The 144,179-nt window shown below is 32.0% G+C and overlaps 12 protein-coding genes across 43 annotated transcripts; 4 read left to right on the top strand and 8 right to left on the bottom strand.

The window, feature by feature from the left end:
* Nucleotides 1-13,701: 13,701 nt before the first annotated feature.
* Nucleotides 13,702-15,950, top strand: LOC118039114 (homeobox-leucine zipper protein HAT4). The gene is made up of 4 exons (XM_035045723.2): nt 13,702-14,070; nt 14,464-14,777; nt 14,957-15,036; nt 15,157-15,950. Exons 1-4 carry the CDS (start codon nt 13,899-13,901, stop codon nt 15,497-15,499), a joined length of 909 nt encoding a protein of 302 aa, XP_034901614.1. The 5' UTR covers nt 13,702-13,898; the 3' UTR covers nt 15,500-15,950.
* Nucleotides 15,951-24,240: 8,290 nt separating this feature from the next.
* On the bottom strand, nt 24,241-25,938 carry LOC118039188 (uncharacterized). The gene has a single exon (XM_035045806.1). The coding sequence runs from the start codon at nt 25,936-25,938 to the stop codon at nt 24,241-24,243; it is 1,698 nt and encodes a 565-aa protein (XP_034901697.1).
* Nucleotides 25,939-32,152: 6,214 nt separating this feature from the next.
* Nucleotides 32,153-37,302, top strand: LOC118039111 (pentatricopeptide repeat-containing protein At5g47360). 9 transcript variants are annotated; one of them, XM_035045715.2, is made up of 4 exons: nt 32,153-33,769; nt 34,013-34,074; nt 35,357-35,449; nt 36,516-37,302. In XM_035045715.2, exons 1-3 carry the CDS (start codon nt 32,348-32,350, stop codon nt 35,409-35,411), a joined length of 1,539 nt encoding a protein of 512 aa, XP_034901606.1. In that variant the 5' UTR covers nt 32,153-32,347; the 3' UTR covers nt 35,412-35,449; nt 36,516-37,302. The 9 variants fall into 9 exon arrangements, 7 of the variants coding, with proteins under 7 accessions (XP_034901606.1, XP_034901607.1, XP_073264442.1 ...); XM_035045716.2 differs by having other exon boundaries at nt 36,052-37,302; XR_004685885.2 differs by lacking the exon at nt 34,013-34,074.
* Nucleotides 37,303-39,381: 2,079 nt separating this feature from the next.
* LOC118039110 (phosphatidylglycerophosphate phosphatase PTPMT2) lies at nt 39,382-42,888 on the top strand. Its single transcript, XM_035045713.2, has 6 exons — nt 39,382-40,147; nt 41,047-41,169; nt 41,491-41,584; nt 41,689-41,771; nt 41,854-41,943; nt 42,288-42,888. Exons 1-6 carry the CDS (start codon nt 39,923-39,925, stop codon nt 42,675-42,677), a joined length of 1,005 nt encoding a protein of 334 aa, XP_034901604.1. The 5' UTR covers nt 39,382-39,922; the 3' UTR covers nt 42,678-42,888.
* Nucleotides 42,889-43,539: 651 nt separating this feature from the next.
* Nucleotides 43,540-51,846, bottom strand: LOC118039109 (uncharacterized). The gene is made up of 12 exons (XM_035045712.2): nt 51,504-51,846; nt 50,491-50,575; nt 50,063-50,114; nt 49,955-49,975; nt 49,810-49,863; nt 47,998-48,048; nt 47,730-47,792; nt 45,244-45,309; nt 45,066-45,104; nt 44,657-44,779; nt 44,426-44,518; nt 43,540-44,157 (listed from the first exon to the last, which is right to left on the bottom strand). The coding sequence occupies exons 1-12, from the start codon at nt 51,598-51,600 to the stop codon at nt 43,801-43,803; spliced, it is 1,101 nt and encodes a 366-aa protein (XP_034901603.1). The 5' UTR covers nt 51,601-51,846; the 3' UTR covers nt 43,540-43,800.
* Nucleotides 51,847-56,047: 4,201 nt separating this feature from the next.
* Nucleotides 56,048-57,840, bottom strand: LOC118039159 (RING-H2 finger protein ATL22). The gene is made up of 2 exons (XM_035045770.2): nt 57,038-57,840; nt 56,048-56,404 (listed from the first exon to the last, which is right to left on the bottom strand). The coding sequence occupies exons 1-2, from the start codon at nt 57,693-57,695 to the stop codon at nt 56,256-56,258; spliced, it is 807 nt and encodes a 268-aa protein (XP_034901661.1). The 5' UTR covers nt 57,696-57,840; the 3' UTR covers nt 56,048-56,255.
* Nucleotides 57,841-58,972: 1,132 nt separating this feature from the next.
* On the bottom strand, nt 58,973-64,196 carry LOC118039054 (deSI-like protein At4g17486). 5 transcript variants are annotated; one of them, XM_035045626.2, is made up of 6 exons: nt 64,020-64,196; nt 63,878-63,915; nt 63,421-63,671; nt 60,540-60,827; nt 60,115-60,201; nt 58,973-59,407 (listed from the first exon to the last, which is right to left on the bottom strand). In XM_035045626.2, the coding sequence occupies exons 3-6, from the start codon at nt 63,584-63,586 to the stop codon at nt 59,256-59,258; spliced, it is 693 nt and encodes a 230-aa protein (XP_034901517.1). In that variant the 5' UTR covers nt 63,587-63,671; nt 63,878-63,915; nt 64,020-64,196; the 3' UTR covers nt 58,973-59,255. The 5 variants fall into 5 exon arrangements, with proteins under 5 accessions (XP_034901517.1, XP_034901520.1, XP_034901515.1 ...); XM_035045629.2 differs by having other exon boundaries at nt 63,421-63,650; XM_035045624.2 differs by having other exon boundaries at nt 63,421-63,604; nt 64,020-64,195.
* A 2,912-nt stretch (nt 64,197-67,108) lies between these two features.
* On the bottom strand, nt 67,109-71,525 carry LOC118039051 (nudix hydrolase 8). Its single transcript, XM_035045619.2, has 9 exons — nt 70,597-71,525; nt 69,735-70,024; nt 69,569-69,634; nt 69,262-69,399; nt 68,708-68,785; nt 68,547-68,597; nt 68,390-68,424; nt 67,988-68,096; nt 67,109-67,614 (listed from the first exon to the last, which is right to left on the bottom strand). Exons 1-9 carry the CDS (start codon nt 70,739-70,741, stop codon nt 67,408-67,410), a joined length of 1,119 nt encoding a protein of 372 aa, XP_034901510.1. The 5' UTR covers nt 70,742-71,525; the 3' UTR covers nt 67,109-67,407.
* Nucleotides 71,526-94,889: 23,364 nt separating this feature from the next.
* LOC118039050 (ethylene-responsive transcription factor 6) lies at nt 94,890-96,177 on the bottom strand. Its single transcript, XM_035045618.2, has one exon. It carries the CDS (start codon nt 96,043-96,045, stop codon nt 95,011-95,013), a length of 1,035 nt encoding a protein of 344 aa, XP_034901509.1. The 5' UTR covers nt 96,046-96,177; the 3' UTR covers nt 94,890-95,010.
* Nucleotides 96,178-107,802: 11,625 nt separating this feature from the next.
* LOC118039134 (ethylene-responsive transcription factor 1A) lies at nt 107,803-108,974 on the top strand. The gene has a single exon (XM_035045746.1). It carries the CDS (start codon nt 107,895-107,897, stop codon nt 108,744-108,746), a length of 852 nt encoding a protein of 283 aa, XP_034901637.1. The 5' UTR covers nt 107,803-107,894; the 3' UTR covers nt 108,747-108,974.
* Nucleotides 108,975-110,361: 1,387 nt separating this feature from the next.
* LOC118039163 (uncharacterized) lies at nt 110,362-116,021 on the bottom strand. Of its 20 annotated transcripts, XM_073410844.1 has the most exons (8): nt 115,770-116,016; nt 115,343-115,470; nt 115,068-115,138; nt 114,298-114,367; nt 113,729-113,829; nt 113,163-113,259; nt 111,169-111,231; nt 110,363-110,931 (listed from the first exon to the last, which is right to left on the bottom strand). In XM_073410844.1, the coding sequence occupies exons 5-8, from the start codon at nt 113,751-113,753 to the stop codon at nt 110,823-110,825; spliced, it is 294 nt and encodes a 97-aa protein (XP_073266945.1). In that variant the 5' UTR covers nt 113,754-113,829; nt 114,298-114,367; nt 115,068-115,138; nt 115,343-115,470; nt 115,770-116,016; the 3' UTR covers nt 110,363-110,822. The 20 variants fall into 20 exon arrangements, 13 of the variants coding, with proteins under 13 accessions (XP_073266934.1, XP_073266930.1, XP_073266945.1 ...); XR_012170503.1 differs by having other exon boundaries at nt 110,362-111,231; nt 115,068-115,270; nt 115,377-115,470; nt 115,770-116,021; XR_012170504.1 differs by having other exon boundaries at nt 110,362-111,231; nt 115,100-115,270; nt 115,377-115,470; nt 115,770-116,021.
* A 2,373-nt stretch (nt 116,022-118,394) lies between these two features.
* Nucleotides 118,395-121,363, bottom strand: LOC118039135 (G-type lectin S-receptor-like serine/threonine-protein kinase LECRK3). The gene has a single exon (XM_035045747.2). The coding sequence runs from the start codon at nt 121,103-121,105 to the stop codon at nt 118,709-118,711; it is 2,397 nt and encodes a 798-aa protein (XP_034901638.1). The 5' UTR covers nt 121,106-121,363; the 3' UTR covers nt 118,395-118,708.
* Between the last annotated feature and the right edge of the window lie 22,816 nt (nt 121,364-144,179).

Here is a 144,179-nt window from a genome sequence, read left to right as displayed (position 1 = left end):
GACATGGCCTAGAAAAAAAATAATATCACCCAACAGTTGGTGCTTAAAAGAGAGGCATGCCACGCTCGGTAGAGGATGCCTGAAATTATCGAGGAGGGTGAGTTAGAAATAATAGAACTTCAAAGAAAAAAAAAATATAATTATCAGAGGTGTCGAATCAGAAAGTAATAATGCCAACATGAAACATGGTTGGCTCATCATCTGGTGTTTAGAATTATGATGTACTGTGATTATTAAAATATTTTTTTATTTAAAAATATATTAAAGTAATATTTTTATTTTTAATAGTAGAATATTAAAATAATAAAAAACACTAAAAAGTATTAAAATAAAAAAAATATTTTAATCATACTCTCTCAAACGTGTTTGAATTATGTTCCCAATAACATTTATTAGATAAACAAGAAGAGTTAAAGAAAACATTTTTCAAGAGTATAATTTTCATGGACACAAAACGATTTCATTGGATTGTTTAATAAAATGATTATATTTATAATTTTTGTTTCAGGAAAAAAAAAAAAGGGTATTATTTTCATAATAATATCAAAAACAACAATAACATAAGAGCTCTGGGCATGAAACTTTTCTTTTCATTGGTTATAATTGATTTTCAAAGTATTTTTTACTCGGAAATGAATTAAAATATTATTTTAAAAAAAAAATTAATTTTGATATTAGTACATCAAAATAATCTAAAAATATCAAAAAAAATATTAAGTTGATGAAAAAAAAGAAATAAAAAAATTTAAATTTTTTTAAAAACATTTATAAAACATAAAAATAAATGAAACATAATAATTAACGAAACAATCACTTCTGCACTCTAGTTTTGATTCTCTAACCACTATTATTTCATTAATTAATTAATTAAATTTTCGAATCGAACCTCCATAATTCACAAATTTCTAAAACAAGTGGGCACGCGATTTATTCATAATACACATTCTGTTACATTATTTCTGGGGCATGACTACCAATCAAAATACCAACACTTTAATTAATTAATAACAAATGATAATGACAGCCATCTATCATCTGGCCAACTTGCCTTAAAATCTTTGATTTTTATGTTTTGAAAAAACTATAAATAAATATTTTTCAGTGTCCTTTTAATTTATATATATTTAAAATAAAAAAATATATATAACCTTTAATTTAACTGGTCGCGTCTTAAATTTACTCTTTAATAATCATGAGTTCAAGTCCTCTCAGAATTACTGGAATATAATTATTAATTTCAGGACTCATAAAATTAATTGAGGTGTTCATAAATTGGTTTAGATATTTATATTAATTAAATAAATATTATTTAATATATTTTTAAATAAAAAAATATTTTAAAAAAATTCTCCAATAATTCTAAAGAGAAGATAAGCACGAGAAAACACAGAATATATCTTGGAAGCTGGAATTATCTAAAAATCATGATGAAAAAGGTTTCTTTCTTTCCTAATAAATGAAGCACTTTTATTTGATACGTGTGTGGGTGAGAGAGGGGGAGGAGATGAACGATGAGAAAAGGAAAGGCCGCAGAAGTAACTAACCCACATAATGCGGTTGGTGGGTAGCAGAGAAGATCAAGAAAAGGCTAAGATTCTGCATGATCAAGACCTGACCAAGCCCAACTGTGAAGTCTAATCAAATTAAATGGGACCCACTGAGAAGGGACCTGGAACTCTAGCCATGAGCCACAAATGATTGAACAAAACAGGATTGCATGTCTCAGGAGGAGGAGGAGGAGGGCGTGGTAATTGTGCGACGGGAACCACTAGAGGGTCCGGTTTCACGTGCGAATCACATGGATAGCAGCCTCGTAGGCTCGTACGAGCAAGAAGGATATGAAGGAGAGCGATGGGGTTGTCTTGTGCTTGACAGAAATTCAATCATTCACAGCCTTGAAATTACGTGGACCCTTTGGATTTACTAGGGTTGGACAGATTTTGCAATTTCATTTCAATTATTTCAAGTCAAGATTTCAAGTTTTGTTGATTTTTTTGCAAAGTAACCATGAAAGTGATTGATAATGATTGTTTTTAAAGTGTTTTTGTTTGAAAATATATTAAAATAATATTTTTATTATTTTTTAAAATTAATTTTAATATCAGCATACCAAAATAATTTAAAAACAAAAAAAATTAAAATAAAAAAATGTTTTTAAAACATAAAAACAAATAAGATATAAATTAAAGTTATATGAATTTATTTTTTTGAAAATACATCTAGCTCCTTCTATATTATTAAATGAATTGATCTACTAAGACAAATATTCGATATGGGCTTAAGTAGCTATTTAAAAAAAAAAAACAACTTAAATTTAAAATCATATTTTTTCATGATCATGTTTTTCCTAAAAAATAAGCTGTTTTTTAATACTTGATTATTTTAACTAAAAATCATTTATTAGTGTTTGGTATGCATGGGAAAATAAAATAAATATACAAAATAAAAAAAATGTTTTTGTTAAATCCAATCGATCATGTCAAAACCAACCTGAAAAAACCTAATCATGTAAGCTCTTTAGTTTTCCTTTTCTTTTTATGAAATTCACGCTCAGACTAAAAAAATTTAATTTTAAAAAAATAAACACAATACAGTTACAAAACTAATTCGAGATCCACCTGGCCAAACCTGTGCCGTGTTATATAACTATTTTTTTTTCCATTGATCTAGGCAATTAGTAATTTACAATTGAGCCCTGTTAAGTAGAGCTGGCAAATATTTTCTAAAATTCAGCAAGGACCCGTACCCGACAAGGAGGTGGAATCTAGGCATGCACGGGTACAAATGATCCGCTACTTCAATGTGAGAGTTAAATAAGTGGCTGATAAACAAGAAGGAAGAGACCAAGAGAGAAAAAAGGAAAAGAAAAGGCTAATTAATGAGAGGATATAAGGAAGTGGTTAGAAAATGGAAGTTATGGAAGCAACGACTAGCATTCTACAAGGGGCCAAGTTCACGTGCATATCACATGGAGAATGGGTCTCGTACGGCCAGAATGATTCCTTCGAGGGTGGGGCCCATTGGGGGGGGAATACAAGGATTTGTTTATTATTGGAGATTTTTTAAAAAGAACACGTGGGACAACTCTATCACTCACCAGTGGGGACACCCACCATCATCACCCGACATCCTGTCGCTCATCATCATCATCGTATCATCAGCCCTGATCATCCCCGTCAAATAAAATACATCACTTTCCATCATGCCCGTGCGCCACACGGACGGTCATGATTTTGTTCTGGGATATGATTCTTTGTGAGACGGAGAGTGCTGGGCTGTTTTGAGATTCAATTATTAATTTTTGTACATTTACCGATTCCATATATGGGGATTTTTGGGTAAAGCAGACTGTCTCATCAAATACGCCAATGCATGCATTTCCCCCCTATAAGGATTCCCTGGCTAATGGTTTTATTGTTCATTAAGCTAAAATTAAACTCAAGCAATCGAATTTAAAAAATGTTTGAAAGTATGGTAGTAATTATTTTTTAAATAGTGTAAAAAATTAAAAAAATATATTAATTTAAAATAATAAAAATAATTTTTTTAAATATTTTTAAAATATAAAAACAAACAAGCAAAGAGATATCGGAAAATGTCGGCACCGGTAAATGCTTTTATTCCGGGTGATAAAGCGTGGCTTCAAAATCAAGATCGAGGAGTAGATTTTCCTCCTATTGTTGTTGGAATGCAGACCGTAGACTGGTAAGTGGACTTGGTTAAAAGACAAAGAGCCCCTCGGTTTCTAGACAGGTTGATTGTGTTTCCAATTCCCTATAAAGTGCGAGTTGATTTCTCTAAAAAAGGACACGGTAAGAGTCAAATACAAATGATGGCCTATTTTACCATTAGAACATGATGATGACTGCCATGATTTATGGACTATGCATTTTGTTTTTTGTTTTTTTTTTTCAAAATGTGACGTCCCTAACTTTATTTTCGTTTTTTTACATACAAAAATTGAAAAAATAAATCTTATTTTAGTAAAAAAACAGTGCTTTTGCATGTATAACATGCATCTTTATAGGTTGCGCATTTATTACATGTTTAATAAGTTATTGCGTGTGTGCTTGTTTTTTAGTTAGTTTTTATGATTGTGATTTTAAAAAAATAAATTTTTAAAAAATATAATTAAATGTGGTTACTTGAATATAGATATGTATTTGGTAAAAATTATGGTTGAGTTTTATATGTAATAAAAAACATGTATAAAATATTTGGTTTGTTGTGTTTGTAAATATGATTGCGGTTGTTTTTCGAAAGTGTTGTTTACTTGAAAATGTATTAAAAAAATATTTTTTTAAAAAAATTTAAATTTTTTTTGATACCGGAACATTAAAATAATCTAAAAAACACAAAAAATATTAATTTAAAGTAAAAAAATCAAATTGTTTTAGATATGTTTTTGAAATACAAAAAATAAACAGAGTTTTACGAAACTCGGTTACAAAACATATAAAAATTGTGTTTCAAACTCAATTTTTTAATGGACCCTACAATGAAAAATGTAGTTTAGTATATTATAAAAAATATCTTACTGTATTTTTTACACCATAAACATAAAAGTTGCAAATAAACAAACACAGCCTCACTACAAGCCTAACTATGAATTTTAGTAGGTAGTGTATATAGTGCATGTACATTAAGAAAATATGTATTTATTAAATGCACAACCAATATTTACATGCTATAGAGTAAATTAGTTTTGTAACTGTATTAATTTAAAAAATAAGTTAGTGAAAAAAATAATCAAATTATTTGAAAAAAAGCAGAAAAAGCATTTTTTAAAAAAAGATTTTGCCATTCATATTGACGCAAAATGTACTGCTTTTTAAAATAATAATAATAATCAAGGATGTTGTTTTTTCAAATAAATTTGAGAGCAGTGCTATTTTTTTTTTTTTAAAAAAAAAAAAACTCCACAGTCCAAGAATTTCAATGGTAAAATTAGCCGTCATTTATAATGGCGTAACCTTATTAATTTAAAAATAACTATTTTTTTGCAAGGTTCTGCCACCCTCATTTTCACCCTTTTAATACATGTTATTTTTTTAATTCTCTGTAACTATGATCTTTTTCCAAAAAAATTTGGGCACCATGCTATTTAAAAAAACTCCTGTGGTGGTTACCGTTATTCTTCTTAGGCTGTCCCATATTATTTAAATTAACGAGGAACGCCGACTTGAATTTCAATTGCATTGAATCTAAAAGTCAAGGACAGCGCGTGGTGTGCAAAACTTTATCGTAAAATGGAATATAAAACCATGCCGCAAAGACGATTACTTGAGCGTTTTTTATTTTTGTTTTCCAACTCTTTTGAGACTTCCACCTTCAAAAGGGAATTTTTTATATAATTTTATATTTTAAAAAAATCCCTGCGATCGAGGAAAACCTGAAGACATGGTTCCTTTCAACTACCCTCCATGAAAAATACATATTTCTTGACCGACACTAGTGAAAAATCATACCGATAGTAAACCTAATTCTTTTTTACATCCTGCTCCCTTTTCTTTTCTATTCTTTTAAATAATTCTATACGCTATATTTCATGTCTTTAAGAGCCTAAATAACTGTGGATTCTGATCTATATAATCTTAAATTCATGACTTTATTTGCTTTTTTCACACTCAATCATTTTTTTTTTGTTTCTGATTTGTGTCTGCAAGTTTGTTCAAGAATCCATGGTGGATTGAAGAACACATTCATTGTCAAGTAGGTTTGGTAGTTCAGCTCACTCCCCTGTTGATAGGTGGGGTGGCAAAAAATTCATAGGATCGAGACACGTATAAAAGAGTTCAATTATAGACAACATACGAGAGGGAGTTTTGGGAAATTATTAGAATGTTCTTAAAATGCGAGGGACAAGATGCTACTTGAAATCTTAATAATTGCTAATGTTGTAATTAACAAAACTTTGTGTTTGTTTGATAATTTCAATGTTTATATTTATCATTTTTAACAGAGTCTTGCATAATGACAATGTATTGTTATTTATACCAACGAGATTGTATTTATCTATCAAAATAAACTTGTTGTTTTGAAAAATAACTAGGAAGACATGACTATATTGGGAGATGTTTGAAAGTATTGTAACGGTTGCTTTTCAAAGTATTTTTTACTCGGAAAATTATGAAAATAATATGTTTTTTTATTTTTTAAAAATTATTTTGACATCAACATATCAAAATGATGTTAAAATATAAAAAAGTAATTTTAATTAATTTTAATAAAAGCAATTTGAAATTAGGCATGCATGACTGTCAAGGATTGAAGCGGTTGGAATTCTTACAAAACAAGCCCGTCTGTTGCGTTATAGGACACTCATAAAATTAAGACAATATATAGAGAGGGAAAGTGATTGAAAATACTAATTAATTCGATAGTGCAAGCATGCGGTAGAAGAAAAGAATATCTACTGAAACCCCAACTCCCCTACTTGTTTACACAATTGCACACGTCCTAATTATTGCATGGTAACAAGGGTAGGATTGTATATTCCCATGTCACCAAACTTTACCAGATTCTTAACGTGGACGAGATATTATTGAGCTTAATATCATGACAACATGGTTATTGTCTTTAATTTAGGGAAAAAAAGTTGGAGCTAGTGCTTGTATTTAATGAACATGCTGTTTAAATATTTGTGGTTAGGCTTTTTAGATTTTGGCAGGATACACTTGTAAACTTATTAGGTGTTTTTTTCAGTTTTTTCTATGCATCAAGTGACAGATTCTTACAATTTATTTTTTCCTATGCCTGTGATAATCATGGATGCTGTGTTGATTTTATCTTCCCTCGTAATGATTATATATATATATTCATCCACACATCAAAAGCATTCAGAATAACAATAATAAACTCAGATATATTAAAAAAAAATTCAAACATGGTGAAAATGCATGAATGGACGGTGCCTAACTTTTTTATTCTTACATTTTTTTTTTCTATTTAAGGAAATTTCATAAGCCAATAAACTACGTTATCCAAATTTTTGTACTCATCGATAACCATATGACATCTCTAGACCTGAAAATAAGATTCAAGTTCAGTATAGTCATAGAAAGAATTTCTCAAACTAGCATATTTAAAAGAAAATAAAAAAAGAAATTAGCACAATTTAGTTGTTGTGTTAATGAAAATAGCTTAACCAGCAAATTAAAATTTTATTTGTTATTTTTAAAGTATTTTTATTACAAATTATATTAAAAAATATATTTTTAAAAAATATTTTAATATCAACATATTAAAACAATAAAAAAATATAAAAAATGAGGAGGCGAAACATAAGCTCCTTCACTGAAGATTAGAGCATGCTACTTCCCTTCTAATTACCAATTTTGGTAATTTAATCATTCTTTTTTCACTAAAGATTAAGGTATGCCACGTGAAAAGTTTTGGTTAAACAAGTGACTTTTTAAACTCTTTTTTTTTTTTTTTTTATAGAGGAAAACATGTATTTGATATGGTGGTCAAAACACTGTTTTCTAAAATTTAATTTTTTCTATTTATTTTTTTTTAATGTTTTTTTATTTTAATATATTAATATCAAAAATATAATTTTAAAAATAATAAAAAAAATATTTTACTGTATTTACAAATAAAAATAATTTCTACTACAATGTTATGTTTTAAACTAGCTCAAAAAACCCAACATCAATTGTAGTTAGGGGACGTGATGAAAACTTGTCATTTTGAGTCACGTTCATTTTTTTTCAATCTGATTTTGTTTTATACCCATTCGTTGGGTGACTCAAATTTATCACCTATAATTTTTTTTTATTTTATAAACAAAAAAATACAATTAATTAAACAGAATTTGGCTAAGAAAAATTACAAACTTATTAATCATGACTATTTATAAAATATAATTCGGATACGTCAAACTTTTTGAACACAACTCGGAAAAAATCACTAGTAATTAGTCATATCATACGTTTTTTTTTAATCTTGTTATCTAAAGTAGTTTAAATAATTAAATGCTTTTTTAATAGTGATAACTCCTGGAAAATAATCAAGAACCAGTCAGTATGTGATAGAAAACTAGTAAAATAAATTACCCCGTTCCCTTGTGATGTGTGCCATAATCAGAAATCGATTTCAATTACTTTCTTTCTTCTCTTTCAAACATAGGATTGAAAAGAAAAAAAATAAAATTTTGGACCTAAATAAAAATTTAAAATTAACCATGTATTTTTTTGTGTTGTTTACATGATAATCCTCTCATTTTTAATTTTATATTTATGCTATAATTTAAAATTTTATCTTATAAAATTAGGATATAAAGAGATTAAATAAAAAATAAGTCCGGGGATAAATTAAATTTTAAGAAAGATTGACGAGAATAAAAAAGAAGAAGAGTGGCTTCGATGTTTATTATGAAACACAATTACAAAAACAAATGATCTAGTATATTTGTTAACAATAATACGGTACGAGGAAATTGCTGAGGTAAATAATTTTGTAGGCAACTGGGGGTCGGCATCTGGTACATATGGTATGGGTTCAGAAAGAGCTAAGTATGGGGAGTTAGGACGGTGTTCTACACGCACCGAGAAATGAGATGATGTGAACGAAGCTGATTTAAGGAGGAGTTCAAATGATTGTGAAGAAGTGAGTGTCGGGGCGTGAAGGGACAAGATGACACACACGACTTTGTTGTTCGGATGGAGTAGTGGGGTCCACGGATATACAGCAAACAGAGACAGTGGGAACCACAAGGGGGTGTGAGGGCACGTGTCCCCAGGCAAGACATGTTGGTCCACGTGAGTTCGAGAGGGAGGCCTAAGGAAAGGAGGTGTTTTCTTACACGCTTTCCTTTATTTCTCGCACCCTCACATCCCACGTTAACTCCACTCTCCCTTGTCTCCTCTCTCTCTCTCTCTCTCCCTCTCCCTCCCCCCATTCCCCCCTCCCTCCCCCTCACATCCGAAAAGTACAAAATTCTGTTGTTCGCTTTCTTGGACTCTTTAGCCTTTTTGAAAGTGCTTTTTAAAAGTAGTTTTTAAAAAAATTTTAAAATTTTTTTATTTTTTATTTTACTTTAAATTAATATGTTTTTTATGTTTTCAAATCATTTTGATGTATAAATTTTTAAAAATATAAAAATATTATTCACATGCTTGTTAAAATTATTTAGACATTAATACATTAAAATAATAATAAAATATATTTTAAAAAAAATTATTTAAAATGTAATCTTAAATTGTATCTTTATAAAGTATTAATTTTTAAAAATTATTTTTAGTGGTGATATTCAAAGTGAGTTATTATTTTATTGTTAATATATATTCTTTAATGATATAAAACAAGTATTAATAAAATAATATTTGTAACTTGTTGTTTGTTATGCTGTGAATATTCATATACTTACCTAAGAAAAAAAATAGATTATAAAATAATTGCTCTGTTTTAGGGTAAAAAATATAAAAAATTTTATTTTGACCGGAAAAAAAGCTAGCTTTTTAAAACTAATTACTATTATCTATTTTAAATATATTTTTAATTCAATAAAATTTTTTATTGCTGAAAACAGCATCATGCCATCATCGATTAAAATATGGAATATTTTATATTATTAGTATATGATACTAGACTGTACAACTCTCTAGTCACTAAATTATAACATATTAGATACAGACGGATTTAACAGAATCATTCTCGCACGAAGTCATGATTTGAAGCCGACCAAGGGTTTCAGCTCTAAGCCATCTCGATAAATTAAAACATTATTAGACCCTGTAGTGCACGTACTCTCCCCTGTGCTACGTCAACTACACGTTCTGCACAGTTTGAGAGTGCGGTCGCACGGGAATTTCCAAATGTTTTTTTTAAAAAACTTTAAATTAATATATTTTTAATATTAATATTAAAAATAAAAAATAATAATTTAATATTATTTAAATAAAAAAACTTCAAAAAACATCAAGACCATAATCTCAAAAAAGATCAGTTTGTTTTTATATTTTAAAAATATTTTTAAAAATATGTTTTATTTTATTAAATTGAAAATTTTTAATATTTTTTATTTTGATATGTCAATATTAGAAATAAACAAATAATAATTTAATATGTTTTTAAATAAAAAATACTTCAAAAAAATATCAAAACTATCATTTGAAACGAGTTATAAAATCCTATTTATTTTTTTTATTTTTTTATTTGTTTAAAATTAATTTTTTTATATAATTTTAAATTATATTTATATACCAATATAAAATAAACTAAAAAATAAAAAAATATTTTAGTATATTTTTAAATAAAAAAACATTATTAAAATGAGCCCATGAAAATCAGCTTTTATGGCCACGAGTGTGGCACACGTGCACTAACTGGATAGGTTTCAAGCAAATGAAAAAAGCGCTAACAGTATTATTAGAAAAGTGCATGAAAGCGACGCTTTTGTCCGGTAACACCTTCCTCGTGCTTAGCGCGTGAGGAAATGGTTTTTTATTAAAAAAGATAGGGGAAAATGTAGGCCCCACGTGTGATGATCATTATAAAAGTTGATCTGTCTCTTCCAATCATCACCATCCACCCTTTGATTTGATGGTTGTCTAGCTAGCTCAACTGGCTTGGCCTGATTATGTAATGAGCACAGGATAAAATGATCAAGCTTGATAGATTGACCATTGGATTTTTACCCTTATTTGATCACAACCGCTGGTTAATTGGAAGGAATGTGATAAGTGTGAGATGTGTTCAGGTGTGAAGTGGATCCACTTTGCTAATGCTGTAGATTCATGAGATATGCACAGGTGTATTTGTGTAGCATCTAACAGTGCTTTTCAAATTCTTTAAATTTTTTAAATTTTCAATTATTATTTTTTAATCTTTTTAATACAGTGATATTCAAAATAAACCTTAAAAATTTTAAAAAATAATTTTCATTAAACTTCCAAACATTGTCTACTTTTATTAATTTAGGGTTTATTGGATTGATAAAGTTTTTTTTTTATTTTTTTATATTATTTTGATGTGTTAATGTAAAAAATAAATTTTAAATATATATATATAATATTATTTTAATATATTTATAATTAAATATATTTTAAAAAATAACTACGCTATACCAAACGAGACAAAAATCTTCAGTGTTTTTTAAGTGGTTTCACTGTAGTAACATATAGGAGGACACGAGATATGCGAGTTGAATGTGCTTAGCAAATTTTGTGAGCGTTTGGGAACGTAATGTAAACCGTATTTCCATAAAATTAAAATTGTTTTTTGCTAAAATTTAATTTGGTTTGTATGTTTTGGATCGTTTTGATGTGTTGATATCAAAAATGATTTTTAGAAAATGAAAAAACATTATTGGCATGCATTTCGTCACAAAAGTTATTTGAAAAGCAACCGCTACCACACTGCCAAACACGCTCTTTGATTATGTCAAATATATCATGCTTTTATGGTATTTTGTGTCATAATTAATAGAACCCAATATGTGGTTGTTTCGGAGATTTACAAGGTATTTTGAAGTGTGATTCAATGTGTTTTTTTAAAGATATTTTTACTATTTTTAAATAATTTTAATTAGTTGATATTAAAAATAAATTTTAAAAAATAAATAAATATTATTTTAATAAACAAAAAAAAAACCCTTTACTACTATCTCACACACCCACTAAAGGTTTTGATAACATATTAATTGCATTCACTCACAAAATAAGAGTGTGTTTGTGTAGTGCCTGCATTTTGAACAAATCACAAATTAATTGTATTTGGTTAAAGTTTAAAACGATGTTTTTCAAACATGGGACCCATAAAAAATAGCAATGGATCACAGTTTTTAAAAAAGCAAGATGTAGTTGTTTTGCGAGCATTGTTCACTTTTGTTAAGTAAATAGTGTAGAGTGAATTAATTCACGTTGCACACTATTCACTTCGCTCAGAAATAGTGAAATGAAATTTTGCATTGTTCACGTGAAAAAAGCAGCATGTTGATATAAAACACAACTAATCTTTATTCACCTGTGTTGTTTGCGTGAACAATTTAATGAATTTATTTATTTGCACTGTTAGCATGAATAGTAAAAAAATTCAATTTTTAATTTTTTTTATTCGAAAAACTGGTGTTTAACATTATCTAATGACATTACATAAACTAGAAGTAGATCGCATGATAACGTAACATTTGCAAAATTTGATAACAATTCCAATTTTGTTCCTAGTGATATTTTAACCGATGTTGTTGCGCGCTTAAAAACCCAAGGAAACTGTTGTTCTTGTCGAATGTATTTCATACTTGATAGAATTGTAGATAGTTAATGGAATAATAAAAAATATTTTATATAAAATATTATTTATTTCATGATGTAATAGCAGTAGTTAATTTTACAATATTTAAATTAAAAATCATCAATATTAATTATTTATAATCTTAATTTGAAAAGTATTATTAACCAAACACATTAAATTATTATTTTTTATTAAATCTCAATTTCAACCACAGTTTTAACCAAGCATATATAAATATCTAACAAACCCCAGTAAAAAATACTTTTTTATAAAATAATTTTTTTTAAAAAAATAAATATTATTATAATGTATTGTTGAGTAGAGAAGCGCTTTAAGAAATCTCCTTTACTTCCATCTCACACTCCCGTTAAAGGTTTGGATAACATGCTGATTGCATTCACTCACAAATAAGTGGATCAACTTTTTTTCTCTACCAAAATAACGTTGTTTAAATAAAAAAACTCATTGAAAAAAAAACTGAGTCCATTGTAGATGACTCGTGTGTTTCATGTGCGAACAGCAATGGAGGAGTTGCTTGCATCAAAGTCAATTTCTCAACGGTTCTGATTTAAGAATTTAAATTTGAGTACGATGTAATGAAAGGGCTGTAGAATTTATGAGGGTTCTGTCCGCCAAGGCTAACATTTCTTGGTTCGTATCTATTTCATTTATGGTGTGAACGTATCCTCAATGAAGACACCCATCATTTATTATTATTTTATATTCCAAAAGATGTTCATTTCTTGATGTATCTGGGAATTAAATGCCAGCAATTTAAAATTAACTTCTTTTATTTTTTTTATGTTCTAATAATTAAAAATAAAAAAATATTATTTTAATATATTTCTAATCAAAACAGTTATTATATTCATAAAACACCTCAGCAACTTTATTATAGCATAATACTTAATTTTTTAAAAATATATTTAAAATATTTCGTGGCTGTATTTTAGTTTTGCTGCCAACTAAGTGATTTGTTTCCAAGTTTTATTAATAATAAAGTGAATTGGATTGGTACGAAACATAATACATTCAAATCCACCATTAATTAATAGCATTAAAAATAACCTAATCGATGATATAAATGTTTTTGGCAGGGGCGAAGTTTTAGGTCAAGCTAAAGCCGAAGATAAACACTGAAGCAAATATTAATGGTAATCCATTCACCATGCCCACAAATCCATCCCTCCCTCTTGTAATTACATTTTTAATATCAGTATATTAAAATAATAAAAAATATATAAAAAATAATTTTTTTTAAAAATAAAAATTCAACCAAATACCGAATAGGCTATTAACCCTGGTAGGGTAAAGAAGCAAACTAGAGTTTAGGTAAATCGTATTATTATATTTATATACGGAGGCAAAAGCCATGATTGAGATAATTGGACTTACTGACAAGAAGTCATGATTGAACTCAGACACACCACCACTCCCCATTCCTCTCTTCCTCTCTCTTTTCTATATAATCCCCCACACGCACTCCCTTCCAAACCCCATCCTCCTCCTTCACATGTATGCAGCAGCTCTCTCTCTCTCTCTCTCTCTCTGAGAACCAAAACAGAGAGACCTGAACCTTAAGCTTTCTGTCCTGCCCTTTAGTATACAGAAGTAGGTTATATAAATAGCAGGGTTTCTGGTTTTTTGGTGGCAAAAGGAAGAAGATGATGGCTGGGAAGGAAGATTTGGGTTTGAGTTTAAGTCTTAGTGTTCCTCAAAATCAACATTCTCTGCAGTTGAACCTCATGCCTTCACTGGTTCCATCCGCTGCTTCTTCTTCTCTCTCTGGTTTCCATCCTCAAAATCCCTCATGGAATGTGACCTTCCCTTCTTCAGGTATGCCCTTTTCTTTTTGTAAAACAACAACCCCCCCCCCCCCCCCCCCCGGTTTTTGGATAAATTTAAGATCCGCATGGCCTCAAGTTTCAGATCCAGATTTGTATCTTCTCTTTCCTTTTCCCTCACTTTCCCAAGAAACAAACACATTATAAAGCCTTTTTTTAAAGAAAAACTATCCTCCTTTCTCTCCTTTTCAAATAAAGTAAATTAAGTGTTCTTTTTTCTTTTCTGCTTTGTTTTTCCATGTTCTATTAGCTTTTATCAATCGCTTTCACTCAACTTTTCTTCTATTCACACAACACAAAACCCTTCGTCTATTTTTTTTCTCAAGATCCCAACCCACAAAATATGTAAATTTTGATCTCTGACAAATTCATCTCTCCCATGCAGATCCAAACTCTAATTCATACCGGGCCGAGACAAGATCCTTGCTTCGAGGAATCGACGTGAACAGGTTACCATCAACGGCTGATTGTGAAGAGGAAGTGGGGGTTTCATCTCCAAACAGCACGATATCGAGTATTAGCGGGAAGAGAAGTGAAAGAGAAGGTATTAATGGAGATGAGCATGAGATGGAGAGAGCTTCTTCTCGTGGAATCAGTGACGATGAAGATGGTGAAACCTCAAGAAAGAAGCTCAGGCTGTCTAAAGATCAGGCCGCTATTCTTGAAGAGAGCTTCAAAGAACACAACACTCTCAACCCAGTAAGTGCTCTTTTTTATTTTACCTGAAACCCAGTCTCACTGTTTTATTGTTGAGAGATGGAGGAAAATACACAAAAATGAGTTTTTCCCCCCTCTACTCTCGTGAGTCAGGAATGGAATATTGTTTGGAGGGTATTTTGGTAATTGAAACTGACAATCGGTTGTTCCGGTTCCGGCAGAAGCAAAAGATGGCTTTGGCTAAGCAGTTAGGACTCAGACCTAGACAAGTGGAGGTGTGGTTTCAGAACAGGAGGGCAAGGTAGGATAATTTGCTATCTTATCAAGGGTATTTCTGGCCTTTACTACATATTTTTTGTTGATGTCTTGTTATGGCCTTCTCGAGTGGTTTTATCAACGCTAGAGTGTTAAATTTTTGCAGAACCAAGCTGAAGCAAACCGAGGTTGACTGTGAGTTCTTGAAGAGATGCTGCGAGAACTTGACAGAAGAGAACAGGAGGTTGCAAAAGGAGGTTCAGGAGCTTAGAGCTCTCAAACTTTCACCACAGTTCTACATGCAAATGACCCCACCAACCACCCTCACCATGTGCCCATCATGTGAGCGTGTTGCAGCCCCCCCCACCGCATCATCCACCGTTGATGCCAGGCCCCATACTCATATCGGTCCTACCCGTCATAGGACCGTCCCCATGAACCCATGGGCTCCGGCTGCTCCAGTCACACGGGGACCAACACCGTTTGATGCCATCCGTCCTCGATCGTAATTACAACACGAAACCACAGGCATCCCGGTCATTTGATTCGTCACTATCTTCAGCTAATTTGGGAAAGAAAGGTAGCTGGTAATGTGTACGAAATGGAGGGGGCCAAGGAACAGGTGGAAGCGTCGCACCATTCTTCTCGTGCTCAAAGTCGTAGGTCTAAGATATGGCTGTTGCCCAGGGCGATTCGGTGTGGGTCTTTTCTTGTTTTGTATTTCTGACCTAGCAGTCTCTTGAAAAGATGGTTTGACATAATTAGATTATAGTGTGTTTCTAGGGGGTAGCTAAATGATTACTCAGACACTTCTTTTCCTTTCATAGATAGAAAGAGCTTTGAAAGGGTAGGAAGAGGACTTTGGATGTAAAGAGCAGCCAGCAGTATTTCTCTTTTTTATTTTAACCACGTTGTGTTCTTGACTCTTTGTAATTGAATATTACAAGAATTTTCCTAGTATTGATTATGTTTTGCACATAGTCTTATCTCTTTTCTGTGTTTTTTTAATACTTGTAGTGAGATTTGGAGAGGACAATCTCAATATATTTCTTTTCTTGTATAAATTATTCCTTAAGCCCATAGAGAGTTTCTCCCCATTCAAAAATTCTTCCCCAATCTTGCTTTTAAAAATCTTAACAAGTAAAAGTTTGTTTACTGAGTATTTATGAGTATTTACTTGCTGTGGTTATTTTAAAAATATTTTTTATTTAAAAAATATAATAAGATAATAATGTTTTAAAAAATTATTTTTAATATTAATATTATAAAATTACTAAAAAAATATTAATTTAAAATTAAAAAATAAATTTTTATATATATTCTTAAAATATTCTTAAAACACAAATATATATATATATATATAAAGAATTAGAAGGGGAATTCATCGAACAAAAGGAAGCCAGCCCAATTGTCCATCTAATAAAGGGGAAAAAATAAAATCAGGAAACTCGTCTAGATCAAAATGTATACTCACTTTTACACTTTTACAGTGGGCTTCCATTTTTCCTCTCACTCATCCCCACTTTGCTAAGCCAGGTACCGATCAATCGCGCTGGTTTTGAAGGGGAAACATTTTTTTAATAATCGATATGCTACTATGCTATCAGCATCTTGTTTCAAGTTTCAAATTTATACATTTTTTAAAAGAATCGTGATATGGTTTAATACCAATAACTGAGTGCATCTTAAAATGAAGTCCTCATCTTTATTTTTTATTTTAAAAAAATCAAAATAATATTTTTTTATTTTATTTTTTATATCAGCACATCAAAATAATCTAAAAATATAATAAAAAATAAATTTGAAGCAATTTCTTTTTTAAAATTAACGAAAAGCAGGTTGAGACTCACTCCTAAACATCCCATACACAGGGCCGGAGCAGGAAAGAAAAATTAAGAGGGGCCAAATTAAAAGAAATTGTTTAAAAAGGTTAAAATTTCCATTATTTTATATAAGGGAGAGGCTGGGAAAATTTTCCTTGCAGGGGCCGGGGCCCCTGCCAGCCTCTGCCACTGCCCATACATCAAGTGTTAAAACTATATTGACCCTCTCAACCTATGAAATTAGCCTTGTTTTGGTTGATCTCCAAGTTAGATTTTAGAACTATAATAATAACTTTTATCATTACACTGACTTGAATCACCTTGAGTTGATATTTTTAATCCATGATCCAAGCTTTGCCTCAGTTTGACTCCTGAATCAAGTTTTAAAATTTTGACAATAATCATTTTTATTTTATGCTAACCTAAGTCAACTTGGGTTGACCCTCCTGACACACAACTCAAGCCTTACTCTAAATCGACCTCTTAGTTGGGTTTTAAAAATATAATAATAACTATTTTTATCCTTATATTGACCTAGTTTAACGATCAACCCCGCTTGTGACTTTGGGCTTGTCTTGGATCGACTTTTGGATCAGGTTTAAAACTATAATAATTATCTTTATTCTAATGCTGACTCGGGTCAACCCGACCCATAAAATGAATCTCAACTAATGACCCGAGTTTTGTTTTAAATCGACCCCTAAGTTGGGTTTTACAACTATAATAATAATTATTTTTATCCTTATATGTCTTAGTTGAACAATTCTAGAATTAAGAGTTTTTTTTATAATGATATTTTAGAAATAAAAAATAATAAATATTATCTCTGGAGATATATCTTTTTTCAATATCTCCTGTTTTGAAAATACATAAACTTATTTTTATATTTTTATTTGTTTTCACTGAATGCATTTTTATCTCTATTATATGTTGATTACTTCTATCCCATATTCCCATTACAGGAACTAAATACTATCTAAAATCTCATAATATAGGATGAAGTTCTTTAAAAAAAGAAAAAGAAGAAGACAAAGCCTTAATGCACAGTGGCCCGGATCACGACAAAAGGTTAACACAAATCTTTGGTTTTTCCGGGAAAAAAGAAGGCTTCCATGTCCCTGAACTTCAATACAAGCCATACTCAAAGGGTAACTTAAGAAGAAAGAAAAACAGCAGTTAAGAGACGAGTTGATCAGTTGGACCCCTTCAATAATTGCGAATCAATTAAACACGGGTGATCAACGAACAGTGACGCTATGCTATCCTTTCAGCAACTGAGGAAGTTTTTGTCAACCAAATTGACAGGAACCTAAGCTCCTGTTCTTCTTGTAGCAGCTCTGCTAGGGTCGACAAGATAAGAAAAGGTTGATAGAACTCTTGTCTCTTTCGACTTTACATGCCCTTCTTTCCCTTCACCTGCAAATGCCAATGCCATGCTCCTTCCTTCATTTTCCACATTTTGGTTAAACAATATAAATGTCGATAACAATTGCTCGTGTGCACGTTCACGTCATTATCCACATTTCAGAAGTGTAGGGATTAGAGAGATTTGTCGACAATCAAGCTCTAATTTGGGACAACAACAAGGTAGAACCAATTAATTGGAGCTCCATTGATATTAGTATTCTTTCCTCCCTTGAAAGATTTCAGATTTTAACCCTCTTATATATATATATATATATATATAATATATATATATATATATATAGAGAGAGAGAGAGAGAGAGAGAGAGGTGTGTTATTCACAAATCACAAGTTATGTCCCAGCTTCATAGAGTTGACATTCACGGATAGTTGGCCGACAATGACAATAATTTCTTGATAAAGGAGATTGTCATTTGATCTTTTGAACGATGATGAGATCTTTACTTCACAAATACTTCAAGTTTTTATGGGTGCTGAAAGTGGGGCATTTCTCATTATTTATGAACATAGATTTATCTTATATTAAGGTCATATCATAAAAAAAAATTAAAAAAAAAATCAAATTTCAACAAACTCAATAATAATGGAAGAGCATTTTAAAAATAATTAAAAATAATCGAAGCAAACTCGGTCAACCTCTAGAATTTGTAACATAAATTATAAGGCGATATCACAATACAAAAGGAAAAAAGAAAATAACAATATAAAATTTTAAACCCACCAAAATAATTAGGGATAAGCTTGAAAAAACAAATAAAAAAATTTATTTTAAACATGTAGATTTGAAAAGAAAAAGAACCAAATTTGATAAATAAAAAACCAAAATCATAAGGGGATGAAATTGAAAAACAATTTCAATCAGGAAAATAATAAGAACAACAAAAAATAACAACTAGAAGAATAAAGATCATATTTCATATAAAAATAAAATATTAAGGGATAAAATTCAAAGACAAATTAATTCAATAATGGATTGAAGACCAAAAACACCAAAGTTAAAAGAATAAGGACCAAATCTAATATAAAAACAAAGTGTAAAGGGATGAAATTAAAATAAAATATTAACTTAATAAGTAATCCGAAACTAAATAAATTGCAATTAAAAGAAAGATGACCAAACATGATATAAAAATAAAGTATGAATGGATGAAATTGAAAAAATAAATTAACTTAATAAATGATTCAAGATTAAATATATTATAATAAAAAAAACAAAGGTCTAATTTAACTAAACAAATAAATAGCTAGACTTTCTTATTTTTTTTGTAGTGGCCAACATGGTTTTCTAGGAGGAAAGAGAGACAAGAAGAAGGAAGGAAAATAACTCATTGCCGTAGCTCATCCACGTACCGTCAAAGAACACATGTCTCACTAAAGTGATGTGGGTGGTGAGACACATCGAACATCGCCATGGAAGGAAATATCCGGTGTTGTGTGGGCTCCACATGTGCCACTTGAAAGGGCATGAGTGACACTAACCACTTTTAAATTTTAATATTAATTTATATATTAAAATATCAAATCACCTCTAACCCCACTTGAAAATTACAACAAAAAAAAAAAACCATAGCAAAAACCTAAAATGACCTTGCTTCCACAATAAAGAGAGTTTATTTTCCAGGGGTATTTAAGTAATTGACATACATAAAAAAATATGAAAAACCTAAAAAGCTCATGAATCAAAAATAACTTTTTTAAGGGTCATTAATGGTAATTATACTATAGAAAAAACCATAAAATTACTGATTAACATCCTTTTTGGTATAATTACTAATAAGCTCTATGAAAAATACTTCTATACTTCTAAACCCAAACTTGTCCAATTTAAAAATAAACTAGTTTTACCGTGGAATGTATAAGATAATGATATGTGTTAGTTTGTTTTTTTGGTAATTGTAATGCCCCCCTGTTTCTGTGATTATTCACGTGAAAGAAGACAAATTATAGAAGTTCTCTTAATCTAATTTAAAAATATTTAGATACATCTTAAATTGTTTTATTACTTTTCATAGGCATCAAGAAGCCCAAGCATTTCTATTTCTTTATTACGACTTTGTTTATTTTTATATTTTTAAATCATTTTGATACATCGATTTCAAAAATAATTAAAAATATATATATTATTTTGATATATTTCTAAGTGAAAAGCAATCACAACCATACTTCCAACAGACAAAAGATACACAACTAATCATTTTTTCTCTTTTTTAAAACAAACATTATATTTATCACCCTAGTCTAAGGATAGTTTTTTCTGTACAAATAGAATTACTTTATAATTTTTTTTTCATTGGACAATTTTTTAATTTTTTAAAAAATTAATGTTTGGTTACTATAATAAAATAAAAGAGATAAAGACAATAAAAACATGTTTTCTCATACCTTTTATTTTGATATTATATAAACTGACTCAAACTATTATTAAAATATATTTATTTTATGTTATTATCTTTGTCTTTTTAACAAAAATATTTATATTTTTTTTTATGTATTTATCTTTTTTTATTATTATTACAAGACTTTTTTTTTTTGGATTCGAGGAAACCCCACCCCTCAGAAAGCGCACTTTATGGGCTCAGGTGAGTGAGTAAAACCCCGATTGTCCCAGACTCTTACAAAAGATGTACACCCTGACTCGAACTTGAGACCTGCTGTGCAAATCTCAAGTCTTTTGCCACCACACTATACCCCTTAAAGACTATTATTACAAGACATTAACCAAACATAACTAATATCCGCATGCTACTCACAATCTCGAAAAGGAAGGAATCAAAGGGAAATCTCATCCAGTTGTTTTGCAAAATTGGTTATGTACTTCACATGACATTAAAATATAAGATCTTAGATTTTTCAAATAAGAGGTCTAATTACCCTTTGTTTGTATGTTTTTCTCTCGTATCACAAGAAATCTTTTTTATATTTTATTCTTTGGTGGGAATCACGTAAAGAGGATGTTGATGCTTAATTATTTTATTATTTATATTTAATAGACGGTCCATTTAAAAAATAAAATTTTCTTTATAGTATAAGTGATAAAAAAAAATACTTTGATGTACAATCGAGAAATCCAAAAATAAGACGATGATTTTGCAAAAAACAAATCCCATGTAAATCACAAACATGGGGCTACAAGCCCAGCCCACAGAACCTCCAATTAAACTTCACGAGGTCGTATCACCGTAGCTTGCTTTATAGTTTATACCATGTTTGAAATTAAAACACATGTTAAATTGAATTTAACTCATAAATAAATTTGCAATCAATTAATAATACATTATAGTTTTTATATTTGAATTAAATTATACTATTTAAAATACATATAAAAATAAATTAAATTAGCAATCTTGACTATTTTACCCTTAATTTAGAAATAATTTTGATACAAAAATTATTATTTCTTATTACAAAGACTCTTATATTTATTTAAAATAACATAAAATATAGGCATTTTAAAGAAGATATAAATAAAACAATCTCATGTTCATTGTTTATTAAATATTTGATGAAGAAATTAAAAAAATATATATTTGTTAGAAAAAAAATTGATCAAAATCTTTTTGAGAAAAAATAATTATAGAATATTCCTATAAAAGTTATTTAGTCTTTCTCTAACCAAAATCAAATAAAATAAACATCAAACCAATACACATCACATTACCAAATAGACAAAAGTTAATGACTAACGTATTTTTGATAATGTTAATAATTCAAAAGGATACCACAATGTTAATAATTGAAAAGAACAATAACTTTTACATAAGGAACAAGAAAAAAAATCAAAATAATAAGGACTAAAGTGAAAAATATAATACCATCATTTTGGATTGAATGATGAAATTAAAAATCAATAAAACTTTTACAAAAGGTCAAAGGAAAAAAAAATTAAAAAGCTAAAGAATAAGGATGAAATTGAAAAATATAATATTTTGTAAATTGAGATTAAATGATGAAATTGAAAATAAATAAGCTTCTACAAATGGATCAATAAAAAAAAACATCAAAAAAATAAAAATTGAAGTTGAAATACCAATAACAAAAATGGTAAAACTATGATTTTTGGGGAAGGAGAAAGAAAAAGTGGGGGGGTCAACCAGTGACAAACCAGACCACTAACACCGACATGTGCCACTTCACATGAAAGAGAAAATAACGATGCTTTGAACGATACGCTGAAAGGATATTTTTGGATGTCAGGAAGCGCTGACTGAAGTGAGAGGGCGTCTCTTACATATCTCTTGGTGTCATACACGCTTCTACCTTTTTATTGTTTTTTTTTATATATTTATTCAAATACCAAATTTTCTCTAAGCTGACTTCATAATAACAAAAAAACCATTGATAAAAAATGAAAAAGCCATTTAACTCCAGTTTTAGAATTTTAGCTTTTAAAAGTATTTTGATCATTTCAATATGATTTTTATTTTTTTATATTATTCAATACCAAATTGTATATCAAATGATATTATAATAAAAAAATAACCACGATCAAAATACAAAAAAGACGGAGACTATTTTTTTTTGTTTTACTTCTAAGGCTAATTTTGTGTTTTTACTTCATAATTAAGATGAGAAAAAACTTCTTTATCTTCAATTAAATTAATAATAATTAAAAAATCATGTAAAAAGATCTTTGATGCCATTGATAAACAGTGGTAAACCTCTTAGGTGGAGGGAAAAAAACCCCTGATTATATTATTCTAGTGAGAACAACATCTTTGAGTGCGTGGCTACAAGGTTTTTCCAAAGCAAATTAGGTCTTTTAATGGTGGAGAATCTGCCCACAAACAGAATTCGTTTAACATATGGGCCATAGCTGTAAGATCCACCAGCAGCAGTGTAAAGAAATGATAAGAACACCTTTAATTTTTAATTTCCATATCCCGCGAGGCTCTGCACAAGAAAAAAGGAGGACCTGGAGGCTGGTTTCAAACTTTCAGTTTAGGGTTCTGTAGAATTTTCAAGTTTCAAAATTTCTTGTATAGTTGAGCGTTCTTTTGTGCGGCGGAAACCAGCGGGGAAGAATACAGGGGGAGGTTTGGCATGGCTTTAGAACAAGGCAGAGAGGAAGTTAAAGAATCGAATCTACCTAGTGAAATAACTGGGCATCTAAAGGAAGTTGACATTTGCAATTTAAAATAATTAATTTATGCTAAAGGAATGGATTCTTAAACGTTCAAAGCTGTAAAAATCAGCTGCAAAAGACTGTTCTTATTTGCTGCTACTAATAACATCTTGTTCTTGTCCACAATCCCACTTTCACAGGTTCTCATTTTCCTGTTGTTATAGAGTTATTTAATACTACTGAAGGAAAGTTTTTTTTAAATTATTTTTGATATTCATGGAATACAATATAAAAATATAAATTTTTTTTATGAAACGCAATTTCAAACAGCCTTACGTGTCTGTCCAGTACTGGACAGAAAGCAGTTTACGCGCAATCTGCATAAGAACTTTCTACTCCTGGCATTTGGAACACAAGAAAATAGGTTTCTTTCTCTGGAAAAAGTCGTATGATTTGCCAAAACATGAATAGAGTGATCATAACTTTTGTTTGGCACATTTTCTCCGCAAAATAAATTGTATGAATGCTTCAAAAAAGTACATCGGACAATACTCCTGGAACAAACTGTGTGGATAGGATAGCAACTCCAAGTAGCAGCAAGAATTCCACCACCACCACCACCACCACCACCACCACCACCACCACCACCATCCTTAGGTTAGGCAAACGAACAGTGGTGGTTGTTAGAAAAAAAAGACCATGGCTACAGTAACAACAATTCAAAACGTATTGTGACCAAAGAGGAAGAAGATATATTAATTCTCCAATTCAATTGCGGTTTACATGATAGTAAACTATGCAATCTCTGTATAGCATGAGTTTCTAAGATCCTTGTGCCAATTAAGATTAGTCAAGATGCGAGGATAAAAGAAAAAAAATTTAAACACCGAATCCAAATCCATCCTGTCAACTCTCTAATAGACCGAACGATCTTCAAACATTATTTTGAAGGGTTTCTTCTTATCTGTGCGCTTGATTTCTTGATAGATTCTATCCTTTGAAGCCTGATCTGCTCTCTGAATTTGGCTATGAATTCACCAGCCTTCTTGTCAACATCAGGTCCTCCATCACTTGCAATGCTAGCAGCTGCTGCATCTTTTTCTGGACTCGCCGCTGTGCTTGAAGCAAAAGAACTTCCTGCAATGTTCTCCTCCTCCTCCTCCTCGGTTTCTGATCCCTCATCAGATTCCATGACCAATTTCTCGACGAATTCTTCGTTTTCTTCCTCTGGAAACTCCATGAAAGTTGGCTGAGGCGTAAAACTCACGCTTTCACGGTTCTGCTTCTCAGTCTGGAATGATGATTGATCAAAACCCACCGTCTTTCTTCCTGCCCTCTCCTTTCCTCTTGCTTCAACTTCCTTCAATCTTTTCTCTTCTTTGCTGTTGATTCTGTCATCAAATTCTTTCTCCCTCCTCGCCTCACCAAGCAAATCGTTGCTTCTATTTGTCCTAACTGACTTCGGCATTGGTAAGTTGCCACCTCTATTCAAGTCTTTTGGTTCAGTAGTGAAACTTCGCTTCAGTTCTCTTTCAAGCAAAACCTCATCATGAACAGCACTGGAAATCGGTTTCACTGATGATGATTCTCGATTCACTGATGGTGGAGGGGGTGGTGGTGGTGGAGGAGGAGGAGACCTATAAATGCTTTTCTTCCTCGCAAAATCCTCCACACTTTTCCCGAGCACCTCAGATGAGAAAGAAGGTGAAGGAGAAAACTTCTTCGGTGAAGAAAATGAAGGTGAAGGGGACATTTTTGGTGAAGAAGTTGCGGAACTGGATCTTGCTGATTGAGGAACTTGGGAATTAAAAGACCTGTTGTATTCAGATTTCTCCAAGGAAGGAGGCAGATTATAAAGAGGACTGTCTGCTTCTTCTTTCATTTCCATTCTTCCTGATCTTGATCTCCATGGAATTGGTGAAGGAAGCACAAAATTCTCCTTCAGCTTCTCTTCCAATTCCTGACAATACGAGCCTCCAAACTCTCCACTCTTATTTTTACTCGAATTGCTTGAAAATCTTTTAGAACCTGAATCAGAATTAGACCTACTAATAGAAGCAGATCCACCAGCAGATTCTTTACCAGTTTCGTCAACATCTGCGTCTATGACTCGGGATTTTAAGCTCCTAACAGGCAACAAGAGTGGCTTTTCACCAATTCTTGAACTGGTAGTTCTCTGTTCTTTATCAAGAGCAGAGTTCTGCTCAGCTACAACTACCACGGGATCATTCCTATAATAGTGGTTGCTCCACGTCTGGACCTTGGTCTCTTCAGACTCAGGTGGGCTATCAACCTCATCATCAAAAACCGATGAAACCTGAAGGAATCTAGACACATATGATTGAGCATTATCAAATCTTGAGGGGTTGCTGCTGTTAATTTCCTTTTCTGTTTCGTCATTTCGTTGGCTAAACAGGCCACAAGAGACAGCTATACCAAGAAAGACAAGGTGGAGAAACTCCCAACCTCTAGTGTTTAGAGTTTGGTTGAGGAATTCAGGGGCTTGTGAAGGAAAAAGTGAGAGTATAATTAAAAAGATTGTGACTATGAGAGCTTTGTAGAAGAAATTAGTATAGTACTTAGTTGGATTTGCTTGCTGTAGCTGTCGGTATTTGGTGTGGTTGTTTTCATCTGCCATTGAAGAAGAGAAAGAGAGAGAGAGGATCTTTCGGTGATTGTTTGTTGGTATTAACTGGAAGAGAATACGTAGAGGAGGAGGAGGGGGGGGGGGGGAGAAGAAGAAGGGAAGCCTTAGGGGTGAAGGAAAAGTGAAGGACAAAGAATAAAAGAAAAGAAAAGAAAAGCAAGAGATGGAGAGAGACAGTGGGGAGGGAAAGTTTTGGGGAAGGGTGAGCAAATTTCAAGCTTTTAAATTGGATTACTTTTAAGGGTTCTTTGCAAATGATATAGCAATTTGGCAATGGCTCTTGCTTTTTTCTATGTCTCGATCATATTTTTATTTCAAGGGGCTAGCATTCTGCTGGCTCATCAGCGTGCCTCTGATGCTTTACTTTTCCCATTTTTTATCCTTTGCTTTTCCGGGGAAGTAGCTGATCCGGCCGGGATTGAGTTGAAATATTGAATGACCTTAGACTAATGTGGGTTAAATGCCTTGGAGGCCTCGAGCAGGGACCGGAGCCGATCTTATTCTGATGGATGGATAGATGGAGGAGGGAATGTCAGGTCTGTGCAGGCAGGTGTTCTACAAACATTAACCAACTCAAATTGGATCTACCATGGAAGAGTACTATCAGTTGAAGCTTCTTTTCAAGTCATTGAAGCTCAGTAATTCCATATCAGAAACCTCAACAACTCCCTAACAATGCTGCAGGTCAACACAGCATTATGGTAAATTCAGGCACTAAAACTTGGTGTATGGATGGAGGGGAGGCATGTCACCGCGAAAATGTTGCTATACACATACAGGCACCCAGCAAGATTTCGCCGGATTTCTAACAAAAATCAACACATCCACTGCATATTTGGATGCGTTGTAAGGCAAAATGACGAGCAACCTGCTTCTTTCAGAGAGACAATGGACTGGTAACAGTACAAGGAATGGAAGACCTGGTATCTATCCAAGCAAGGGCATAAAACCAAATGGAGTTCAAGGACCGACCGACCGACCACAACCTTAAAATAAGGAAAGAGACAAGGATTTGCTCGATCTTATTGACTTTTAGACTTTGCCATATTCACACGCCCCCTTTCTTCAGACTGTATGTCAAGACTTCGCCAAGTGGATTGGAGAGGGCGGGAAAGTATGTCAAGGAGATCCTCCGCTAATGGACGTGCAAGAATGCTTTGGACAGTACATGTATTTGAGTTTCATAATCATGATCGATAAATCGGGATCGCTTAGTGTCATTTATATTAAAAAAACTAACAGCAAATGATTTCATAATTTTCGAAAGCTTTTTACCCTCCTGAAATCTTTTTGGTTCTGAGTAGTTAAAAACCGAGAACAGAGAATTGATAGCAAGTTACCTCTAGATTACTCCACATGTGAAGAGTGCTTAAAATATTTTGGCAACCTCTAATTTATTTTTATTTTTACATTGCAGAGGCAAGGCTTCTACATGGTAGTTTTGTTTTGTTTTGTGGTTCTTGGACGTAATTTGAAGAGACAGAAAAGGAGCAGCTTATTAACACATGGAAAAGATCCAGAATATATATTAGAGATTTGTAATGGAAAATTGCAGAAACCTCATATGCGAAAAGAATCTTCAATGGGGATAATAATGTAAGGGCGTGGAATACTTTGTAAAAAATGGGATAAAAAGAAGAGGTTCTTCGCAACTTCAGATGGAATACTTTTCTGATCTCGCCATCACCATCCTCGATTTGAAGATGATGTTCTTGGATGTTTTTAAGAGCCTTAGTGTTAACAAATTACTTCAATCTTAATTTTAAATTTTTAAATCAGATTTTAAAATATAATTTATATTATTATTTAACAAATCTTTTTTATTAAAAGTTTTTTAAATTTAAAGTTTGCATAATAAAATTTCAATACTATATAAAAAAATAATTCAATCTAAATACTTTAATTTTTAAATAAAATTTTAAAATATAATTTATATTATTTTTTAATAAATAGTCACACCGACATGCTTCCTTTAATAACAATATTCTTCCCATCAAAAGGGCAAAAAAAAAAGAAAAAGTGAAAAAAAGAAGAAACGTGTCATTTCTGCATCATCAACTGCAATAGTATATAATTGATGGATTGGAACAGTCCAATTCAAAAACCCATGAACTCTGACTTGGACCAAAGTCTAAAAAATTTCGCATTTATATGACTTTTTTAAAAGCCTTGTGCCGTGGTATTTGCTTTCTGACAAGGCAACACCATGCATAATTTACTTTATTTATTGCGCAATCTTTTTAAACCAAGACTACTGTACTCTGAATGTTCTGCCCCTTAATCATTTATCTTAGAAATGGGTAAAAAAACACATATTTTATTTTCTTTTTCCAACAAGAATCTCTCCAAATGAGACGACAAACTTTAAGAAAGTACATCCGTGTCATCCTCTAAAAGTAACAATATCATGTGTTTTATTTTATTTTAAATAAATTTTTTAAGAATATATATTTTTGTTAAAAATATAAAAAATCGATTTAACTCAAAAACTTAAATTGTTAGGTGAGATCTCAAGATATAATTTATATTATTTTCTAACACACTATCTCAAATAAAAATCTTTTAGACTTGAAATTTACATAAAATCATATTACATTGTACTTAATTTTTATCAAATAAATAAAAATCATAAGATTCGAACTCGTGTTACTTGGTCATTAAAGCTTTAATATCATGTTAAAGAACCATCACAACCTAATAATTTAAATTATTAGATGAGATCCTAAAATATAATTTATCTTATTTTTTAACAAAAACTTTATATTGTTATATATATATATATATATAACAAAAATAATTTGACTAATTAAACATGTTCAAAGCCCATGTCCATGTTAAAAATATTTCTAAATATATTCTTTTTTATATGAATTATATTTAAATTACAATAGAGAATACTAGTCTTTAAATAAAAAAACCCCAAAAAATATTTTATTTTATCCAAGAATAAATCAAAGCCAAAAAAATTCTATTTACTAATTTGAAAATTAAATATAATATTTTGATACCGCAATATAATATCAATAGTATAACATCTTTTTATATTTATTTTTAATTTTTTTTTTCTGTATCATTGATTACTTAGCAAAAAGTTCTTATTATAATAAAAAAAAAAAAAGAAGAAGAGAATTTTTATTATTACACGTTAAGGTGAAGGTCTTATTAATTCTTTTTTTGACAACCAATTTGAAAAAAATAACATTGTTATTTTGACACCTCTACTGCTGAAGTTTGATAAATAGTTCAATCTTCTATATTTAATTAAGAAATAAAGAGATTATAAGAGAAAATGATGAATTTTAGAGAAATAAAGATTAAACGAAGGACATTGGTGTTGATTGAGTGAAAGAAAGGGCAAAAAAGAAAGGAAATATAAGAAAAGCTGCGTCAGAAAAAAAAATACTACAATAATTTAAAATGTTTTAAACTTATAGTATTTTTGTTTTTCTTTTGCTGTACAATAAAATGTTCGAAATTCAATTTTTCCTCCACTCTAAAAACATAATAACAAAGATATAATTTAGGTGTAATTACTCTCTGAATAATATTTGAAAGTTAAGTTAAATTGCGATTTTATTTTTTTTGTCTTAGTCATGAATCATATATTAACTTTTAAAGTTATTATTATTGAAAATGATATATAAATAATAATATATTTTTATATGAAATTTACCACTAAATTTTTATTATAGTTTGTTTTATTAAAGTAATTATACAATTAATGATTTTTTTTAAAATGATTCATATTAACGTGACTGTTAATATTTTAACTGTTAAAGTTCTTATTTCACAACCACATTTCGTTACTGTTATTGTGACCATAACCTCAATTCAAAACTATAGATGAAAGAGATACAAATTAAGTGAACAATTTCATCACTTGCAACCCAAAGTATTATCAATCCCACTAATTATTATTATTTGATCCCAACAAAACATATAAAAAACCTAAAAGAAAAGAAAATAAAATCTCTTCCCTAGTTCAAAATTAACCTAATAAAAGTTTTATGAATTCCTGGGATTCTTTTCTTTTTAATTGCATTTGATTTCAATTTTGTACGGGACGGAGCAACAAAAGCTAAAATTAATATAATAAGATATATTATTAAAAAAATTATTTATTTAAAATAAAAAATATTATACTATTTCATATTTAAATACTAAATAATAAAAAATTTAAAATGTTTTGTAGCGCCCGGACCTCCCCCTAATTTTGCCCATCTTCTTCTCTGTTCTTGTACAAAACCATAAATTATTGAAGATTTTGTCAGTGGAGGTATAAGCTAGCAAAAATGATTTCAATACTTTTCACCATTACAATTGTATTATAATATGCATTTTGATGTGGGCTGGTAGATTTGTGACGGTGCTGCTTATTGTTATTATCATACAAAAATCTATAGGGCGACTGTAATACTAGAAATTAATTATTATGTATTTATACTATCCTTATATTCTTATAAAAAAATTGAATGGATAAGATTTTCACTGATGTCTATATATTTATTATTTATCTCACAAATATTAAAAATGACTCTTTAAAAAAAAAATTTATAAAACTTATAATGCTATTACAATCATGTTGTATTTGGGTTATATATAGATGGTTTTATTTAATTTTTAGTGCTACATAGAACTTTATTGATTTTTTTGACCTTTTTTCTTGGAATCAAGTTTAACATTCTTACAAAACATTATTAATACACATGCAAAGCATGCATTAAAAATACTAGTTTCAAAATAAAATCTTAACTTAATTATATTTATGCGTGTAAATTAAAAAATTAAAAAAATATTATAATGATAGTTTTTCATGTAATTTGTGTCAAAGAACCATCTCGAACCATCTCAACCCAATAGCTTAAGCTGTTAGGTGAGGTTCCATCCTTCCAGAATATGATTTATATTATTCTCTAATATACTCCCTCAAGTGAAAACCCTTTGGGCTTGAAATTTACACATGTCCACTTTATCTTATGCTTAATGTCTATCAAATAAATGGGGATGGTGAGATTCGAACTCGTGACCGCTTGGTTATCAAGGCTCTGATACTATGTCAAAGAACCATCTCAACCTAATAGCTTAAGCTGTTACGTGAGGTCTCAGGATATGATTTATATTATTCTCTAATAATTTGAAATAAAATAAAGAATGTCTATGATGAAAATAAAAAAATAAAAAGGCAAGTGAGAAAAAATACATGGAGGGCGTGTCGTTTGCAAAAAATTGCGATTTTCATGTCTTCTTCAATTACTTTTTAATGACCGTTTATTGAATTTGTGTGTTTTTTTTTTAACAAAATATATTAAAATCATTAAAAAAAAACTTTCACAAATATATTTCTAACTTAAAAATACATGTTAATTCTCTTTTAAACGACAAATCGGGCAACCCATTTTCCATATTTCTACACTGGAGGCGCTATCTAATTTTTATGGTCTCCTTGCTATTAATGTTTTTGGTTAAATCGACACAATCCACAAGCAATTTAAATTATATGGGCTTATTAAAGGATTGAGCTTGATAATGTAGGAGTTGAAGGACCAAAATAAAACACTAACTAAAACAACGTCATTTTACTTACACTTCAAAATGCCAAAAAACGAAGGTGTTTTGGGTAATTCATTGTCCAGTTCGTGAACACTGAAAAAAATACTCTATTTTAGTTTTATTGAACTACAATTTCTAAAACAATGAGGATTTATTATAATTTCGGTCAATTATTTTAATCAAATATTTAGGAATATAATAAAAATTGTTTTTAAGGTATTTTTTAAAATATATTCAAAAAATATTTTTGTATTTTTTCAAAATTTATTTTTCATATTAGTATACATTCAATAACTCTAAAATAATTAATATGAAGTAAAAAAATTATTAAAAAAAACAGTTTCATTACATGTGTGTGTATATGTATATATTCTTTTTTCTATCACCAATTTCCTTTTCAAACAATAAATTTAATTAATCTTTAAATTCCAGAGCTTCCTGTTCAATAGATTTTATTAATGCATTTGAATGAAAAGTGGATGGAAGGATAGAATTGGTAGTTTGTTTTTATCTTTCAAAAATATTTTTTTAAAAAATTAATTGTTTTATTAATTTTAAATAAATATATTTTTAATATTTTTAAATCATTTTAATATATTAATATTAAAAAATAAGTTTTACAAAATAAAAATTAATCATTAACATGCGAAACAAAGCTCAGTTTCTAAGATATACAGCCTCTCGATCACACTTTCCAGTTCGTGGCTTCGTGACTCGGAGTTGGACTCATCTCTCTCTTCTCCATCACTAAACCCTAACTCCCAGGTACCACATTTCTTCCATTCTTTTCTAACTGTTAAATCTCTGGCAGTCATTTTTTTTTCTCATTTAAAACCATCATTATAAACCCATGTCGCTTTTTTCATTAACTCGCCATCTCTCCTTCTCAATCACGCCCAAAACCTCCAAAATCTCAACTTTACACTTCGCTACCACTTCCCTGGGAGAGAAACTTGATGCCCATCTGCAAAACAGTCCTAACAACGTAGAGAAAACCCTCAATTCACTCGCACCTATTAAACTTGACACCAAATATGTCAACGACATCATACACAGATGGTCCCTTAATAACCTTCAATTGGGTCTTAGGTTTTTTATCTGGGCTGGTGATCAACCAAATTATAGGCATAATTTATATATCTATAACAAAGCATGTAGCTTGTTTAAGATTAAGCAAAACCCGCAAGTTATTTTGGATTTAATTGAGACTTATAAGCTGGAGAAGTGTGTGGTTTGTGCTGACACTTTTAAGGTTGTTTTGAGGCTGTGCAAAGCGGGTGGGCTCGCTGATGAGGCTTTAATGGTGTTAAAGAAAATGCCTGAATTTAACATACGTCCAGATACTACTGCTTATAATCTTGTTATTAGGTCGCTTTGTGAGAAGGGTGATGTGGATTTGGCTAAAAAATTGATGGGAGAGATGGGTTTGATTGATCTTTATCCCGATATGATAACATATGTCTCGATGATTAAAGGGTTTTGTGATGTGGGTAGATTGGAGGAGGCTTGTGCGTTGTTCCCAGTAATGAGTGTGCATGGCTGTTATCCTAATGTAGTGGCATATTCGGCACTTCTTGATGGGATTTGTAGGTTTGGGATTGTTGAGAGGGCATTTGAGTTGTTAGCAGAGATGGAGAAGCAAGGTGGGGGATGTCGTCCAAATGTTATCACGTACACCTCTATGATTCAGAGTTTTTGTGAGCAAGGTAGAACAACGGATGCACTGTCAGTTTTGGAATTAATGGAGGTTCGTGGGTGTGCTCCAAATCGTGTCACTGCTAGTGCTTGGATAAATGGTATTTGTATGAATGGCCAGCTACAGGATGTGTATAATTTTATCGAGAGAGTTGTTGTGAGAGGTAGTGTTTCGAATGGTGACTGCTATAGTTCTCTTGTGGTGTGTTTGATAAAGATTAAGAAAGTAGAGGAAGCAGAGAAGACCTTTAGGAGGGCTTTATCTAGTGGGATGAAGCCTGATAGTTTGGCATGCAGTATGATGATTAGGGAGATTTGTTCGGAGAAACGAATGCTTGATGGGTTTTGTTTATATGAAGAAGTTGAGAAAACAGGATGCTTGTCTTCCATTGACATCGATATATATTCTATTCTTTTAGCTGGGCTTTGTCAACAAGGCCATTCAGCAGAAGCTGTAAGGCTTGCAAGATCGATGCTTGAAAAAAGAATTCCTCTCAGAGCTCCTTATGTTGAAAAAATAGTTGAACACCTGAAGAATTTTGGAGGGAAGGAGCTTGTAACTGAATTAGTTAGCATGGTAAGGTGATGCTGAACTAAAGACAATTTATTAATGTTAGGCGGTTGTTTCTTATTTTAGAGCAGGATTATCAATACACAGTAAGGTTCTCGTTCAGAGGGATCATGCATGAAATAAGAGTTCATTAAAAGGAAACATAGATCACACATCTTGTCTTGTTCCTGGTAAATTGTGGAATCTTAAAAGTTAATGCTAGCTATCATCAACTGCTGTTATCATGAACTGAAGTGCAAAGTAAACCAGGTTCTGAAAATGGAGTACTGTGAGGCAGCCACTGGCTGTTGTTTGCAGAATAATTCCAGCAGGTATGCCTTTGTATCAGAGGTTGAAAAATTATTCAATCACCCTCCTATGCCCCCGTTTCTTTTATGTAAGTTAATGACATGTCCATATAATTGCATTCGAGGCTACAATGCATTAGTTATTCCCCTAGAACTAGGCAGACCATTGCTTTTTTACCGAGTGCCCAGTTATTCCCTAACATGCTAAAATGTGGATTAGTAATAAAACATCTAAAGAAATTTGGTCACTCTTGAATTTCTTCGGTAATCATATATGGTCCCTCTTTAATCTAAGAATGACTGATAAAATTTCCGAGACCTTATTTGGCGGGAACATATATCCCTAAAGCTAGCAGGAACTACTTGAGAATCACCTTTATAGGGACGCTGACCTAATTTTGCAAGTTCATCAACTAAATTTACTGATACCTTAATGAATCAAACCAATGGAATTGCATGATAACCCCCATTTCAGGTTTTTTTTTTTTTGTCCCACGGATTTCTAGCAACCTCTAAGTTCCTTGCTCAGTGCATTTTATACCTACCTGCTTACATCAGTTTGTAAAGTGCCATCACAAAATAGAATGATAACTGATTCTAACATCGGCATGAATCATGATAGCAGTCGTCGGATTTTCATTTATATGATGTGTAAGTCCATCTCCCTCCCTGTGAAATCTAGAGACATGAGCAAAACAAGGACATTCTAGCCATCACCTTCTGAAGTACATAAGATAATAGATGTTTATTTAATAGGCATTAAGGTTTTTTTTTTTTTTTTTTTTTTTTTTTTCATTTTAAATTCTGCTTTCCTAGATTATGATTTAATGGTAAAATAGCCCTACACTGGAGACCTGCTCAAAGAATGTGGTTGCCTTGGCCATTTCTCTGCCAGTTGCTAGGATGAAGACATTGAGGCTGCTGTGGAGTAGGGGGAGCTCCCATGAATGTTTGCGCTCAATTTTATCATAAAAAGTGATAAAACAAAAGGATAGAAGAATGTTGGTAGATTAAGTAGTTAGGCAGAAAGCTCAAAGTTCTTCGATCTAATAAGAGGCCATATTTAATTTGAAGAACAGAGTTTCAGATGGACATAGGATGATGGAAAGGAAGACTCCTATAGTATGCCATGCTGATTTTTGTACAATTCAGGAAGATGTCTTCATGTGTAGCTACAAGAATTGCAAGCTCGTAACTCTGAAATATCATTGTTTACTTGACTTTCTGCTTTGTCAGATTTTCGATTTCTGTTTTTTCTTCATGATATTTATCTGTTAAATACGTGCGATCCATGAAACAACCGTAGGGGCAATTTTCATGACACGGACTTCAGTGCATCTGAATATCCATTTGAGAATTGAGAGCACCTTGCTCTGGAAAATTTTTTCCCAAGACGCAGGTATCACTAGCGCCTCTCATCCATTATTTTTTTCTCTTTTCCTGACGCGTATCAGTTTTCTTTTTTATGACGTGTGCATTACATCACCTTTTACAAAAAAATAAAATAAAATTCGGGTGGTTGGATACATTTCAGTAGGTGAGCATATCATAGATTTTAGGTGTAGCGTGTGACTCACTAAAACCTGCACTGATGGTTTTTCTTGGTATTTATACATTTGTCCAATTGAGATATTTTTTTTTATGATGTCAGAGGTGTTATAATAAGAAATTCGGTGTATTTCCAGCTTTTCATTCTTTTCTATTTTATTTCTGCTACTTGATTATTGTATCAGTTTATTTCCTTTTTATTTTTTCCTCTTCTTTGGAGTTTTATTTAATCCTTGAAATTCTATATAATCTTAATTTTATTATTATGATCATTTCATTAATTGAATTTATTTTTTATTTAAGCTGGGCGAAAAATAACAGTTTTTTTGGTAAAAATTATTTTTTTTATTCAATCGCATTTGAAAATAAACATGAATTTAAATGAAAAAAAATGCGCAATAATAATAATAATAAAACTAAAGTTAAAAGGGATTAATTTTTTTGGCATGTGAGACGGACCTCCTCCATACATGTAAGTTTAGAGGAAAAAAAACTCTATCCTGAGCTCGGGACCACTTCGGAAGTTTCTTACTGATGGATCCTTCTGAAATTCCTCATGGTCACCTCGATGCCCAGCCCCCCCTGGTTTTTTGGTTTAGCACTAATGGAATCTTTCGATGCCTCATGGTAGAAGATGTCGGGAAACCTGACCGCCTACTTCTTGTCTTTTTGAATGCTAACTATACGGTTTCTGTATGATTGCATCATGCCAGATTTTACTTTATTCAAGCTTCTTTCGTTCACATGAACATGCAATCCTTTCCATTGCTGTTCACGGTGCGAGCTCTGTGTGTTTCTGTAGTTTATTGTCTATATTTCACGAGGGTGTTTGGATTGAATGGCATGTTACAATTGTTCATCACTTTTTCCCACCTGATGTTTTGAATTTGTTGTTTCAATTCTTGTGCAAATCACAGAAGTTTATTATGTTCAAGTTGTTTACGACAACGAAGATGGCGGTGAAAGAAAGATAGAACAATAACAGTATCCTTTGCCATTTTGCTCTCGCCTGTCATCCTACAACTTGGATGGATTTTCATTTTGTATTCGAGTGCTGATGTGATTCGCGCCTCAATTATGCTCTTAATCTTCTGTCAGCTTTTGTTTATTTGGTGCATGACAGATCTTGTTCATCATTGAGTTTGAATGATAATAAGAAAGATCTGATGAACTTGTGGTGCTCTCCTCTGATGGATTCTGCCAAAGCAATTTTCCCAGCAACAAAAATATATAATTAAGCAAATGCTTACAAGGGTGCAGAGAGGAGTTATGCGTTATAACAGTGCTGGTCACCGAATTTCTGGAACGCGTTTCGAGTTTTTACCTCCACCGGGAAGCAAAACGGTGTAGTTGGGTTGATTCTATATTTTTTTATAAGATTAAAATACTATTATTTTGATCAAAACAATTTATTCTCTAGAAAAAATTAAGAGATTGAGGATTGAGTTTTTACCTGTTCAGTAAGTTTTTGACCAAGTAAGTTATTTTTTTTAACCTTGATTGTTTCAGATGTTGAATCGGCCGGATAACGGGAAGACCTGCCAGACCGTCAAGGTTTTACAACTATGCAAGATGGCAAAGGATGCTGATATCCGTTTATCTTTCAGTGACGTTCTTCCTTGTCACAATCAACTTGAACCTAATAAAATATTGGTAATTTGCTCGATAATTGAAATAACAAATTCAACAATTTATTTTCTGTAACTGAATTACGTAAACAGCAGATGCATTTAACTTATTTTTAGGCAACAAGAAAGGTGAAGTAAGCAATGACATGAGTAGCAGTGCCCTACGTTTGGGAGGAGGTTTTTTTATATATATTTATTTATTTTGACTATAACATGGTTATAATTTTTTTTTTTAAAAATAACATAGTACAAAAAAATATTTGAAAAAATAATGTAACTTGAAAAGTTGCATATAATATTGTAAATTACGAGTAGAAGTAAATGTTTACAGTTTACCTATATTATTTTGAATAAATAAAAAGGAGAGAGAGGAAAGAGAATGAAGAAAAAAAAAAGAAAATATCCTCTAGTTTGTTGAAATTTGGGTTTTTTTTTTTTCTTGTTTTTTATAGGATAATACTATTCTCATTTCTTAGTTTGTAGATTTGTTTGATTATGAATTGAGTTTCATGATTTTTTTATTTATTTGTATTTTATTAAGTAATCCTAATCTCATTACACCGGTCACAGGTTCTAAATTAATCCGAATTATCTCATATTATTTTAAAAATTATTTTTTTAATTTTATCTTTCAACAATAAATTGATTTAGAGTTAGACTTTATATATATATATTTTTTTTTACTTTGCTTTTTATGGTATAATTTCATTCTTATGACTTGGTTCACAGATTTAACGAGTTTACTCAGGTTGATCTAAATCTTTTTTTTTCTATTCTTTTTTAAATTAATTTTTTTATTTTCATCCTTTAAATTTTTTATTTATTGAAAATTAAACTTTATAATTTATCTTCTTTTGTTTTCTATAGAATTATCACCTTTAAATTATAAATTTTGTAAGTTAGTCAAAGTTTATTCATATCAATTCAATATATCTTGATTTTAATATTAAAAAAATAATATTGTCACTATCTTAGTATTTTAAATAAATATCATTTAACATACATCAAATTTTTAATTCAATGTTTGATTTTTTATGTTAAAAAAACCCGTCAGCAAAACCTTTACATTTCATTTATTATTTAAAAAAGAAAGACATCGCGATCGAAGTAACAAGGGCCAAAGATATAGTGCTATCTATACTGGAAAGGTTGTGCAGGAATGAAGCGTGATATTTGAATCAGATAGGATGGTTATGCAAATAGAAAGTATGGAGCCTTTTTCCACCCAAAATCCTGGTTACTTCACATATAATTTGTTTGATATTGTAGTAATTTTTATGTTTTGATTAACTACAAAAAAAAATGTTTAGTTAATTAAATAATTTATTTTTGTATTAAGATAGTATTTGGTATTGTAATAATAGTTGTTTTTCAAAATATTATTTTACTTGAAAATATATCTAAATAATTTTTTTTTTATTTTTTAAAATTTACTTTTGCCATCAATATATTAAAAAAATAAAAAAACACAAAAAATCAAGTAAAGAAAAATCAAATTTTCGATAAACACTCGGCTAGCTGCATTGCCTAAAATTTGAATTTCTATTTTGTTTAAAAATACATTTTTTAGTATTTTTGAATTATCATGTTGAAAATAATTTTTTTTTAAAATATTATTTAAATTTATTTTTAAATAAAAAATATTTTATACTAACATGCTATAAAACTACTTATAGAACTTATTTTATAATTTCTTGAAGTTTTAAAAACCTTAAAACGACCATTAAAATGGTTTAAAAAAGTCTTGAAATTGACACTTTTGTTTTAAAAATTTAAAACTACTACATGAGCTTAAATTGATTGGTGAATGATAAACCTTAACTTTGACTTTTATATATTATTGATTCAGATATTTCGATCGCAGACCGAGTAAATTGACTTATGAGCTAGTAGATAAACCTTAACTTTGACTTTTTTCTAAAATCCTTGAAGCTACATTATTTGATAAATTTTTAAAACAGCAACATTTTAATAATAATAATAAAATTGTTTCTGAACAACTATCAAAATGAGCAGGTAGATACCGCACTGTAATCGTAATAATTTATGATTACAGTACACCTACCCAACTTTTACTCAAAGCCCAAATCCACCCTCAACACGTGTCACCCAATCATCAAATTTCAGATACCCGTGTTTGTCACCCGCTCGTCAACCTAAGCTTCCTCCACAATCCCAATCTCTCGAAATCTCGTTGGCCCTGACCACCACTCTCTCACACTCTCTCTCTTTCCAAGTTTGTTTATTGAGAAAAAAGAGCGAAAGAGTAGAATCCAGGCAATCTTGGGTTAAGGTTAGGATTTCCGTTTTTTTTTTTCACAAAATCAAATCGATCATATTTTTCATCAGATCTCACCACCTAGATTTTACCGTCCTGTTGAACCCCTTTTTTTCGTTTTCTTTTCTCTAACTATGGTGATTTCACCTAGAAACCCCAATTCAATCATTTCAAAATCAATCGACTCTCTTAAAATCAATCTCTACATCTTTAATCGCTGTAAAAGCTATTAGCTTAGGGTGTTTTTTTGTTTTTTTTTTCTTCATTTTAACTGATGTGAGGATTTCATTTTGGTCAACTATTGTGTAAATACCCATCGGTTCGCACAGGTATACAGATATAATTTTAATTAGCGTTTCTTAGGGATTTGGGTGTGATTTTGATTGCGATTGATTTGGTGTCCAAATTTGGGGATATAATGATAATTGAGGAATTGAGTGGAGGTGAGTTAGAAAGAGGGAAGGTGGGGAAGGAATTGTGTGTAGGAAGTGCTAAGGAGGAGAGTGAAGGTGTTATTGTGTGGGATGTGAAGCGGGTTTTTATTGGAGTCGGAGCTCGGGCTTTGTTTTACCCGACTTTGCTTTATAATGTTGTTAGGAACAAGGTCCAGGCTGAGTTCCGCTGGTGGGATAGAGTCCATGAGGTATAGTTTTACTGTTTCATGCTTGTATAGATGATTTTTTAAGCTGTTTTTGGAGTTATTTGTTTTCTTTCTTGGTCTAATATGGCTTGTGTGGATGACTTGTATGTGGGTTTTTTGCCTTTATGTGTGGAGAATGGTTTTGGGGTGTTCGAAGTTTGATTTGTTCTTGGTGTTTTTGTTTTATGTTATAGACCCTTGTAGGTGGGTGGGTGGATTTGACATACTTGCCACGTGTTTTGATGCCAATCAGCTTTTTTTTTGTTTCTGTTTGTGGTAATTTCTGTTTTTGGTTGAGTTTTGATGTCTGTGTAGATTAAGTGAAGGAAGAACGAGTTTAGGATAGGAGATTGTGCTTCTAACATGAATAACATTTGTGAAGGAAGCAATAGCAAGTGACGATATTTTGGGGAGTTTTTCATTCCCTTTTCTTTTGCTAACTTTATTCCTGCTCTCTTTTAACGTTTAAATTTCCAAGCGCACTTGTTTCTGCTGTGCTTGTAAACTTACTAGGACACTGACCTGTTGATGGGAGTGAGGAGCCACTCCAATCTGGAACTTTTATCATTAGTTCTGCAAGCTTGTAAAATGTGAACTTGCTTTAAGGTTTATTAAGAGCATTTTCTTTTGATATTATTACTTGGCGAGCTAAGGTTGCAGCTTTTGCTCATAGACTACCTGTTAACGTAGTATTCTATTTTTTTTTCTATCTCCTATTGTTTTTGCACAATGCGTCTGCAAATATTACATGTCAGTAGTACATGGTGTATTAGCTCCTATTCTCTGAGCTTAAGATTCTTGGAGCCGTCTGAAGACTTTTGCACTGTTGGGCCTTTATGTAATGAATTTCATATCAAGTGGCCTTCCCAATTTCTTTCGTTTTCTAATATATTTATTTGCAGTTTATATTGTTAGGTGCTGTTCCATTCCCTTCTGATGTTCCATGCCTGAAGGGGCTTGGTGTTGGTGGAGTGATAACACTGAACGAACCCTATGAGACTTTGGTACCAACTTCTTTATACCATGTAAGTGCTTTCACTCCCTCCCCTCACCCTTTCAGTCATGAGTGTGTGTGTGAATAGTTCCAATTTTTATGAGCTGGTAAGATCAGCAGACAGCTGATTCATGTTACATGGATAGTCTGCACATGTACATCAAGCAGTTGTCTGCTTTTGCAGTTTTCCATTTTGTATTTTTGGCTGCATTGTCTGCCCAGTGGTTGCATTTAGTTTAATTGTTCTGTTTCCATATCTTGTCAATACAATCATTGTTTGACATTTATGTATATTAAATTCCATTTTTTGAAGTGCCTACCTTTAGAATTTACTTATGAAAAATATTGGCAGGCTTATGGCATTGACCATCTGGTGCTTCCTACAAGAGACTACTGCTTTGCTCCGTCCTTGAATGATATAAGCCAAGCTGTAGCATTCATTCATGGTGAGATTTAATTGTGTTTTGTGAAACACCAAAATATTTTATATGCAGGTGAAATTGTTATTCCTGTGATTCTGATGCTGCTTATGTTTGTTTTTCCTTTGAAGAAAATGTATCATCTGGACAAACTACTTACGTTCATTGCAAAGCTGGCCGGGGACGCAGCACAACCATTGTTATATGCTACCTGGTCATTAATCCAATTTGAAATTCAACTTCTTATAGGTGTTTTTTTCCTTGCACCTGCTCTAAAGTTTTGTTTTAATATGCAGGTGCACCACAAGCAGATGACACCTGAGGCTGCATATAAATATTTGAGGTCAATCCGACCAAGAGTGCTTCTAGCATCTGCTCAGTGGAAGGTATGCTTAGGCTGGGCCTCATTTTCACTGTGATTTAGTTTAAGAAGTTTTGAATTTCTTGTGTAAATTGTAGTTTTCCCTCTTGGATTTTACTAAACTTCATGAAACTGAGTACAAAAGATTGACAGTTAGAATTGTCTGGCGTGCACGCTTTTATGAAATGTATTTTTTAGTCCTCCTAATTTACCGTAACCAAGGAAACTGAGAGGAAAAATTGATGATATTTTTGCCTAGATATTTTTTTATCCCAAAGCCTTGAAATGCATTATGGAATTTCCTAGACATTTTCTAACAAGGTTCTTGCATGTCCTTGATTAGTTACTAGCTGTTGGTTGCAAATGCAGGCTGTTCAGGAATATTATCATCTAAAGGTGAACGCTAGTGATCACAACATCAAAATGACTGATATAGTTTTGGGAACTCCAAAGCCAGCAGTTTTGCAGGATCTGGTGCCTTTTGATGACGGCTCTGTAGTTGTTGTTACAGAAGCAGATCTTGATGGATACAAACCAAATCTTGAATCTGGGCCTGTGGGAAGTGAGATATGGGCTGATCTAAGTGTGGTCTGCCGTGTTCGAGTTGCCAGTCAGGCAGCTCTGGAAAGAATATCCTGCCTCTGGCTCCGCTGCCAGACTCACCAGAAGATTGTTGGGGAGCAATTAAACAGGAAGAACAGCTGCTCAATCATGGCAGATCACTTGGGAGCTATCACTGTTGACATTCACGTGTATTGAATAGCTGCTGAAATTTCATACAAGTTTGACAAGGTCCTTTTCTTTTTTAAATTCCCCCGTATATAAAGTGAAATAATAATGTTCAATTAGGCAGGAGAGAACTTCGGTTCTTTTCTCACCACTTGTAAATCGAGTTGCTCTTTGTCTCAAGTCAAATGTAAGAAACACGAGCAAAATTCTCAATTTAATGATGGTGCAGTTCGTGGAAGAATATGCTTTCATGCTGTGGTGCGATTTGCACTCTTTTTGATGTTAAACCTGGACTAGCAAGCTGTGAACTTGCTCATCGAGTCAGCCTCTTAGCCAAGGAAAGCATCAATTGGGGGACCATAACAGCCGGGACTGGCAAATGGCGAGCCATAGAGACACGTGAATTTAGGCCAGGATGGAATCCCTGTAGAATTCAATACCAAATAGTTTTTTAGAGATTCGTTCTTGATGCGATGGGAATCAGGAGTGTTTTTAAGATTCTTTGTATAAACCTTAGCAGTTTTAACAATTTCTGTTGAGAAGGGATTGTGGTAGACTGGTAGGCAGCGTGGGGCAACGCTGGAGTTGGATATGTTCATCGAGTTTACATTTAAAAGTTGTGATCATACCACTGTAGAGCCTCGAAATTGCTGAGTAGAAGGGCGAAACCAACACGACTAGATTAGAAATGGCACAAGATTACAGCGGGCTTCAATTCGCTACTGAGCAGATTGGGAAAACATGGAAGTAAATTATTGATTGGACATGTCTTTCGAGTTTGAATGACGTGTTTGAACAATTTTAACTCGCAAATGTTATAATTGCACTCATGTACAAATGTGTTTCACGGACAACCTGGATTTCATGCCCTTATGACTAGCAGATGCAGGAGTAAATATAATAGTGAATCTTAAAATGCCAATTATACCAACAGTTGGCTGTGTAAAGTCGTAATTCCTGTTTTCATCATAACATTACATACCAAATCCCGGAGCTTCACGGAATGGCGGGGATCCAAGGGATTTGATCAGAATTGCTTTGGTATAGCAAGGCTAAAGCAGAGGAGACTAATTTTTACATAGCGTGTTGATGAATCCCATCAACTGTCAAGCACAAATTACTGTAGGTTTCCACATTCCATCCAATTCATAGATCAATCTGAATCATTCTCCTCAGCAAGACCTACTAGTTCCCTGAAAAAGTTTTTAACTGAAGATGGCCACTGATAAGATGATGATCCATCGAGTATCCTTTCATTTGATGTTTCGTCAATAAAGTTGCCCGCAACGTGTTTTCTATGGTGGTTTTGTGTGATTGTCCGTGGAAGTCCATGCGCCCTAGCATTGCTGTACTTTTCTACTGAAGCTTCATCCACCAAGAAAGGCACAACATGCTTTTTCATATCACTCTCAGAGATTCCAAGATGACCTCCTGACACATTAACGAAATGAACTCTTCCAGCCTCGTCTAAGGCCTTGAGACCAATCCAGTCCTCAGTGTAAAGCGCTGTCTGCAAGAAGATTAAAATAGAGGTTAAGATGGCTAAGCTCCTGCTCGAATATATTTTTCTTAACAGAGCAACTTATAATTCACAAGGGAAAAAAAAAAAAAAATAGATCCAGGCAATTTGTGCTATTTCCAAAAAAAAAAAAAAAAAATCCAATCAAACACATCAAGATTAGTATGGCCATGCATACCAAGTTAACAAATTTAACATGCAGAAATCTGCCAGAAAACAGATTTGGATTTGAAAATTTATTTCAAAACAGACATTATACCTGATGTGCTGGGACAATTGGCTCGAAAGCCCCATCTGGATAATATCCAAACCAAGAGGTCTCCTTAGGTATCAAAACATTGTCATTTTCAAACTGTTGAAATTCAAACAAAATATAGCAAAAGAAAAAAAGTGCAACAATTAGAATTGCACCAACTGTCAAAATAAAAAATAAAATTGCCAAGAGGACCAAGTGATGTTATGATAAGAAAAAAAAGGAAATTCTTCTCACCATAATAAGCACCAAATTCTGCAAGCTACTGAATCTTTCCTTGTAAGTTGTGTTCCTTTCCTCGGGAATTTCATTGTTAAGCTTTGGAAGAAACCTACATTTCTCCATGTAGTGTGGAATATCCTAGCAATTAAGAAATAATTCTCATATTAAGATGTTGAGCTATCATTGCCCAGTTAGTATAAAACACACAACAAAACCTATCTATAATGGCCATCCTTTTATAAGAGTAATTTGGTGACAACACACTCCAAGAAAAGAAAAAAAAAATCCATAAACCAATAATGAATTGACCAAAGCAGGCTACAGATTTTTGTGGTATTACACAATCATACAGGTTTCTTGAAGAAATTGATTACAGAGAGATCCTGCAGTCAAAAGAACCTGTATAATAGGGCATGGTACTCACATTAGGAAATTTAAGATAGCCACTGGGAGCCAGGTGAGCCTGCAATTTCACATGTCAATAGAACTTGTCAAGCATTTTCAGGGATATTTGAATGAGAATGATATTTGAAAGCAGGAAAAAAAAATTTCTCTTAATTGGTCCTGCAAAAGTTAAAGAAAACAAAGAGACAGATGCATACCTGGACATAGTCGCTATAGATCTTGGACTTAATTAAGGCATCAGCAAGTTTGCAAAAAATGCCAGACTGCAGAACCATAGTCACTTTAAATATATTAACAAGAACCCAGAGAAAGAAACTAACAAGAAAGGAGTAAAGCAGTCTTTATTATAGGTGCTTTCCAAGAGCCATGTTCAGAAGATCTAATATATATTAGTAAACCATAATGATACCTTCTTAAATGTATGTCCAAGGTAAGGACGTACAATCTTATTTTCTTCTCTCTACTGGATGACAATTCCACACCTTTGTGGTTCAAGTCCATATTACTGCGTTTTTTACTATGTATATTGTGCAAAAACACCCATACCGCTGAGTTTCAGTACCATCTATAAACTTGATTTCTTACTGTTGCATTTCAACCTCGTATCTTTCCCCTTTTGCTCTATTATTTTATTCCTCAACCCACAACTCTATCTTCAGCACAACATCTTTGTAAGGATGTGGATCATTTGGTTAGAACCAAATGCTTAACCGAAAAGATGCATTTTGGTTATTTGATATGGTTTTGATTTATAAACTATAGCCTACCCTTATGGACTGGTTTGATTTTGAAACTTCAAAACTGTAATAACCAATCGAAATTTTGCTATAAAAAATTATAGATGGTATGGTAATTTGGTCTGAGATTACAAAAAAGAATTAACTTAATGGTGTTATCTTAAAGAGTAAGATGGTGAACTCATTCGGGCCTACTAATATAGACAAAACTTAAGAATCCATCATCATTTATAATGCGGACCACAACCTCCTCTATATATTTTGATGTAAATACTCTATCACATATAAAGATCATAAGAAGCCTTCCCTCCATTTTTAAAGAGGATGCATGACCTCCTCTTTTCTTATATGGTCAATATGGGTAACAAACTTCACAATTCTTGCATTGACCAAATAAGATACGAGCAGGCAGGCCTCTACTTTAAAAATGAAAGAAGATCTCCTGTCAACTTGTACGTGGAGAAGCCTCAAATCAATGGCAGGTTAGATGCATAAGAGACAATCTTCAATAAAAGGCATTCCCTTCATGTTTTATCTACTAGTATGAACAACACAAGCATGTGTTCATGCTTGGAAAGTACAGCATGCTTCAAGTGTTAATTGATTTGATTAAAAGTTTTGGATTTCATTCAGTCCAGAAAACAAAATAAATCCATGACCAAACTTAAGTTCTTTGGTTGGTTTATTTTGGTTGATGTGAATACTCTCTCACATATAAGATCATAAGAAGCCTTCCCTCAATTTTTAAAGAGGATGCAAGGCCTCCCCTTTTCTTATATGGTCAATATGGGTGACAAACTTCACAGGTCATGCATTGACCAAATAAGATAAGAGGAGGCAAGCCTCCACTTTAAAAATGAAAGAAGACCTCCTGTCAGCTTATGTGTGGAGAAGCCTCAAATCAAAGGCAGGTTAGACAGATAAGAGACAATCTTTAATAACAGTCATTCCCTTAATGTTTTATATACTAGTATGAACAACACAAGCATGGGTTCATGTTTGGAAAGTACAGCATGCTTCAAGTGTTAATTGATTTGATTAAAAGTTTTGGATTTCAATCAGTCCAGAAAACAAAATAAATCCATGATCAAACTTAAGTTCTTTGGTTGGTTTATTTTGGTACTCACTTAGATGAAACTGTTCAGTACCATTTATAAGGAAACCATATTTTTCATTTCACTTGCAAAATTCCCCAAAAATCAACCAAACAAAACAACTAAACACCCAGGACTCCTTTGTTCTTTAAATTCTATATCTCTATGCAATAAATATGAACCTCTATACCTCAAATTCAACCTCTGAATCTCAACTTCATAAATTTGTGCTTCAACACCATGCCATTTGTGAATTACTATATATAAATAAAACCTTGTAAGTTGCGATTAATCTTCTGTTAGCATGAACTTTAGATCTCCTATCTATGAAAATCAATATCTACAAGTATTCAAGTCAGAAGGACCTTTTAATTTTCAATAGCATAGGACAGTGTCCCATCACCATGCACTCTTCCTACCAACTACCAAATAGAAGGCCGACAGCCAAGCTTTTTAACAAAAGATTTTTTCATAAATTTGACTTTGTCTGATTAGAAAGTTTAATGATATTTAATAATGACATAGAGTTTTTGCACCATGCAAGTCAATTTTATATATAGTTAAGGTGGTGGGTATTTGCAGCTTGAAACAAGGTCATGCACAACATGTTTTTCATCATAAGAATTGAAGATGTAACATGCAATTTGAAGCAAGGGCATTTGCTGAACCTGCTTCCACTTTCCATCTCAAACATAGTATAGATAATTTAAAGGACTTTTATGAATTTTTCAATGGTTTTAAAGCTGACTCTCAAAAGTATTTTTCCCCATTAAGCCCTGCTAAGGCATTTCTAAGTATTCGCATAGAAATCTAGATGAAGTACAAATAAAGCTAAACCATGAAAGTGCTTACCCCACAAAGAGGAACAGAGGCAGTCCCGGCATGTGGTCCCCCTAAAGAAATGAAATTCTTAACCTGTTAGGAGAAAGACAAGTTATTGGTTATTCAAAAATGTATTTCTACAAAATACTTTCAGAATTTTATGTAGAAAATTGATCTGTTGAAGTATTGATCACCCTAACACAATACTTCTCTGTGCAGTAATAAAAGGAACTATGGAAGACAGTAATAGTATTTCCAAGGGGAGAGTTAAAGGAGTTCAGATAGAGGTTGTGCTTACAGGAGGTCCACCATCACAAAACTCTACCACACCTCGACCAATTAAGTTGCCCTGTTAAACCAATGGGGAAAGGAAAAGAAAAGGAATGAGAACCTTACATGAAAGATGTCTAACCATCAAAATCAGGTATAAAAGCCATAATTTTGTATAGCCGCAACAAAGTCTAAATTGTTAAATTTAATACATGCAGATTAGACAGCCATTCTTCTGGACTTTATTATGTATTTATTCATCCATTTTCCTGGAAAATACCACAAACATCCTTTTTCCTATATAAAAAAAATGTATGAGATTGGCACAAATAAACTATTGCAACAACAAACTGCCATATCCTCCCAAGTTATGGACCTTATAGTAACATCACCTCAATACAGTTCCACAAGAAGCTCAAATAGGTTGGCCAGTAGCTGAAATTAGCTAACCATTTCACACATTACAAGAACAACTATAAATGCAAACCATTCTCGACAAGTAGAAAAACTTGTGATGTCTCAACAGAAAGCTTCAACATAATTTATTGGACAGAGCATTCAGTTTTATGGTAAACTATTGCAGGTTAAAGTCAAACAAATTCTGGAGTGACAGATGGCATGAAGCAAATGGTTAAAACTGATGCTGTTGAAACTTGACAGGTGGCACAATCTTGTGGAGTTGGTTAGCTAGAAGTTATTAGTTAGTTTTGGCAGGTGCGTTATTTAAATAGAATGCCTACAAATATGTGTGTCACTTAAATAGAATGCTCAGTCAAGGATATACAACTCGCTCTCTAGTTCTATCTCCTCCTTCTCTCTCTTGCCTGACTGTAATTTCTTCATCTCTTCTTTTTCTCATATCCTTCGCTCTTAAAAAAATCAGTACCACATCATAAACAGATGATGGAAGTGAGAATAACTAGCAGAATGAGATGAGAAAGATGAAGGCATTGAGGGAATTTATGTGATTCAAACTGCATGTGCTAAAGGAATAAGAGGGAGGTCAGCTTCTTGGCACTTGGATCCTCAGATCTCTGCCCCACCAAAAAAGAGAGAAGTCCCAGTATCATACTTTTTAAGTAGAGAATATATTAACTGTCTGACAGGGAAAAATGTATGACATGTTCCATTCGTATAAATTTACTTATGTTGAAATGAAAGATTGATGTTGCATCCAGCATTTACAATCAAAGAGACCAGCACTGATTCTTTCATTTTAATCAACAATCCAAAGGAAAGCCTTTCTCTTATTAGCTAAACACAACCTCTTTCTAGAGAAACATGGAATGTCATTACTAGATCCTGCCATGGACTTTGCACAACTGACAAGTTTACTTAAGAGGCAATGGGATGCATTAAGAAATTCACACAAAATGAATATTTTCCATGAAAGGGTTGCATAACCCCGTGCCTTGGGTCACGTGTACTGACTTGTGAAGTTACTTAGATGAAGAGATGATATTGATTTCTTTCTCTCTCTTTCTTTAGGTAACCTTCATATCAATAGTTGGATATCAAAGATGGGGAGACCTTAGTACCTTGTATATATTTAATACACATGTGTGCACTACACTCTCAATATCATGTTCTGACTTGGGATTAAAATGCAAATGATTTGCCATTATAGCTTTGTAAGACTGTTCATGATCACAATCTTATTACCAGTTTCCAACAGTATGAAACAGTAATCAGGTCATGTAAGAAAAAGGATCAATAGATCTAAGGGTATGCTGAAATAAAACAAGTTGCCATTTTAACCAAGTAAACAAAATAAACATCAACAGAGATGCATTAAAACAAATATGTGCAACGTGGAAATAATACACTAACTATAAATTACCTGGGAAAGACCAACTATGCTATAGCCCTTGCTCAGTTCTTTCATTTTTTTGACCTGTAGGCATAGCAACAAATTGTTATGGTCAAACAAGCATTAAAAGATAAAACAAAAAATTTAACCATAATTACCCACAGAGCTCTCCCACCTTGTCACAAACAATTTCTGTCTGCAAACACGATACATATCAAATTGTAAGAGAGTGAGAAATGCTATATCAAAATGATAGGCTAGGTAGTATTTTCACTAAGTTTACCTGTTCCTCAAGAGGCATAAACCAGGAATCCCATGTTCCATCCCCGATTTCTCTGCACAAAGGAAAGCAATTGATGTAATGGAACCACATTTGGAAAAAAAATTAACAGGACCAATTCATTTATGAGGTCCACATTAGTGCTCATGATATATATAAGAATAAAATGAAAGAGAGGGAGAGGGAGATTAAAATTCTTAAGGCTTGCCTTGGAAGATATTGAAACTCATATTTTAGCACACTGAAGCTTAAGAAATTTGTTTGGTTAATCGTAGTAAAAACGCTTTACATAAAAATTTTGCAGGATCACATTCTCTGAGAACACTTCAATAAAATCCAATGTTTAAATAGCAAGCAACGATTTAGACAAGTAGAAAATACATATTAGGATGATTTAAATGCAACAAAGACAGGAAAGTAGATAAGCATACAAGCAATAGCCAGGAGAACCAGAAAAGTTTGTCAGTTCCTCAGTGAACTGTTTTACTCCTCGATTCTTGCATTGATCTCCAATACCTGCCATAAAAGGAAGAATAGAATAAAAGAATGAATCGCAAAAGCACAAAAATATAAAAGCAAATAGAATGTAATGGAACTATAGTATCCACAATTACGTTCCATGGTTCGACAAAATTTAAGATGCTAAGGGGAAAAAAATCTGAATGAAACAAAAGCATTCATCTAATTTTAGAGTCTGCATTAAGAACAAATAAAACACATGAAACAGTTTGTTCGTCTAAAATCTGCAAAACATCCATATATGTCTAAATATTATGTATTTTATATTCTAGACAAGCTTTGCGCAATATTCTAGACAGAAGTTAACCTCCAATACACAACATATTCACATGCATATCATGATTTTTCATGCTATGAAAACGAAGGATAAGTTCATTTTTAAAGTTCTCCCTATTAAATAAAATAAAAGAGTATGCAAGAGCAAATTAAGTTGCCAAGAAACAATTCAACTTTTAAATCTTCAGGCTATATTCTCCATTATCCTCCACCTAATCTGCAGCTTATTTAAATACCCACAGAAAGTTCATCTTTTTTCTTCTTTTTTTCAAATTCTTCATAAAACAGATTAAATAGAAACCGTGTTGTTGTTTAGGCATCATATCTAAACACAAATTTAATGCCACTGCTAAAGGCCAATTGCCAAACCCAGTAATAACATCACGCTATAACTATCTTCTCATTCATAAAAAAGAAATCTTCTCATAAACAAAACAGTACAATTCACTTTAATAGTGAACTACAGAGAAGCACAACAATACTTTCTACAGATAGACAAAACCAGATTCCAAAGAATTCCATAATCAGCTTTTATCTGACTAAATCCACACATCCAGAAAGAGAAAAGTGCCAAGTATTTGAACAGATCAGTAAAAAAATCAAATAAAAAAAAAGGCAAAAACTTTGGAAGAGAAAAGGAGATGATTACCATGAAGGACTATAAAGGGTAAGGAATTTGCAACTGGGTCGACTACAAAAATAAAAACAACGAAGAGAAAGGCAAAATAAGGGAAGAGAAAAGCCATGATTGGGATTTTGTGTTAGTGATGGTAGTAACACGTTTCTTTTTCTTTTTTTCTAGCAGAGAAAAGAGGAGAAGAAAATGGTGTGTTAGATTTTTGAGCTGATCCAGGAACTTTTGAAACGAGTGGAAATTATAGGAGAAGCAGAATTTGAAGTGGAGGTCTATGATTAGTGGATGAAAGCTACAAAATGGAGGCAATAAAAACACTCATGGCTCTGGCAGTGGCAGTGGCATTTATTTATTTATTTGGACACTCGATCTGATAAAATAATAATCTCCGCTCGTTTGTTTGAGTCTTTTCTTTTCCTGTTTATTTTTATATTTTTTTTTAAATAATTTTTTTATTTTAAATTAATATTATTTTAATATATTTTTAAATAAAAAAAAATTTAAAAAATAATTATAACTATATTTTCAAACTAAAAATAGATTAAGTAGAAGTTTAATGGAGGTATTAATTAGTCCTTTACTCCGTGTAAGTATATCACAATTAATTCTTTTTATTTTTTGAAAAAATAGAAGAAAGAAAGGAGACAGGTAAGATGGGAGAATGTGATTAGTAGATACTAAATTGAGAATGATAAATCCTATTTAGGGGTCTTTTTAATTATTTTTATAATATAGGGACTAATCAGTTAGTTTTGATAAACAAAGGAACAAAATTACATATCACATTTTTTTTCTATGTTTATGGGCCCCATGGGCCTTGGCGTGTATATGGGTTGGCAGGAAAAAACAAGTGTGAATACTGAAAGCGTACCGTTTTTTTCAACTAATTATTTTGCAATCGTACGTGAAAAGATGCCCTTTTTTCAACTCATTTATCTGCTAGCTGGTGACACTCATGTGGGCAGCAGCCTTATAAATGCTTCCTGGTGTGAAATCGGAAAAAAAAAAAAAAAAACAAATAATTGCCTAATTGGTAATATTAATTTTCATGTTATTTATTTGGCATACTTGTTTTTTCGAGAGCAATTAGCAAGCATTATGATTACCTGCCACTCTTCCTTCCATGGTTTGTTAACTTATGTCTCGAGGAGTCTACGAGCATTCTTAAATAGTTTTTTTTTTTTAATATTTATTAAAATATTTTAAAAAAATTTGTTTTTAATATTACTATATTAAAACACTTTAAAAACACTAAAATTTTTATTAAAATAAAAATAAAATAAAAACATTTCATTTTTTTTAAAATATTTTTAAAACATAAATATAAACAAGCTATTAAACTTGAAATGCAATATGATTTACCAAACCAAGGCTAGTGGATGCGGAATCCATTTTAGAAGTACTGGGCAAGAACCACCAAGTTGTGGCCCAAAATCTTTGAAAAAGAACTAGTTTATCCAAATAAGATTTATATTAAATTGTCTTTTTGAAAATTTTATAATTTGTTTTTCTATATTTTTTTGGTTATTTTGATATATGATGCAGTATTATCATGAAAAAAAAGATGCAGCAGTGCTTCAGTTGACATCAGGCTGATGACAGGTAAACAAAAATAATGCTAATTTCTTAGAGGAAGCAACATTTTTCAGCCTAATCTTTCACTTCACAAATCAACCAAAAAAAAAAAAACAAAAAAAGAAGGTCCCAAGAACAGTGGCAGAGATTGGTAAAACCAGCATCACAAGACAGTATGATAAGGATATTACGAACAAAAGTGTTGAGCACAAACAGTATGTTTTTGCATCTTCAAGCTGACATCAAACAAGACCGCCGCCTCCAGTCTTCCACTCCGACGCGGAAGCTTCTCTAAACGCTTCTCCATAAAGCTTGATTCTCTTAATTCTATATTCTGGTTGTACTTGTGTTTGGTTGCCTCTAATTTTGCTGTCAACTCTACTATCTTCCCAGAAAAGTCTATGATCCTTCCATCAATTTTGGAAACCGTGTAATCCACAACTTCTCTAGTATCGTTACCATGTCAAGATCATGGTAATCATCAAAAGGAACCTGAATTTTGAACCCTGCGATTTGCACAAATCTGAAGCAGTTCCACCAGTGGCAAAGCTTCTCTCAGAGATTTGATGCCCGCAACTCTGACGTTGCACATGTCGTGTATGGCCCGTCATACAACAGGATAGAGGATCATTTCTCACAATTGGGCCAAATTGGTTTGGTTAATTTTATTCTTTTTTAATGTCATTCATTATCATTATTATGAGATTCGTTGATAAGAAATTTTTTTTTTGTAAAGTTATCACAATATTATATCTTGGATAATGAATTTACCAAGTTTGATTTAAATTTTTTTTTTCATTACTTTTAATTATTATTATTTTTTTAAATTTAACTCTTCAATATTAGATTGGTTTGACAATTGAGTTTTGTTATTTTATTCAGTCTACTTTTTATAGAGTTATCCCGGTCCGATAACTAGGTTATAAATTTAGTTTGATTTTTGCTAAAGCAAAATGATAAAAAATTATCATGTCCGGTTCTTTTGGATGTGTATTTTTTAGAATTCACATATGTGATAGCTCAAACAGACTTAGATCAATTTTTTTTTTTTTTTTTTTTGTGGATGTGTGTGTGTGTATTTGTCATTTGTCATTTGTCATTTTTATACAGGGAAAATTGAGATTCATAATTTTTTTAAAAAAAATTTTCTTTCTATGCAATCATCTCATTCTAATTTAATTTTTATTTTGATAATAAATAAGATCATTGAGATGTTTTAGGAATGTTGTAAAGATTTATTTTTATAATGTTACAAGTTTTCATCTTTTACATTGTATCATTATTTTTATTTGTTGTCGATATCTTATTTTCTAATTATATTATTAAGTTAATTGAGTTTATTAAAATCATTTAACTCAATGACCAGAATCTTAAATTGTTTTTTTTTTTAAATAATGTTTGCAACATTTTGATATCTTTTCTACAGTAAAAAACAATACATAGACACGCGGTAAAGTCCGAGTCACCTATTTAGTCATTAACTATAAATTAAAAGAGAAGAGAGTTTTATTGTCCCACTTCTCACAAAGCACTATCTATTTGAAGAATGCTTTGCTTTTAAATTATTTTTTTTAATCAATATTTTTTTTTAATATCAAATTTATTTTTTTATTGAGTTATCATACTCTCATGACACAGATTGCGAGTCTGACGAGTTAATCCAGATGAAGCAATTTTTTTTTAATTAATTTTTTTTTTCAATTTCATTATTTAATATTCAGTTGATTGAAAATTAGACTTTATGATTTATTTTGTTTACCTTTTATTATGTTATTTCAACTTTATGACCCAAGAATAGTGCTTAACGAGTTAACTTCAGTTGACTCAAGTTGTTTTTTATGTTATATTTCTAATTGATTTGTTTTTCAATTTCATCATTTCATATTGGATTGGTTAGAAATTGAGTTTTATAATATATTTGTTTTATTTTTTTTTCTATAAGAATATCTTAGTCTCACGATAAAGGTCGCAAGTTTTATCATTTTAACCCCTGTTAAATTAGGTCTTTTTTTTTTGTTTTCTTTCTAAAAGGTTATTTTGTTCTCATGTCCCGGGTCACAGGTCCTTCAACATTAGATTTTTTTTAATAGGTTGTCCTCGTCTTATGATCTGGGTTGTGGATTTGACGGATTAACTCAACTGACTTGATTATTTTTCTTTTTTTAATGGACTTTTTTCTTCAATTTTATCATTTAATATTGTGTTTGATTGAGAATCAGGCTTCGTGATTTGTTTCAGTTTTTTTTATTAGGTTATTCTGGTCTCGTGACCCGGTAATAATATTTAACGGGTTAACCTGGGTTTGCTTGGATTTTTTTTTTTTTCATGTTTTTAATTAGAATTTTTATAAATTTTATCGTTCAATATTAGGTCTAACATGAGCGATTAGAAATTGAGCTTTATAATTTGTTTTGATTTGCTCTTTATAAGGTTATCTTAGTCTCATAACCAAAGTCATGGACTTGAAAGTTAACTCATGTTAAATCAGGTTATATCAATTTGATGACTCAGGACAAGGATTTGGTGGATTGACTCAAGTTATTTTTTACTGATTAAATATTGGAATTCATAATTTTTTTATTTGTTTTTCATGATATTATCTCGATCTTATGACCCGAGTCGCGAGTGTTATAGGTTAACTCTGATCACTCTTTTAGTTCCTTTTATAATTGATTTTTTTTTCAATTATATCCTGTTGAGTTAATTAAGAATTAAGCTTTATAATTTATTTTAATTTTTTTTTATGGGGTTATCATAATCTTATAACTCGGATTGCAAATTTAACAAGTTAACCCGGGATAATCCAAATCTATCTAATATATTATTATTTTAATATTATAAAAAGATGACATCTTGAAAATCTTTTTTGATCGAACTATATTTTTATGGGTTGTATGAATTATTTTTGAATTTGTAAGGTCAACCAAGTTATGTCGTATCAACTCTCATACAATTTCAATTTTATTTTACTACAAAAAAAAATATTAATAGCATCTAAATTTTTTTTTTATTAAAAAAAATGAACCCAAAACATAGTGGAGTTCAATTATCTAGAGCTAAGTCTGTTTTTCTACAATACATAGCGACAGCGCTCGACTTCTGTTACTAATAGTATCCTTCTGAAATCTCAATCTTTAAAGGTTGTCTTGAGGATGCGGGGAACGAAACATTCATTTGTACTTGTATACTTGCCTAAAGTAGATTCTCATTCTCTGCCTCTTCATCCACCTTCAGTTTCTGCCTAAAGTAGACTTTGATGCTAATCATCACGAAAATAAACACCAGAATGATCAAGATCATAGACCCAGTTCCACTTGACAATAAATTTACAATTGCAAAACCTGCACAAGTAATTATGATTTGAATGTTAAACTGATCTCCAGATCAAATTCTATACACAGTTGCATCTAAAAATGGCAGCAGATGACCTAAATGTAAAACAACAAACTTCAATTTTTTAATTTCTCAAGAATGAAAAGGGCATAAGTGCTTAGTAATTGTGAAAAATGTGTGTGGGTACTGTAGATAATACTTATAAGTGAAAAATTCCTAAGCATGGGAAAAGTGAGTGTGACATTTTAGAAAATGGGTGTTCTCTCTGGTGCCCAGGACACTTCATCAAATACCCAGAAGGGTTTTCCTAGTATTGTCTACAATTCAAAGTCATTGCCAATTTGACCAACCTGTTCCAGGCATCAGATCAGTAACCTCTTTCAGCAATGCCTAGTAGCTAGCAGTGGACCAGGATTAACACTAGCAGTTTATACTGTTGATCCACAATTTACACTTGACTACAAACAGGAATGTTTTTGTTGTGTTTTTCAAGCTAGCAAACGTTATATTGAACGATCAATCCTGTTCTATTGACTGTGTTGTGACTGCAGATACACAAACTGAAATGGCCATTCTACAGAATTGCTATGTTAGAGAGGATCTGAAGAACATGTAAAGATCACGAAAGGTGTTGACTTTACCTTTATCCTGTGCTATGCTGGGACAGCCTGTTTTCAGTCCTTCTTTGGACTGGAACACACAAGAGCCTCCTCCTCTTGATTCACAATCTTCACATCCAGGCAAACTCCAAGTCAATCCAAGGCCAAAACTATTGTCAGCAAGATAAGGACTGTATGAAAATGGAATGGGAATAGTCTTCAATTGCCTGCAAGAAAATGGCATGTGAAACGAGGATTCTACGGTGTAAACATGATTCCTGGAGTCACTCAAGCATGAAACTTCGTTGAGAGAAGGCGAAAGCCTGGTTGAACAGTTGAGGTATGTGAAATTCTTCAAAAGATAGTAATACTGGAAAGGTGTGCCAGAGGGGTTGAGATTAAGAAAGACTTCATGGACACAATTTTGGGGGTCAAGAAGACTGAGTTTTCTGAAGTCATAAGAGATGGATTTCACAACCAAGGGTCCATAAGATGGAAAATCAATCATGGTGGTGTTTTCTTTGCAGACAAGGTCGAAACCAGGTTGACCACAGTGCTGGGGCTGCCGGCCTGCTACCCGGAATGGGAAACGAATATCAGGACCGTCGTGACTGCACTTAACCGTTGGGCAGTTGGACTCAAGAGCCTTTATGGTTAGAAACATGGAGAAAAAGAGAATATAGAACAGACAAGCATCCATTGTTTGTAATAACAAAGACGCAACTCACAAGGTCTGGCAATACTAAATAGTTTGGCTGGTTCTCCTTGCTTCTCCCCCCTCTCTATGTCGTATAGAAAGACCTGGCACAACGACCTTGTCTGATTGATATGTAAAGCAAAATAAATTCCATTTATATAGACATAGTCAACTGTCAGCTTATCAAGAAAATATTTACTCCTCGCTATAATTTAATTGCCTTCTAAGTAACTCGTTTCCTAGTAATTTACTAATTTTACCAAGGAAATCATATGACTGCTTTTCCCAGTGGAACATACAAAGACGCAAACAAAATATTATTTTCTATGGAAAAAAGCATTAGGAAACACGTTACTTAGGCGGCAATTAAATAATTAATTAATTTTTACTTTTCCCCTCTTTTCTAGAGAACGTAAAAGACTGGAAGACGGACGATCTTAACTGAGTGTGAGACTGCCCTAAGTAACATGTTTGCATTGTGGCGTTTATTTACTTTTAGTCTTTAACTCTTTTGTCATGCTGCTTTCGCTGAACAAGGTGCAAGAATATTTGCTTTACATAAAGTAATGGGTTTCTTGCAAGTTTCCTCAGGCCTTCGAAATTCGGTTTAGTGGCATTCAAGAGGCTGCTTGGGACGCAACTAGGGCATAGGAACAAAGTTAGTAGCTCCTCCAGGTTGACTAAAATCCAACCAATGGCCTCTCTTTTACGAAATCTTTAGGCCTCCCTCGGTTTGAAGGTGGATTCCTTCGAAAAACGAACTTCAAGGAAAATAATTTATCGTGTTCTTCACCCATTTTTCTTTTGTTTGACAGCATGTGTTGTGTCTCGTTAAGATTGAAGTAAAGCTGACGACTTTGCAAGAGATTCTGGACATCTTGGCTAAAACTCATGCAATTTCACGGTATAAAAGCAAGTGGGTTGAATTCCTAACTGGGACATTGGTCTAATGGTAGAAGACTTGAAAAGTCAAGTTCAGAGAGTTTTGTTGTTCAAGATGTGTAAATTACTCGTAGCCTTCCTACATGTACTCTTTCTTTTTCTATTTTGTACCTATCGATAAAATCATTATTAGGTTCTTTGCATTTCAGCAATCAGCTTTATTCCTTTTTACTGAAGTGATAACTACATTTGAAAACTTCAGGAGATATGAATTGAATTAATGTTAAAGTTTCCATTTCCGCCACGCATGGAATGCTTGACTCGCTGGATTCCAACTTCAAAAAAAGAAGAAAAGAAAAGTATAAACGATCCACATCAAGTACTCCAAGAAAGAGAGCTTCTTTGAAATTGATATATAATATATATGAGCAGCCCGATTAGGGTTGTATAACTATGAAAGTACATAAGCTGTTTTGGTACGAGAAGAAGCTGAGGTAATAATCATTTATCTAGAGAAATCACAGGCACTATGGGGCGAGACTGTCATATACCAGGAAACATACACTGAAGCATTTAAATAATTCAGCCAAGGCACATTCTCCGATCTACTGAAGATCGTACACCAAAGTACAAATAATAGAGACATCCAAGATAGAAAGAAAAGGAATTGCAGGACAAACCCTACAGGAGTTCCCTTGCTAGCCTCACTGGTTTCTCCTTTAAAAATGCAACTTCACCATTTGGTGAAGCGAGCAGATGATGATTTGAACCCTCTTCTTCACTCCTTGATGTTGTAGATGATGCAACAGATTCCAACCCGTCATCGTCGTCATCTACATCGGTGTTAGGATCAAGGTAAGAAAACATGATATTCATCAAAATACCAAACAACCACATGCAGAAGTCTCCTGGCCTTTACATGCACACAACACCAATGTAGAAGAGCAACTGCCCTACTTTACAATCAGAGCGGTCATTACAATAAGACCTAGAGCTCAATCATTTTAATGGAAATGGGTTCCCTAACTATATATGCACTGTTCTATACATGAATGGCCACCTATGCAGGTAGAATAATTATGAGAGCCGTGCACAGTAAACTTCCTAGCCCATGACCATCACCATTTAAGTCCCAAACAGTGAGACAGCTAGGACAATCTGCGGCCAGCAGGGAGTTTAGGCCACAGATTTCCATTGTTCAAGTATGGCGCTGAATCATTGCTATCACAATCCATTTTCTACATTATCAAAAAAATCAACAAAGAAATGCTCCTGAGGTTTTTTCTGATTTATTGTACCAGGATGTTGTTGGGTGGCTCTACCTCTGCGTCACATGTGACAGTTAGTTTTCTTCTTGGGCTTTGACCCCATTTCTTTAAAAAAAAAATAAGTAATCAAGAATACACAGTAAATCTCTTTGTACAGGAATGCAATTTTATACAGAGCCTTCATCAACTTTGGACACCCAGTAAGAAAATTTCTCTTACAGCAAAAATCTAGAATTAAAAGAGCAGAAACATGATTAATGGAACAAACTTACCAGAAAACGTTGGATGATCTGGATGATGTCTAACTGCTGTGATCTGTATGCTTTCTGGCAGTAAACAATTACAGAAAGAACCTGAAACTTCAAATATAAACTCCTTGATCAGATTGGGAAAAAAATAAAACTGGACCACAAAATCCGGTTTTAGCAGCTAGGCTATATAACCCACTTATATATTATTTGCAAATATACAAAGCAACGTTGGTTATTAAACATTTATTGTTAAGATGCAAACATTGGGCCAGGCATAGCTGGATCCAGCTCTAACATATATTCCTACAAAGAGCCACATTTAGAGTTGCGTAATTTATTTATTTTTCACAAAAATAATGGGTTACTTGAGCATGTAGAGTGCTAGGCCTAGAAGATCTCCAGTGGACTAGAAAGTAGCTTCTCATATAACATGATATGTGACTAACCTAACTGCGCCATCCGATTTACCCATCCAGGAATAGGCTTTCCAGTTAATCGCTTACAGGCTTCATCAGTAAAGTGGTTGCAATTCTTGGCAATCAAATGGTAAGTGTCTCCATGATATTTTGTAGACAGGTGTTCTATGAATGACCGAAATTCTGAACGAGACATGTTGGTGCTGCCCAGTAGCACAGACCGTCGAAAAATAAAGCCTGGACAACTTCTTGGTTCCACCTCAAACACCCCACTGGTAGGGTACTCATGGGCTCCAAAGCCATACTCCATGCCATGTACTGATTGAAAGATTAGTTGCAACAAATTAGTGCACATAAATTTTCAAAAAAGAAATGCTGTAGAAAACATGGAGAGGTTGATATATTATTCACACAAACCTGATACTAGAGTAAAATACAAATCACTGAATTTGAAACATTAAGATACTTAGAAAATATCAATTCAGTTTCGTTTCACTTGCCAACTAAAACGAGATCAATTTGAAGTGCTATTAAGGATTATCAAATTACCACAGCTGTTAAAATTACTTTTAGCCAGATAAGAATTAAAATGCTTTTTTTTTTTTTTTTGCTTTAGGAGTTTTGAGAGGGCAGTTGTTTGTGCCTCGATTTCCTAAGAAATTTTTCTCCTGAATAACAAAAGTGATAGTGATCTTTCCTGTTAGACCACTTGCATATAGCTATCTACAAATAGCCACAGTCAGTGATTCAGATCCAAATGCTGATAGGAAGTGTAGAGAACACACGTGAAGCAAGCAAATGACACCAAAAAGGTTTAAAGGAGTCTTGCAGCATTATCTGATAAAATAACCCTAGTGCCATCAAATATGATAAGATGTGATAAGCTGAGATCTGATGGCACTGCCTTAAAAGAACCCATAACAACGCATTCTAAAGACAGTACCATGCTTGTAGGTGAAGCAAACTCAAACTTGAGGGATCTTGCAATCATGAGAATTCTAAGTTGAGGGATAGAATGCTACAAAACTTGAGTGGTTTTCTTGTAGCCTGGCCTGGTAATCACTTGATTCCATACCTAACTGATGTCAGGAATTAGGCTATCTGTCCCGGTCCTGCACACAGTAAGCAACTGGGCGCAGCACAGCACCGGTGATTTTAACTATAGTAACCTTGAATAATCACATCCTAAATAAGCCTTTCCGGGAAAAGGAGTGTTAAAACCTTCCATCATCTTGCCAAAAGAAATTCATATCTCAGGGTCATACAAATGAACATCTAGAGGAAACTATCCTACATCCAGTACTAAGTTTTCCTTTTAACTCCAAAAGGAAAAGCTTCAATCAGATGTGACTAAGCCATCTCATGTCCACTATGTCAGTTTCCTTGCAAGGTAATGCAACCATTTTCTTCATGGCTACACCCAAATAACTTAAATAATCTCATCAGAGTTCAAAAAAATATAAAACTTTAAGAGATTATATTATCTAAATGATATTAACATAAAGAGTAGTGAAATCCACACTTTGCAACATACAATATTGTTTGCTAAAGAGATTGAACATTTGGATAACATTTTTCCAAAATTTACAGAACCTAATATAGATGAATCAAACTTTCTTTTCCACGTTATATTTAAAAGTTGAAGGCAAATTATCAAAGCAAAAGAAGTCTTTCACAGTCAACATTTTCTTTCTAGTGTGCAATCCACAATACATTGTGGTTTCACAGTCTGGCATGATACTGATTTTCCAAGGCAGTTATTCAAGGTGCTTGTGAATTTCTATGGTTGTTCTTTCAAATATTGAGCGGATTTAATAAAGGTCTGCTTCTTATCATCTCCATCTCCCCTCCTTTATATATTTCCAGTGCATTTTCCTGCACCCTCCCTCCCTCCTTACAGTAATTGTAGGAATACTTCATTTTTCCAATAAAAAATTAGTGAAGTCTTGTGAGCAGTGTCATTCTAATTCCCTTGCAGTAGGAAATGCTGCTTAGCATGATCTTTTTAGTGAAAAATGAGCATTTCTAAAAGTTAGCCTATTCCCACAAATACATGGTGTCACCACAAAGTCCACAAAGAAGAGACCATCCGTCCTTGCTCACTATCCCTTCCAGTTTATAACTTTCATTCTAAAAGTTCTTGAATGTGCAGACCTCTGAAGAAAATAAACTAGCACAAATCTGCTCTTTGCTCCCTCTAGATTAATTTAGCAAGATTGAGATGAGTTATGTTACATGTGCAGGATGACAGACATTATAAGAAAATTTGGATTGTGAATGTATCCTCCCAATGAAACAATAATTATTCTATTAGCATCTATAAAGCTAGATAATTTGCATATTTGTAAACATTATCTCTTTTGAATGAAATACAAAAAAGATTGCATTGCTTGCTTTCAGAATTAGAAGCACATTTAAGTCGCTATTTTACTGTATATTGCATCTTTTACTCCATGTCCACTTCATACTGGTCGAAACATTCTTTGACTGTGATAAATGCATCATAGAGATACATCTGTCCATGTCTCGAGATATCTTTGACTCTTATTTGCAAGAATCCTTTACTCTTAGGTGATCAACCCCATTGCAAAACCAAACTTCTTGTGTTGATCCTATAAACAATGACACACTTCTCTGGCTCATGATTCCCTCATCATGAATTTCAGCCTATTTTAAAAAGTATCCAAAAATAGAAGTTTGACCCCAACACCAAGAGCAAAATGAGAAATCTATGCAGGTCGAACAGTGATTATCACTTGTAGTTTCCATTAGTCCACAACTATCATGCCAAAAGTGAAAAACCTAGAATACTCTCACAAGAAGCAAAATTCAACTAGAAATGCCAAAATTATGCACAATTAAGCAGGGAAAAATAAAAGATTCTATCATCCATTAAAAATCAATAAATTACCTTCAATACCGGAATGGAAGATCCCAAGACCAAACCAGTAGAGGTAGTTATTTATAGGTGTAAGATCATATATGTTAAGATACAACATCACACGACTGCTCCCTCCATTACTCTGCTCCTTCTCCGAGCTTGTACTCGAGCTCGAGCTCAAAGGAAACAACCGCATTGTTTGCAATCAACAACTCTGCAATTTATAGTCCAAAATTTCTATATCACAAGCTCACCATCCTCTACATCAATTCAACAGAGCCCTTAAAAAACATAATAACAGAAATATTACAAGAGCAGCATGGAAAATTGAAGCTACGAAAAGTCTAAGCAAGCAGTTTGGTTGCTGTGAAAAGTGAAGAAAGTAGGGGTGGGGGTAAAAGAAAAATATGTTGACTGTTTAGTTTTTAATTCTTTCTTGCATTTTCTCGGAAAACAAACAGAGGATACAAAGAGAGAGTTAGTTTACCAATAAACTGAGAGTGGAAGGAATTGAAGCGACAAACCCTAGCAAGAATAAAAAATTAGATACAAATAATCAGAAAAGAATTCAATTCTAACGGAAAAGAAATGGCAATATTTATTTACGAATGTAAGCGCTGAGAGCGTACAAAAGATTTTGTAAATATAGATAGATAGATAGATAGATAATTAGGAAATTGGGTTTCTCAGGTGGGCGAGGATTTGAATCAATTTCCGCTGTTCTTGTATTTCCAAGGGAGGAGAGAAAGGGAGATAGATGGCTTCAATAATTAGAGCTTCTAAGTGATAAAGTTAATTTTTATTTTTATTATTATTAATTGATTGATTTATGGATTAGGAAATTGTGTTTGTCACCTCACCTCCTCCATTTTTATTTTTATTTTTTAAAAGCAAAAAAAAAAAAAAAAAAAAACATTCCATAATTCCGTATCTCTCACAAGTCGAAGAGATGATACGGTTTCACATCACATGTTTCGCATTACTGTACCAAATGTAAATTTTTATGTTTTATTATTTTTAACTTTAAAATGGCATAGATTTATTTGAAGTTGTGATTGAAATTGTATTTTTAAAAAAAATATATAAATAATTTTTTTATTATTTTTATGTGTTGATGTTAAAAAAAAAATTAAAAATTATTTTTTTAATTTATTTTCAAACAAAAAATATTTTAAAAAATAACTTTTATTACATCATGCATTATTCACTGAACAAATACAATTGTTGACATTTAATCTATGGTTTATTTATTTGACAAATTATCTTTTATTTTGTATATAATAGTTTTCAATATTGTTAGCTTGGGATCTAGAGAATTTTTAGAGTAGTTTTCGTATAAAAAATAAATTATTTTTCTATAGATTTAAAAAAAAAATTATTTCAAATCCCTATTACAGTATTTACGATAAAATACTTTATTTTAATATTTTTTAAAAATTATTTTTAAATAATTACATATCAAACAAGCTATTTTGCTAAGAAAGTGATTCTATTCAATCAAATCAAATTAATGGATTTCATGTTAACTCATTACGGTAATTATTATTTTTTAAATTTTTTAAATAAATGATTTTAAAATTAATTTTAAATAAAATAATATTTTTTGAAAACAGTATTTTTATGGCAAAAACAAACAAGATAGAAGGTAATCGAGAATAAAAAAGTTTAATATATAGACAAACATAGAAAGAGAGAGAGAGAGAGAGATGTATTACTTTTCCAGGATAACGTGATGCCTCTGCAAGAATGGAAAGGAACGTATGATCCAAGCTCTCTGCAAAAGCACAAAATGTTTGAACATTCTATCAGATAAAAACATTAGTTCCAGTCCAAAACCAGTGGCGAACTGGTAATTTTTAGTTATGTTCATTGGACATTACAGTACTGTACCTACCAATAATCCAAGCTACATAGGACTGCAATTTTGGATTTTAGAATATGCCCTCTCAGACAAAACATGTCACAGAAAGTTACGTGCAGAATTATTTTTGATAAAAAAATATTTTTTTAATTAATTTTATATATATTTAGATGATTTTGATGAGTTGATGTTAAAAATAAATTTTTAAAAATAATATATATATATATATATTATTTTAATGCATTTTTTTGTCAAAAATACACTACATGAAATGTGACAAGTGGATCATTACCTTCCAAATAAGTAGATAATAATAATAATAATAATAATAATAATAATAATAATAATCCAACGACTGCTGCCTGAAAAATAAGAAATGTGTTTAAGTCATTGAACAGATAAAGCATTGTTAATCTTAATAATTAACCAAACTTTCAAAAGAAAGCAGTGACCCGTCCTCCGGGGGACAATGCCTTCATATCATTGTCACGCATCACACATGGCATTGTCTATCTTTGCCTCTGAAAGCGGATATGGTGGTTGGAAAATGGATTTTGAGCCAACCCATAATTCATATATATATATATATATATATATATATATATATATAAAACTAAATTAAAACTGAAAAAAAATAATATTACAAGCTTGGTCTGGATAGCCCAACATGCTTGGCCTATTAAAAGAAAATGTCAGGCGCGTGGGCCTTTTCTCTTCTTTTTCTTTGGCAAAAATAATGAATGACTTGACATGTCGCAAAACAGGGCTAGTGGTTTTTTAACCTAAAAATATCATTTTTGATTTATTTTACCTAAAAACACATAACAAAAACCCATGAGATATCAATAAATCAACTCAAAACATCATATAGTTTGTTTATAAACAAAAAATCAAACTAAAAAGAAAATTATCTCTCAATCTTAAATTTTTTTTTGCAAGAAGAAGGTAAAAAACCACCCCAATATAATTCTTTTCATTAAATGAAAGCTATTGACATAAAAAATAACATTTTTTATAGTTAAAATGTGATCAATTAATGATTTATTATTATTATTATTCAATGACTTTATTTGTTTTCTCTAAAACCTAGAACTGAAAATGAGAAAAATAAAATTATGGGTCAAAATCAAAAGGTCTATAAATCAAGAAAGAGGGAGATAGATGGCCAAAATGATTTTTTTTTTTTTTTTGGCGTGAATTTCACACAGGACATGATATTAAGCCATGTTTTACACTCTAGTTTTCTATGTTTTAATTTTTTTTTCTATAAATAAATATAAGAAATTAGCCATTAATCAAATGATAAAAAAAAATTAATGACCAAAAAAAAAATCACAACTTGAGTCCATAATCCACTGCTTCAGTGACATGTGGGGAGTACATGGTATGCATGTCCTATGCAAAACCCTGAACTCTTTTATTTTTTTTAATTGAACTGAAAAGGGCATAATTGTAACTGCCAAAGGGTTCTCGCGCGGATGACCAACCACAGCACCTAACTACGCTCCTGTAATGGGCTTTGAGATGCTTGCTCTTTTCTTGTCTAGAAACCTTGTTAAAATTATTTCTTTCCGATCTAGCCAAAAGAATTCAAGACTAAGTATAGAAAAAGTAATTAAAATTTAAAATTAACTAAAAAAATAATTAAAACCATAAAAATGGATATTCTAGGTCTAATTTGAGAGTTTTAATTGACCCCTCCTGTACAGCTAGGACTGTCGAACCAACCAAAAATTGGTTTGACGCTCTCGAGCTTTACCTTTGTCTAAACATATCGCATACGTTTTCCACGTCACCTTCATTAGACTTCGTCGTTTACATAGAACAATGCGCAGTTTGATTAGCAGGAAATCACAATGGATACGAAGGCAGCTTGTAATATTAATGCCACAACGAACAAACTAGTCACCTCCGGAAGAAATATGTAAAATCAATTGGAGTAATAAGTAGTAACAGAAGAATTGGCACCGTCACTCATTTACAAGAACCGCATTCTTCAAGAAGAAGATGTATTTACTTGGTCTTTAGCTTGTCAAGCCTCGTATGCTTGCACTGTTGTTGCTATCGTCGCGTTCTTCAAAGGGGAAAACACCAGACGCATTCCAGGAAACAACAGGCGAGGGATGTTGAGATTGTGAAATGGTGCTTGGATGGCTTCAATTGCCTCTGCAGTTGACATCTTGAGCGTCGATTACGTTGTAGTACAGGCAGGAAGGCCTGCCATCAAATTTGGAAACTACTTGATGAGGTAACAGTCCACAGTAATGTTTCCCTAGACGGGCAATGCAAATGTCAATGATCTTCTTGAACATGCCATCTTCTTGGATTAGCGGCTGCGCCACGAACTCAACAAGGGGCATCCACTGCAGGATGAAAGCACAAGATAATAAGGGAGATTTAGAGATTAGTCTGTAGTCAGTGTCAACTGATCCCAATATGCAATCTTATTTTTGCATTTGGATTGAAAAAAAAACAATCATGAGAGTAGATTTACGATCCTGCAGAAGTTTTCCCAGCTAAAATTAAGAACAAGCTAGCACTGTGTGATTATAAAGAATCATCTTCAGGCCAATCAGAAAGTTGGTGATGCACGGGACAAGTAAACCATAGCTTATGTGGATTGAATTATAACTTAGAACAGGTAAAGGAATTCTTTTCCAAGATTTTTGCAATTATTTATGCAAGAATGAATAATGTGAAGCTAAATTGCACACGTCAGTAAGGTCAGGCACTTACTTTGGCTGCTTGGATTTCAAGATCATCAACCTTTATCTGGGATGACAAGGGTTTCAGCATACAAACAAAGAACAAATCTGACTTGTCGAAAGCCAAATTGTGAGCATGCCTGAAATTGGAATTGAAGAAGACATTAGACAGTGTGTTCGGAAAAGCGCGTACGTGCATGTACTCTGTAATTTCTAGAAGGTTTCATTGGGCATGGCATCTTCATAGCTAAATATACATGATTATGAGCCTGTGATGCTTCCATTAGAAATTAATCACGTGAAGATCACAGGTTTTTTTTTTTTTTCCTTTGCACTGGAAAGAAAGGGATCATTTTCACATTTCCTGAACTGTTCAGTGCATGATTATTGGCATGGGAGGAAAAAAGGTGAAGGCAATGCCAATAGTTGTTACCTGAATGCTATAACTTCCACAAACTCAGTATCAACCTGCAAAATAAACAAAAACTCAGCTAACATGATTGGCAAGGCTTGATCATGCAATGTAAATTTATTAAGCTGATGTAAGTTGCGAAGTATTATTGTAAACAAAAGAAGAACAAGATTCTTACACCAGTTTCCTCCTTGACTTCTCTTACAGCTCCAGAGTAAATCTCTTCTGACTGAAACATTATATAACAATCGAGATTTTAAAAAAAACATATTGAGGCTGTTCTTTCATTTGAGGTTTTCATAAGTAACTGATTCCTTAGTTGAAGATCAAATTACGTACCTCGAGAATAAAACCAGTCGGTATTTTCCAAAGATCAGCAAATGATGGAGCATAGAATTTCTCTTGAACTACAAGAACCTGCAATTGATTGGCAAAGAACTCTAAAAAAAACATACATGTATCCGAGTCCGTTCTAATGCTGAAGGACTACTGGTGGTCTAAATTATCACTGGATATTTAGGCTCCTCTGTTTTCAAGATACAGAGCCTTAATAATTCCTTTGTGACCCCCAATAAGGTGATCAGCAGTTAAGACAGTTCACAGATTTAAACAACCAAGGTGCTTGACTGACTTCATTTCTCTTGTGTTAAATTTGGTTGGGAGGGGTGGGGAGCTCTCATATTCTAGATGTAAACAGCAGGCTAAATGAAAAAACACACTAGAAAAGTGTACCCATTTCAACCAAAAACTCCTCTGTCATTCAAAATAAAACATTATTTGGATACGCAGGAACCTAAGGCAGATGGCGGCTAAGGAAAGACTGAGCGTCCTAAATTTGTCAATTTTAGTTATGAGGGAAGCTTAGAAACATCTCTTATCCTCAATAATCATACCTCGTTTTTGTCATTGATCACAAATCCCCCAACACCTACTTGATGTGTTGCATTGGTGGGAAGCATACAAGGTCCTTCAGGAATCCAGTAAGTCAACATCACATATCCTCGTTCTGCGTGGTGATACTGGAAACCTTCCTGTAAATCAACTCATCCACTCAGATTCTATGTCTTGCGAAAAGATTGAAGGACACAACATTCTTCACCATTTCTTGAGTCATTTGATGAACTTGTTTGAAGTGCAGATGGTTGAAGCCAGGGAAATGAAACAATTCAGTAATGGTTAAGTTCGAGCATAATAAGTTACCTTCACAGCAACTGGAACAAGCTCTGATCGTTCCAGGGGCAACTTAAGCCAAATTCCCTTCTTTCCCTGCAGAAAGATGAAATAGTTGGAAGTCAATTTGGTGACCAACATAGGGAAGACATAATTTCAGCCACATAGGAGTTGTTCAAGCGTTGTCGAAAATCACCTTCATTTTCCAATGAGAGAGAGAAAAACGGAGCATTGAAGCAAAGGCATCTGGATTAACCGGTAGCCTATCTGGATCGACAACAACTCCCCCATACTCATCATCGCAGGCATCAAGTGCTTTCACATTTCTGGAAAACAGGCTTGAACTAGAAACACTTGTTCCATTAATCTGATAGAAGTAATTCTCCGCTGCAATTTTTTCTTTGTCAACTGAGCTAATAGCCCTCTTTGACGTATATGTACCATTTGAATTGCTCGGATAAGATGCCTTCGTAAATACTCCTGCACCTAAGAAGCCATGGAAGCAAAACACTCATTAGCTCATTTTTAATGAGAAAAAATTTCCTCTCTATTGATGAAATGCTGAATCACCAACTATGCCAAATTAGAAAGCAAATTAGTACATGCTGTGAGCAGAGCCGGCTTAAGGTGAAGGTGTCTTGAACAAAATTATAAATTGAAACTTTCAAAATGTTTAAGAAATATTTTATTTTTATTTTTTTTATGAATATTTGACAAGTAAAATCTTTAACAATCTTTGTTTATTTTTTTGTTTAGTGGGGGCTTGCTTCTGGCCGGCACGGGCTGTAAGTTAAAGAATTGAGACTCGATTTCCATTTATAATTATGTTTAAGCATCAGGTAGCAAAAAAGCAGACCAACCTCAGTAAACACACAAAAGGAAATTCAAAGGAAAACATAATGGCTCAGAGCATGATACCTGAACTTTCTGATACATAAACAAAACGAATTGATCGATTGCCAAAAACATCATGGAACATAGACAAGAATATAGGAATCTAACAGCACTACATGTTCTTCTAGAGCTAATACCAACGATTCGTCATCTTCCCCACTTACCTCTGCAAGAACTGAGCTCTTGAGAAAATCTAACACCAACTGAATGCCCGAGACTCGAAAACGGGCTTGATCCTGCCCTTCCCATGAGAGCTGCTTTCTCAGACAGGGATGCTGATTTGAAATCGAAAAACTTCAATTGAGTCATTAATGACAATACAACTAAAATCCCAACTAACCACAACCTCGCTAGTCAAAGCAATCAAACTCTCTCTATAAATTCCAAGGTAATTTTTTTGAATAAAATCTTAAGATCCTAACAAGAAAATATTATGGGGTTCTTCGTCATTCGGAGTCAACAGTAGCTCGCATGACCATGCTCAATTCTTGTCTTCTTGACAATTAAGTACCAGACTCTCACCCAAAAGAAAGTAGTGTGGTAAAACTCTGATTTGGTGTCAAAATCCGTGCTTAACTTGATAGTATATGGTAGAAAAAGCCAAGATTAACGTAAAGCTGAAATCCTGCTTAACATGTGGTGTAAAATGGGTGGTGTATGTGTAAATGACAATGACAAAACAGGCATCTGGCAAGGCATGAAAGCATCAGCTCTTGCAAAAAATCTCCAATTCATTTCGCAACTAGTGAAGAAAACAAAAGAAGAAATCGAAGTAGCTGGTCATGGAAGAGGAGGGGGTGTGTTTAGAAATGAGATATTTTTGTCAAACGCGCCTTTCGGAATGTGAAGGGTGGCTAAGCAGAGCATATGTTGTCATGGATTGCAAAGCATATTCTTACTAGGAAGAAGCACAGATAGATCTGCTTGTGGTGATTTACAGACAACATGGATAAAGATGGAGAGATGCAACACTAATACATAGCACAGAAGTACTGGCATTGTTCGAAGAAATCATAATGAAATTTGATGGTTTTTTTGAATAATGTCATTCGGATATTCTTAATTTCAACATCATGATACTTCACTGGAAAATATCATTTGGAAATATATATATTAAAAAAAAAAAAAAAAAAAGATTCGGGACTCTAATTAATGGACAATAAATGAAGATTTTATACTCAATTTTTTTCCCCAGGATTTTTCACAAGTACTTGTGATTGCTTTTTTCTCTGATATTCGGAACGTGAAACATACTACAGATGTGAATGCGTGGGAGGGATGTAGAGTTAATTGTTTAGTTGGGAAATACGTGGACAGCATTACAGCACGTGATTTCTTTTTATGCAATATCCGGATTAGCTGAGGGATTTGAGAAAGATGCTGTGTGTACCAACCGATTACCAAACCAATACAGAGTTAAAACTACGTCCTCCTTGGCTTGCAGGGCCCCATCTGATTTGTCACCTTGCCAAGAATCATTAGAAATAATTAATGCCTTTGTTGCCGAAACGTAATTTTCAAATAAAACTATTTTTTAAATTTTTTTGTTTATTTATTATTAAAAAAATTAATTAATAAAAAATACTTTTTTTATTAATAAAAAATACTTTTTAGTTAACAGAAAACACTTTTCGGTCAATAGAAAATACTTTTCAGTCAAAGAAAAATTTAACTTGATTTTCAGAAAAGTGTTTTCTCTTTTAGCTGTATTTATTTTCCGAAAAGTGGTTTCCGGAAAATCATTTTCCTAAACTTTTTTGTATTTGTTTGTTATTAGGAAAGTTGGTCAATGAAAAACACTTTACAGTAAAAGAAAAATTTGGCTTGGTTTTCAGGAAAAATGTTTTTTTGAAAAATTTGAAAGAAAAAACATTTTCCGGAAGTTGTGAAAAATTTAGAAATGCTCATTATTTATTGATTATATCAAATTTGATCCTCAAACTTTTAATTACTATATATATTTTATTTTAAATATTTATTTTTCAATTTCATCTCTTAAAAATTTATTTTTATATTAACTTTGATCCTTATTTTTTATCATTGTTATTTGCTTTTTTTCTTATCATTTTTTTATTGAAATTTTTTTATCTATCAAATTTGGTCCTCATTCTTTTGATTGTTACTTATTTTATTTGAAATAATTTATGAAATATTGATTATTATTATTTTAATTACTTCATCTTTCATTTTTTTTCTAATTTTTTAGATTTGATCTCTATTATTTTGATTATTATTTATTTTATTTGATATAATTTATGAAATTATTTTTTTTTTTCAATTTTATTCTCATTCAACTCTTTAATTTGTAAGATTTGTTCCTCATTATTTTAATAAATTTGAGAAAAATAAAATATTAATAAGTTGTTTTCCAGCTCATTTTCCATAACATAACCAAACACTTAAAAGTGTTTTCCAACTTATTTTTCATTACATTACCAAATATCAGAAAAAACTTTCTCGGAATTCACTTTCCAAAAAAAAACTACTTTCCAGCAAACAAACGGGGCCTAAAATTACTTTCATACTCCTGATTATATAAGAATAAAAAAAAATAGACATTTAATTATCTAGTAAGTGGTGTAGTTATAAAAGCTTGGTATCATAAGGTTTGTGTTTTTTATGGTTGAGATCCGAACCATGTGGTTGCTAATATGATGATTACTAGAGACTTATATGGTCGTTAACTTCAGAGCTCGTTGAATTATTCAAGGTATACGCAAACTGACCCGAACACCCATGTTAATAAAAAAAATAAAAAAACATTTTTTTTTGCTTTTTTAATTATATTAGTAACTTAAAGCATATTATGGAAATATTTTAAGTTTATTTGAGATTAACTTGATGATTTATTTTTACTAGTTTGACATGAGATTCTTTAAAAATAAAAAAAAAGTGCTTAGACGTTGAAATAATCGATTATATTAGTTAAAAATAATTGATTTTGAGGACCGAATTTAACAATGAAATGAAAATTCAATGTCTTTTTCTTTTTTCTTTTTTTTTTCATTGTACATGAACCTAAACCTGGCCTAAAAAGGCAAAATATTAAATAATATTATAGGTTTTAATGGAAATGTTATCTCTTTTTTTTTTCAATTATTATGTGTCTAATATGAAATAAATAAAAATATCTCAAGAATATTCAATTAAAAAATATTTTAAATTTTTTACATATATTCTTGACATGATTTTATTATATTATTTTTTATTATTTATTTTATTTTTTCCATCAATCACATGCAAAATATTAAGATATTATTTTAAAACTTGTTTTAAGATCATGATAGTTTTTGTTTATAAAAAATTGTTTGCAATTAAAAAAAACATATCTTTGATAGAGCAATCAAGGGATGCATTGATTAAAAAATAGAGTTTAAATGGGAGAAATGCTTCTTTTTTTCTACTTATTTCAAACGGTTGAGATTGACCTTTATTTTAATTGTTTGCTTTTTATTGAGAAATGTGCTCCTAATTAAAATATTATGTCACTATTTTTAAGAATATTATGATTTTTTTACAATAACATATTATTGATTTTTTTTACCAAATAATTATGTATTGGTTCAATTTGTTTTTAATAATTTCCTCATTAATATTGAATGAGGGTGAAATATTGTTTTCCTTGATTTTTTATTTTAAATTTTTATACATATATTTTTTTAAAATTTATTGCTTTTATTTTTTTTCATGTAGTTGTGAAGAAATGATGAATTCATAATTTTTTTTAATTAAACCTTGTTTTCATAATTATAATAAGTTTTCACATAAAAAATAATTCACTACTGGAAATATGTCATTGAGTTTCCGCCTGAAGCTCCTCGTAAAAAAAAATAAACATGTTTTCATTAAAAGTTAAAAAAAGAAGAAGTGTGATTGAAAAAATTTATTTATTTTTATTAAAAATAGACACCTTTTCCTTTTTATCTCAAAAGGACATTGTTTCTTCTTCTTCAAAAAAAAAAAAAAAAAAACAAGTTCTGTCATTGTTTTCTATTCAATTAACGATGTTGTTGTTAAAAAAACAACTTTTGTTGTCAAAATAAAAAAAATTAACGTGAATGAAAAAATATAATTTCGAAAAAATAATAATACATCATCTTAATAATTTTTTATTTTTTTATTTTTATAAGCATTTATTTAAATAAAATATATATTATAGAAAGTGATATTATTAAACCTAACTTGGTTTATGATATAGATTATAAATTTAGTTTGATTAATAATATTGATTATGAATTTAACTGGGTTAACTCAATTTAAACCTGATGAATACAAAATATCATCATTTTAATATTTTTTTATATAAAAAACATTAATTTAATATTGTTTTTAAAATATTAAAAAAAAGTCGTTTTTGTTAAGTCAATAAACATCATCGTTTTAACATTTTTTATATAAAAAACATTAATTTGACATTGTTTTTAAAATAAATAAAAAGAATTCCTACAATTTAAGTCGTTAGTGCAGTTAGGAGGCTAAAGTTAATAATTAAAAGGATTGAATTGACCACGCCACAAATTTCAAGAGTTACTTTAACCTCTTCTTACATGAGGTCATTTTTTAAAACTCAGATTCTCCACATAGAAAGTCGAAATTCGTTACTTCTTGTAAGTATAGGTAAGTTCAAGACTACCAGATCAGAAATCTATTAGTATTTGAAGCATTCAATCTAAAAAATAGCATTTTTTGTACTTTACATATATTTGAATTTTATTTCCTTGATATTTTCTATGGTGAATATCATTGTAAGCTCTTTTTTGTATTCTGAAAAAAATATATCAAACACGTTTGGTTGGTTCGATTGTCATTATTTATTTTTTCCTAGAAATAATTCAAAAGCTAAACAAATTTTTAAAAATAATTCAAAGGTGGGTTTTTTTATTTATTACAACATTTGTTTTTATTGTTTTTTTTTATCTTCACCGTTATCATTATTATTGCTATACTTAATATTATGAGGATGAAAAAGTTTCTTAGATAAAAAGGATTTGTGTTTAGAATGGTTATTTAACTATTTAATTAAAATTCTTATTAGATTATGAAAGTTTGACTTATATAATCTTTTTATAAATACCAGGGCCTTGTATACAGAGTTTAAATGTGATGAATATCAAAGATTAAAGAGATTGACAGATTAAATATTTGTGTTTTTCAACGAGCCTGGAAGAAAAGGTTTCAACCATCTTCTTTGTATATACTGCTCAAGCAGCTTTTCTTCCCAGAACTCAGCATAGCAAAGGGAAGTCAAAGATCTTAGACGAGGCAATGTGAGAGTTTTTTAAAGAGGAAATGAAGATTGACCGTCTCGGGATCGACAAAGTGAAAGGAATGACAAGATTATCTCGTTATATATATAATCACTGTTCAACTAGTTGATCAGGATCATTATTGAAGTATGATAGTTTGAGTTTATAAACTTAATGGTGTGTATACATAATTTAAGTGTGTTAAATGTCAATAAATAAGAGCTTGGGTGGTTAAATATTTTGATAGTGTTTGGAATTGTGATGGTGATTGTTTTTCAAAGTATTTTTCGCTTAAAAATACTTTAAAATAATATTTTTATTTTTACTTTTGACAAGGTATAGAAAATAAAATATCACCCACATTTTTTTTTTCTAATTTTCTTATATGCTTTCATTATTTGACATTGATTTTTTTTTTTTTTAAAGAAAAATAGGCTTTGTAATTTTTTTTATTTTTTTTTTCTATCAAAGTTATCTCGATCTTATGATATGAACTGCAAGTTTGACAGGATAACTTGGGTTGACTCAACTCTAATTATGAGGTTTATCATGCTAACATGGGTTGACTTAAGCTAATTTTTTTAGGTTTTTTTTTCATCCAATTTTATCATTTCATCTTTAATAGCTAGGGGATTGAGCTCCATCTTTTATCTCTTTTGAAAAAAAAAAAATCAAGGGTTATTGAGAATTCCTTTTTTTTTTAAAGTTAACTCATTTATTGTTATTGTTTATTTTTTATCATTTAATTAAAATATAACTAATGTATTTAACCTAGTCAGTCTATAACTTAAGTTATAGATTTTTCTTTTTTCATTAAATGCATTTGCGACACATGAACGTCATTTTTTGAAAGGAAAAAAAAAGGGATAGCTAGTATTGTTCTATAAGAAATGGTTTTCAAAAAACCATAAAAATAAAATTAATTTTTTTAGTTTCTGAAAACATAAAATGATACAAAACTGAATTTTAGATGTTTATATTTTATTCCCACAAATTGTAGAATTAACTAGTATATTGGTCGTGCTCCACCAGTTTAGATTATTTAAAAAAAAAGTAAAAAAAATATATTAAGTGCATGAAGAATTTTTTTAATTGTGTTATTAAACCTGACTAAGTAGGTTAATTTTGAAACCTCCCAAGCCTAACTTTTCGTCTAACTCAAGTTTTTAATTAAATCATGTGAAAACTAACTCGACTTAATTCGCTCAATTTCATAGGTCCAAAAAGAACCTTGATAATTAAAAAAAACATAACTTAACTTTTAAAAAAACTTCAAGATAATGATTTTTTAAAAACATATTGAGATAATGACGTACTAGATCAACCTCGCCGCTATACGACCCAAGTCATAGACTCTATTGAGTTTAATAACTTTTTTTATAGTTTTTTTTATTTAATTATATGATAAAAACATATGTTCATAAATTTGAGTATCAACCTAAAAATAGACACTTATTTGAGACAATTATCTCTCGAAAGCAACAAAAATCAATAATGTAGTTCATTTCCTAACCAATCAAATATTAAATGATGAAATAAAAAAAAATTAAAAAAATTAAAAGATCAAAAATAGAAAAATCATATCATATCGGTGAGTAAACTTGTCGAACCTGTAAATCAGGTAAGTCGGGCTAGTATGTCATACCTATGAACTGAGTTATGGACTCCACTAAGATTATAATTTGTTATTTTTTTAATCTATTTTTTATTTAATTATATGATAACAAAAATAGATGATTGTGAAATCAAATACCACCTCAATACCGAGATGTTATATTAGATCATGATAATCTCATAAAAGTCAAAATAAAACTAATTATAAAATTAAATTCTCAATTAACTCAATATCTAATGATGAAAAAAAAAATATAATTAAAAAAAGTTAAATATGTCAAACCCGCGAACCAAGTTAACCAGCCAAATATGTAAATAGGTTCATAGACTTTATAAAGTTTAATAACATAACTTTTTTCCGAAACTATTTTTTTTTAATTTTATGAGAAAAAAATAGAAGATAAAAAAGTTAAGCTCAATGAAAAAAAAAAAAAAAAAAAAAAAACACCACACCAAACTCATGAGCCAGCGCAACTTGAGTTATTCTAGCAAACTCACAAACCATGCCAACCTTATAGAAATGTAAAATAAAAATAAATAAATTATAAAACCAAATTCTCAACCATCGCAATATTAAAAGATGAAATTGATAAAAACAAATTTGAAACAAAAAATCATAAAAAAATTTCAAAAAGCTTAAAAAAAAAATACTATAGATTACTATTGCCATTCACAGTGTAATATGTGTGAGTGAACAATGGTTTACTCACACCCTTTAATTTTTTTTACTTTATAAAGTTTAATAATATGATTTTTTTCTAAAACTTTTTTTTATATAAAAAAAAATAGATTATAAAAAAATTGAAGTTCAATTAAAAAAAAAATAACTCACCAAACTCGTAAAACAGGACAACCTGAGTTACCTTGGCAAACCTATAAATTATGTTAACCTCATATAAATGTAAAATAAAAAGAAGTAAATTACAAAGCTAAATTCTTAATAATCTTAATTTAAAAAGATGAAATCGTCAAAAATAAATTTGAAAAAAAATCATTATAATTTTTTTTTTAAAAAAAGCAAATCACTGTGAATTACGTTTATAATTCATGGTGCAATGAGTGTTGGGTGAACAGTAGTTTCCCTCGCATGCTTTAATTTTTGTTACTCCATAAGTTTCAATAATATTTTTTTCTCTTGAACTATTTTCTAAAAAATATATAAAAAAATAGACTATAAAAAGTCAAGTTCAATTAAAATGAACACATGACATCCATAAACTGAGATAACCTGGGTTACCTCGATAAACCCGTAAATCATACTAATCTCATAAAAAGACAAAATAAAAAGAAAAAAAAAATTATAAAGTTAAATTCTCTACCATCTCAATATTAAAAAGTAAAATCAGTAAAAATAATTTTTAAAAAAATCATAATAAAATAACCACACACATATATATATATATATATATATATATATATATATATATATATAAAACACTATAATAATCAACAGTATTTTAAAAGAAAAACCACAGTAATTTCTCCTCGTGATTTAACTTTTCTTATAATTAATCCTAATCCTATTATTATGTGGTGGTCATCTACTCATGTCCACGTAACTACGAGACAAAACACGAACACAGACGATTTGATTGGTACTGGCAACCCCATCGTGCCGGATTAGGTTTTTATTTATTTATTTAAAAAAATTATGTCGAAAATTCTTATACATGGGCAATTAGCGAGGGAGGCCCGAGGCCCAAGCTAGTACCCTGTGCCTCCGACTCCATGAAAAACTCAAGCCAATTTTAATTAATGCTCTGTCAAAACAATGCCAAATAATTTCATTAGTTTTATCACTTTTGGTTCAACAACACTATAAATTAAACTACAATTAAATAGTGTTTAGATTTATTTTTTTCTATAAAGAAAGCGATGTTTAATGTTTCAAGCATTTTATTGCTTGGCTTCATCCATTTCTTTTTTTTACCATTTTTGTGGGTGGTTGGTGTTGTGATTGGAAGAGTTTTTTTTTAAAATAGATTTTTTATTTTAAATTATTACTTTTTAGATTATTTTAATGTGTTGATATTTAAAAAAAAATTAAAAATATATTATTTTAATATATTTTTTAAATAAATTTTTTTTTAAAAAACAACATTTTCAAGAATCCAAACACTCCTCTCACAGCAGGTTTTCATAATGGACCCATATTCGATAGAAATATAGAATTGAAGTAGAAGCGGAACGCAATTGTCGAAAAAAGAAAAACAGAAAAGAACCACACACGTGATGGGCCATTGCTAGAGGAATAGAAACAAGGAGAACATAAAGTCACAATCTGAAGGCGGGTACTTTCATTCAAGATAATAATAATAATAAAATAAAGACAGCTATGATCTTATCCATTCTTGCTGTAGCTAACGGGCCGTCCCCAAACACAATCACTATATTATGAATTTGATTATAAACAAAAAAAAATATAAAAAGCATAAAAAAATATCGTTCATCCAATTTAAAATTATTTTTCCCCACTCAAAACAAGCTAGCAAGGCAATATGATCTTATTTATAGGAATTCATTAGTCGTTAAGGGATAAATAGGTTTTTTTTGCATTTATGATGAAAAGTAAATAACTACATTACCATTATACTCAAATTTTCTAAAATTTATTTCCAGGTATATTTTATATTTTTAATTTTTTTACGCATATTAAAATAACATAAATGCCCTTTGAGTAAATAACTACGTTACCTTTATTCTTAATTTTTTTAAAATTTATTTTCAGAGGTGTTTTTGTATTTTTAGTTTCTTAAACACATTAAAATAACATAAATACCTTTGAAAATTTAAATTTCCATGGCTTGTGTTCAAGGGCATTTAGATATTTTTTTAGTATTTTTTTGTTATTTTCAAGTTAGTTTAGGAAAATTTATAATTAAATAAATATAAATAATATTAAAAAAAAATGACTTTTAAGAATGTTTCACACGTAAGAGTGTCAGCAACTCTTATGCCTTTAAAATAATGTGTGCAGGTTTTTTTATTGATCAAATGTCACGTTTTACAATGACTTTTGAATTATATTGGCATCTCTTATGACTTAGTCTAAGTTCATTAATTATTTTTTTTACTAAAAAATACATTGATAATACTAGGATATGTGGAAGGCTTCAGCACCCTTCAGATAATATATGCAGGATTGTCTGTTGACCAAACAAAGTATTCCATGATGGTTTTGAATCGTCTTAGTATCCCTCCTGACTTAATTTTTTTTTTTGTTAACATTAACAATTTTTTTAACATATTTTTCAATTTACATTATTAAATATATGCAGCGAAGTCTGAGTTCATAAGTATTTTTTATATTATGTTAATAAATTCTAAGATATTTTTTAGAGGAAAAAGAAATTTAATCTGGCCAGTAGCGAATCGCATATAACTTGCAAGTAATATCTATTTGTATGTATTAAAAATTAAAACTTAAAAAAAACCATGTTGAAGAATACATTTACCAACGACGCTAACAACTTTGAGGAGTCGCCAATAGATTTTGTCAACATATGTAAGAATGGAGATATTTTATGATATTAAAGAGTTAATAATATTGTACTAATTATTTTTAAATTTTTTTAAAAGCCAACACGAGTAGAAAAGAAAAAGATCTATGACCAATAAAAATAATAAAAATATATTCATATAAGATTTATGTCTTTTATTTATATCTAATCTATTTTTAAAAAATATACTCTAAAAATAACTAATAAAATATCATTTGAACGAGCACTATAAAATTACTCTTAAAAATCCTAAAAAAAATAAAAAAAAATCAAGATATACAAGTAGAAGTTATTGATAGGAGATGGGATTTCGTAACTTCTAGTAATTATAATGACGGATGGTCTTTCCTTTTCTTTTTATTTCAACGTAATAATTTTATATAATTTATGTTTAAAATACAAATCTATCACTCCAAGTGCCCTCCAAAAAGAGAAATGGAAATTTTCACCAGTCCATTTTATCTCAAGTTTCAGCAAAAAAAAGAAAAGAAAAAAGAAGAGAAAGCACATCATGTTGTCAAGCATTTAAATTCCGATCCTTACAAAATGTGGATTAACATCCATTTTCTTTTCTTCATTCCATTAGTATAAATTCTCAAGATAGGGTTGGTATGAATGGAATTCAACAAGCTTTGTCTATCACATTCGTTAAAGATATGATACTAAATTCTTTCCACAAAGGGTTTTTAAAGATATGATATTGAAAGGATTTTAGCTTCTACGCCCATAAGTTTATCTAAGATCGATTAAAAACAAAATCAATCTATTAAAAAGATGTTTAGCATGAATTTGGTTCATTTTTGTTAGTTGATTTGAATTAGAATTGCACTACTTATATGCTTGTGCTTCTATGTGTGTTATATCAACTCTTTTTTTTAACACAATAAAATATATCTAGGTCATAAAAAATTACTTTTAGTTTTATCAAACCTTAGTATATAAACATTAAAATATCTTGATCCGACTCTTTGTCCAATCTAGATTTAAAATTAAATATGTGAGAGTTGTTCCGGCATGATATCATTGACTTAGTCAGTTCAAATGTATTCCGATCGAACGACAAAAAAATCTAAATATAAAATTATGAATTTTTTTTATGAAATTGATATAAAAACTCTCGACCCAATTTCTTGTTTAATTTAGATTTAAAATTTAATTGTGTAAAAGTTACATCAACATAACCCAATCGACTTGATTGGTTCAAAGACAACTTGCTTAGTCGGTAAAAAAAGATAAAATTAATAAAAACTAATAAGATTAATAAAATATCTTTTGACTTGACTTTTTATTTTGACCAAAATTGAAATTAAAATATAATAAGAGTTACCTTTATATAATTTAGTTAATTTGAATGATCCAAAGATAATTTGAATGATTGTTAAAAAAAATTTTGATGAGGAATTTGAGAAAAAAAATAATAAAATTGAAATATCTCAAAAAAAAAAAATAATGATAACAATGAAATGGAAAAAAGGGTAGAGAAGTAGTAATAGTTAGTTAATTTATAGCTTAAAATTAAGCAGGGCATTTTTTTTTCTTAATTGCCATCACCGACCATTCCCAAATTTATTCACACAAAGTAGATGTACTGCATATGTGACATATGATGATCATGAGATAAACATCGTGGTAGATACCTAGCTAGTAAAAATCAGGCACTGGTCGACATATTTATATGATTAAAGATAAGATGCAGCGAAGAGTTGTCTTGAGATTTCTTCTACTGCTTTGTTTTGATATCGAAAATTCAGAGAATTATTTGATTTTGCAAACTGGTAGTGTTTAAGAATGCTGCCCAAACCTTCTTCAGTAAAAAAAATAATTTTTTTATACATTGTAAAATTATTTTAATATACTAATATCAAAAAAAAATTTAAATATAAAAAATATATTATTTTAATATATTTTAAATCAAGAATATTCTTACTGCATCCACGTCAAAGGTCCAAATATGAGACGGCCCAGCTTGCCTTACCAAGCAAAACTGTTATCTATTAGCATTAGGCACCTGGTAATTCGCCGTCGCCCCCTCAGCCTCAAGTTGTCATCATGGCGTCGTGTTCTTCATTAATAAACTCATCAGATAAATCAATCGACAATTTCTTCCCCCCTCCGGTAATTTTGACGCATACAATCACTCCATCGTCATGATTATATATAGAAATCGTTATCATGATATTAAGAACGTAAGCCAACAAGTTTTGGTTTAAAAGAAAATACAAATTCAACTATTTAAGAAATAAAAACTATCCAGCTACTGTTGCTTTCAGAAACTTGATTTCAACAAGCTATGGACAAAAGGTCAATCTTTTGTGTAGAATCTCTAATGGAAGTCCAACAGAGCGACAGGGCCAGAGGTTTGTTTGCAGTATGAACACTCTAGATAGCTGCACTTTTTATACGCAAAGGAGCACAATTCTCACATATTTTCTCTAACTTGCATACATTTCTAGTTCCTGGTTCGTCTCCTATTAGCATTTGAACCTAGCCACGGGTTTCCAAGATCAGATCATGATGCTACAAATCTAAATAATGGTGTTCAAGCAGCAATTGTTGGGACCTGGCCAATTCTCAAAGGATCTCCTTCGAGTAATCGAGCATCAGAAGGAATGATCTCTGGGTTCTTATACAGCAGCATCTTCCCCTTTCCATTTCCCATTACGTAAAACTTATCACACGAACAGGTAAAGGAAAGGAAAAGTTAATGAAATAATCTGTGAAAAGATAAGATACAGAGAAAAATGAAGAAGAAAAAAAGACAGAGAGAGCAATAAATCTTAAACCTTTGCTTTTGGTGCAAGACGAGCCACAAGCGCTGCTGCATTTACATGGTAATCTATATCTTTACCCTGCACAACGATTGCCTCGAAATAATTAATCACTAGCTAGTGGTTCCTGCTTAATTTGTTTTATAAAACATGGTTAAAGAGTATATTTGAGGGAAAAAATTTAAAGTGAGTAATAATTACTTTTAGGGTTAAAATGTTTTTGGAAATTATTTTCAACAAAGTTCTCTGACTTGAAATGTTAACAGGATTAAAATAAATTGTGGTTGATAGAATTTATAAAATCTAAAACCTTTCAATCCTATGTAAAAAAAAAACCCGGTTTGATATCAAGAAAAAAAAATTCAAGACAATATCATTTTATTCTCACATACTTAGACGACAATTCTTTTTATCAATCTAAATCGACTCGGGTTAACTTGACAAACCAATGAAATGGATAATAGACTCAAATGGGTTGATACAGATACATTAAGAAAATATAAAAACAATACATCGCCATTGAAATTTTTTTCATAATATCACCAAATATGGCTCGACGTTACATGCTAAATTGAAGACCTCCAACTCGGCCCATAATTGGTTTGATTTTTAAATTGAATCAGATAGAAGCTAACTTAAAGTGATTTAGTTAAAACCAAGTTTGATGTCAAGATAAAAAAATTTTAGATTATGTCATTGTAACCTTTTCTTTTTATATATAAAAATAATAATATTTTTTATCGAATTAGGTTAACTTAGATTAACCCATTAAATCCATGAATCGGATGATGGGTCCAAATTGGTTGCATAATTTTTTTAGATTTTTATCAAACTATGCGACAATCAAATTTGACATGTACAAGTAAGCCACTAAATAAAATTTAAGATAAGAAAATCATCCTGAAAGGTTAAAAAAAGTATAACCGCTAATATTATAGAAAAAATGCTATGAATTTTCTTGAAAATAAACATAAAATTGAATGCTATTTAATCAAACAACACCTAAAAATGCATTCTTAACCCATTTTTGTTTAATAAAAACACCATAGAGATCTAAATAATCCCATTTATAGCTTGAAATAATCTAGAAATCAATAAAAAAATCAAAAATGAAAAATTAATCTAAATTCAAAAAACTTTATAAATCAGATTCATTTTCTTATACAAGTTTAAGTTTAAGGCCAAATAACATCCTAGTAGAACTATTCTCATCAAATAAAACTAATTGACACCTAGATTGATTTGTTTGAATGAAATTGATGTCAACTAATGATTTTTTTTTATATATATTCCTCTATCTTCTCTCAAACTTAGGAATTGTAAATAAAAAAAATAAAATTTTTGTCCATAAGTGAATTTTTAAAAACTAAGGAGAATCGTAAATGTATTTATTGGAATGTTGGGAGACCATGGTTAACTTTTTGCGCTAATTTAAAAATTGCCATCTAGTTTCCTTGTGTTTTTTATTTTGATCCCTTGGTTTTTAATTTTGTGCTTCCATTACAAATTTGAACCAATCGATCATCAATTTAGCTATAAAATTACTAAGTTGTATAGAAAAAAGCTTGATAATAAAAAAATAATAATAAAATCAATGCTTCAATTTACAATGAAATGTGAAAACCTACATAGCAAATTTTTATTTAGTAAAATAGCCACACATTTAAGTTTCTTTGCTAATACATAAACAAGCTATTACTACTAGTCAGTGTCTGAGAAGACGGTAGCTTTTGTTTTTTGATGCATTTTAAATATACATTTCACTTGAAAAAATAATAAATTCATGTTTTTTTAATACTTTTTGATAAGTTTAATGTACTAATTTTTTTTAAAAAAATTATTTTATTATATATTAAAAAATACTTTTAAATGACACTGTGCACCACAATAATAATAATAATAAAAACACTATAAAAAAACTTACCAGAAATATCCGATGTCATTGAGATTATAAAAAAACAAAATAACCATTGAGCATTTAAGAGCACGGCTCAGTGCTCAATGAAAAAATTGTGGACTTCCTTCGTCTTTTCTGGATTGTAGCCAAGAACTTAACTCTTTATTTTATACAAAATATTTGCCTTTTCTGGGTACTTGAAATTAATTTACATAATTTCAGAAAATATGAGGACCGGTTTTGTGCCCGTGTAAAAACCTTGGGTGACCCGGTTAGTAGAGAAGCAAGAAGCGTAATCCACTACTAATTATCAGAGGCCTGTTAAGCTGTTTTAGCAGCCCGTTTGAGCTGGATTTATAGCAAAGCCTTGACTCAATATGGATTGTCTCACAGGTTGGATTTTTCCTAATGGAAATTAGAAAATCATCACCTTGGCTGTGCTAATTAAGTTTTTGATATTTTTATAATTATTGTTTTTAAAAGTGGTTTTTTAGAAATATATTAAAATAATTCTTTTATTTTTTAAATTTATTTTAACACTACACGTTAAAACAATTCAAAAACACCTACCATAAAAACAAACACCACCCAACACTCATGAGGATAGTAGCTTTTGTTTTTGGATGCTTTTTAAATATATATTTCACTTGAAAAAATAATAAATTGATTTTTTTAATAATTCATTTAAATATATATTCAAGGAAAAAAATACTTTTAAATGACACTGTGCACGATAATAATAATAATAAAAAACATTATAAAAAAACTTACTAAAAATATCCAATGTCATTGAGATTAAAAAAAAAAAAACCTAAATAACCATAGAGTATTTAAGAGCACGACTCAGTGCTCAATGAAAAAATTGTGGACTTCCTTCGAGTCCATTTGACTAAGAGTTTGTGGCTCTGTTTAACATGTAACAGTGACAACATAGTATTTGGTTAAGAAAGAAGCCGTGATTTTTATACGTGGGCCCTACCATTATCGGCGTTGAAAACATAGTTTTGTTGAAGCAGATATTACATGCTTTCTGTCACGTTTTTCCCTCTCTGCTGCATGCTTTTGCACATCACACACATTAATTAGCATGAACAGTGCAGCATGCTGCACTGTTCATGCCAATTAATCAACGTGAATAGTGCAGCATGCTGCACTGTTCGTGTCAACAGTGAGCACGCTATATTATTTCGGCCGAACCGGTTCCGGTCCAAAACTTAAAATATATTAAAATGGATTTGATTTAGTAAAATAAAAATTATTTTTTATTATTTTAATTGTATTTTATCCGAAAAACTAGTATTTAATATTATTCAATAAAACTACATAAATTAGACAAAGATCACTTGATGACGTAGCATTTGCAGAATTGTAGATATTTTAATGGAACAATAAAAAAATATTTTATATAAAGTATTATTTATTTTATGATGTAATATCAATAGTTAAATCTACAATATTTAAATTAAAAACCATCAATATATATATATATATATATATATTTAAATTATTTTATAACCTCAATTTCAAAAGTATTCTTAACCAAACACATTAAATTACTTTTTGTTCAACCTCAATTTCAATCACAATTTTAACCAAACATCTATTTTTTCAAATCAACCTCAACTAAAAATACTTTTTATAAAATAATTTTTTTCAAATCACAACAACAACAGTTACCGCAATACCAAACACACTCTTCTCTTTTAGGGTAGAAATATGCGGTGGATCCTTTTCGTGAAGTTAAATTCGGCTGAAGTTGATAAAGGATCCTTTTCGGCCATGGATGGAAGAAGCTGGGTCCGAAATCCATTCACCATATCCTCTCTGGAGAATCACGTATCATGCTGCCGGGGATTGTAGCCAAGAACTTGACTCTTTATTTTATACAAAATATTCGCCTTTTCTGGGTTATTGAAATTAATTTACATAATTTCAGAAAATATGAGGACCGGTTTTGTGCCCGTGTAAAAACCTTGGCTGACCTGGTTAGTAGAGCAGCAAGAAGCGTAATCCACTACCAAGAGGGTGTTTGTCTACGCGGAAATAAAACGCAGCTCGTAGCCGTTTGGTAATAAAAAGAATAACTTTACTATGTATGGGACCCATTTGTTTTTTGTGTTTAAAATGCTAGAAAGGAAAAGCTATGAAAACCAACTTTGCATGCACTGTAGCGGATTAAAAACCTGCGGATAGTGCAATTCATTGCACTGTTCATGAGTGAATTGCACTGTTCACGTGAACAATGCAATTCACTTGCACTGTCCGAAGTTTTTTTTTTTTTTTTTTTAATTGTGTTAATTTTATTATTTTTTTCAAAAAAAAAAAAGTTTAGAGAATTAAATTCATTCGCGATGTGAACAATATTTTTTTCTCCAAAAACTAGTATAGAGTGAATTAAATTCACTCGCACAGTAATATCAATTTTATAGCTGATAATATTTTATCTAATTTTCAACTACAGTTTTAATTAAACACCTATTTTTTCAAACCAACCTCAACTAAAAGTATTTTTTATAAAATAATTTTTTTCAAATCACAACCACAACAGTTACCACAATACTAAACACGCTCTAAATATATCTTTTGCAGGTCCGCAAAAAGCAATTAAGAGTTGCTTTCCACGAACCTGTATTTTTTTTTCAAATATACGTGGTCTCCCGTACACAATAAATTGTGTTCTGAAAGAATTAAATCTGGGTTTGGCTTCAAACGCAAAGGCACCTCTCAAACACACGGTCTTATACGTCTACAAATAATTTGTTCCTATCGAGTCAAACAAGTAGACTTGCGATTCCCAGCCACAACGATCATCAACCAGGTCATCGCTCATCAGTAAGCACCAGTACGTAGTGCTTGCTTCTGTGACATGATCACCAACTTATTTCCAGCCCTCAGTTTTCTCAGCAGTCTTTGTCGAGCTCCATTTGATGGGTTCCATCGAGAAATATGTTAGGTTTAAACGTGCCCAGCACGAATATTTCAACGTTCAAAATGTCCAGATGACAGTCGTCGCCATGCATTGACCGGTGCAACTTGCAAGTACCTGCTACCTTTGGAATTTCTGGGCCAGTGCAAATAATAAAGCCGCACCGTTGTCTTATACATGTTTAAATATTTGTTCTTAAATGTATGGAGTTAAGAAGAGATCCATTCTCAACCTTGTAAGGCTAATTTGTTTGTTTTTTTAAGTTGTATACAGATTAGGGTTTCGTTTGGTATGATTTTTAGGAATTGATTTGATTTGTGTTCTCAACCTTCGATTCAAAAAAACTATAAATATGTTTTTCTGGGCTATTTTTAACTTGAATCAAAGGATTGTTCTAAAATCAAGTCAAAATTTTTCTTTGATCAAAAGTTTAGATTTTGAATTGGTAGGTTATATTAGATCCCTCCTTTAAAAAAGCTAAATCTGACCTTCAAGCTTTTTTCAAACACTCGCTTTGTAATTTCAAACGAGTGCGCAGTGTAATTGGTAGAAAAACAAGTCAAAAGATGTTAGATTTAGAGCAGGTCTTACTCAGTCAGCTCGCTTCAAATATGTCAAAAATAGAGTAATAAATAAATGCAAAATATTTTGACTCAAAATCCGAAATAATTCAAAACATAAATAACTTCAGATTTTTAAGTTGAGTTAGATTAACCCGAGAATAATATGTAAAGTCAATTACCACTGTTTTAAAGTTTTAAAATATGAGTGGATGAGTGGAAGGAGAAAGAAAGAAAGTCACGAGTAGGCAAAGAAAATGGGTGAGTAGAAGAGAGCAGAGAGAGACTTGATCTCAAATTTTAATTTATTCACATTCCATCCCTTAAATTTAAGAGAAGAGAGAGAGACTTGTCGAAAAAATAAAGAATAGAAAAAATAATTAGTTAGTTCGATTTTATTAGCTGAAAATGCTAAACTTGATGTGGTTTTTATGATATCAGGATCATTTAGGTGTTTTGAGTTTTCATATTACTAGAAAAATTAAATCGATTTTGGTTTCATCATGTGGTTTTTAATGGATATTAAATTTCTTGAGTTTATAAATTAGTTTTTTATATATGTTTTAAGGATGTTTGTTAAATTTTTTGTGTGAAAATATATTAAAATAAATTTTAAATCCAAAAAGCTTTGATTTGATTTTTTGATCACCACTTTGATAATTACAAGAAAAATAGTCATAGCTGATATTTGAGTTGTTGTTTAATTTTTTTATAGTTCTTAAATAATGTTATGATTTTTTTTTTAGAATGTTTACAATTTAGTTTTTAATTATTATATATTTAATATGAAAACAATTGCTTGATAATATTTAATGAAAGTAGAGTTTTTGCTCTTTTAACTCCTTTTAATAGACATCTGTCATGATTTAATTGTATTCATTATTTTTCCCTTCAATAAATATAAAATACTGAAAATTAATTTGATATATTTTTTTAAATAATCATTATTATCATGGTAGTTTTTTATTTTTTAAAAAAAATATTTACAATTAAAAAAATATGTTTTATTGAGATAATAAAAAGATGCATTAAAAAATAGATTTTAATTTGAAGGAATTCATTTCATGTTGGTAATTATATTTAGATCATATTTATTTTTACGTTTTAAAAATATTTTAAAAAAAAATTAAAAATATATTATTTTTTTATTTTAAATTAATATTTTTTATGTTTTCAGATATTTTAATGCGTTAATATCAAATATAATTTTTTAAAAATAAAAATAATATTATTTTAATATATTTTTAAATAAAATATATTTTTAAAAAATTACCACAATCATTTCTAAACATTTTTTTTTATTATCTTTGATGCAAATATCAAATTAATTCTCAAACAGGATCTAACTGCTTATTATCTTCTATAAAAAATTAGCATTGAATTTTGAAATGATAGCCACCTGCGCCTTGAATGATGCAAGTATTGAGCACTGTGACTTTGACCAAGTGCCGGTGTTGAATTTTCAACTGATGTTTGATAGACTGAAACGTGACTTTTTTTCTTTTTTTTAATTAGATCCACAGTTTTGTTTCATGATATATAAATTCCGTAAACGCTGTTTGGTTAAGATTTAATTTTTTTATTTAAAATTGATTTTTTTTTAATGATTTTAAATTGTTTTAATATACCGAAGTTAGAAATAAATTCAAAAAATAAAAAAATAGTATTTTAATTTATTTATAAACAAAAAAAAAACAATTTAAAAGACAACCTCAATAATACTCTTAATCATTACATGCTCGACCATCTCTTATAAAATAATAATAAAAAAATAAAGTAGAAGTTTGCTAGAAGCGAAGAGAGAAACATGTCATGTTATCGTGAAGAAAATGATGAAATATTTAAGTAGCTCACTTGTTTGGAGAGCGGGAGACAGACCATTATGGCCATCCACCACGATGCATGTACCTTCAGGGTTTTTTATTTTATTTTTATTTTTTATAAAAGTCAGTGGTTTGATGATTGATATTCTTCTTCTTCTTCTTTGTTTTGGCTCTCTCGGTGAATATCATTTCCAAACTTGGGATGTTTCAGACACTGACAACCTAATTTACGATACCACACAGCAAGTTTTAATTATATATTAGATTTATTGCTTGTTATTCGATGTCTATGGATAATCCTTTTTATATATAAATAACAATAAATCTAAATTTCAAGTTATTGGTTCAATTATAATTTAAATAATTAAAAAATATATAATAACAATAAATAAATAATCTTACAAAAAACAAAACATCAAAAAGAGATAAATAAAAAAAATTAAAATTCAATTTATCTCAATTACCAAACAACTTAAATATTATAGGATGAAATTTTATATATATATATATATATATATATATATATATATATATATATAAAAGCTTTATTAAATCATTTGAATTCAAAAATTTCATCATAATGAATACAAGATTAAGATAATATTATTAAAAAAAAAGTATGAAAAAGTGTGAATGATTAGATTGAAATAAATTGATTTTTTAAAGAAAAAAAGCATAAGTGAACCCATGTTAACTCTTAAATGATAGGAGGGGCAATTTTTGAATGGTAGGAGACACTGGACGGGTCACCATAAGGATGCTGGAGCCTCCTACGTGTCGGCGAGTGTGCCATATGCATATTGTCCCTTTTCCTTTTTGATATATATATATATATATATATATATATATGTTCTCGGGGTCACAATCTTCAATAGCAGCTCACCACGAAAAACATACAATTAGTTTTTATTTAGGCAATTAAATTACACAAACAAAATCCAATCTTGAAAGACTTGCCTGAACAGACAAGTGTTCATGCCATCCAGGCAAAGATGTTCTTTCTCTAGATGTAAATCCGATTTCCACTTGAATAATATTGACGACTTGCACTTCATCTACTCAAAAAATGGATACCACATTTTTTAAACACTCTCGACGATGTTTTTAGTTCCGATGTAATCGTGCTCACACAATATACATTAATCCATCACTATCAAATACATTTTTCTCATAATAAACAATCTCAGAAGCAATTTAGGGCAAATGAATGGATCAAATTGCCTTTTTTCTCATAAAACTTGCAAAGTTTTGTCGCCATGTAAAGAATAGAAAGGTCTTAAGGTTCAAGCGCTTCTTCTTCTTTTTCTTAGTCTTCTCATTTTTATATATTTCTCATATTTATATATACCTAGTATACTTAATAGATTAACACATGGCTATATATATCGTTTTTCTTATGTGGTAGTGATTATTTTTTAAAGTATTTTTTCTTTGAAAATGCAATAAAATAATATTTTTTAATTTTTTTTTACATCAACAGATCAAAATGATTTAAAAACATTAAAAAAAATTTAATAAAAAAAAATAAAACACAATACCAAACATTCAAGTCACGCCAATAACTATCTGATGACCCTTAATCTCTACTCAAATAGCTATAAGAGTAGAAAATATAATAACCAAGTCTTTTGAGTAATGCCCAAATGGATATGTCCAGAAATTTACGTTGACGCAGGCCACCCAATTCTTGACATGGCCAAATAGCCGATAACCATGAGATTGGTCAACCCAAAAGGTCATATCTATCAATTTTAACTAGTTTTTAAAAATTTTAAATATGGGAGTGATTACATAAAGATAATATATTAGTAATATTAATATATGTTACTTGAGGTAAACTATATTATTATTATTATTTTCTGTAGGTGTTGTTGTTTGACAGTGTTTTTTAATTTTATCAGCCTGCTATAACAGGTTCATTGCAATAAATAACCTCTAATTTACTATTTTAAAAATATGATCTAGAAGGTTTCGGTTTAAAAAAATATTAAAATAAAATAATGTAATTCACAGCTCATGTGCTGCATGGATCTGAAATCAGAAATCCAGCAAGATTTGGTGATTACGTTTTCCTTCGATATTTTAAATGATGATGACTCTAGTAACAAGGGACACGTGTTAAAATACCTCCCCATTATGGTATTTTAAATGTGACAAAAATGGGGTAAGACAATTTGAATTCATCCAGACCCTACATCTGCATCTGCATCTGCATGCCCCACGGCATTAAATACTTGATTCATGTGCATTTATTTCTCTTGGACATTATTATTTCACAAGTCTTATCATATAAAACAAACCTACCAAGTTACATACAGAAAGAGGAACAAGTCACCTGGAAGATCCATTAATTCTGTACACAAAGATTTTGACTAATCAGACAGATGTCGAATATTTAATGCGAAATCTTCCTTACAGCTTCGGATCAGATTTGCTTTAATGTTCAACTTCTAGAAATTAAACCAAAACTATAAAGTTTTAAATTTTTTTTTTATAACTAGGTATTTGTATCAACTTATATATATTTTAATTAATTTTATAAATTTTAATGTTAATAATTATATAAATCTTAAATAATCATTACATAAGCCATTATAAAACTTAAACCTAAAAAAAAAAACAAAAAATATATTTTAATTTCAAGCTTTTATTATGTGACCATCTACTAAGAGTGTGTTTATTTTTACTTTTGTGGTTGAGATTGTGGTTGGGTACAACCTATTTATACACAAACCTCAACCATAAAAAACTATTTTTTTTTTTTTTTTTAATAAATCTCACATCTAAACCTCAACCTCCACTTTAAATACAAACTCATACTAAATAACTTAGCCGCCTCCTACATGGTTAGGATATAGAGTTTCAGTTTTCTGGCTATGGTATCGTCAGCAATCCGCCATGAAACCCGGCTGGTATCTATCTTCAGATTCATGTACACTTAAAAAAATAAAAAATAATCTTTCTCAAGGGATTTAGGTGTCTGCCTGTGGTCTTGTTGATGAAGCATGATATCCTATCCTACATCATGCTTGCGTAAATATACTTGAGGTTGAAAGTTAAAGCGAAACCTTTTGTGGTAAATGAATTAACTTCCAGACTGAAAACCCTAGACGAATTCCCGAGCGATGAAAAGATGTCATCAACCGGCCTTGAGTGCCGGAGCTCTTGATGTGGATTGAAACGATAGCTATGAAATACACTTGCAGTAAATGAATTCAAAGGGGTCATATTTAAGAGATGAGAAAATGCAACCACTGGCTGATATGAGGGAGAGAAAACAGACAAAAAAAAGAGGATTGATAATGGAGTTAGATGGCGATCTGAGTTAATTAAATAGTAAGCATGCAGTAATTGCTTTGTTCTTCGAGTTTATATATCCTGCAATTTACGTGTGGAAGCTGGTCCCAGAAAAGAAGAAGATGAAGATGAAGAAGATGACATCGAGCTCAAGATTTAATTAATTTGAAGGGAGTACTGGGGGATATCCAGTGAATTAATGCAGTGGTAGCATCCAAGAAAAACCTGGCTGATTTCAGATATCATAGTAGTGTCACTAGCTGCCGTATGTTCTCTTGATCCATCTGTGTTAATCTTGAAGATTTTGATGATGATCGACTAAGAAAAATTAATCTTAGATTTAATAGCAGAGTTCATTCTCCCATTGTTTTGTGATAATCTCAACTCATCTACGAACATTCTATGTTATAAATTCAAAAGTGTTTTGTTTTTTTACATATAAAAAAACCCTAGATTCCAATAAAAAAAAAACTTGTGGGCTATAAAAAAATTTATGAATCCTTCAATAGAAAAAAAAAGTTCACACTAATCTCTAATTTTCAGTTCATATTTATTTTCAGTATATAGCTATCCATTATCATGGTGAATAAAAATAAATTAAATTATTAAAATCAAAAAATTAATCGATAATTCGAAATATTACTCGCATTTATTTGTGCAATTAGATTAATATTTGAAGCGTTGATGAGTTATAGCTTAATTAACATTATTATTATTATTATTATTATTATTATTATAGGATATCAAATTCAAAGCTGTGTTGTATAAGCAAAAACCTTGGAACCATGAGGTGTTTTTTTTTTAATAATGAGGACTGAAATAGCGATTACGGGAAATATAATTTATTACAGTGCATGCATTTTTTTCCCTCCGTTTCTATATGTACACTTAAAAGAACAAACTCAAGTAAATAAAAAATAAAAAGAAAAACGGCAATTCAATTCTAATCAAATAACCATAAGCTGTGGAAATCCCAACGGCGGGTGAGTAGATAACGGAGACATTGGGGGCACGTTAAATACACCCTTTGAATCGCCACATATATCCCACACGGCCGCACAACATGACGGCGTCAGCGGAACATCCCTCTCGGGTTCCTCTCTCTTAACCACGCGCATAACCCTCTTAACATCCTCTCTCTCTTCCGCGTCACACTCTCTAAGTCTTTTCCTTTCACCTTCTTCGTTGGCGCGTACATCACACCTCCCAGCCTCTAATGGAAAATTGAGAATCGCTTTGGACCCGCGCAGCTTGAAGGCAGCTCGATCATAGGCTCTGGCAGCTTCGAGAGCTGTATCGAAGGTTCCTAGCCACACACGTGAACCTCTCCGGTTCGGGTCCCGTATCTCTGCCGCGTACTTGCCCCATGGCCTGTGTCGGACTCCTCTGTAATGCTTTTTTTCTTCTATAGCAACACCAGAATTATCATCCACGGGTTGCGGGTTCGTGTTAGAAAACTGGATCCATTCGGATTTTCTGCTGGGCAGCGATATTTTCAATGACGGTTTCCGAGCTGGTTCAACTCGAGGCTTTGATTCTTCATAGAAGAAATTGTTGCCCGGATGAGAAATAATTTGTGGTTTCACAAATTCGAACAAGTGACTGCTATTGCTGCTGCTGCTGCTGCTTGGTTGGGAATTGAGGTGGGAGGTTGAATCGAGGGGTTTTGGCGTTAAGAGATCGATGATTTCAGGTTTAGCTTCAAACTCGAAGATGTTGGTCTTGTTATCTTGAGCAGGGATAAAATCGGAAGAGAATACGAAGAAATCAGGGCCAGGAGAATCTAGAAAATAAGGAAATGCAGTGGAAGAGTCAGAAGTCGAAGTCTGTGAGCAGCAGCTTGGAGTCTCATAAGTAGAAATTTCAGTGTTGGTAGAAAATTGACAAAAAGAAGCTGAGGAGGAGGTAGCAACAGGTGAAAGAAGATCGTCAAGCAAGTGGTGCTTAATGAACTCTAAGGCTGTTGATACTTCTGTTGACATATTGATCGAGCAAAGCTTCAAGATTTCCAAGAACAATACAAGAGGTAACTCTTAATCTCTCAAGAAATGGGCACTCTCTCTTTTTCTGTAGAGGAGGAAATACTCAGGGAGATGAGGATGGAGTGGAATGGGTGGTGGAAAGGGTATTTATATCCACATGAAATTGAAAGGGGGACTTTTCCACGGAGCTTCTTTGACCGAGGAAGGAAGCCTCCTATTCCCGTTTTGCTGTCTCTATCTATTTCAGAGTCTTGATTCTGAACCGTTGGATTGGTCAAGAGACGATTTGATGGATGGCCAGTGATTGAACTAGAAACGAACTGCATGCTTTATTAGCCTCTTTTTTTTCTGTCGTTTACTGCTATATGATTTGTTGTTATGTTTTTAAGTTTCCCAAGGCATTTTAACTTATCTGTAGCGTGTTTCTTCCTTCCTGGTTGCTTCCAAGAGCGCAGCACGAACGTGAGGTTAAAGTGTGGGGCGCTTGTTGGTCACTGTGATAAAGTGTGGTTTTAAAATGTATTTTGCATGTAAATATATGAAAATAATAATTTTTAGATTTTTTTAATATTTAATATATTAAAATAATTAACAACAATAATAATATTAATTTAAAATTTTCTTAAAAAAAATTGAAATTTTAAAAAATCATCTTCAAACCACACCAAACTATTAAACAACGCCTAAAGAATAAGGACATTGCATTATGCGAATAAAAAAGGGTAAAGTAAGGAGGTAATGAATTGAATATTGTTGAATAATTAATACATTGTATGAGTGGATGAGCTCTGATTTGGTCATATAATTTTTTTTTATTAAACTTGTTTGCATCTTGAACATCTTTACACCAATCATGTCCGCTTCGCGTGGATAACACATAAACAATTGCCTTCCCAACAAAAATACCAATGCTAAAACAATCTTTTCTTTTCTTTTTTAACCCTATAATCCTCTTTGTTTGATGGAAAAGGTGTAACAAAACATCTTTCTACATATTAATCCCAATTTAAACCATTTGAAGTATAGGTTTATTTCATTGACTTTGATGATTTTTTTTTTCTAATTTCAGCCCTTAAATCATAGGATATATTGATTGATACTCTTTTGTTATTTTTCATCCACCGTTTCCTTGCATAACTTGAAATTTGCATATATTTTTACTATTATAAAATGGAGGGGATTATGTTATAAATTATTTGGGTATAAAAACAAATAAAGAATTGATTTAAAAACCTGAAAATACTATCTTTTAAAATATTTATAATAGCATTAGAAAACTCACTAGAAGAGTCCATCTACCGTATATACATTTAATTTACAATACTATAGAAACTCACATTTATAAATATTTAGAAGGGAGTTTTTTTTTTTTTTCTAATGTAGGATATAAATCTTTTTCTATTTATTCACTTACAAATTACACCAATAAATTATGTTAAAATTAATTATGAAATAAAAAAAAAACAACCTCCATCAATAATAATATAATAATAAAAAGATAGGTTAAACCCATAATTTATCCTTATGTTCATCCTTAACCCGTTAATTTAACTGATGTTATTAATTGAATCAATTGGACATTAAAGATGTTTGAAAATGCGATAGCAATTACATTTTAAAGTACTTATTACTTAAAATATATTAAAATAATAATTAATTTTTTTTACATTAATAGATCAAAAAAATCTAAAATTATAAAAATAAAATTAAAATTTAACCAGCCTTTGGTTTGGACTGCTATCCCAAATAGGGGTATTGTAGTAAATAATATAAATGAAGCCCCTTAACAAGATTTTTAAAGGTGGCTACCGATTTATTAATGAACATATAGGATTGATACTTTCTACCTTATCATTGACTTAGAAAAAAAGAAAGTCTAAATAGAACATTTTAATGTGGTAATTGAAAAATAAGTAACATCTATTTTGACTTCATTAATGTGAACTTCATATTAAAACACATTCTTGAATATTTAGGCATAGATTATAGTATTGTATAAGCACGCGCGCGCGCGCACGTTGTTGTTGAGTGCATTGCTTATGATGCTTTTACTCGGGCTGTGATGGATGAGATGACTTGACTGAGCAGTCTAATTTTCAGAGCAGTCTGCATATATTTGTCTAATGGAGCATGACTCAACCTAAAATATCCCTGTTGAAGATCAAAGTCATCTTAAAAAATAAAAATAAAAATAAAAATAAAATTTGGAGGGCTGGACGACCTCTCAAAAGAAGTGGCGGATGACAATATATTGCTGAAATTTACTTCCCCGGAATCTGTTGTGCACTCCTTCCCTGAAGACGTGTTTTGACCGTTAAGTTTCTCCGAGCTAATGGATTTTCTTTGATTGTTCCAAACAGAATTCATGTCTTGGAGCATATTAGAGATGCTGGCAAGATGATACACAGGCGCCATGGGCATAAATAATTTTATAGCTTCTAGCAAAGCAGAGAGATGAGAGTATGCCAATGCCCTCAAGGCACCACCATTTAGGTTTTTTACAAAAAAAATTCCCATGTCATACGTGCATATACACATTATGATCTTACTTACAAAAAAAAAAACAATAATATTCTCAAATTTACAGAGATAGAGATTGTTACGGAGGATGATAAGGGGTCTGCGTATGATTTTCTGGATTTTGTGATGTGTAGAAGAACCGAGGATCTTGAATCAGTGATTTATTTGACGATTTCATGAAGATCTTGAAGAGGGAGTGAGGTGGAGATGGCTGGCTCGAATTGGTGGACTAAACCCAATAGGCCGGCGTTATGGAGAACGATTTCTTAATGGGCTTTTTCTTCTCCTAATTGTAGTTACAGAAGAAAGCCCGACCTGCACACAAGTAACCAAGCCCAGTCCAACAACCACCTACACGGCAAACATCATCCACCCGGAGCACCATTTGTTCTCCAAACGGGACCGTTTCAGGAACTGGTAAAACTCTCTTGCTTTGCTCCCCCCTTTGTTGATTCTGTTGGTAATAGTAATGATTAATGTTATAAAAATATAGGAAGATTATCTTGATTTTTGCATCATTTTAGTGTGATAACGCTTTATTTTTATCTTTTAAAAAATTACTCTGAAAGTAAAATCCAAGTTCTGATTATAAAAAAAAAATAAAAATTACTAAAATATGTCATTTGCTTTTTTTTTTATATATCCTTTCTTTTTATGTTTTTCTTTTTCCCCCTTTCTTCTCCTCTTCTTTTCCCCTCTCTCGGAGCGTTGAGCACAACTCACTTCTTGGATCCAAGTTTCAATCACGATGATGCCTATGTTCAGTTCATTTGATGCCCTATGTATAGAATCATTTGGACAGAAGTTCAAATTGGACTTCTAGATCTTAAATATTAGAGATATTTTTATTTATAAATTTAGGTTTTCGTGATTTGATATAAAAAGACACTCTATATTGGATTTTGATTAAGTTGTTTATGTTTTTTTTTATTATTATTATTGATATGTTTAAGAAGAAGATGAGTATATAAGAGAAAGATGAGGCTATTGTGATATATTTTGTTGATGATTTGCAGTATTTGAAAAAATTTCTAGAGAGAAATTGTAAATTTGTAATAATATTTCACTTAGATATTAAATCAATTGTAGTAGTATTTTTGTAATAATTTTGGGTTTTTTTTTTTATCAATTGAATATATATGCGTTTAAGTTGGTATATAAAATATTATCAATAATTAGATTTAAAGAGTAATTTTTAAAATAAAGTACTATTTTTTTTGGAGAGATGGGGTATTTTTTTCTAAGAATATTTAAACAAATACAATTTAAATACACATATAGTTTATGTGAATGGTCTATTTATTTAATTTTATTATACTTTATATTTTTATGACATTATTTAAATCGAAGGTAAAATATTCTAATAGAATGAGATTGTTTTACCTTACTTTAATATTCTTGTACTGTTACTGGATGACCTTTTAGATAATTTTAGCAATAATATCATTAAAAACTGAATCAAATGATAACAAATCTTCAATTATCTTTTTGATGTACTATTTCATTTCCTTCAACAAAAATCAAAATATTATAGAACACACATAAATCCTTGATTTTTCACTATGTTTTATTTTTTTTTCTGGTTAATAAATCTTTTTGACTTAATTTCTTTATTTCCTTGAAGTTTCATCTTCTTTTAAGCCTTAATTGGAAATCTTCATTAACATTTGAATTACATATATATATATATATATATATATATATATATAATGATGAATTTTTAAAAATTCAAGTAGCCCAAGAATAGAATTTTTGGGTTGGATTATCGATTAATTAATTAATCATAGTAATCTCATTTATTTTTCATAGCTAAGGAGGTTGGTAGGTTGTAATTGGTGTTTTAGCAAATCAAGATAGTTTTTTGCTAGTACCAACTTTTTTTTAATAGGTAGTTTTTGGGCTGCATTATCGATTAATTAATTGATCATAATAATCTTATTTATTTTTCATAGCTAGAAAGGTTGGTGGCTTGTACTTGGTGTTTAGCAAATCAAGGTAGCTTTTGGCTACCACCAACTTTTTTTTAATAGGTAGTTTTTGGGATGAATTATCAATTAATTAATTGATCATGATAATCTCATTTATTTTTCATAGCTAAAAAGTTTGGTAGCTTGTACTTATGTTTAGCCAATTAAAGTAGCTTTTGGCTACTACCAGCTTTTTTTTTAATAGGTGTGAGGACTCTTATATGATTAAATAAATATCTTTTTAATGAAAAAATATAATAATATTATAAAAACATATACTTTTTGTTTTTAAATAAAAAAAGAAATAAAAAAAGTCTTATGTTCTAGATGGTATTCTATTACATTTCATTAAAAAGATAATAAGTTTGATGTTTCCCTTAAGAAATCATTTGCATATTTATAGAAATAAAAAAATCATTATGTTTGACATAAAAAACCAATTGGACTAAGAGTCTAGTTGTTTATCAAATTCATAGCATTTAGGCTAAACATAAAAATATTAAATTTGATATCTTATTAGATTTATATTATTTTGAATTTAGTTAATTGTTAAATTCAATTATAATAGATCTAGTAAAACGATACCCATATCATCTTGAATTTAACTGAGAATTGAATGCAAACATTCTACATCTGATAATATATCATGCTAACGTTATCATAGATTTATTTTTAATTGTATAATTACATCCACGGTTATAGCAATATTCAGAAAATCATATTAAAATAGAGTCAATTTTTGTTGTCTGTATTCGTTAACATCTGTTCGCTGTAACAATCATCGTCATCATCAATATGCCATAAAATCGCTATAAACCACACATTCACACACACATTAAATTAATATTTATAGCACATCAATGAAGAAGTATTTGCTTGCAACACGGCTGCATGGCATTATTATCACCTTTCCATAGTGTGAAAGATAGCTTCCAAGTAGCAAAAATTCAACAATGCTGACATTTGCTTCTTGTGAAATGTAAGCAGCCATTTCTTTTGAATTCATAACGGGATTTTATAATTGCTATTTCAAGATTAAAATCGTCTGTCAAGTCTCAACTTGACCCTATATTTTATGATTTAAAGACTTTCATTATTTTGCGTGGTCAAAGCCTTCACCTTGTTAGTTAATTAAGCCCAGAATTTCTATATTTAGCAGGCACATTCAATGTTCATGTATCAAACTAATCATTGAAACTAACTAATTGGATAATTTCAAAGTACGTACGTAGCTTGATTACATATAAGCGTGATTATGTTTGTTTGTGTGTGGCAAGATTGTTCTGATAATTTAAAAAAAACAATTAATTTAATGTTTTTTTATATAATTACTATTAAATTCCTAATAATATATTTAAATTGGCAACGAGTGTAAAAGAAGTGTTAATTTAATTTCACTAGGGCACCATTAAATAACACCACCACCACCACCTTGATCCAAATCCTTTTAAATTGAGATTCTCTTATTGGATTTAAATTAAATGAACATGACTCACTGCATAACAAGAATAAAATACAACAACTTAACTTGTTATGAATTGTTTTACTTTTTCTAATCTGATTTTGATCATTAAATTAAAAATCAGTTGTTGAATTTGAAATATAAATCCAGATCCTATGCTTTTGGGCTTTGCTAAATCTTAAATGTGTTCAAAATTAAAATAAAATAAAATCAATCCATACTTTTTTTTCGTTGAAACGATCATAAAGTAATTGGGGATATAAGATTATATTTCAAGCAATTGTATTTGTATCCAAATACATGAACTGACATGATGACGTTTAAGACAATACTTAAAAGACAAGAGTGCAGATTGATAGGCTGGTCAAGTCAAATGCAAGGCAAGAAGGATCCAGGCAGCCCCCTGGTTAAAACACGTGGTGAAGTTTCGATGTTTTTTTATGAGGAGCTCTGAAAATAATTTCCAAGACAGGAAACTGCTTGCATTTAACTCTTTTGTCGTTTCACGATAAATTTAGGGAGTTTCCTGGGATTAAAAAAAAAATCCTCAATAAAATAATATATACAAAAAATTATTTAAAAAAATAGTATAAATAAAAAAAAAATTATAAAAGAACACCAAAATTTTGATGACAAAATCACTATTATCGTAAAAAAATTTATCGAAAAAGACAAATTTAATGATATCAAATAAATTATAAATATTAAATAAAATGAGTTTATTAATCATTTAAAAAGTGGAAGAGCTTAGTTGTTTTTGGATTACTTATGTGATCATTTCAATTATTATTAATAATTATTTTTGGTATTATTGAATTTGTCTCATCAAATTTTTTTGAACAATATTGAAGATTTTATTATTAAAATATTGATGTAGTTTTAATTTTTTTTTATTGAATCTTGTGCTGGACAAATTTATAATTTGTAAGCTCATAAATCATAAATATAATTTACAAAACTGTGTTATTTTTAAAAATATGTTTTATAATATATTATTTTATTAATTTTTTCTCTAGGCTAGAATTAAAAAAAATCAAAGTTTAGGGGTGCACGCATGTGCTGTTCGTTGGCACGTAGTGAGGAGCCAAATAGGGTTTGGTTACTAATAATGGAAAGTCAAATATTCTTCATTAAGAGAGAAAAGTTTGACGGAATCGGTCAGCTTCAACGTCCCTGTTTTGCTGATGTTCTGTGGGCAAATTTCTTGAAGGATGCGCTATTTTTTTTATATATATAAAAAAAACATCTAGAAAGTGTTTGGGAGTTTGGTAGCTATTTCTTTTTAAATAGCTTTTTGTGCCGAAAAGTATGCCAATAATGTTTTTTTTATTTTTTAAAAATTATTTTTGATATCAGCACATCAAAACGATCCAGAAAGTACAAACCAAACTCAATTTTAGCAAAAAAAAAAAAAATTTGAAATTGTGCAAAAAGCTGTTTAGTCTAATGTGTTAGGTTATTATTATTTTTATTTAGTTCTTATATTAATGGTTTGTTAATATTTTGAGTTGATAATTTATTTTAATTGATTTTTTTATATGATTATTACAATATTAAATTTTTTTTTATAAAATTAGATTAGTGCTCAATTCCACATTAAAGAATTTGATTTTATTGTTTGAATGAAATTTAAAATAAAAGACCAAAATTTAAAAAAGATTAGAAGGAATAGCCCTTTTGTTGTTTTAAGATAAAAAGGTGCTTTCAAGTCTTGTCTTTTTTTTTTTCTTAAGTCATTGAAATTTTTTTATTCTAATTTTATCATTTGATGCTCTGTTGATCAAGATTTACGTTTTATAATTATTTTGAATTTTTTTGCGTGTTAATCATTGTATCTTGTTGGTGATTCATTTTTCAAAATAATGTTCGTATTCTTTATTTTTTAAAAGATTAAGAGTAAATAGAGTAAAATTAAAGAATAGAAAACACTAAAGCATGGAGAGAAGAATAACATAATACAATAACGAAAACCAAGGCAATGAGAGGGAAAAAAGAGAGGAAAGAAGAATGAGTTGTAAGAGCCACATAAACCTTCATATGATACATACACCTCTAAGTAAGATGATTTCGTGATGATTTTAACAACATATCAATAGGAGCTTGAAGAAAGGCTCATATGTCGCCCAAAAGATGCAAGCCTTTCCTCACGCCTACAAGTTAAACACCATTCCCTTTTCTTTTATATTAGTTCCTTGATTTTTAAAAGCTCTTTAATTTAGTCCTAGAAATTTTTAATTTTCTCCCGATTTAATCCTTTATGATCCATTGTTTCACATTCAAGCTTGATTAAAAGAACGACAACATTAATAAGTTTTTTGAGCCAAATCATCATTTTAATCGGACGGCCAATTTGTCTCTTGGCTTGTTAGATTAAACGAGACATAAAATATTTTTTAAAATTTTTAATATATATGATAATTAATCTTATCTCAAACACAGGTAAAACTTTCAATTCATATTTTATTTTTAAAAAAAATTAACAACACCCATTTATATTTTTACGCGGCCTAGTAATTAACAATGAACAAAACAATGTTTTTTTGATATTTTTTTTAAAAAATCAATGGGTTAAAAGCCAAGTTTTTTTTCAGAACAGGTTCTGGGTTTATCAATTCAATGGCTCGAAGTGGATTTTTAGCTTGGTCAGCTATGATTTTTTTTTTCCTTTTTTTAACTCGTACTGGTTTAGGTCTTGTTTCGAATATATTTGAGGTCGACCAGTCAAGCCATTCTGGATTTTACAATTACGCTAATATGGAACTCTCTGATGAGTCCTGCATGTGTGAAGGGCGAAGACGCAATACTTTTAGCAAATCCACTCGGTCTATTTTTAGAATTGAGAATTCGTGTCCCATACAAAAAGCAATTACACGTGCCAATATTCATCCACGGGTAAATAATTTTTTTTTTTTTTTAATCTTAACACTCTCAGCTGGAAGTTCTAAGCTGTGCAAGCTGCCCTTGAAAAAACTGTCCAATCGGGATTTTGCTTGAATGAATAAAACGACAAGTAGAATTAGAGCTCCTAATGTGTTGACATCGGCCATTAGTCGTAACTAATAAAGTGTCATTATGAGCTGGGGAACGAATTAGCATCCTTGCCTAGCCGACGAGGCCCAACTAGCCAATGCATTTCTTTTTAGCCCCATCAAAATATTAAACTAAGGCCGCCAATTTTCGAATAATAAAAGATTGGCCACAAGTGGCAATATAAAAACAACACAAGCTAGATATATATAAAAAAATTAAAAATTAAAAAAGTCGAAAAGTACCATAGCAAGAGGGCGAATCCCAATTAGATTTCGAAGCTAATCCTCCTTAATTAATATTAAAATGGTTTAAAAAAGAGAGGGCATCCATATAAAGATGAGCACCTTCCTCGAAGGTGAGATAAAGAAGAGATGGAGTGAGTGCAATCTGATTATAATGTGTGTCACGTTCATGGATTGATTATCTTAATGGAACATTGACTTTGTGGGAGACTTATCCTCATCCATTGAAAATCTAGCAAAGTGTCCAGGGCGGATGTATCTTTCTTGCAAGCTGCATGGTTTCTGTCTTTCATGCTTTTTTAGCCTCCCAGGTCGCCGATTAGTCGACATGCCCCTCTTTTCTACCCTTTTAAAAAAAAAAAAAATTATTTCTCTTCTTTCTTTTCTTTTCTTTTATTTTAGGAGTTGATTTCTCCTCTTTTACTAACACCTCCTGTTCTTTTTTTTCTTCTTCTCAGGTTAATTGATTCACTTTTATGACAAAAATACATCTTGCTGTAAAGTAAACTCGGAAAAGAAGACATGGTAAAACTTAAATAATTGAAAACATGGAATACGAACAAAAACAAAATAAAGAACAATAAAAACCTTGAAAAAACTATAATTATTACATTGGGCGTCCTAATAAATTAACTTAGTAATTCACTAATCAGGTTCATTTTGAATTGGTTTGGAGTTTTGCCAATTTAATAAACATAACTAATCTAATTGACTTGGTTAAATCCTGTTGAGACTTAACCAGGTCTAATTCTTTGGATTTTTTTTTTTATTTTTAGTTAAAAACTATTGTTTTATTAAAAAAACAAATAAAGTTGTTTAAAGTTCACACAAAAAATCCATAACTCGAGCCTTGAATCAGATCAAATCTCTAACTAGATATGATAACTATAAAAAAAAAAAACAATGGAGAAACTTATATATTATTGTTGCACAAACATATTTATGCTGCCAACAAGAATTTTTCATGTCTTTTTTAAGGTTTTCAAAAATTAATCACTCCTTTTTTAACGTGGATATAATACATGAATATATAAGATTTCAAGTAATTGATTTTTGTGGGGTTTGGATATTAATTAGGGAGGCATGCCCATCCATCCTCGTTCCCAAATCTCATCATTTGTATTGATTCCTAAATTTAAACAAGGAAAAAAAAATGTTCTGCATTCGAAGCAGGTTATGTTGGAACACCAAAGAATGAGAATTTTGTTAATTGCCTTTATCAATTTGACTGTTTGCATGATTAAGCGTGCATCAAGCTAGCTAATATTGAATAAAACCCAAAAAAAAAAAAAAAAATTAACCAATGAGCTAAAGCATATAAATAGGGCTCTCTGATGGTGTGAAATAATTACATAAAAAGACGAGGAAAATCTCATCCATATAAAAGAAATTATAAGAGAAAATCAATAAAATGAGGATTGGCACCGACAATCCAAACTAGGGTTTAAAAAGATATATATATATATATATATATTCTAAATTTATATATATCATGTTCGCACACTAGTTATTTTAAATTATTTTATACTGTGGATTCTATATCATTTAACAAAAGAAATTAATAGTTCTTTGGGTGAAGTCTTAATAGTTTTTTCAAACATTTTTTTTTGCATCGAATATCTCATTGGAATAATATTCTATTTATTTACTTGATATGGTTTTAAATTCACATTCAACTATATATTAAAATATTTTCAGGTTTATATATAATTTAAATTCACTCAACTATATATTCTATTTATTTTTTTTCAAGTTTTTTTTTAGACTTTATTTTAACTTAAAATACTTTATGTACTACTGAGATTGTTTTTTCTATTTCCAGTTTATATATTTACTTAGTATATATGTAACTTTTTATAATGATTGCAAGATTACCATATTTTTTTTTTATGTTTGTATCATTATAAACTAAACAAATAGATCCATTTATTTAATCATCTAATCATTTTGTTAGAATCATTATCAATTTTGTGTATATATTCTTCTGTTTAAGAGTAAACTTAAATAAAAAGAGTTATTGGGAGACTCATTGAAGAAAGTCTTTAAGCATTTAAATTTAACTGAGAAGCAATAAATTTTTAAAAATAAATGATTAATCCTTGCTAATAATAAAAAATTTAAATTGAATATTTTTTAAGGACTTTAATGAGTATGTACTCTAAAATAATTTTATTTAAATATAATTTTAATATTTATTTAGTTTGCATGTTAAAATTATTTTTTCTATATCTTTTGCAAGTTTGTATATTTGCTTAATTAATATTGCAAGATTATCATGTGTTTTTTATATGGCTGCTTGATTATAAACTCGGCGATTACAAGGCGGGCAAATGGACAAGAAAAGAGACAAGCAACAGTTTGCTGCTCTAAGACTGAATGACATCATCCCTGTCATGTCAAAGACTCCCAACAAATCTCGCGAAGTTTAAACACGTGACGAAAACGAAACCAAGCCCACCACTTATTAAATTAATATTTTTAAAAAACCTCAACTTTCCTAAATGTTAAATACATGCACCTTTCTCCCTATAAATGCCCCCAAATCCTCCCCAGGAAAGACTTCAACAAAATCATTACATCATCATCAGATCAAAATCTCTCCCTCTTCCCACACAAATACGAGTAAAAATGTACAGACAGAACTTGCTTGATCAGTCCGATTATGCCTTTCTTGAATCTGTTCGCATGCATTTGCTAGGCGAACCTACTTCTCCTACCACTGCCAGCAGCTGCTTTAATCCAGCAAGTACTAACAGTGCAATGTCTACAGCGGCAGCAACCACCCCTGCTACTTGTACTCCAGCCCCTGTTTATTGCCGGAGCACAAGTTTCAGCAGCTTGTACCCTTGCTTAACAGAAAACTGGGGAGACTTGCCCCTCAAAGTCGATGATTCTGAGGATATGTTCCTTTACGGTGTCCTCCGCGACGCCGTCACCGTTGGGTGGGTCCCGTCACTCAAAGCCGATCAATTCATTGAGCCCAGTCTTCCAGCGGTGAAGTTAGAACCCTCTGAGAACTGGACGATATCCCCTCCGCGCACGGAGGCTCCGATAGCTAAGCCGGCGGTGGTTCCGTCCAAGGGGAAGCATTACCGGGGTGTGAGGCAGCGGCCGTGGGGGAAGTTCGCGGCGGAGATTAGGGACCCGGCGAAGAATGGGGCCCGGGTTTGGTTGGGGACATTCGAGACGGCGGAGGATGCAGCGTTGGCTTACGACCGTGCTGCCTATAGAATGCGTGGGTCGAGGGCGTTGTTGAATTTTCCGTTGAGGGTGAATTCCGGCGAGCCTGACCCGGTTCGAGTGACTTCGAAGAGGTCTTCGCCGGAGCCGTCGTCGTCGGTGGAGAGTGCGTCCCTGAAGAGGAAGAAGGTTGGTGGCACGGCGGGTACTGCTACGGTGGTGGCCCAAGCTGGATTGGAAATGAGGAATGGGGTGGGGTCTCAGGTGGGTACACATGGCGAACAATTATTGGTTATCTAGATAATGTTGGAAAGTGAAAAACTCATAACAATGTGGGAATTCGCATTCTTCTGAAATTGTGAGGGGAAGGGGACCAAAAAAAAAATGCAATCCCCATTGGGATAAGAAGGGATGTTTGATTTGTGAATAGATTTTTGCTATTTAATTTATTTTAGACGAAATCTTTCTTGGAACGAAAAGAGAAAACATATCATTTTTAATATCTTTGGTCCACATTTTATTTCTTAATTTCATTTGCTTGTGTATTGTTATAGTTGAGTACTTAGAAACTTCAAAATGATGAACGCATAAAATCAATTAGAAGGCTCTATGGAGGTGGTTTATTTTTTTTTTTAGTTTCTACCTGTTATTTTTTCTAGTTTTATTTTTTTCACAACTTTTCTTTGTTTCAATGTTCTCTAGGTTTGTTCTAGTTTTTTCAATTCTTCTCAAATTAATTTTTCATCTTTTAGGTTTTGAAAATTGACTTTTCATTTAGTTTGGGAGACAATTTTATTCCAAAAAAAAATATGATAAAAGAATATAGGTAACTATATGCATAAGTGTAATTAAAAAAAAAAAAACACAAGAAAACATCCCATATATAATTCACATCCTTGTTAATCAACAAGAAAACCCATCAAAAGTTTTTAGTTTTGATTTCAATTCTTGTTTTTTGTACATTATACTAAAACAAAATGCTAAACTAATCAAAATCTATTTTTCTTAGTCAAAGTTTTGCTTATAATTCTAATTTATTGATGGCTATTTCTTCTTTCTATGATTTGTACATAAAATCGGCATACGCATACCATTTTTACAACAACCAAAAGAGTATTGAAATAGAAAAATGTGAAGAGGAATAGATCAAGTTAGAGATGGCGAGAAAGAGTTTATTAAAAGAGAGGGAGAAAGAGTGTAAAAAAAAATCAGAGAATATATTTTTAGAGATATAATATTGTTTTTAATTGTTTAATAATATAACATTTGATTTAATAGAACCAAGCTCTAATTTATATAATTTAACTAGTTATAACTTGAATACTCAAAAAATTATCGTTCAACAAAGCTTAAACAAAATCCGAATGTTTTTGTAAATTTCACAAATGCAAGGTTAACTTTATATTATATTGTCGACATGTTTTCACCATATTTTTGTTAGCTAATTATAGAATATAATATTTGACCTATCATAACTTCATAACAATTATAGAAAATAAAAAGTTCAAATATAATTTTTAAACTCAATCGATAATGAACTTGGACTCATGACTCAGGTTACGAGTTTTGACCAAATCACAAGATTATTTCGAAATAACCTTCATTTTTTTAATATAAAACAAAATGACATTGTTTTTGTTACAATAAATAAATAAATAGTCAATAAATAAATTATAATTTAATTTTTAACTGAGTCTTGAATAAGATCATCAAGTCAATTTAGATTTTTTTATTAAATCATTCAGTTTTTTGCATTCTCTTATTTTTTTAAACCTAGTTAATTCTAGTTCATGATCAATCGAATCCCAGGTTTATCCACAGGGGTTAGATTTTAAAAGCTATGATTCTAAAGATTGACTGAAGTAGCATGAAAAAAATACATGAGAAAAAATTTGCAATAGGCGCCTAATTAAGTACACACAAAAAGACTTCCCGCAACATTCATTCTAGTTCTATTTTCCTTTGTTGTCGGTTAAAAAAGAGAAACCACACGTGTCTGTCTTGTCTAAGACAAGACAATTTCAAATTAATTCTTTGATGTGAAAATTGTGTTTCTTATTTATCTGGAAAAAGCTATTCGTGTAACTGCGCATCTGATCACCTTTCCGATTCTCGAAAAGCATTCTCATCCCCTTTCAGTTATATTAAAGAGACGAAAAGAATCAGGGAAAAAAAAAAAGAAAGAAACTGGCAATAAACCGCCACAACAAAACCAGGTCGCGTCAAAACCGAACCACAGCTGTAAGCGCACGTGCACAGCAGCGCAAGCGAAGACTGTTGTACGGTCCAAGAGTTCTTGCATGCAATAGGGCATTGGGAATCTACCCCAAACCCTTTTGACTTTCCATCTTTGACTTGACTTACCATGCTGACCTTTCACCGAACGCAAGGGCATGAGCACACGAAGCTGGTCCGTGGATCGCTGGGTTTCGACCATTCAAAAAGCCCTAATATAATTTCGTTCACACAGACAGTCAAGCCATTCCTACAATAAATATTAATAATAATTCTGTCATAGTTGATTGCAGCAAAGTCAGTCAAATTACCAAAAACAGATTTTTAAAGCAGACAAGCCTGGCTTCTCATCCTATCCACAATACTTGCTGGAAGATATATACCAAGGTAAAAATAAACAAAAATTACTTGCCACGGAGAGGAGACTATGCAGGTGTACCAAGGTAAATCCTAATTCTAGTATGCCATGAGAAAAAAATGGTTTTACCACTGGGAGACACAATGAGGGTATACTGGCCTTCCTCGACTGTAATTGTGGTGGGACCGTCTCCTGCAATTTGGAAATTAACGAGATTAAATCAGTAAGACATAAAATGGAAGACATGCAATCTGTGAGTCGACCAAAGAAAATCACTCTCTGCAGTAATCCAATTGACCATCGCATCATTCAGGCCACACCTCACTATAGTCATTAAACTGAAGTACAACCCGATGCGCAAAGGTCAAACATGTAGAGGACCAGGCAGGAGACAGTGATTAAGCTGTAGTGTTTGCTGGCATGGTTACCCGCACTATGCTACGGCCAAACTTTTACCAACATAAAAAGGCATATCGAGGAGATAATAACATGTATTAATAGGGGATAATTTGATTAACACGCGATCTAAGATATGAAATTGGAATACCGATGCAAAAAAAAAAAAGAAAAAAAATCATACAATTCAAGGCTCAACAACCTATATCAAATGATGAACTTGAAAAAAAAAAACAAACGTTAGAAAAAAACACTCGAGTCAGCTCAAGTTAATTTAACTAAAATATTAGGGGACAAAATTAAAAAAATAAATAAATCAAGAAATGAATAAAAAAATACAATAAAAAATAAGGACCAAATTGAATAAAATAAATAAATAAATAAAATAAAATATTGTGAGACGAAATTGAAAAACAAATCTTTGAAAAGCATAAAAATAAACACAAATAGCAATAAAAAATAATAAGGGCTAAAATTGAAATAAATACAAACTAAAGGACATTGATTTTAGAAGGTCAAGAACGAGTCCCTATGGCAGGAGAGAGAAAAGAGAGGGAGGAGAAAAAAAATCTATCGCTGCCAAACCCTCACACATTGAAATGCATGCTCCACACCAATTGTTGCGCCGCCACATGACATTTTAGGAGACATGACGGATGGCTATTTTTGATCGTCGAATGCCGCTTCACGTGTTGCCCAAAGGGCGTGAGTGGCATCCACTCACTGACGTGTGCATAATAGGCACTGACAACTTTATCTTTGTTATAATACTTGTGATTTGTTAAAAGACTAATCTATTCCTCATACAAATTGAGAATCATGAAAAAAAAAAAGTGACAAAAAATAGCTCTCGACAACATGTTTTGTTTTTTGCCCTTTTAAGGGTAATTTAGTCTTTTAAATGTTTTAACAAAATAGAAAAGACCATGAAACCCCTGCTAATTAGGCAATTTTTTTTAGAAGGCAAATAAGTAATTTTACTATGGAATAAAAACAAGAAGATGCCATTTTACCCCATTCAATTTGAAAATGCTAATTAAACCTTATGAAAAGATCATTTTATCCTTACTTGGCTGTCACTGTGGCGGGCAAAAACATTAATTCAATGTAGCAATTCACGGAGTCTTCCTCCACAGTGTTTTACTAAGGATTTAGTTTTTTTTTATAATTCTTTATTGATAGGAAGCATCAATGAACTTCAATAAGAAGTAGAAATGTCTATTACAATAATTGAATCAATGATTGGTGCACAATGAGCCAGGACATGTGCTGCCCTGTTCCTATTTTTTGTATTTTCTGTATGAACCAACTTGGACCATATCTATCATGTCATTGCAATATTTAAGTGAACTCGTATAAGATAAAATCAGAAAGGTTTAAGTAAGAAGCAAGGTCATAGTGCCACATTCTGTTTCATTAATTATATGCATATTTCATGCCCAACAATGTCATGGATCAAATTGGTTAGAGCTGCCAGTTATAAAAAGTTAGACAACCAGCTTACTTTGCACTATTTAAGCCACAAGAGGACATGAAAACTTCAATTTCTGAGGCTCAAATGCATGATTATAGGTTACAAATCATACAAAAATATCTTGCTTAGTTGCCTCATTAATCAACTTAACCCCCCCTATCCAAATATTTGACAATATTGATGGAAAGTACTGTTTGCCTGAAATGAATCACTTGCAGCATACCATATAGGACACAACATTAAAATAGATTACCTCTTGGATCGGATGAGATCCTCTTCCTGTTCCATTAGTCCACCAAGATAGCCAAAACCATCAACATTTTTCCAGAAACAAAGGCCCTGCTTGGACTCTGATTTTTGCCAACCAAAAAGAAAAAAAACGTTCCATATGACAATTAATAAGAAATTATATTTATGCATATAATTTTCAGGAACATACAGTTCAAGATTCATGGTTACTAAAAAATTTGAACAGAAACAAGAAAGGAAAGGTGGGAGCAATTTCTTTTCCCCCTCAATGTCCCTTAAAGTATCACATAATCTGGAAATTCAATGGAAAGAACTTCATCATTGTGTTTTATATAGAATGAAATGTATCTGTTTAATACCTAAGAATGATGAACTTAAACATTTAACATGATCAAAGTTTCAATTGTCTTCTATTTTTCATGATTGGTTTTCCAAAGCCACAGGGATCACTGAGCCAGAGATTTAGGAGTCAAATTACAGCAGAAAAGAGCAAGAAAACACTCATAAAGTAATATGTGGATTTAGCCTATACTTTAAAATGATTATTTTTCTTTACTTCATCAATTCGACCTTGAAGTTCCTGCTGCTGATCCATGTCAAACTGGCATATTTTACTAGCCTAGTTAATCTTTTCTTCAATCAAGGGAAATAAACTGTCTGAAGTGGCTAACCTGAAAGTTGCAAGCAATGGTTGTCACATGGGCACACTAACTTTACAAGAAGCAATAAACACAAGGAGTTATAAGGAGATTGGAAAAGAGCGAGGGGTGCATTTAGAAAGAATTCATGCTTTGGTGAAATTATTGCAAACACATAACAAATTTTGGAAAACTCAAAGCAGAGAACAAAATCACATGTTATACACTGCACAGAACACCAGTTGCTTAAGTTATCCAATAGATTCCAACAACAGCACAATGTTTCAAAGGACAATTTGATTTCCATGATCTTATCCAAGCCAATAGAAACCAACAGATATCCAGTGTGACTACCAAAATCCATACTCACCCATGACAAACCTAAAATGGATAACTCAACATAAATGAGAGATTCTACAACATTTGTTTCTTCATTAATCTACCTTATTTCAAGATCTTGTGAAATATTGAATGAAAATTAAATGAATGATTGGAAAAAACCTTCAATGGTAAGAGGAGTCCCCTTTCATGTCAGTCCACTGTACATCTCAATTGATTTTGTAAGAAGACCCTAATTATGAAATATAAGACAAAACTCAAAATTTTCAGTTTTACCTACTGGGAGGTCATTAAAACATATTTTCTGTAGTATTTGGCCACATCACGATGCCAAGTTCTAATAATGCATGCAACATGACACCTTAACAGCTTATCTCCTTCGGTATTCCTATTTTAGGCTGCAAATTATTGGTCTCAAAACCACCTAAGATTACCTTTTATTTAAAAGTTTGCCCCTAGGGTTAGTGAAGGCAAAAGATCACAAAGCATGATGTAGAAGGAGACATTAATGAATACAACATCAAATTATTTGTCTCCAACAACTTCTTAAACAGAACATAATGCAGTAACCGTGTAATTTAATAAGTTCAACCATTTAGATGCACATCAATAAAAAAAAATGTTATCAAAAAATGTACTTCTTTATAATGCCAAGTCATGGACAAAAAGAAATGTAAGGTGAAGCCCCTATCAACATGACAGGAACAAGTCTGACCATGTTTAATTACCAAGTCTATTAATTGCAAATAACTTGAACTAAGGCACAATCATTGCACCTAGACAAGCAAGAGATGTTCTACCCAGGAATCCTTCTTAGAAATGCAGAAACTACGACGACTAGATAAGCTTCAACAAGACTCTTTGAGTGGGATATGTGTTGTAAAATACTGGAAGTCAAGCATTTCTTTTGAAAAAAAGGAATATAAGCCAACCAAATTCCCAATGTATCTATCATTCTCCCAACCTGGCCATGCATGAGATCCCTCCCTGCTGCAAATTGCAACTGAAAATGAAATAACCCACCAAGCATTAAATTCAAAACATTTATTGAAGACTTAAAGAAATTAACCAAACAGACGACTTCCCAAGGTGATTGATTAAACCTAATAGCATCTTCCCAGCTGATTCAACTTCCCTTTGATTATGCCATAAAAAAAAAGTAAAATGAAAAGACCATTCTAAATTAATTAACAGGGAAGGTAAATACATGTTTCCAGTAGCTGATGCAAAAAAGGGGAGACCTGCTGCAAACACGCACTCATTATTGAGGAAGTCTTCAAGTTCATGCACGTTACAAACCTCAAGTTCCTCTAGCAGTTCATTGTAAGAGAGAATCTACAAGAGAGACTAACTAAAATTATTACAGCAAAATGACACATTTTTTTCTTCTAGTTCCTTCGACAAATACATTAATGAAAACAACAGGACAATATGATAACAAGCAAGAGTTTATCCTGTAGAACATAAAGCAAGGGGAAAACTTGGGCATAAAATTCTAATTTTGCAACACAAACTGAAATCCCATGAAACAAAATACACACGATAAAGGGAATTGAAGCAATAAATTCAATCAAGGATGTAAACTTTCAAATAAAAAACACGAACATTAGTCCTCATATGTTAAAAGCCAGTACCTTATTGGTCGCAGAAAGAGCAAGCACAGTGAGTTGTTTGAGCTTGAGGAATTGATCAGGTGACAGCTTTGGCAGCATACCAGTATTACCTTGAGGATTCAAAACTTACAAATATTCAGACATTAAAAAAATGAAATAAAGGACCAAACGAGAGTAGCTCAGCAGCATATATTTAGGGCCCAGGTGGAACTTAATGCGAAGCCAAGAAACCAAAAAGAAGTTGATGGAGGAGGGTCTCTAACTCTGAAAAATAGACCATAATACAGCGCATAGGGGGCCCAATAAAACCAAACTAAGCGTATAAAATCAAATAAAGACTGCATTCTGCGATGAGCCTAACTTCAGTTCGAGCCCTCTTTAAAACTTGTTTATATATATATATATATATATATATATTAAAATTATTTAAAAAAAAATTAAAAAAAATATTTTTTATTTGCTTCAAATTTAGTTTTTTATATCATTTTAATGTATTGGTATATAAAATTATTTTAAAAAATATATTATTTTAATGTATTTCCAAGTAAAAAATATTTTAAAAAAAAACACTACCATACTCTCTAATAAACTTTTAGCATTCACAAAGCAATAACATTTAATTTAATGATTTTATTCTTAAAAAATTGATGAATGATAAATTCTTTTTTTTTTTTATTACAAACTGAAATGGTTATGAGATTGTATTTTAAATCTATATATAAATTAATTCTTGCCTTTATCTTCTATCAAGAACAAAAATTCTTTTGAAATATAAAATCATAATAAGAAGGAGAAGAATTGTTGTTGTACATTCTTTCTTGTAAAATATCATAAAAAATTGATAAAGAAATACAAAAATAATTAAACTCCACCAAAATGTTAAGAAAACCCATTTATAATATGATAAATTATCACCGAAAAGATAACCTATAATAACTTTATAATTTTTTTATGATTTTTTAATATTTTTTGAAAAAAGAAATAAGACTTGCATAAACACCATTTATGATACGATAAATTAAAAATAATAAACCTTTAATAGCTTTATGAATTTTTTATGACTTTTTAATATTTTTTGAAAAAAGAAATAAGACTTGCATACGTATTTAATAATTAAATTGGATAACTTCATAGGTGGGCACGTTTTAGGAAGGCATAGCATGTTAAGTGATTTTCTTTTTAAAAAAACCTTTGTAAAACCTAGAAATTATCTCTCGAATATAATTAAAAACAATATGTCAATCAAAACATCTTATAGTTCGATAGTTGAAAAAAATAAGTGTTAATTGAAATAGCTTGTAACGCAGAGGTTGTAGAAGGTTTTTTTTTTTCTTTTTTTTTTCCCCATTAAATATTTGTACAAATACGTAATCAATTATTTATTTTTCATATGACAAACTGTTTCATCTTTCTAAACATGCTGTAGTTTATAAATATTTCCACTTGTTGATTTAATTATTGTTACAGTAATTTATTCACACAAATATTCATAATCCATCATGCTTTATGAAATATAATTAACAATTACTAATTCTCAACTTCTAAAAATATAACTCAACTGGTTAGATTCTAGATTTATTTTTTAAATATTACCAATTCGAGTCCCACAAATTTCAGGGCCACTAGAAATTTATATAATCGTTAACTTCAGGACCTGTGAGATTAATCAAAATACGCGCAAACTAATCCAAACATCCATATTAATAAAAAAATAAAATAAAACAGTTCTTAATTGTAAAATAGTGTTCATAGAGTGACAACATTGTTAATTGTAACAATATAATGGCAGTTTTGTCTTTTACATCAGAAATTTTCAAACTAGCTATTAGGAGTATTAAATTCTTTTCATAGATCATATATATTAGTTGTTATTATATTAATTAAAGGTAAATAGATTTTTTAAATTAAAAAAAAACACAATGAAAGGATTAAAATATTATTAAAAAATAAATTTTTAAGACTAAGTATGCATGAACATTTTGGTATTTTTGATAATAAATTTTTTATTATTATTATTATACATAAAAAATAATTTAGTGTTTGATGAAATAAAAAAAAAGCAACAACACTTCGCCTTGACATGCAGCATGTCCCTGCTTTTTTTCATTTTTGTTTTAAAATATAAAAAAAAAAAAATCAAGCATACGAGTTTAGATTTAAAGACTTATTTGAAAATGTAATTGTGATTGTTTTTTAAAATAATTTTCATGTTAAAATACATCAAAATAATATTTTTTTATTTTTTAAAAAAATTATTTTTTGAAATTAGTACATCAAAATATAAAAAATTAAATTATTTTTTAATAAAAAAAATTAAATTTTTTTTGAAAACACATGTTAATCCACTTTCCAAACGCTACTTTAAAGCTCATACACGACCAAGCCTTTTCTTGCAATGAATCAGGCACGTTGCATATATAATTTTATTTTAAAAAATAAAAATATTTAACCCAACTAATTGTTTTTAGTATAATCTTTTCATTATTGTTGAAAAACATTTCCTCGTACAACTAGCACGGCAAACACTCCCCATGAAATTGTTTTTTGGTTTTTTTTTTTTTACAAGAAATCCCGATTGAAGGCCAAGGCCTAATGGGGATATCTAAGGAGCCTAATCTCAAGTACAAAGAGCACAAGGCTGTAAAAAAAAAAAAAAAAACGCTAACAAAAATAGCCCAAAATAAAACCACAAGTACTAGCTAGATGATACAAATAAGCTCAAGAAACCAAACAAGCCCATACTCACAGAGCTGGGCAGCAAACTCCTTGATCAACCAAACAAACGATCTTCACCTTTTTCCATGGATAATCTGCTCAACATCTTTTCGATCTCCAGATCCGAACAGCGAGGCATCGGATCCTTGCCCATACTTCGAGTTTTTTTTCCAAACAAATTGCTTAGCAGCTAGTACAGAATATGTTCGTTCACATGATAAGTAAGAAATGGACTCGCCATTGACTTAGATTCTGCTCAGTTCACCATTTGAGCCGAGGGGAAAAAGAGATAGGAGCGAAGGAACATCTAAAAAACCTTCTAACATTTCCAGTACCATCTTCATTGTAGGTCTCTTTGAAGGTTCTTCTTGAATGCACCACAGTGATACCTCTACCCACTTTTTCAGCCTCTCTTTGTCGTCCATTGCCACCTTGTCGTTATCCACCAAATGATAAATTCTCCCTCCGATATAGCAATCATAAGCCCAGTCTGTAAGTATTGCTCTTTCTTCTTCTTCTTCTTCTTCTTCAAGGTCCATTACGACGCTCCTTCTGCAGCAAATGATCTCTAGTAACACCACTCCAAAACTGTAGACATCCACTTTAGCGGTTACAGGCACATTCCTGAACCATTCAGGGGCCACATAGCCTCGTGTTCCTCTGATCATCGTACGAGTCCGTGTTTGATTTGAGAGTAACAGTTTTGCCAGTCCGAAGTCAGATATTCTTGCAGAGAAAGAGTCATCTAGAAGTATGTTCTGAGGCTTGATATCACAGTGGATGACTGGGAACTCACATTCCTCATGCAGGTAGAGAAGCCCTCTTGCAACCCCCAATGCGATCTTGACTCTCTGATGCCAATCAGGTCTTGGAAGTGTAAAGAGGAAGTTTGCTAAAGTGCCATTGCTCATGAACTCGTATATCAAAAGCCGATGAGACCCTTCATCGCAGTATCCAAACAACCGGACTAGATTCTTGTGATGAGTCTTCCCAATTGCACTCACTTCAGTCCTGAATTCCCTCTCCCTTTCTTGAGCCAGCTTGTCCAACTTCTTGACAGCAATGGCGTTTCCTGAACTTGATCTCATGAAGCCTTTATAGACTATGCCAAAGGAACCCCTGCCGAGCTCTTCCATAAATCCATCAGTTGCTTCTTCAAGTTCCTCGTAAGTGAAGGAACGCAAAGTCGAAAAATAAATGCTTGAATCTGACCCTACCTTCTTTACTTTTCTCTCGCGCCTTCTGAACAGAATTAGAAAAGTAACAACCAGCAAAATCACGTTGAGAAATGCAGAACTACCCAGAAGGGAACCTAGTAGAACCGGTTTCTCTTTATCACTGCCACCGTTACAATAACCAGAAGGAGGAACTTCTTTCCTTACTTTGAAGAGAATCTTTGCAAAACCCGTGGGCAAGTATCTTCCATTGGAGAGAGGCAGCCTCTTCTTCCAACATACACGACCATTAAAAATGGCGACAGCACATGAACAATCATATAAGCAAGACTTTTCACATTGCGTCTGGTTGTATGGTGATAAGCTTTCATAATCATTCAATGGCCAATTTACATTATCAAACTGCCTAATTTCGTATAACTCTTCAGGGTCTCCCCGTCCATCATCTAGTCCACACCCTTGTGGAAAAGTTGGTTTGCATCCTCCAAGACTGTTGTTTGGATCCAGGAAAACATATCCAGGAGGACAGGCACAAGTGGGCTTCCTATTTTCTTGAATTGAGCAGTAGCTATTGAAACCACAAGAACCACTACCAATATCAGTAAGTATAGCCTTGCACATGTCCAAGGGAATGGATTGCATCGGCAACCAACCTTCGTTATTTTTAGAATTCTTTGGAAGAGAATATTGAGTGAAGACTCCATCAAATCCCAAAGTTGCTCGGTAATAGTTATCACCAGTACTATAATTTAAACGATTCCAGTCAGGAAACTGAGCAATTCCTCCATTCAGTTTAACTATGTAAACGTTTGCCGATTCATTGAAAACCAACCGATAGCCAGACTCATAAGGATCTGTATTATATGTATCGCTGCTATAATAATGATCATATTGAAATTCACTAGGCCAAGCAATAGGATTGAGCTCGAGACTGCCATTCGAGAAGTTGAGCTCAAACCTTCCCTTTGAGTAGTTGGTTTCTGTTAATCTAGAAACCAGCTTGCTGCCCAAATCCAATGTTTGGGTTGGCAAGATAGTGTCTGTAGGATTCTTGAAAGTCTCCCAAATGTAAGTACTAGAATCGTTACCTTTAAGCACAAAGTTCCCTGTGTCAAGCATGGCAGCAGAGATTGCAGGGGTAGCTGGATTTGCCTGCCATATTATTAGACCTTTAGGATCCGTCAACACAAGATTGCTAGACGTCAGCTCAACTCTTGATCCTCTTGGAAGTGGGTTGTTTCCATTGGCATGCCAAACAATGGTCCTAGCTGGAATTACTTCGAACCAAATGGCGAGCAAGAAAAGGTTTGAATTGTCCAGTTGACGAAAACCAAAAGCAAATTCCCCTGATGGTGAAAGCCACGTATTTCCATTAGTGGTCAGTGATGAGCTCGGAGTTATTATCGCCATGGATAAATCGAGTTGAAGGGGAAGGATGAGAAAAAGAAGGATAGCAAAGGAAGCCATGGTAAGGTGAAGTGTGATCTCAGAGAAGCTGTATGGTGCAAGGTATCTGAACGTATAAAGTCTAGCTAGGTCGTTTTACACAACTCACAAATGCTGGTGTCATCTATGAACTGATAGAGGACCTCGAAGTCCATATAACATCTGAACGTGAATCTTTTCCTATCGACGTCTCCTTTCATCGAAGCATTGTAATTGACCGACATAATAAACTTGACCCACCCGATCAGGTGAATACTCAACTCTTTGATTTTTACATAAAAAAAATAAAATAATACCATTTTAGATTTACTTGATAAATTCAGAACCTTGATTTTAGATTGGATGTGATAAAATCCTTAAACCGGAAAAGACTCCAAAGTCCAAATTCTTGATTTCTTGGCACCACCTGAATACATTTATGGTGAGGTAAGAAAAGGACAGCTCACCTAGCGTTAGGAAATAGAAAGAGACAACGTAGTTGCGTGAAGTAACCTAACATTGTACTTTGAAATTACCGAGTTTTATTTGGTTTGGTGAGAGCATGTTTGAAATGGTAACAATTATGTTTTTAAATTGTTTTTTATTTTAAATTGTTTTTTTAAAAAATATATTTTTAACATCAACACATTAAAATAATATAAAAATATTAATTTAAAATAAAAAAATAAAAAAAAATTTAATTTTTTTTTAAAACACTTTCAAAATATAATACTAAACCTACTCTAATAAGTCTTTTAATGCAAAATAATAAAGCAGGAAGAATCCAATGTTTAAATTGAAGACTGCAAAAACTCTCCCTCCTCCTGTTGCCAGATTCAGCAATTAATCTCAAATAACAAAATGGAGTGATTTTCATAATCATGGCTAAACCAGAGGTCAATCAACTTTTTTTTTTTTTTTTTTTTTATTACCATGAATGTTTAAACTAATTTGTACTCACAGTCCTGAAATTAATAATTATAAAGTTTGTGATTCAATCAAAATTTCTTGATTTTACATAATGTTGTTGCAGTTTAGAGACCTTTGAGCTCTGGTTTCTTTAGCATTTTCCTTCGCGTCTTCGTCTGAAGCTGTCCATTGCTTGGAGAAAAAAGACCATGCTTTCTTTAATCCACTAAAAAGAAGGAATAAAAAACATAAAAATGATAATGTCGGCATCCATTAAAAACAAATAAAAATGATCGACGGTGAAGAGGGTCGAGGTTGCTGTCCAAGTATATATTTGAAGATATTTCAAGGCAAGCTGCCAAGCCGGCTGCTAAAGTATTATTGGTCATTTGATAAAAAATAATTCTTGCGAGCATAAAGCACAAACTGCTTTTTTCTGTCATCTCCGTCTCTTGCTAGTCTCATATTTGAATCTTCTTGCATTCCAGGAAAAAATTTCAATATTACTGGTAAAGGCAACTGACTTTCTTCCTTTAATTAATATTACCTGTAAAATTCGTCAGCATGATAAACATTAATTCAAGTAATTATAGATGAGCCAACCTAAAATATTTTTCAAACTTGTAATTTAAATTATGAAATCAGAATAATAAGATAAAAAAATATAAAGAATTATAAGGTATTTCTTTTTTAAAAAAATCTACTCGTGTTAACTTTTTAAACTTATAATTTGAGTTATTAGAACATAAGTATTCTATCTGGAAAAACTATGAAGCCTAATTCCTCAAAAATAATTTCACTATGCATTAATAAAAAAAACTTGGTACAATATTTTTTTAAAATTTAGTCAAATATCAAATTGCTCTTAAGCTGAATTAATTTTTTAAAAAACCATTGTGAAAAGACCAGAAAACTCATTGATTCATGGTTTAGAATTTTTGCTATTAAAGATATTTTTGTCATTTTTATTATGCATTTTAGTTGTTTATTATTTTTTTATATTTGGTAAAATAATAAATTGCCTCTTAGTTGACATTATAATAATGAAAAAAATATTGTAAAAAACAATAAAAAAATACCCATTTATGTTATTTTTAATTTATTTTTGTTTTAAAGAGTATTTTGATCGTTTTACTATGCAATAAAAATGATAAAAAAAAATACTTGTTTGTCCTCGGTTAATTTGGCAATGACAAATAAACCTTATAAAAGACTTCAATGTCTTTGATAAATAGTATTAAGTTTTTTAAGTGGAGGAGAAAAAATCATCTTTATATTTTATATTGTTCAAGTGAATAATATTTTTTATTCTAGAGCTAGAATATTATCGTAATGCTATTTATCTTCTTTTAATATGATGAGAGACTTATAATTCTTTTACCAAATAAGATTAGTCAACATTCAATCTACTCTTTTTTTTTTTTTTTTTAATTCCTAGTTTTTTTTTTTACTAAATTTAAAGGAGAACATTTACATTATTTTTCATTTACTATGTTTCTGACACCCTCCTTATACTTTGCACTAGAAATTCAAACTTTCATAGCTAAATAAGACTCGTCCATCTGAAACAGTTTCTTTTAACTTTTTAAAAACAAAATACATTTAAGTTAGCATCACGATGATGTCTTAAATTTTGATATGCTCAAGAATTGGGTTATTTTATGTTTACATAATGGTTAATCAAATGTTCATTTCCATATTTCTCTCTCTCTATAGCCTAGGAAGTACATAATTGATGGTAGAAGTCCTGGTACCTACAAAATAGTCTCTTTCGGTTGGATTTAGAGACCCTCTAATGATAAAGTCAGTAACTTTAAAGGAAAATTGTAATAAATGAAAGAAAGAGCTTTAAACTCTAAGAACAAGAATGATTGTTCTTGTTTTGGTACGATAAATATTCTAAAGGTTAAGGTATGAGTGCTTGAAGAGTAGAAAAAAGTGAACCCTCTACCTAGGTGGTTTAGAAGGTATATAATCCCAAAACCTTATCGTTTTGATGGAGTGGATAAATCAGAGATTTATTTTCTTCTAATGACATTAATGAGGGGTAAGAACCCCTTACATATCATTAAAGAGGAAAAAATATCATTTATAGATAATTAATAAGTTGAAAATATGGCATGTCATTGAAAAACCTTTTATACATATATGGATGTAGGAAAATGATTATTTCTAACATGAACAATTCATATTAATAGGTGTAAGACAGAACTCTATGGTCCTAATATAGATCTTTAAAGACCTCTAGATCAATTGGGTTTGGCGTGTTGCCGAATCTAGAAAAGATGGGTTTGTCAATTTACCATCTCGTTGACTTGGGTTCAGCTCTTGGCTAAACCCAAGTATATTAAATTTGACAACTTGCTAGACCTATGTTGACTTGGTCTCAGTCCATGGCTAAGTCCAAGTATATTGGGTCTAGTAACTTGTCAAGCTCACATTGACGTAGGTTTAGAACATGGCTCAACCCAAGTATATTAGGTTTGCCAACCTAGCTAGACCTATATAGCCTTGGGCTCAACACATAACTAAACCCAAGTATATTGCAAAACTCATGTTAATTTGAGCTTTACATGACTAAACCCAAGTATATTAGATTTGATAATCTATCAAACCCATGTTCGCTTAGGTTATCACTTTAAGATGACCCTAGACTCTTTAACAAAGCATCAAAATATTGAGTCAAAAAGTTTGACTCATTAGTTACCCCCTAAGTCTTTATGCATTTGGTGCAAAAAGACATTAAAAAGGTAACCACCTAGATTTGTCTCAACTCTTTTAGAAAGAAGATGCCTCCCCCACATTAATCTTAAATGTTGTTATGAGGTGGCAAAATAATCTTTTTGAGAATACCGATCGGCTGCGTATAGTTAATATAATAATCATTTAGCCTTTCTAGGGTTATGATGTGATTTCACGTGTCCCTTATATATTGGTGGGAATAAGAGGTGATGGCCTATATAAAACCTTCTTATTTCTTAATCCTATTTTTTTACTTTTGCTAAAATTTCTCTTTACATTTCCTATATTAAAAGCCTTACAAAGAGATCAAGTTTTTTTTGTTTTGTGTAGAAGAGTCGTTTTGTAGGTAAACAAAGAAATCACACTTCATTGCTTATTTTATGTTTTTAATTTTCTCTAAGAATGACTTATAGAAAAGGCAAGAAAAATCATTTCTTCTAAGAAAAGATTTTAGTTTTAAGCCTGAAACTGAAATTTCTCACCAGAGATCTATGACCATTAGAATAAGCTCTAGATCTTAAAGTGACACTACTCAACTCTCTTACATTAGAAGAGGTAATGAGCCTGACCCTCAAGAGACTTCAAATCTCAAGGGAAAACTAAGGTTACCTAGGACACCTAGGAATGAGGTAGAAAACATTGTCTCTTATGAGCAAATAACCCTGACCAATTCTAATAACTAAGGGGATTTTTGGTTTAGTTGTTGGAGGATAATGATTGTATTACCCAAGTCACTTGTAAACCTGTTGAGGGTAATTTTATTATCACTGCCCCCATGTTTATATAAGAGTTTGGGTACTTGTTTCCTTTACAAGGGTTTGTAAGAGATGCCTTTTGTTATTTCAACTTGAGTCTTGCTCAGCTCCATCCCAACAAATAGACTGCCTTATTTACCTTTAACAAGTTGATGAAGATCTTTAAGGAGAAACTCACGGTTAGATGTTCAGACACTCCTATTCATTAACCAATAATGCTGAAGACGAGCCTTCCATTCCCTGGATTTTTACCTTTTTTTTTAAGCCAAGAGAGCTTATGAAAGGTATCTTTCAAGGAAAATCCACTCATGCAAAAAAAATGAAGGAGAAGATGGGTGATAATGAGGTTTAAGGGTGTGGCTAGACCTTAAGTGGGGTATGATGCTATTTGAGGTTGTTTCCACTTTTGAAGTTCACCTTTTAATAGTGTGAATGACAAACCTTTTCTCAATGAGAATGAGGAGAGGGCATGTAGTAGTTTACATTTACTTCAGACTGAATACAAAATCAATTGCATGGATCAAGTTATTTAAAATGTTTTTTTTTTTTGTAATTTTAGCTTAATATGTTATTTTAGTTTCATATGTTACTCATCATATGACTCTTTTCTTGTACATTATCCTTGCCAAGAGAAACATAATCAAAGTTCAGCAGGTCTACACCATTCATACCTAGCCACATGACCACCCCAACAACTAGCCATGTCTCTTCATTTGAAGACATTGCTATCTGCTTCCTAGAGGAACCCTTAGTACATAGAAGGATGAGTATATAAATAGCTTATTTGGATGTAAAAAGGGATCACAATAATTGCTTTTTCAATTGAGGTTGGGTGCTAAGACACCGCAGGTGAAGTTGATCTCTTAAATTAGGGGAGGGGTCCTAAAGTACCTACTCCTACTTCGATCATTCTTGACACTACTTCTTGTTGGAAGAAAAGAGAAGCATATATTGCTTTTGACTTGACATGAAAGTATTTCCTCCTCCAATCAACAATTCTGCTCAAACTAGCCCAATCCCTATGCTCATTAGGTTTTCCAGCTAAGTGTTTCATGTAATAAAGGTAAAAGACTTTTTCTTCAAGTTGAACTTAGATAACGCTCCTCTTTGCTTTCCCAACTTGAGCTATGAGGATATAAGCATGATGAGATCTGTTCTTTGGGGGAGGCCCACTTTTGAGTATGGAGGACTAGAGATTATGAACACCTTAGACATGTTGCTTACCTTTCCTTCTAATGTTAATGCGCTAATAGACCCTAATTATCAATGTCACTTAGTTGTAACTGGGTAAATGACCTTCTATGTATGGATAGTGTAAATCCCGAGAAAATAAAAAATAAAAATCAAGGCTAGATTAAATTTAAAGGAAATAAACTAAACTAGAAAGAAGTGGGGGCAAAACAAATACACTTAAAGAAGATGGGGCCTAAATGCAAATAAGAATAATTATAGAGCATAAGTACTCCTTTTGTCACAAAAAAAAAAACAGATCTGGAGATAACGTAAAGAAAGAAAAGAGGGAGTTTTATGTTCATTTTTACAAACCATCCAAGATTAAGGGTTGTAGGTAAAATAAAACACTGGTGGGAAAGGGGTTAACAAGAAGAGAAGAGGGAAGGGCCGGCTGCCATTAAAAAGAAAAAAAAAAAAAGAGGGATCAAAACTTTGATGTGTATCGGGTAAGGTATTCTAAACCTGTTTTTATGAGTCATTTCAAGTTGATTTTGAATTGATGCCTGGATGTTAAACTATAGATTTTAGTTCTTAGACTTAAATTGAGGAAAAAGTATGAGTTACTAAATTAAAGAACTTCTTGTGTTGTGTGTAAATGGAAAGGCTGACGAATCTGGACAGTTTTGTCTCTTGATTTTCAAGAGATTTCAGGTAGGAGGATGAAAGAATTAGGATCAGATTCCTTATAGAAATTGTAGTTTTAAATGTTAGCTAATAAATGAAATTGGTCTTGCTCAAATTGGAGTTATAGAACTCCCGTTATGGGTCACCAAATGAGACAGTGACAGTTTAAAAATGTCTAGACAGTAACAATTCAAACAGTAACAGTTCAAAAATGTCTAGACAGTAACAGTTCAGACAGTAACAGTTCAAAAATGTCTAGACAGTAACAGTTCAAACAGTAACAGTTCAAAAATGTATAGACAGTAACAGTTCAGACAATAACAGTTCAAACAGTAACAGTTCAAAAATGAGACAGTGACAGTTCAAAAACAAGACAGTAACAGTTCAGATTTTAAGTAGAAATAGTTCAAATATATGTATAAAGAAATGATGACTGAAAGAAAGACTTATTGGTTGTTGATATGTTTATAATAAAACATATCCGTGAGTGAGAAGAACTTATGGGATAAACCTGTGAATTTCAGGAGGGACCACAGGCGTAGGGGCAACAACAACAGCAGCAACATGGGAGTACGAATAGAGCTTCTACTTCAGGTAGGTGAATCGCACCTATACTTCCTAGTTAATTTCCATGATTTATTTATATTACCAATGTGAAATGTGCATTTCTGAATGTATGGGTATTCAAGGTGAAAAGTTGTGTAAATTGCCAAATGATGAAATTATCATTGACAAAGGAAATATGAGAAGTGCGAATTGAGGCGTAAACTAGCATACATTTAGTGTAAGTTAGGATCCCGGGTAATGGGATCATCATGTATGGACTAACTTACATTTAGTGTATGTTAGGATCCCGGGTAAGGGGATCACCATGTATCAGCTAAATGTATGCTAGGATCCCGGGTAAGGGGATCGCCATAATTGGACCAGCATACATTTAGTGTATGTTAGGATCCCGGGAAAGGGGATCACCATGTATGGGCTAACATACATTTAGTGTATGTTAGGATCCTAGATAAGGGGATCACCTTGGAATGATTCATATGGAGTGATGGTGATGGTACTAGTGATATTGGTATCGGTAATGTGATAAGTAAAAAGAAAAAAAATGATCATGTTCAATCTCTCATAGAGTCTATAATGAAGGTTGAAAGTGGTAGAGGGAACAATTAATAATAGTTGGACAATGAAGGGATTATAATAATAATAATAAAAAAGAAAACTAGAAGGGAGAGGCAAATGAACTATGAATACATGTTACTTTGTTAAATTGTTAGGTGTTCATGTTGTCATATTTATTGTAATATTCACCTTTCAATAATATGTATTTTGTTTCAGGATCATCCCATGCACGACAAGAGTAGGTCCTAGCTTATGCTCTTTTCTTGTAATCTAGTTTATAGGGAGTATACCCTTGTAGTTTGTAAATATGAAAATGTTTGTATAACTTAATTTGTATAATTAATGTTTAAACTTGACTGAATGAATGTAACCATGTAGTTCATATAATCATGCTTATGCCGATGTAATTATACTTATTTATTTTTATCCATCCATAATGATATCTTGTTATATAATGTATATCATAAATATTGTGGTTGATAAAAGTGGGTATAAGTGTGGAAATTGAAAACCCATGATGATTGGGTCAGGAATTTAGTTAGGAGATGCGAACTATTAGAAGTGTAAATAAATCCATGTCAATAACCTCAGACCTTCCGGTATCATGAACATATATATATATTATATATATATATATATATATATATATATATATAAAATTATTAAGTGTTTTATTTCGATTGATATGAGATTGTCGTTTTATCCCGAAATGGGGGATGTTACATTTTGGTATCAGAGCCTAGGTTGCTATTCTGGGGCAAGAATAATTAGATTATTTTGAAATCTATTTTAGGATGGTAAGAACAAGGCAAGGGGCCAGGACTGATCCATCCCCTGTTCGGGGAAGTGATCCGAGTTTTCATAATGAAAGTGATCCAGATTGGGATCCCTTGGCATACACCTCTTCTCATATACCTACAGCACCAGTGTACTCAGAAGGGGATGAGACAGTGAGACTCCAAGATGATTCGTTGTCCTGTCAGGCTGATGTATCCATGCCCGAGGTATCAGCCAGACAAGGGGGAGATAATATACCCCCACCAGTGACACCTGTAGCTGGATCAAACCCATTTTTAGATCCTGCTTTTATGGAACACATAGTGAGAGCTGTAGCAGATGGAATGGTAGCGGGAGCCTCCAATACGACTCCTAGATCAGGGGGAGTAGTCACCATAGTGCAATGGGTGAAAAGGTATGAGAGAGATGGGTTGTATGACTTACCATGGCGAAGAGGATGCTGAGGTTGCTGGGCATTGGCTGAGGAAAGTGGAAAGAGTTATAAACCAGATGTAGGTGCTAGAGGAACTACGAGTGGATTGTGTGACTCAACTGTTGGTTGAAAGTGCCCACTCTTGGTGGGAGACCATTAGAGAGAGGAGATCAGGGGAGGTATTAAGATGGAGGGATTTTCATGAAGAGTTTGAGGAGAGGTACTATTCTTGGGAGCATAGGAGGGAGAAAGAACAAGAGGTTTTGGATTTGAGACAGGGAGATTTGACAGTTCTGGAGTATGAGAGGAGATTTCAGGATTTATTAGTCTTTGCCTCCACCTACCTTCCCACGGAACGCCACAGGGTAGAGAGGTTTCGTGATGGACTGAGGCGGGAACTGAGGATGATATTGATAGCCATGCAATTTCAGTCTGTGCGGGAACTGGTACGGGCTGCTCAGGGTATGGAAAGGGTAATAAAGGATACCTCGAAGTCAGTGGGCGAGCAGAGTCAGGTAATGGGAGCTAAAAGGAGAGATTTTGAGCTTTTGACTGGGAGACCTCCTCTTTCAAAGAAGGGGAAGAGTGGGCAATCATCAGGACAGTTCCAGAGAAGAGGTGAGAGCTTCACCCAGGAGGGAGCCTAGGAGGATCTAGACCGATCAGTGGAAGAGAAGCTTGGGGAGGACAGTCGAGACAGGGAGTTAGAACTGTTGGAGGGTCTATAGAGCAGAAGGGACCCGAATATCCATTTTGTCAGAGGTGTGAGCAGCGACACCCCGAAAATTGCTCTGGAATGCCGGGGAGATGTTATATTTGTAAAAGTGAGGGGCATCGATGGAGAGAGTGCCCGCATGTAGGCAGGGGCTGTTACTATTGTGGGGACATAAGTCACATGAAGAAGGATTGTCCTCGTAGAACCATAGAGGGAGTCCATAGTCAGAGGACTGAGGTTCAGAGCCAACAGCAATCAGTGACAGTTGATTGTCCTATCAAGTCTACTCAGTCAGGGACAAGTGCCACTCGTGGGAGGCCCAGAAATCAAGAGGGGAGGACTCAGGGTCGGGTATATCACATGACCCATGAGGATCTGGGAGCTGTACTTGATGTGGTGGCATGTACTTTACAGTTAGATACAATACAAGTTTATGCTTTATTTGATCCTGGAGCTAGTCATTCCTTTATATCTTATAGAATTGTGAATAACTTGCATATGTTATCCAGTAACTTGAGTATAAGGGTGACGGTTAGTACGCCTCTGGGAGAGAATATACATATTGATGATATTTATAGAGGGGTAAAACTATATATTGGAGGATTAGAGATGAGGATAGATCTTATGCCGTTAGAGTTATATGATTTTGATGTGATTCTGGGCATAAGGCACAAGTGGATTGTTTTACCAAGACGGTGACAATCCAAGGAATAGATGATAAAAGGGTAATGTTTAAAGGGGAAAGAAAGGTAATTCCAAGCTGTGTAATTTCAGTCTTGGTTGCTAGAAAATTACTGAGAAAAGGCTGTTCTGCTTGGTTAGCCCATGTAAGAGAATCAGGGAAAGGTAGTATAGATTTGGCTAGTATTCCTATTGTGAGGGAGTTTCGAGATGTATTTCCAGAAGAGCTGCCTGGATTACCTCCAATTAGAGAAATTGAAGTTTCCATAGAAACTATTCCAGGAGTTTCTCCTATAGCCCAATCTCCTTATAGGATAGCACCTATGGAATTGGTAGAACTAAAGGTCCAACTTCAGGAATTGTTAGATAAAGGCTTCATTCAGCCTAGTAACTCGCCATGGGGAGCTCCGGTACTGTTTGTAAAGAAGAAGGATGGCACCCTTCGTTTGTGCATTGATTATCGTCAATTGAATAAAGTGACGGTGAAGAACAGATACCCACTTCCACGAATAGATGACTTGTTTGATTAGTTAAAGGGTGCTAGAGTGTTCTCTAAGATAGATCTGAGATCTGGATACCACCAGTTGAGAATCAAGGAACAAGACATACAAAAGACTGCCTTCCGAACCCGTCATGGGCATTATGAGTTTTCAGTGATGACTTTCGGGTTAACCAATGCTCCAACCATGTTTATGGACTTGATGAATCGGGTGTTTCGGCCTTACCTGGACCAATATGTGGTTGTATTTATCGATGATATTCTGGTATATTCCAACTCTCACTTAGAGCATGAACAACATCTAAGGGTTGTGCTACAGACTTTAAGGGAAAATCAATTATATGCAAAACTGGATAAGTGTGAGTTCTGGCTCAAGGAAGTAGTATTTTTAGGCCATGTGATATCCGCAAAAGGAATAATTGTGGATCCAAGAAAGGTCGAGGTCGTGTTAAAATGGGAAAGGCCTACCAATGTGACAGAAATCCGGAGTTTCTTGGGTCTTGCCGAATATTACCGGAGGTTTATTGAAGGATTCTCCACCATAGCATCACCTTTAACCAAGTTGACTCGCAAGGAAGTCAGGTTTGTTTGGTCGGAAGAGTGTGAGGCGAGCTTTCGAGAACTGAAGGAAAAGCTCACTTCTGCTCCTGTGCTGGCCCTTCCATCGGGGACAGAAGGGTTTGTGGTATATAGTGATGCCTTAAGAAGGGGCCTGGGATGTGTATTGATGCAACACAGTCGAGTGATTGCTTATGCATCAAGACAGTTAAAGTCACATGAGGTGAATTACCCGGTTCATGACCTAGAACTTGCAGTGGTGGTGTTTGCTTTAAGAGTATGGAGACATTATTTGTATGGGACACAAGTCCAAATCTTTACAGACCATAAAAGTCTGAAGTATTTGATGTCACAGAAGGAGTTGAACATGCGGCAGAGAAGATGGTTAGAGTTAATAAAGGATTACGATTGTGTGATTGACTACCATCCTGGTAGGGCTAATATAGTAGCCGATGCCTTAAGTAGGAAGGGAAAAACAATGATGAATGATATGGAGCTTAAGGAACAGGAAAACATAGTGGAGTTAAAGAAGATGGGCTTGTAGCTAAGTGTTGGGCCCGAGGGATCACTGTTAGCTCAGTTAAAGATCCGATCTGTGTTTCGAGACAAGGTCTTAGTGGCTCAACAGGCAGATGGAAAGGCAAAAGAGATTAAGGAGAGGGTAAACAAGGGTATTGAGACATCATTTCAAATGCTATCCGATGGGCTAATAGCTATGGGTAGACGAATCTATTTGCCTGAGGATAAGATTTTGAAGGATGAAATATTAAGAGAAGCTCATGAATCTCGATTTGCTACTCATCCAGGAAGCACAAAGATGTATAGGGATTTAAAGGAATACTACTGGTGGCCAAATATGAAGAGGGAAATAGTAGAATTTGTGTCGAACTGTGGGATCTGTCAACAAGTAAAGATAGAACACCAGAAACCTGCAGGGGAATTACAGTCATTATCAATTTCAAAATGGAAATGGGAGGATATTTCTATGGATTTTGTGACGGGATTACCAAAGGGAAAGAAAGGGAATGATGCCATATGGGTGGTCGTGGATCAACTAACAAAATCCGCTTTGTTTTTTCCTATGAAGATGACTGATTCAGTGGATAAACTGGCAAAATTATATGTAAATGAAGTAATCAGACTTCACGGCGTGCCAGTTTCAATTATATCGGATCGGGATCCAAGGTTCACATCGAGATTATGGCCTAGCTTACAACAGGCAATGGGGACAAAGTTGAATCTAAGCACAACATTTCATCCTCAAACAGATGGTCAATCCGAAAGGACCATTCAAACTCTCGAGGATCTCCTGAGATCTTGTGTGTTGGAGTTTGGAGGGAATTGGGAGGATCTCCTACCATTGGTAGAGTTTACTTATAATAATAGTCATCAAACCACCATTGGTATGGCTCCTTATAAAGCATTGTATGGGAGGAAATGTCGTACCCCAATTTGTTGGGAGGAAGTAGGGGAAATGAAGCTTTTAGGATCTGAAATGGTGCAACTGACAACCGACAAGGTGAGGGTGATCAAAAAGAGGATGAAGGAAGCCCAGGATAGACAAAAAAGTTATGCAGATAACCGAAGAAGGCCCTTAGAATTTCAAGTGGGGGATAAAGTATTTCTAAAGGTGGCTCCTTGGAAAGGCATCATTCGATTTGGAGTAAAAGGGAAATTAGCCCCAAGGTATATTGGCCCTTTTGAGATTAAGGAAAGAATCGGTCTAGTTGCATATCGATTAGAATTGCCTGTATATTTGGATAAGATTCATAACGTGTTCCATGTGTCATTGCTGCGAAAGGCCAAAATAGATCCCTCACGGGTATTGCCACAAGTTCCTATGAAGATCGAGGGGGATCTAACCATGAAAACTAAGCCAGTCCAGATTTTAGATCGAGATGAGAAGCTGTTGAGGAATAAGAGAGTTCCCTTAGTGAGACTATTGTGGAGAAGCTCTCGAATAGAAGAACAAACATGGGAAAGAGAATCCGAGATGAAGGAGAAGTTTCCGCGCTTATTCTCCGATATAGGTACGTAACTTGAATTTCGAGGACGAAATTTTATTAGGAGGGGAGAATGTAAATCCCGAGAAAAAAAAAAAAAAAAAATCAAGGCTAGATTAAATTTAAAGGAAATAAACTAAACTAGAAAGAAGTGGGGGCAAAACAAATACACTTAAAGAAGATGAGGCCTAAATGCAAATAAGAATAATTATAGAGCATAAGTACTCCTTTTATCACAAAAAAAAAGGATCTGGAGATAACGTAAAGAAAGAAAAGAGGGAGTTTTATGTTCATTTTTACAAACCATCCAAGATTAAGGGTTGTAGGTAAAATAAAACACTGGTGGGAAAGGGGTTAACAAGAAGAGAAGAGGGAAGGGCCGGCTGCCATTAAAAAGAAAGAAAAAAAAGAGGGATCAAAACTTTGATGTGTATCGGGTAAGGTATTCTAAACCTGTTTTTATGAGTCATTTCAAGTTGATTTTGAATTGATGCCTGGATGTTAAACTATAGATTTTAGTTCTTAGACTTAAATTGAGAAAAAAGTATGACTTACTAAATTAAAGAACTTCTTGTGTTGTGTGTAAATGGAAAGGCTGACGAATCTGGACAGTTTCGTCTCTTGATTTTCAAGAGATTTCAGGTAGGAGGATGAAAGAATTAAGATCAGATTCCTTATAGAAATTGTAGTTTTGAATGTTGGCTAATAAATGAAATTGGTCTTGCTCAAATTGGAGTTATAGAACTCCCGTTATGGGTCACCAAATGAGACAGTGATAGTTCAAAAATGTCTAAACAGTAACAGTTCAAACAGTAACAGTTCAAAAATGTCTAGACAATAACAGTTAAAACAGTAACAGTTCAAACGGTAACAATTCAAACAGTAACAGTTCAAAAATGTCTAGACAGTAACAGTTCAGACAGTAACAGTTCAAAAATGTCTAGACAGTAACAGTTCAAACAGTAACAGTTCAAAAACGAGACAGTAACAGTTCAAAAACGAGACAGTAACAGTTCGGATTTTAAGTATAAATAGTTCAAATATATGTATAAAGAAATGACGACTGAAAGAAAGACTTATTGGCTGTTGATATGTTTATAATAAAACATATCCGTGAGTGAGAAGAACTTATGGGATAAACCTGTGAATTTCAGGAGGGACCACAGGCGTAGGGCAACAACAACAACATCAACAAGGGAGTACGAATAGAGCTTCTATTTCAGGTAGGTGAATCACACCTATACTTCCTAGTTAATTTCCATGATTTATTTATATTACCAATGTGAAATGTGCATTTCTGAATGTATGGGTATTCAAGGTGAAAAGTTGTGTAAATTGCCAAATGATGAAATTATCATTGACAAAGGAAATATGACAAGTGCGAATTGAGGCGTAAACTAGCATACATTTAGTGTAAGTTAGGATCCCGGGTAATGGGATCATCATGTATGGACTAACTTACATTTAGTGTATGTTAGGATCCCGGGTAAGGGGATCACCATGTATCGGCTAAATGTATGCTAGGATCCCGGGTAAGGGGATCGCCATAATTGGACCAGCATACATTTAGTGTATGTTAGGATCCCGGGAAAGGGGATCACCATGTATGGGCTAACATACATTTAGTGTATGTTAGGATCCTAGATAAGGGGATCACCTTGGAATGACTCATATGGAGTGATGGTGATGGTACTAGTGATATTGGTATCGGTAATGTGATAAGCAAAAAGAAAAAAAATGATCATGTTCAATCTCTCATAGAGTCTATAATGAAGGTTGAAAGTGGTAGAGGGAACAATTAATAATAGTTGGACAATGAAGGGATTATAATAATAATAATAAAAAAGAAAACTAGAAGGGAGAGGCAAATGAACTATGAATACATGTTACTTTGTTAAATTGTTAGGTGTTCATGTTGTCATATTTATTGTAATATTCACCTTTCAATAATATGTATTTTGTTTCAGGATCATCCCATGCACGACAAGAGTAGGTCCTAGCTTATGCTCTTTTCTTGTAATCTAGTTTCTAGGGAGTATACCCTTGTAGTTTGTAAATATGAAAATGTTTGTATAACTTAATTTGTATAATTAATGTTTAAACTTGACTGAATGAATGTAACCATGTAGTTCATATAATCATGCTTATGCCGATGTAATTATACTTATTTATTTTTATCCATCCATAATGATATCTTGTTATATAATGCATATCGTAATATTGTGGTTGATAAAAGTGGGTATAAGTGTGGAAATTGAAAACCCATGATGATTGGGTCAGGAATTTAGTTAGGAGATGCGAACTATTAGAAGTGTAAATAAATCCATGTCAATAACCTCAGACCTTCCGGTATCATGAACATATATGTATATATATATATAAAAAAATAAAATTATTAAGTGTTTTATTTCGATTGATATGAGATTGTCGTTTTATCCCGAAATGGGGATGTTACAGATAGTCTTCACATAAGATTTATTTTCTAATATACTAACTAGTCTTATTTAATAAGAGTTTGAATTTATTTTATTTTTTGTTTAGACTTTTATGATGTGTGCTCATTCGAGAAGTTGATGAGTTGAAGAGGGAAAGTTTATAGAAGAGGTGATAAAGTAGTATTATGCTGATAAGAAAAAGGTGCAAAGACTAAATGAAGAAAAGACTACTTAAGATGTAAAGCTGAAAACTATTAAGGTTGCTTATGGTTGACTACAAAGGAAGCTGAAGGGAAAAACTTATATCTTGAGCTCGATTGAGAAAAAGCTTGGAGAGGTGTATAACCAAATAGACTTCTTAGAAAAAGAGGTAGCTGAGCTCAGGGAGTTTAGGGAGGCTATGCGGAAGGAGTTTGGGGTTGCTATAGAAGAGGCCTATAATTCTAATTTGAGGATGGAAACATTGAAGATTTCATCCCAAGAATTTTACATTGAGTATGGAGAGTCTGTCTCCTTAACAAAGACCATAAGGGACAAAATCTTCTTATCCATGTCCAACTTGTATTTCCTTAACCTTTTTAGGGGAATGCAGGTGGACTATAGTAATTCCTTTTCTAATGACTAGATTTTTTATTTTAAAGACGTCTTCCTTGCCAAGGACGCTGCAACAAAAAAATAAAGTCTATTTTACCCACGAGCTGGTCATAGATATGTAAAAACTTTATTTATTTATTTTGAGTAGACATTATTTGCCCTAATCTTGTAGGGCATTTAATAACGTAATGAATATTTTGGCTTTCAAGCACTGGAGTTGGCCCTAAGACCTTTAACTATTTATTTTTATATATGGTGTTATATTTTCTAAGTATGAATGTAAGTTCTTTAAGTAGATTTAGGATTTCTCTAAGTACTTTGTATCTTAGCCTATATAGGTCTAATGCCCTATACTTAGAAAAATATAAGAGGGATCCTTTTAAACAGGCTAAATGGGTACTTAGAAAATTTAAAACATTCCATTTATACTTATTGAAAGCTTTCCAAAATCTTAAGGCTCCAATTGCATTCGTGAAGTTAGCAAACATATAGCCCAAATTCACGTAGAAAAAATCATAATCTTACTTAGAAGGATCAAATTACTCTTTAGCCTTTCCTGCTTTTTATTGAAGAGTTATTGAACCTCTAAAAGAGCAGATGTGCCAACAACTATAGGGAGGTTTGTGATACATCCTATTCAAGGAGTGTCTTGATTATCTATCTTTGATTGTGATTATGGATTTCAATAAAGCAGTTCTGGAAGAATAATTAATGACTTTTTTATTGGTTTTCCATAGATAACGCTAATTGATGATGTTTCAAAATCCGATATACTTAAGAATAAGATTATTTAGTGTTTGAAAAATGGTTAATCAAATGTTCATGTCAATATTTCCCTCTCTATAGTCCAATAAGTACATAATTTACGATAAAAGTCTTTTTATGTGCAATATAGTCCATTTCAATGGGATTTTTGGTCTGATAACTTTTAAAACCCATGTTGACTTGGGTTGAGTATATGGCTGGGTCCAAGTATATTAGGATATGACTACTTGGCAGACCCACACAGAGCAGATGCTGGAGTGAAGCATATCGAGGGAAGCATAGTGAAACAATGACATCTATCCATGAGCTATAAACTACAACAAACACCAAAGTACAAGACTAAAAGTTTAAAATATAGTCATGGCCGATCATAAAGTTGAACACAAGCTAATAACCTAGAGTTTAAAGGCCTTTGGGTTGAGATATTTGATTGTATTAGAGAATCGGTTCTTACAATGCCTGGAATTGGACAAACAACTCTTTGAAGATACAAATGAATTGAATTAGATAAAAAAGAATATGAGGGGTGTTGCTACCCAATTTTTGACCCATGTTTTGATAAATTTTCAAAAAAATTCAAAAATAGAGAAAAACAAAGAAAATCCAAAAAATATGTTTTTTAATATATTTGCGTCGCTTTTAGCATTTTCAACGTCGTCTAAAAATGAATTTAAATTTTGAAGGGTCTTTTGAACGCGTTCAACTTTTCACGCGTCATTTTTAAAATCTTTGATTTTTCTCATTTCGTCGACGTTGATATTGCTCGTTTTCAAAAAATACAAAAAAATAAGAAAAATCAAAATTTACAAAAAGAAAGAAGTTAAGGGACCAAGTTGAAAAACCTAGCAATATTTCACCTATAAATACCAGTCTTCTCAACACATTTTGGGGGGGTCATTTTTGTACGGGGGCAATTTTGAAATATAAAAAAAAATACAAAAAAAACAACCTAACCCTAAACCTATCTCTACCAAGCCTGCGTGCCCCACCCTTTGCTTTTTTTTTTTTCTCCTTCGACAGCAGCCAAACAGGCCCTCCCCTGCTTGAATTGTTTTCCTCCTCCAACCGTCGGCCAAGACTTCTTCCCCCTCTCTACCGCAGCTCACGTCTCCCCCCTCATTTTCCTCTCCCCCGGTCACCCATTTTCCCTAAACTCTCACCACAACAGCCCTTCACCAGAATCTCTTTCACCGCAGCCCCCATCTCTCCGTCATCTTCCCTTTCGGTCTGCACACAGAGTCGCCACTCACTTTTCCTCCACTCAGCCAAGAACCACCGGACCCAGCATTTCCCTCAGCAGTCGTTCCCCCAGCCAATCGCCGATCTGCTCTCCTCCATTGTGCCCCCAGCGGCGGCGGCGGCAGCGCTGTCCTTCTCCTCTCAGCTGGCCCGTCGGTCTCCCTCACCTGGCCGGCACCACAGATCTGCCCGTCTTCTGCCTCCAGCAGCAGCTCCTCCATCATGCATGGCTACACCCGCAGCTCCGACCTCCAGCCTCTAGCACTCCTTCCTCAGCCGCCAGGTCTGCCAACGGAAGAGGAGAATAACAATAAACCATAACTAAAAAAGGACCCAAAAAACAGATCTAAAAAACTAAGAAAACCATAAAATCAACTGCCATTGTTGTGCTTTTTTTGGATTTGCAGGTGACGGGCAGTGAGAGATTGAAGAAAGGAGGAAGCCATTACAACCCCCTCACGCCGCCTGGATTTCAGGGCGGTGCGTGAGCCCACGCGCCACCACTGTTCCCGCGCCCAAAAACTCTGCTGAACACTGTTCCGGCTGCTGAAGGCTATCCCTGTAATTTCTAGATTGTTTTGGGGTTAATTTTTGTAATTTCAAATTGTTTAATGTAATATTTGTGTAATTTTGAGTTTTTTTTTTTTTTTTTTTTTATAGTTTGTACTTTTTGTAAATATGGATGTAAAAGAAAAGAAAAGAAAAATAGTGAAAGTGTATATGTTTTTTTTTTTTTTTGTATTTGTTTTATAAACATTTTATTTATTTTCTTATTTATGATAAAATTGCAAAGATTAAAGAAGAATTTAATATTTTGATTGGATCATGGTTAAGAATTATTAACTTATACGTAAGTTATATTTCTCTTTTCCGATGAAAAGACAATTATTAAAACTTCTTTAACACATCAAATTCGCGAAGCAACTTACCTTAGGTAGGGTGCGTTAGGGGTGCTAATACCTTCCCTAACCACAACCAGTCCCTTACCCGCGAATCTCTGACAAGACCAGTACATCCGGTTTCCTAGTAGCCCGCAATCAATTACTAGGTGATGACTCCAACGAACCAAATTCAAGCAAACGCATTAACAACGATAAAAATTGCCAGCCTGATGCCGCGTGGATTTTCCAATGTGCGACAGAATCGATGCAACAACGAGAGAAAAATCACCAGCCGATGCCGCGCGGGATTTTTTTTGACATGCGACAGAATGACGACTCCACTGGGGACGGTACTGTTTCTGACATTATTGGACTAAGCTTTGTGTATTTGATGTGCTTAAGTATTTGCATTTTTATCTTTTGTTAATATATTTTTTCCATGCATTTTGTAGAATTGTCTCATGCATCACATTGTTTTAATTTTGAAAGCACACACAAGCTTCTAGGTTAGGTGGGGAACTAGCGATCTGCCCTAAGACTATTGGTCAGGGTTCAGATGCGTGAAACACCCAACTCATATCTGAGTGCCTGCTTGGTAATGGTGGGTATACGTGCCTTAACCATTCCTTGCAACGCCCTCACACTGTCTTTACGAAGAACGTCACTGGGCAGATATGAGACCCTCTTGAGACCAGATAGAAAACCTACCCATGTTCACATAATGAATAGAACCTGTCCTTAGGTTGTATGTGCTATCATTATTTGCATAAGGCCAACCCTTCTTGAAGCATCTTGAACTCAAGACTTGTGGGTGACACATTGGCCGTCACTCTGAAAATTTTCATTGTAGAGTTTGGAAAAAAATCACGATTCTTGTTCAATCATACAAGAGTTACGACCATATTGTCACCCCTCGAAGGGCGAGTTCATCATATAGATTACATGTTCATACATTTATCATGCATGAACCGGGTTGAAAGGTAGGTCCCCTGTACAAGTTGTGCTGCATGTGATTGAAGAAAGATGAGGGAAGTGAACAAAGGAGTCAGATATAAGCTCATTATCAGATTAAGGTTGAGAGCATCAAAGGTGAAGTAGCTGAACTCAGATCTGCTCGAACAAGTGTTGAGCATTAAATGGAAAGAGAGTGTCTGCATAGTCTTCTGTGGGAACACTGCTTGTTCACGTCCAATTGAAGCTGTATGTCTCCTTTTCAGTCATGAACAACAACAATGCCTTCAGTCATCAACTAATGACAACTCTGATTCTTGTCAAGTTGAACTGTTAAGCATTCATCGCCTCCACATCATCTAATGGAACCAAACGACTACTAGCTTCCTGTACATGGTGCATTAGTTTGCTTTGAAGTTACCCCAATTTTGAGCTCAATTCCAATTCAGCAGCACAAGATGTTGGTCTGAAAAAAACCATGATCAGACACTGAACTTCTACGTGGTAGAGCTCTCTCTATAGAGATTTATTTGTGGATCTGCCAAGAGGAAATGCAAAAGGGGATGTATTAATTTCATATGCTTTGAAACTTTTTCCCACCAGTGGTACCAGCAAAACATTGTAGTAGGCAAAAGAGTCAGACCTGGTTTGAAAATATTAGCAGTCGTCAAACTTCAATGTGGCATAGCTCTCTCTACAAAAATCCATTTATGGCTCTGCAAATTGGGAATGCAAGAGGGGATTTATAAATTGCATATGCTACAAATATTTTTCTTATCAGTTTCAGCATGAAGACATCTTAGTAGGGTGAAGAGCCATACCTGGTCTGAAAAATATGAGCAGACATCAAACTTCAACGTAACAGAGCTCTCTTGGTAGGAATCTGTTTGTGGATCTGCAAGTGGGAAATGCAAGAAGGAATATAGTAGTTTCAGATCATCTATGATTTTCCTCCAACAATGTCAGTATTAAAACGCAAAAGTAGAGAGAAGAGACATGCCTAGACTGAAAAACATGAAGAAGAACTGAAACTTCCACAGAGCAGAACTCCCTCTATTGGTGCTTGTTTACTGCACCGTTCGAGAGGAATCAAAAAAGAAATAAAGGAGATTCATGTCCATCATTTTCTCCCATAGAAGAGATAAGGCATGATTCCACGTGTCGGTAGCGGTGGTGTTGTGCGCTACCAAGATTACCTAGCTTGTGGAAGTTTTCCAACAACCCTCAACCAACCACAACAACATTGGAAGATTGACATGATGTTGTAAAGATCATCGAAAGAATTGAGCGAGCTATGAAGAAGTGAAGGATTGAAGGTTTTGTTATGGATTCCAGAATCGTGAAGAGAATTGAATCAGAAGATGACTCTCGATTGAGAAACCTCAGTTATTTTGTTTAGTCAAGTCTCGCTCAAGCATCAACTGCTCAAATGTCTTTGCCAAGATTGACATTCCTCTGCCACTTAAGTTTGTCAACCAGCATCTGCCAGATTCCAGAATTTTGCTTGACTCCGACAAATCCTATGTAACCACTATTTTCCAGGTGGGTCAATCTAGACAGGAGATGTGTTGTCATGGTGGGGGTCCTCGGCCATTTTAGTTAAACAGATGCAAGAGTTTCAAGAGTCGAGTTCAATTTGCGAAAGATGATGTCATCAATCATTGTCAGAATGACAAGTGATTGGAATTGCTTGGCAAAACGCAGATATTGCCAGAAAAGCTTATTCAAGAATGGTGATAAATGGCGTCAACAATACCAATCATATTGTTATGGAATTTTGCATTTTTGTTTTGATATCACATCTTATCCTTCAACGAAACATGCCTTGCTTTTGTCTCTTTGTTGTTTTGAAATCAACAGATGTTTAACATTTTTTTTTTGACAAAATATTTTGATCAAACTCCAACATGCAATAAAGGCTAATCAATCCTGAAGATTAAAAGTGCTTTGATTGCAGAAATGACTCGATTCTTGTTGAAATGACATGAGGTGACCGAACAAATTTTGAGCTCACACATAAAATTGAACCACACATCATATAGCTAAGTTTTAGCAGTATGCATAATGACATGTAGTGGATTTGGTAGTTATGGACTCGTGAATCATGATCCTTGCAAGTACAAATCATTACACTAGATGAGGTCAAAATTTATTGGTTCTAACCGACCTTGCTTGAAATGAGAAAAGGCCATCTTTGATAACCCTTCACTTTCTAAAAATTATATCCCTTGTAGTCCCATTTTGAGCTAGATAGAATATTTTTTCATAGAAACCCTGACTAGGATCACACCCCACACCAGGGGCAAATGAGAGATATGTTGAAGACACTGATAAAGTTAATGGATAAAAGAAAGGCTTAGAACAAAAGGCTAATGATTGAGAAAGGGCTAGAAGAAAAAGCTCTAGATTGAGGGCCATCCAAGAAAACTTTGAGGAAGGCTAGGTAAAATTAAAAAAAGAAAAGAAAAGAAAAAAGAAATGGAAAAAGAATGCCTATCAATCCTAAGAGAGGCAAGACAGTTTTCAATTGAGAAAAGACAACAAATGCCAAAAGTCAACACTAGAAAAAATCGATGCTTCATGTCTTTTGGTGTGTCTCGGATAGAGCATCTAATGTCTTCAAAATAATTAGATTAGTTTATTCATCAAAGAAAAAGTTGGATTTGCATTATGACCCATGTTAAGAGAAGTCTGATCTTTGAGGTTAACAAGGTTATATGTCGTTTCCTCTACAAAGACAACAATAGAAAACAAGTTGATGAATAATTGATGTTGATCCTGGATCTTTGAAACCCTCAAACACCTTTTGAGCCTATGAAATTCCTTTCTTTTATAGCCTTGAACCATAGCCTACATTACGTGCTTTTAAAAGCCCTTTTCGATCAAGTAAGCAACTTGAACCGATAAATGACGCTCTCAAAACTTGAAGAGTTTTTTCATAAGGGTCGTGACTTCATGAATTAAGCTACTAGTTATTATGCATGTTGATAAAATAAATGCTAAGAAAAGAAACAACCTTTCTTGATAAAGCCTGGGCATTTTGTTTTTGAAATTCATAAAAATATCACCTCATCACAAACCATAAAAAAAAAAGAGATATACCCAAAGTCAGAGTTTAAGTGGACACAAAGAACCATGGAAAAAAGCCATTTTAATCTTACAACGGGTCGATTTCTGTTTTCAAAATACAAGACAATCGA

This window comes from Populus alba, chromosome 1 (genome assembly GCF_005239225.2).
Source record: "Populus alba chromosome 1, ASM523922v2, whole genome shotgun sequence".
NCBI classification, from domain to species: domain Eukaryota; kingdom Viridiplantae; phylum Streptophyta; class Magnoliopsida; order Malpighiales; family Salicaceae; genus Populus; species Populus alba.
This window is presented reverse-complemented; position numbering and strand designations above follow the sequence as displayed.

Bases quoted from the DNA above. Each gene is read 5' to 3' on its own strand.
- LOC118039114 (XM_035045723.2), top strand. From the start codon at position 13,899: ATGATGGCTGGGAAGGAAGATTTGGGTTTGAGTTTAAGTCTTAGTGTT. The intron at 14,071-14,463 runs GTATGCCCTTTT...TCTCCCATGCAG, and splicing joins TGTGACCTTCCCTTCTTCAG to ATCCAAACTCTAATTCATAC. The intron at 15,037-15,156 runs GTAGGATAATTT...AAATTTTTGCAG, and splicing joins TTTCAGAACAGGAGGGCAAG to AACCAAGCTGAAGCAAACCG.
- LOC118039188 (XM_035045806.1), bottom strand. From the start codon at position 25,938: ATGGCAGATGAAAACAACCACACCAAATACCGACAGCTACAGCAAGCA.
- LOC118039111 (XM_035045714.2), top strand. From the start codon at position 32,348: ATGTCGCTTTTTTCATTAACTCGCCATCTCTCCTTCTCAATCACGCCC. The intron at 33,770-34,012 runs GTAAGGTGATGC...AAAGTAAACCAG, and splicing joins TAACTGAATTAGTTAGCATG to GTTCTGAAAATGGAGTACTG.
- LOC118039110 (XM_035045713.2), top strand. From the start codon at position 39,923: ATGATAATTGAGGAATTGAGTGGAGGTGAGTTAGAAAGAGGGAAGGTG. The intron at 40,148-41,046 runs GTATAGTTTTAC...ATTTATTTGCAG, and splicing joins GGTGGGATAGAGTCCATGAG to TTTATATTGTTAGGTGCTGT. The intron at 41,170-41,490 runs GTAAGTGCTTTC...AAATATTGGCAG, and splicing joins TACCAACTTCTTTATACCAT to GCTTATGGCATTGACCATCT.
- LOC118039109 (XM_035045712.2), bottom strand. From the start codon at position 51,600: ATGGCTTTTCTCTTCCCTTATTTTGCCTTTCTCTTCGTTGTTTTTATT. The intron at 48,049-49,809 runs GTAATTTATAGT...TTGGTTTAACAG, and splicing joins GCATAGTTGGTCTTTCCCAG to GGCAACTTAATTGGTCGAGG. The intron at 47,793-47,997 runs GTAAGCACAACC...TTCTCCTAACAG, and splicing joins TTTGTGATGGTGGACCTCCT to GTTAAGAATTTCATTTCTTT.
- LOC118039159 (XM_035045770.2), bottom strand. From the start codon at position 57,695: ATGGATGCTTGTCTGTTCTATATTCTCTTTTTCTCCATGTTTCTAACC. The intron at 56,405-57,037 runs GTAAAGTCAACA...TTACTTGTGCAG, and splicing joins CAGCATAGCACAGGATAAAG to GTTTTGCAATTGTAAATTTA.
- LOC118039054 (XM_035045628.2), bottom strand. From the start codon at position 63,586: ATGCGGTTGTTTCCTTTGAGCTCGAGCTCGAGTACAAGCTCGGAGAAG. The intron at 60,828-63,420 runs GTAATTTATTGA...TCTTTCAATCAG, and splicing joins CTTCCATTCCGGTATTGAAG to TACATGGCATGGAGTATGGC. The intron at 60,202-60,539 runs GTTAGTCACATA...TTATATTTGAAG, and splicing joins AAATCGGATGGCGCAGTTAG to TTTCAGGTTCTTTCTGTAAT.
- LOC118039051 (XM_035045619.2), bottom strand. From the start codon at position 70,741: ATGACTCAATTGAAGTTTTTCGATTTCAAATCAGCATCCCTGTCTGAG. The intron at 69,635-69,734 runs GTGATTTTCGAC...ATCTTTCTGCAG, and splicing joins TCTCTCATTGGAAAATGAAG to GGAAAGAAGGGAATTTGGCT. The intron at 68,598-68,707 runs GTACGTAATTTG...ATAATGTTTCAG, and splicing joins CGACTGGTTTTATTCTCGAG to TCAGAAGAGATTTACTCTGG.
- LOC118039050 (XM_035045618.2), bottom strand. From the start codon at position 96,045: ATGTCAACAGAAGTATCAACAGCCTTAGAGTTCATTAAGCACCACTTG.
- LOC118039134 (XM_035045746.1), top strand. From the start codon at position 107,895: ATGTACAGACAGAACTTGCTTGATCAGTCCGATTATGCCTTTCTTGAA.
- LOC118039163 (XM_073410826.1), bottom strand. From the start codon at position 115,421: ATGAACTTGAAGACTTCCTCAATAATGAGTGCGTGTTTGCAGCAGGTC. The intron at 111,232-113,162 runs GTAATCTATTTT...TCCAAATTGCAG, and splicing joins GATCTCATCCGATCCAAGAG to GAGACGGTCCCACCACAATT. The intron at 110,932-111,168 runs GTAAAACCATTT...TATTTATTGTAG, and splicing joins CCTCATTGTGTCTCCCAGTG to GAATGGCTTGACTGTCTGTG.
- LOC118039135 (XM_035045747.2), bottom strand. From the start codon at position 121,105: ATGGCTTCCTTTGCTATCCTTCTTTTTCTCATCCTTCCCCTTCAACTC.